The sequence below is a fragment of the Ascaphus truei genome, chromosome 1 (assembly GCF_040206685.1).
Source record: "Ascaphus truei isolate aAscTru1 chromosome 1, aAscTru1.hap1, whole genome shotgun sequence".
NCBI classification, from domain to species: Eukaryota; Metazoa; Chordata; class Amphibia; order Anura; family Ascaphidae; genus Ascaphus; species Ascaphus truei.
In genome coordinates this window covers 310,331,076-310,475,254 of record NC_134483.1, presented here as the reverse complement: position 1 = coordinate 310,475,254, position 144,179 = coordinate 310,331,076, and the positions used below count along the sequence as shown (strand labels likewise).

Sequence of the window (144,179 nt, the reverse complement as noted above, 5' to 3'; positions counted from 1 at the left end):
TAATTTGTGAAAGTTCCAAAGCTCTGATTGAAAAAAAACATGTTTTCCTCCCTCTGCCTCTCCTGTAGCATGTGATTTACCCATCACAAAAACTCCTGCTGTAAGAGGTGTTTTTCCTGATATACTGTACCTGCATGGTTAAATGCACCTAGCCCTGTTTCTAAGGTGAAGATACCCCCAGGTTCTTTTATGCCTATTGTTGTTCCCCAATTTTTCCCTTCAGAGACAAGCGCACCTTCCTCTGATTCTACTGACGCATCTACTCTAGCCCTTGCTGTTTCACAGATATCCACTTCAGAGGCTAGCACAATGCTGTCTGACTCAATCAAGATACCTAGTTTGGCTCTGGCTGCTTCTCAAGGACTCACTTCAGTAACCGGTGTACCTTTTTAGATTCCCCATGCTCTGTCTAGTTTAGCCGCTGCTGTCACTCAGCCATGCATTTCTGGAACCAACAGATGCCTCACTGACACTTCTGCACGTCCTGTTATAACCATGGATGATCCTAAGATTCTCCCAGTTAAGCATCATCCTTCCCTCCCTATCTCCCCCACAGTACCTCATGTTACCTCTGAATCTGGGATTCCCACTCCTCAGGCAATACTGTTTCCCAGTGACTCCTCCACAGTATTTGAGGTACCCGTTTCTGACTGCATGACTGCTACTGCAAATTTAGGATTATCCCTCATGGAACTTTCTTTACTACCTCATGTGTTCTCTCTGGATTTCACGTTGTCATCATCAAAGACTGCAAGGCTCCTATTGGACTTCCTTGCGTTGCCTGAGGTGCCCGTCCCTGCTCCTTGTGCTCTCACTCTGGACACGGGCATGCTTCTCTCTGCTTTTTCCTTCGTGCCTACTGCGTTCTATGTAGATGCCCAGACATCGGACCTGATGTTTTCTAAACCTCACCTACCTAGGGGTGCTGACCACCTATTGATTGCAGTGTCACTACTTTTCCGTTTGAAAAAAGCGCTCATTGACAAACGCCCTCGGCGCAGATCTACAACTATACCCAGAGGGTTCAGAAATAATTCCATGTTCCCCAGACCTCTGTGGGACCCTATCTCTGCTCGTCCGGAGGTATCGCGTGAAGGGGGGAGGGGGTAATGTCAGGAATTCACTCCTGGCTTTGGCTGGAGCCCATCCATCTGGAGCTTTGCAGGTTCCAGACAATCTATTCCCTGCTTCTGCAATCACCTGCCTCCTGCTGCCTCCTGTGCAGCTCTGGCCTGATTGGCCTCCTGTGCTATTTAGTACCTGCCCCACCCTCAGGAACATAGACTTTGCAATCCTAGTTGCAAGTAACTGTGCATGTCACAGACTCTGTGTTTGGCCTGCTGGGCTCCTTGTGCCTTGTATCCTGCTTCCAGTCCCCGGCATCCCAAGGCCTTCTTGCATAGCAGCCCCGGCGCTGCTTTCCTTGTTCCTGGCAGACTTCGCCTTCGCCGCGCTTCAGCGGCTACGCTGGTTCCCCCAGCGTTTCCTGTGGCATGTCTGCACCTCTGGTTCCTGCTTCCGCCAAGTGGAGTGTACTCCTGGCCTTTTCCTGATGCACTGCAGCACCTTCGCTGAAGCATCTCCGCTGCAGTGGCTTCTCTCAAGGTTCTAGCCTCCTGTGCTGAAGTACCTTCACCCAAGATTTCCTGTTGATGACCTCGGCTTGTTTCCTCGACCACCGCTCCTGTGCCGCCTGCCTTGACCCTGCCTGGATAACGTTAACCCTACCTTCTCCAATCCTGATCTGGCTATGTCTGATTATGGAATCCGCACTCCGGACCTGACTCTGTGGCTTAAGGTTGGTGTGTATACATCCCCACCTCAGCCCCACGGTCCGGTACAAGTTTGTGGCAAGCACGTACGTTACAACCAGTTAGCCATGTTAATGGATGCAGTTCCCACCACAGAGACGGTTATGCCAGTTGACTATGTTGGTGTGTGGAATCCTCACTGCATAAGGTGCCCTGCAAGGGAGGGGCGATGTAAACTACATATTTCACAGCAGACCTTTTTGTGCAACAAAGATACAGAGTTCCTCCCTCCCCCTTCCCCTCTCTTCCCCCCCTCCTGCCCTCCCCCCCTTCCTCCCCTCCTCCCACCTCACCCTCTTCCCCCCCTTCCCCCCTCCCCTCGTGGAATATACTAAAAAACCTGTATGACAATATAGATGAAAGTGGGGAAAACCCAAATTAACTGTAGTAGAGTGTCTGGCCCCCTCTGATATCCATTGGCCATCATCGCCGGACCCAACCCCAAAGGGGCTTTTAGCCCAAATGCTGGTCGCCTTTAGGACTTGCAACACCTTGTTAAGGTCTAATGTTGACCTAATTTCTGCTGCTCTATATCTACTGGTTCTGTCCCAGCAGATCTTTTCTCTATCCCTCCCCCTCCTCCTTGGTATGCAAGATCTGGCCCGCACGCAATAATCACTTACCTTGTGTGTTTGCTGGGGCAAAAAACAGTCCCTAAGCTACCGAGCCACGACCTCCCGGTTGGGAAAGGAAAGGTCCTATGGTTTCAGATAACAAAAAGATCTAATGGCCAACACAACCACAATTAAGATAATCTCTCTAAATGTAAAAGGCCTACAAAATAACAGAAAAAGGAGGTTGGCTCTTCAAGACCTGAAAAGATCAGGGGGTGATATCATATTCTTACAGGAGACCCATTTCACATCCCAAGACCCTCCAAATTTATTTTAAAAAGTGTTCCCATTGAGCTTTTTTGCATCATTTAGTAGTAAGAAAAGAGGAGTAGCTATTCTACTCCAATAGGGCACTCCATTCAATCATGTTAAAACAGTGGACCCAGAGTGTAGATTTTTAGTGGTATACGGCTCACTTGCGGGATCGGCGATTGCACTGATATATATATATACGCCTCCAACGAGAACCAAACAGAATTCCTAAAAACAGTTCTCGAGGGTGTTGATGTCACGTTCGTATGCCCGCAGACCTGGCAAGACCCCAGTACTGAGGTGGGAAAGGTATCACACCACACACCCACAGCAGTGGGAGCAAGCCCGAAGTGTGGTATAGCGTTGCTGGGCCTGTAGAAAGAGTGGTAAGCGATACTTGCAACGTCTTTAGGAGTATGCGTAGGGATAGTCGTGTATGTGTGCCAATGTCCAAGGGGTCCAGAGAGTAGAGTCGTCGGGGTACAAAGCCAGGTCCAAGGGTTCCAGAGAGCAGCGTGGTCGAGAGCGTAGCAAGGTTCAAAGGGGTAGAGAGAGCAGAGTAGTCCAGAACAAGCAGGGGTCAAAGCCAGGGAAATCCAAAGGTAAACACAGGAGCAGGATACAGCAGGGACACAGAGTGAGCACAGCATAGGTCAGCACAAGGGGAAACAGGAACTATGCAGAGCGAGGAAGAAGTGGACAGACAGGTATTATAAAGGAGGAGCAGAGAGAGGAGTGGGAGAAGATAGATAGGTCAGGGAGAAGAGAGGAGGAGACAGAAGGGGCAGTCAGGGGAGTGGCCAATAGGGATTGGGAGGAGGAGTCAGGATCGTGGCCGGGCAGAGAAGAGGAGCGTGTACACACGCCCTCTGTAAGTTTAGGGTGCGCGCGCACAGGCTGCGAGAGCAAGATGGCCTGCAGGGACTGGGAGGAGGACGCAGAGGGTGGACAGAGCCCGGAGGAGGAGCGTGTGTGCGCGTGCCCTACGTAAGCGGGGGGGAGCACTCACAGGCCGTGCCACCAGGCGCTCGAAGTGCCGCAGGAACCGCACCGGAGGGAGGCAGAGGAGCGGACGGGACCGCCAGGGACGGCAAGGTATTGGTCATGGGCGTAGCGGGTGACTGGGAGTGGGGAGCGTCATTGCAGGAGCTCGGGGACCGTGCGGGTGCGCGAGGTCTGCGGGGCATGCGCTGAGGAAGTGGGAGAGAGGTAGAAGGAACGGGACAGGAGTGGGAAAGGGAAGAAGGGTTAACAGGAGATGGGACAGGGGGAGAGAAGGAAGGGGATGGAATCCCCTAGATCATCACAATATCCCCCCATTGAGGATCGATCTCTGAGCGATCCAACCAGGGCTTGAGAGGGAACTTCCAGTGGAAATGAAGAAGAAGTCTTGGAGCGTGACTATGGCGTGCAGTAACCCAAGAACGTTCTTCCGGACCGTAACCATTCCAGTGAACCAGGAATTGCAGACTATTCTTAGACCAGCGGGAATCAGTAATAAATTGGATCTCATATTCTTGTTGACCAAGAGTGGAGACAGGATTGGGTTTCCGAAAGGGACAGGAAAGTGAGGACTGGGTATGAAGGGTTTGAGAAGGGAGGCGTGAAAGACTGAAGGAATCTTCATGGTAGGAGGCAGTTCGAGGCAGTAGGCCACAGGATTGATCCTCTCAAATTTTGAATGGACCTAGGAATCTAGGAGATAATTTCGGTGATGGTGTTTTCAGCCTCATATTTTTTGAGGATAACAACACTTGGTCGCTGGGTTTGAAAGAGGGCCCAGGTTGACGATGACGGTCTGCTTTGGTCTTTGTTTGGCCACCGCTGATTGTAAGGTCTTGAGGATCCTTTTCCAAGATTCTTGAAGATTGACAACATGAGAGTCGCCGCAGGAACGCCCGAAGGAGAGGGTGAGAGAGAAAGGCTACTGGGATGGAAACCGAAGTTAATAAAGAATGGGGACTCCTGAGTAGACTCGTTTCTTAGAGAATTTATGGCGAATTCGGCCCATGGCAGAAGATTCACCAAGTTGTCTTGTGAGTCCGATATTAAACATCTTAGATATTGTTCAAGGGTTTGATTCATCCTCTCTGTTTGACCATTGGTTTGAGGATGGTATCCTGAAAAAAACAAGAGAGAGATACCGAGTCTTAGGGAAAAAGCCCGCCAAAACTTCGAGATGAACTGTGATCCATGGTCAGAGACAATAGAAATGGGAACGCCATGTAACCTGAAAATTTCTTTGGCGAAGATATCGGCCAAGGTGGCAGAGTTAGGAAGACCCTTGAGGGGAATAAAGTGTGCCTGTTTAGAGAACCTGTCTACTATGACCAGAATGGTGTTCATCCCTTTGGAAATGGGCAGCTCAACAATGTAATCCATTGAAATATGTTTCCAGGGTTGTTCCGGAATGGGAAGAGGTAAGAGAAGTCCAGAAGTTTTGTGATAGATTGTCTTACTCTGGGTACATACAGGACAGGCGGTGGTAAAGTCAAGAATGTCTTGGTTCATTTTAGGCCACCAAAAAGTCCGTTTAATGAGGTCTGCTGACCTTTTTGAAGCCTGGATGACCGACTGCTCTGGAAGAATGACCCCAATGTAAAACTTTATGGCGAAAGTGTGGAGCTGTGTAAAGGCGACCTTCTGGTACCCTGAACCTGCTGGGAATGTGAGCTTGAGCCTTGTTGATCTCGTCCAACACATCGAAGTTGTTCGCAGAAATAATACATTTGGCAGGAAGAATAGGTTCCGTGGTTTCTCTAGCATCGGTTTCGGTGGCGAACTGGCGAGAGAGAGCAACCGCTTTGACGTTCTTTGTACCAGGGATATATGAGATGGTGTAGTTAAAGCGGAAAAGAAGAGTGACCAGCGGGCCTGGCGGGATCCCAACCGACGAGCCCCCTCATTATATAACAAATTTTTGTGCTCAGTGAGAATAGCAACTGGTTCTTTGGACACCTCCAACAGGTGTCTCCATTCTTGAAGAGCCAGTTTTATGGCCACAAGTTCACAATTACCAACATCATAATTCCTTTCGGCAGATGAAAATTTCCGTGAAAAAAAATCACAGGGGTGAAGTTTTTCTTTGGGAGAAGTCCTCTGGGACAGGACTGCGCCGGCTCCTACATCCGAGGCATCGACCTCAAGTGAAGGGGAGGGAGGTGTCCGGATGGCGTAGGATGGGTGCAGAAATGAAAGCCTTCTTAAGGACCTCAAAAGCATGAATAGCCTCAGGAGACAAGGAAGCAATATCAGCGCCATTCTTGGTCAAAGCAGTGATGGGAAGCGCAATAGAAGAATTTTTTAAAATGAATTTCCTGTAATAGTTGGCAAAGCCAAGAAAACGCTGCACAGCCTTGAGTGAATTAGGCAGCGGCCAATCGAGAACAGCTTTCAGTTTCTTTGGATCCATGGAGAAACCTTGGCTGGAGATGATATAGCCTAGGAAGGCAGTAGAGGACTGATGGAACAAACACTTCTCCATTTTAGCATATAGATGATTAGAACGGAGTCTAGAAAGCACTAGTTTGGTATGTTGAATGTGTTCCTCCAAATTTTTCGAAAAAATTAGAAAGTCGTCTAGGTAGACTATAACAAATGTTCCCAATACATCACGGAGGATGTCATTCATGAACTCTTGAAAAACGGCAGGAGCGTTACATAACCCAAAGGGCATAACAAGATATTCATAATGTCCAGAACGTGAGTTAAATGCAGTCTTCCACTCTTCCCCTCCCTTATGCGGATGAGATTGTAGGCACCTCTTAAGTCGAGCATTGAGAAGATAGAGGCCCCCTGGAGACGATCGAACAGTTCTGAGATAAGCAGAAGAGGATAGCGGTTCTTCACCGTGATTTTATTGAGTCCGCAGAAGTCAATGCACGGCCTAAGCGATCCATCCTTCTTCTTCACAAAGAAGAAGCCAGCCCCGGCAGGGGAGGTAGAGTTGCAGATGAATCCCTTCTCCAAATTTTCCTGAATATAGGACGTCATGGCCTCAGTCTCCTGGACGGAGAGTGGATAAGACTTTGACTTCGGCAAGACGGCCCCTGGAATGAGATCAATAGGACAATCGTACGGACGATGTGGAGGAAGAATCTCCGCTTGCACCTTGTTGAACAGATATACAGTTGAGTTGAGGCGGTCACAGCACTTGGAGTCCAGTCAAAGGATGATGAAAATAAAATCAGCTTTATTAGAACATGCTGTACATCGCAGAAGACAAACTCTAACGCGTTTCGTCTCTGTCCGAGACTTTATCAAAGATAAAGATATCAAAGATAAAGTCTCGGACAGAGACGAAACGCGTCAGAGTTTGTCTTCTGCGATGTACAGCATGTTCTAATAAAGCTGATTTTATTTTCATCATCCTTTGACTGGACTCCAAGTGCTGTGACCGCCTCAACTCAACAGTATATCTGCACTTTATTTGGCTGGGCACGCAGACTCCTCACCACGGCATATCCCGATAGTGCTGACGTCACACCCTCCAACTACGGCACGCCGGAGCGCAGTGAATGCAGGGACGCACCAGCGGCTCCTCCTCTCAGTGGGAAACAGCGTGCGCTGATTTGGAATCAGCTGGTCTCCATATGGAAGCTGGGTCGGCGCGGAAAAACACCTAGGACGCCACCGCAAGCTCCTTCATCACAGGAAAGACGCCAGGGGAGACGTTCCAGCAGGACACAAAACTTACCGTGTACAGCAACCCTCCAGAGGATATAACAGGCACCGGGTGGGTAAGGGCAGCAGCTAACGGCACAAGGGACACAGGAGTGCGGTGTTTCTGGACACTTCATATTCCTGGACCCAGCCCTACTCTGCAAAACGGGCCCCCCGCCACGGGTGAGTTATATTATCCTCATATTATTCTTACGTGACTTTATAATTTATTTCAATGGTGAGGAGTCATTCTTGGTACAGCGGACTACTGATCGCTCCCATTAACCCCTTATATACTTGATTCTGGTAGCATCAGCTTCTGGGTTCATTCCCTTGTTCAAATTGAGCTACCTTGTTGAACACATCCAGATATTCATGATACACGGTACGTGTGTAGGAAGGGTCAATAGATTGGAAGAGACGGAATCCAGGCCGGCCAGCACCGCAACAGGAGACTTCAGGGGAGCGGTATCTGTGGACGAAGGCCATTGGAGAGGCAAAGCACCGGTCCAGTCAATATGTGGATTGTGGAGTTGAAGCTAAGGCAATCCTAAAATAATTTGCACAGTAGGTGATTGAAAAATATCGAAGATGATTACCTCCTTATGACCATCAGCCAGGGTCAATGGAAGAGGGATAGATTCCCAAATGATAAATGCCGGCTGGAGTGGTCAGCCATCGATGGCCTCGAGGCCAATGGGGGTCTTCCTTCTGACCATGGGAATTTTGTTCTCTGATGCGAACTTCTGGTCCAAGAAGTTACCACCCGAACCTGAGTCGATGAAAGCTTCAACCTTCAGGAAAAGGTCGGAACCTCCAACGTAGCAGGAAGCATCAACTTCTTTGGGAGAGTTTCGGGAGGAGAGGGGCAAGGAGAGACTGTAATCAGTAGAAGCCCCTCTACCTTTACTGGGTGTGCCCGTTTCCCGGCTTCAGAAGACAATTCTGTAGACGATGTTCCGGAGAGGCACAATAGAAGCAAAGTGTATTCAGGCGATGCCGCACTCTTTCCGTGGCCCTACGTTGCTGACTGCCGACCTGCATCGGTTCTGGGGACTCCAGTGCCAGGAGTGATGTTGTAGGCGACCTGTGAGAAACAGAAGAAGGAGAGCGAGAACAATGTCTTTCATGTTGCCACTCCTGAGTACGCTGATCCATGGGTACACTCAGGGTAATCAACTGCTCAAGGGAGGAAGGCCGGGCATGAGTCGCAAGGTCGTCTTTCAACGTATCCGTGAGTCCATGCCAGTACGCGGCAGCGAGTGCCTCATCATTGCATTGGACTTCAGCGGCCAGCGTGCGGAACTCGATGGCGTATTTGGCAGCGGATCTTCGGGCCTGTGAAATGTGAAAGAGAGAAGGCGGCTGTCTCACACCGTGCAGGGGTATCAAATACAAGTTGAAACTCGCGTTTGAAGAGAGGGTAATCTTGTGTTACTTCACTTTTGCGCTCCCACAGGTGGGAAGCCCAGGCGAGAGCGTCTCCGGAGAGCAAGGCGTATACATATGCTACTTTAGCATGGCTAGTGAGAAACAGGGAGGGGGACATCTCAAACTGCACCTCACATTGGTTTAAGAAACCGCGGCAGGTAAGGGGGTCCCCATCGTAACGATTCGGAGAAGGAATCCGGGGCCCAGGATTGGCATAGGTGGTGGTCACTGGTGTTGTGCGAACCATGGGGGTCTCCTGAGGTGAGAACTTGGCCAATTTCTGGGAGACAGTAGATAATTGTGAGCTAACGATTTGCAAAGCTTCTAAGGAAATTTCTATGGCGATACCGGTACCCACCTCAGGGGGGTCTGCGTTTGTTGGGCTCTGCATAATGTCATGCCTGTATGCCCGCAGACCTGGCAAGACCCCAGTACTGAGGTGGGAAAGGTATCACACCACACACCCACAGCAGTAGGAGCAAGCCCTGAGTGGGGTATAGCGTTGCTGGGCCTGTAGAAAGAGTGGTTAGCGATACTTGCAACGTCTTTAGGAGTATGCGTAGGGATAGTCGTGTCCATGTGCCAATGTCCAAGGGGTCCAGAGAGTAGAGTCGTCGGGGTACAAAGCCAGATCCAAGGGTTCCAGAGAGCAGCATGGTCGAGAGCGTAGCAAGGTTCAAAGGGGTACAGAGAGCAGAGTAGTCCAGAACAAGCAGGGGTCAAAGCCAGGGAAATCCAAAGGTAAACACAGGAGCAGGATACAGCAGGGACACAGAGTGAGCACAGCATAGGTCAGCACACAGGGAAACAGGAACTATGCAGAGCGAGGAAGAAGTGGACAGACAGGGATTATAAAGGAGGGTGCACCAATGACAGAGAGGGGAGGAGCAGAGAGAGGAGTGGGAGAAGATAGAGATAGGTCAGGGAGAAGAGAGGAGGAGACAGAATGGGCAGTCAGGGGAGTGACCAGTAGGGATTGGGAGGAGGAATCAGGATCGTGGCTGGGCAGAGAAGAGGAGTGTGTGAGTGCGCCCTCTGTAAGTTGAGGGTGCACACGCACAGTTTGCGAGAGCGAGATGGCCTGCAGGGACCGGGAGGAGGACGCAGAGGGCGGACAGAGCCCGGAGGAGGAGCGCGCACAGGCCGCGCCACCAGGCACTTGGAGCACAGCGGGAACCGCGCCGGAGGGAGGCAGAGTAGCAGACGGGACCACCAGGGACAGCAAGGTATTGGTCGTGGGCGTAGCAGGTGGCAGGGAGTGCTATTGCAGGAGCTCGGGGACCGCGCGCGTGCGCGAGGTCTGCGGGGCATGCGCTGAGGAAGTGGGAGAGAGGTCAAAGGAACGGGACAGGAGTGGGAAAGGGTAGAAGGGTTAACAGGAGATGGGACAGGGGGAGAGAAGAAAGGGGAAGGAATCCCCTGGATCATCACAGTTGACCCTGGATATCTGTCGTCGGTTTTGGTCGGCGGAGACCTAAATATGGTCCAAACCCCACCGAGGACAAATCATCTGCAATAGGCCGCCCCCATACAACCCACTCCTAACAAACTGGGAAAAGGTTCAGGGGGATAATCAATGATTTCTCATTGGTGGACATTTGGAAGTCCCAACATCAGGGCCAGTGGGACTACACCTTTTACTCAGCGCCTCACCAGACCTACTCCCATATAGACTACTTTCTTGTAACCAAGAATGTTCTGGAGGCCGCCTCTAAATCAGATATTGGCCCAATTACCTGGCCAGACCACACCTCTATCACCTTAACCCTCTCCGTACCATTTGTAAAATTAACTTCCTATTCCTGGTGGTTAAATGACTCCTTATTGAACCATCCTGAGATAGAGAAAGAGATTAAAACATCACTTAAGGATTACTTTTTTCTTTAACTCAGGATTAGTCACTTCCCCAGCAATCCTTTGGGAGGCCCATAAGGCAGCAATCAGAGGTAAATTCATCTCTATTGCTTCCCATAGGAAAAAGGTCAAACTAAAATTGATCAAAGAACTCACGGACAACATTGTCACACTAGAGCAGGCATGCACAACTCGTAAAGCGAGAAGGGCCGAACTGCTCCAAGGAAAAAAAATTTGGGCCGCACGGGTAAATTTAAACTAGGACCGATGAGGCATACGTGGGAGATTTGGATGAAATCCAAATTTAAATATAAGCTCACAACCACGAACTCCCAACTCATTCCAATTTTCAAAAATCCTAAATTTCCTCCTGGTTGTGAACTCAGACAATTTGACCAATTCAAAGCAAAAAATATCAGAGCAATCGCCGACCTGCTGAGTTTAGGGCAGTTCCTAACCTACCAAAGATTAAAAAACAAATATGAAATGCCAGAACTAAATGCATTCAAATATCTCCAGATTCGACACTTTATCCAAAATCTATCCCCAACATTGGAATTTCCTCCTCTCACTAGTTTTGAAAGGCTGTGTAGGAACACTGCTCATCAAAAAGGTCTCATAACGCAAATATACGCAGAAATGGAGAAGGCGGCAGACGCCCCCACCCATGACTACATGCTCAAGTGGGCAGCTGAATTGAATATGGTTATAGACAGAGAGGACTGGGAAAGTATATGGGGATCTGCCTCAGGAACTTCCATATGTACCACAACTAAGAAAAACATCTATAAAATACTGTTTCACTGGTATCTTACCCCAGTCAGAATAAGACAAATCTACCCTCTGGCCTCCGATCTATGCTGGAGAGGCTGCGGACAAAAGGGGGACATGGTCCACATCTGGTGGTCATGCCCAGAAATACAGAAATATTGGCTAACCATACAATCTATAATAAAAGAGGTCACAGACCTCACAATACTCATTGATCCGCTGACCTACTTATTGGCCAGGCCAATAGAGAGCATTGACCGTCCAATAAGAAAATTAATCTCCTTTATTCTTACAGCGGCAACGTGTGCAATGGCTGCCTCATGGAAGAAGGTACCCCAAGCAAACAGTAAAGAAAAGAATCCATGATGTAATGTTAATGGAAAAACTTTCAGCCTTTCTGAAAAGAACTACAACGTCCTTTTATAAAGTTTGGGAACCATGGCTGATTCAACCAACAGAATAGAAACCCCCATATATAAAAAGGGGCTGACCCAGGTATTAGATAGAAAGGATGTGGGTCAGGTCTCCGATGGACAGATGAAGAGGTCGAGAACTACCCCCCCCTCCCCTCCTGCTCTCCCCCCCCCCTTTTTTCTTTTTCTCTCTCTCTCGCCTGCCTTTTTCGGTTCAATAAAAGGATCTGAGGCATGCCGAGGCTTTCAATGTAAAAAACAAAAAAACCTGTATTAGGCTAAGATATGTCTGTATAATTGTATAATGTATAAATGCCCAATAAAAAAATTTGGAACAAAAAAACTGTAGAATGTTAAGAAGACTACACGTGACGCAGGAAAGCTTATAACCAATTCAAAACGATGAAATTAAAACAGAAAATCTTAGCTTCAAGGAAGTTTTCGATCACCCAAAGTAAATACAGTAGACAAAAAAAACAGATCTTTTTCAGAAATCCCCCTACTGTCAGATAGTGTAGGTAAGGAGAGGCAGAGCTTTGCAAATATGGTAGGAAGTAGCAGGGTAACCAACAGAAATCATGGGGCTCAGGACAATTGAAAGGAGTAGCCCCCCCCCCAAACCCATAGCGCACCTACCGCGAATAAATATTTTTTAGCGCGCAACTTTTAGTTAACTGTTTTCTTCTTATTGTAATACGGGAAAAAACATTACAATGCAATCTGTTTATTTTCAACAAAAGAAAGGTGACTGCTTGTCTGGGTGGGTGACTGACTGCCTTTGACTGACTGCCTGGGTGGGTGGGTGACAGCCTGGGTGGGTGGGTGACTGACTGCCCTGACTTCCTGGGTGGGTGACTAACAGCCTGGGTGGGTGTGTGACTGACTGCCCTGACTTTCTGGGTGGCTGCCTGCCTGCTTGGGTGGGTGAATGACTGCCTGGGTGGGTGGGTGACTGACTACCTTGGATGACTGACTGCCCTTGACTGACTGCCTTGACTGAGTGACTGGGTGGGTGACTGAGTGAATGGGTTGGTGACTGAGTGAATGGGTGGGTGATTGAGGACTGGGTGACTTGACTTTGACTGGGTGACTTGACTGGGTGGGTGACTGAGTGACTGACTGGGTGGGTGACAGCTTGACTGGGTGTGTGGGTGAGTGACTGGGTTGACTGAGGGACTGGATGAGTGGGTGACTGAGTGTCTGGGTGGGTGAGTGGGTGACTGAGTGACTTGACTGAGTGACTGGGTGGGTGGGTGAGTGACTGAGTGATTGCCTGGGTGGATGAGTTGGGTGGGTGGGTGACTGCCTTGACTGCCTGGGTGGGTGACTGACCTTGACGGGGTGGTTGCTGCTTCCTACTTCCTTGACCACCAGACTTTCCCCCTCGGCCCCCGATATCCCCACGGCTGCTGCACGGGGGCGGGAGGGAGGTGAGGGGGGGGGCAGGAGGTAGGTGGCTGGGGGGGATGAGGCTGGCATTTTTAAAAATAAAACGGGAATCGCGCAGGGGGGCCCGGGACGCCAACCCCGGCAGACCCCCCCTGTTGGTGGGCGAGTTGGGTGGTTGACTGCCTTGACTGCCTTTACTGCCTGGGTGGGTGAGTGAGTGACTGGGTGGGTGAGTGAGTGACTGGGTGGGTGAGTGACTGCCTGGGTGGGTGACTGACCTTGACGGGGTGGTTGCTGCTTCCTACTTCCTTGACCGCCAGACTTTCCCCCTCGGCTCCCGATATCCCCACGGCTGCTGCACGGGGGCGGGAGGGAGGTGAGGGGGGGGCAGGAGGTAGGTGGTTGGGGGGGGCGCAGGAGGTAGGTGGCTTGGGGGGACGAGGCTGGCATTTTTAAAAATAAAATGGGAATCACGCAGGGGGGCCCGGGACGCCAACCCCGGCAGACCCCCCCTGTTGGTGGGCCTGCTTGTTTCAGCCGGCTCTGTGCCGCGCCGCTAATGGCAATGATGCCGTGGGGCCATATGACGTGACGTCACATGCGTCAAATGATGCCGCGGGTCATGTGACATGATGTCACATGACCCTGCAGCGTCATTTGATTCATCATTAGACATGAGGGGGAGGCCGACTGAGAAGGGAGCAGGTGGGGGGGGGGGGGGGGGCGTAGTTCCTAGAGAGAACTCCAATTTGAGCTCATGGAGACATATTTCAGCTGTTCACATCTCCTGAACAAAGCATTGGATTTTAGAAATAAAACATTCCCTGAAGGGGTACGGTGAAATATTTTAAAGTAAATCTAAAATAAATGTGCATATATACAGAGTGGGCTGCTGCTTTCAAATAGAATAGAGTTACTGCTTTTAACACCTCTTCCTAAACACAGCATAATCCCTTTCAGTGACGTAGGAATTACGTTACGGCTCTAAATTTTCTCAATCTTTGGACAAGTGTTATACTTTCTGTGTCCGGAGTTGGAAATCGGTATATACTACTACTACTCAATAATACTACTACTCAGACTGCTCTGAGCTCTGCAGAAAACTCTGTTTTGTGCTCCCGGAGACAGCCTTACACTCCAAAACTCCATGCAGCTCTGACTCTCATGATGGCTTGCTCCCTGTCTTAATGTTACCCTCTCTGTAGCCTTCACCAGCTCTCTTACTGGCTTACCATAGTCACATGTCCTATAGAGATCATATCAGTTAAAGGGGCAGTATCCTATGAGAGGGTTACAGGAGTATTACCGGCAGAAGTCTAATTGTATTTTTAATAGTTATGAAGAGTGTCCCCGGATCTGAACCATGTTCATTTGATTCTCGAGGACCCAAATTCCTATGTACGTTTATATTTTATTTAACAAAAGGCAGAACTGCTCCTTTAACCCTTTGGGTGCCCTGGAGACGTTGCTACTGCGTCATGGGGTTTGGCACTCCAGGGCCACCATGACATAGAAGCCACGTCAATGTTCCTGCTCATTTTTCTAGGGCAAAATTGCAGGCCGTGATCTACAATGAAGGGGAATGGAAGGAGGAGGATCACGCGTTTCCAGAGGGCCCTTGCCCCTTGTGTTAGGTTCATTCGGAACATATACTGTACATTTGCTATAGTAAGAGGTTGGCCATTCAGTGAACCAATTAATATTATGAATTTGCCATCCTTATCTGTTTATGTTTGCTCTACAATGAAAGGAATTAGTCCATACACCAGTATTGCTACACCTCTTTTTTTTGTTACTTTCTGTAGTTTTTGTCAAAATATTTGGGGGCATTGGTGTTTCTTGTCATAATATGATATCTTCACCTTTTCTTTTATAGTCAGAAACAGCTCATCTTCGTATACACAGGCTATTGAAGCCTTTCACATTGTGAGATAATACTGTTATAGACATTTAGCTTTTTAAGAACCTTTTTCTTACTTTAATCCTTGAGGACACCGTACTGCTCAGAAGGCCACTGGACTGTCCTGAATGGCAGCATCTGAAACCTTTCTTTTCCCTTACAATGGGAGGATGAGGAGGGGGGGGGGGGAGTCAACACCTGGGAACTGGAGGGAGAGAGGAACCAAAACAAGGGGAATTTGGAAATGGGGAAAAAAAGAAAATAAAGAGAGCCAAAAAGGATAGTAATGATCCTTAGCTCTCCTGGGGTCAATGCAGATGTACACTGGGGTGGTTGAGATTCAATGCAGCTGTGAACAAACAGTTGTTTGTGTCCTCTTGGCTCATTAACATTCCAGTGGGTGGGGTTGATGTTCCACAAAGTACAAGCAAATGTTAACCCTTAGCATGCTGGTCCTGTGCAGAGGGGAGCAGCTCTTGGGGAGCCCCATTAGGCTCTCCGCCTTTGGGGAAACGCAGTTGTACACTGGGGTGGTTGAGTTTCAATGCAGCTGTGAGATGGCATAGCTTGCACCATAACCATCCATGTGAGACATCACACTGCCTGAGGAAACCTGTCCCTGAGCAGGCCATGATGCCCGGTCTCAATATTAAACCTTAATAAAAAACAATTACCATATAACAACATATAACAAAATTAACCCTTTAAACCGTGAACGAAACTATCACATTTGCTCAACATATTCTATTTTTAACCCTTCGTAGTACCAATTATTTTAAGATTATTCCTATAATATCTTTATCTTTCTATTTGTAACTACTTTTAACCGTTTCCCACCCACCACCCCCCAACCAACACCCCCTCCATACCTATTGAGGAAATGGTAGCCAAAACAGACAATATACAGTTGTGTGAAAAAGAAAGTACACCCTCTTTGAATTCAATGGTTTAACATATCAGGACATAATAACAATCATCTGTTCCTTAGCAGGTCTTAAAATTAGTTAAATACAACCTCAGATGAACATCAACACATGACATATTACACCGTGTCATGATTTATTTAACAAAAATAAAGCCAAAATGGAGAAGCTATGTGTGAAAAACTAAGCACACCCTTACTGCTTCCATAGGAATTAAGATGCTAAGTAGCAGACAGGTGCTGCTAATCAAATGCCCTTGATTAATTGATTCGTGTTTGGTCTGAAGAAAGGACATTTGTCCAGAAATGTTACCTTATCATTGGCTCTGATGAATTCAATACACTTTTAAGTTTTTTGACTGTACCACAGAAGGTGAGCACCAAAAGGGAATACTCTGTAAATTAATTTTTCTAAACAGTGGTGTGCCATTTATATCTACTCTTTTCCTTTATTAATTGATCATCAGCAAGTGTGACCACCTCTATAAAAGCCGAAGTTTTAGCAGTTTATTGGTGTGGAGCATTCAGGTGTGTGTTAACACAATGCCAAGGAGGAAAGACATCAGCAATGATCTTAGAGAAGCAATTGTTGCTGTCCATCAATCTGAGAAGGGTTATAAGGCCATTTACAAACAATTTAAAGTCCATCATTCTGTAACGCTTGCGCTGCCCATGAGAAAGACAGGACCCCGGTACTGAGGTGGGGAGGTAGAAAACCACGCACCCACAGCAGCACAAGTGTGCCGGCAGGCGGATTGTCAAACGTAGCCGTGTCTGGGTTAGAGAGAGTGGGTTAGTCGATACTTGCCGAGGTCTTGGAGTATAGAGTTCAGAATAGTCAAAGTCCGTTAACCGTGGTCTGGGGTTGGAGAGGTCAGAATAGTCCATATAGCCGTGGTCTGGGTAGGAGAGATCAGCAGAGTCGAGAATAAGCCAGGGTCAATAGCCAGGGATATTCCAAAAACAAGTCGGGTCGGTACACGAAGGGTTAACTGCAAATAAACCACAAGACAAGGAGCAGGGCACAACGCTACAAGAGGTTATGCTCAGCAAGGTATGACATGAACTGCAGGGAACTTATGGGAAACAGGAACAAGTAGCAAAGGAGGCGGAGTGGAGGCTGCAGGAGACAAGATGTTTAATTGAATACTTTCCACACAGATGGGAATGGTGCACGTCGTCACATATGAGCGCCGCGCGTGAGATAAGCGTGGCGCGGCCGAGAGGGCTCCATGGCACACTAGAAGAGCTGCGCGTGCGCATGCGCCCTCTGTAAACAGAGCGGGGATGCCCACAAGCACTGGTGCCAGAGGGGAGGTCTGAGATAAGGCAGGTAAGGAGGGAACACGTCGCAAAGGACTGTGCCCCGATTCCTTTCACATTCTACAGTGAGAAAGATTATTCAAAAGTGGAAAACATTCAAGACAGTTGCCAATCTTCCCAGGAGTGGACGTCCCAGCAAATTCACCCCAAGGTCAGACCGTGCAATGCTCAGAGAAATTGCAAAAAACCCAAGAGTTACATCTCAGACTCTACAGGCCTCAGTTAGCATGTTAAATGTTAAAGTTCATGACAGTACAATTAGAAAAAGACTGAACAAGTATGGTTTGTTTGGAAGGGTTGTCAGGAGAAAGCCTCTTCTCACTAAAAAGAACATGGCAGCACGGCTTACGTTTGCAAAGTTGCATCTGAACAAACCACAAGACTTCTGGAACAAGCCTCAGTACAGTCTAGCGACATGGTTGTCCGCCATTTTGAGACAAATTCCTCAGTATCTATAATGGATTCTGGGTTGCCTCCGAGTCTTACGCTGTTTCGTCTGTCTCTATTTTTAGCATCTTCTTGCCGGTCACAGACCTCTGGAATCTGGGCCTGGAGGTGCGTATTAGCTTTTTCAGTCTTCCTCAATGATTTTATTGTTTCATCAGGTTTTTTCTTTTTCAAGTTCGTCCATTCTGTCTCCTAGAGTTGTGATTTCCTTCTTTATATCTTTTAGTTCTTCGTGGAGCAGAGACTTTAGATTGCTGAAGAGGTCTTTAATGTCTTTTTTTGGTAGCTTGTTGGCTCATTTCTTTCTGTTCTGCGTCCTGATACGACTTTGAGCCTGCACTTGAGTTGTGCTCAGAGATCTGTGGTGTGCATACATTTTCTTTATGTTTAAAATAAAGTGCTAGATCAGCCGTATTTTTTCTACCTTTCGAGATTTTTGGCATTTTGGGAAGTCAATAGAGCGTCCGTTAGTCTTATTTGGTCAAATGTTGTACTTAAAGTTGCTTAATCTTACTTAAATGCTGGGGTATCACTATCAGGATAGGTGATCCGCGACGCGCTCAGCACACTCGACACTCACCCCAACCCGTGATCGGGTCCCCTGCTCCCGTCTTTCGTGACGCTGCTTTTCCTCCTCCTGGGAACAGCCGCCATGCTAGGCGCACACGTGCATCCCTTTCCAGTCCCACTTCCAGACTCTGCCCATGCAACAACTTCGGCGGTGCGCGCAATCTGCGCGCGTATGAGCCGTGTCAATGTTCCGCCTCTGGGATCATCCCCACACCTGTCTCCTGCACTGGAACTGCCAATCACAGCAGGTGCTGCTGACGCGCCTGCACTCTGCCTCTTTCTCATTGGAGCAATTTTCCTTTATATGCTCAGCCGTCACACTGGCAATTTGGCTGAGCATAAACCTTCCTATGAGCGAAGTGTTCACTGCTACCCTTGCCTCCACAGTCTTGTTGTGTACTCCAGTTCTTAGTTCTCTGTTTCAGACCTCGGCTATTCCTTCGGACTCCGCTCTTCTAAACTCCTGACCCCAGCTACCAATGACGATCCGCACCTCTCCCGACCTCGGCAAAGTACCACATTGTTCCGCACCTCTCCAATCCCGACCAAGGCTAAGTACCTCCTACGATCCACACCTCTCCAACCCCGACCTTGGCAGGTATCTCTGACCATCCATACCTCTCAAACCCCAACCCCGCTACCTCGACCTATCTACACTCCAGACGCTCCCATGCGGCTGTGGGTTGGTGTATATATACAATCCCCACCTTGGCCTTGCGGACTCTACTTGTTTGAGGTGAACATTCCGTTACAATCACATAAATCAGGCACTAGGCTGCCATTCTCTCTGTCATCGCCCTCTTATTTTTAAAATATTCAAAGTCAGTTTTCTCTGGCTCTGTGCCCTTAGAATCTCCTCCAGGATGTGTTGGAGAGATCACCCTCCACCTGCATTAGGGATCTCAACCTACTGTATGCCTTTGTCCCAGGTCTTAAAAGCCTCTGCAGCAATTGGCACAGATCCAGAAATCAGGGGGCATTAGGTACTGTATCTTTTAACTTGGGGCTTTCATTTACAGCACTTTTGCCTTGCTCCTTCCTGGCCTGCTCTGCCCAGTCTCAGATTTTTTTTTTTACCTTGTGGGGGTCTTCTCTTTGCAGCTCCCCCTGAATGATATTTTAATCTACTATGTCATGTATTATAATGTAACAAGCCTTTTTTGTTTCTATAGAAAAGTCAATTAGGTGAAGGGTTGTAATTTGACTGAAGACTTATATAATTTAGTTTTAAATTGGGCCACCTCCACCAAACAAATAGATTTTACCCCCCACCCATTCTATGTTCTTTTCCTCCCCTTGCTCTATGCAGTGCACTATGCAGTGAGGTGCATACCTGTGAGGAACAGGAGGGCCTGAGCTTCCCGCGATGTTATTGGGGAGCCAGGACCAGGCTTCTGGGGTGGTAGCCTCCCTCTCTTAGTGGTGCAATGCCTCCATCTTCTATACTCCCAGGAATATGGGACAGGACCTGTATAGAAGAACCCCTTCGGTCCCAGGGTAATAGCTTCCAACTCACACACAGTCTTTGTACAAAGGATAGTCTCTTTATTGGCAGATCAGCAACTCCCAAAGGTAGGGACGTCCAGCAGCAGCAACAACAACCGTAAAGCCTTGCTACATTACTCCGCTCTCCTCCCACACAGATATCTCCTCCTCTCCTTCCCTCCAAGTCTCTCCTCTGACAGGATGGTCTGGGCTGAGGCTTCAATACCCCGCGGCCCACCTCCGAGGTTATCCTCGCGGTGGGGCTTGGATTCTCCCCATCACCCCAGGCAGGGGGGTGAGGGGCATTGGTCCACCAGGTCTATAACGCTATCAGCTCTACTAACGGGGCTGAGTCTCTCCACTCCTCTCTCTGCTCCTACACGGCTGCGCAGGTGAGAGGTCTCCTCCAACTCCTTGGACCGATCCGCAGGACTCACTACTCAGACCTGTCCCACTGCGGACTCTCGGCATACTAACTCTCTCGGCATACTAACTCAACAACGTCACTTACAGGAGTTGGCTGCTAAATATAGAGCTAGCCCCACCTCTCGTGATGTCAGCAGAACCTCCCCTCTTGCTCACACCTGCAGCAGAGTCCAGGCCTGCATCTACCACTCAGGGCGGGGCTATGAAGGGGGAAAATCCATGATGATTACTGGTGCCTGATCTTAACAGGACTTACCACAGTAGAAGGGAGATAGGTATAGCTTGTGCTGTTTACAGGGGGCTACACTCTCCCTATGGTGGAATCCAATGGTCCCCACTTGGACCTAGTTTTAGCAGACTAATCCTGCGGCGAACCACCTGGGAAACAGCACACATAACATTGTCATAATACATGGCATAATGAGGTAGTTCAATACAAGTATAACCCGGGTACTCCCAACATGGAGAACCCTTCAGATAGTGCTTAGGATCAGGCTTTCTTACCCGCCATCCGTTATGATCCGTGATGGTCACAGCGAACGATTGGACCGGCCCATTCTCAGGCCTGTATGTAACACTGTGCATGTAGATACATCTACCTATGCTCCATATGCGTACTAATTCACTAATCTTATCCTCATTGTGATACCCTCCCCGAACTTGGTCTGAAGGTATTCTTGGACTGCCTCCCTGAGCCAACTGTCTCGGTTCTCTTCAATTTCCCTCATGATGGACTCAGGCACATAGGGATACTCATACCCGTGGGACTGCTGGTATCTAGCGACTATGGCCTGCTCAGCTGGACTTAGTTTGGTGAGTTTGCGGTGCCCTGCCCTGCTTGGCAGTACCCAAAATACAGGCTCCTCTGGGGCTACCTCATCGTACAAGATATTGGGGCCTCGAGGTACAATCAGTTTCTGTTCTATTTCCCTAAACCGGTGATCTAACTCATCCTCCACCTCCTGCGGAGTGAAAGAACCAGCCGCCCACCAATGGTCTACTACATCATTCTTAATTAATAAGAACCGCGTACGTTCCATCCCCTCGTGGTATCCGGTGAACAAAGGCGCCCACCATTTGTCGCGGTGTTCATACTCTGCGGAATGACTAGTGCGTTCTACATCGGACTCTACCTGTGATGATACACCGGACGTACCCGCATCAGTAGATTGCGAGCAATCTCTCCTCCCCTTGGCATTATAATACGTAGTGGGGTTCCTTTTGTGCACCACTTTGCTGGTAGACCCAGCCTCTACTGGAGTGTGAGACCCACGGCCCTCCCTCTAGCTGCAGGAGAAAACGGCACAGGGTTAGGCACAGGTATAACACTCGAATACGGTATCACCCCATCACACCCTTCATCACTCAACTCCCAATCCCACAAGTCGTTGGTGTATTTGGGGGATTTATATAACTTATCCCTGGTAGGTCCCTGTGGCACCACTCGTGACGGGGCAGGGGCAGGGGCAGTGGCCGGGGCAGTGGAACTATGGGCCGGGGCTGGGGGAACGTCCAGGGCATTGTCCAGCAAGCGGGTGATACTACGCCAAATGAACCTTTTCTTAGAGGCACTCTCCGCCATACTTCTGGTTTCTCGGGAGGGGCCTCGACTCTGTAGGGTAGCCAGGGCAATGGCTAAGTCTATGCTTCGAGAGGAGAACACTTCTCCAGGCCTTCTCTTTCCAGTGGACCCGGAAACAACGTCATCAGGATCGCCTGCAAAATCTCCACCCGCTCCGTGGTCACGCACCGGAAGTGCGTCGAGGACCAGCAGGGGCGGTGGCGGAGCATCCGGTACACGGTCGAACAAGTAGGCCTCAAGCCTCTCTTTCTCATTCGCCGGGGTTGCGGTCTGTGCCTGGCGGGAGTAAGGGGTGGTGGAGTCTCCTTACCGCTCCGCTGCTTTTTGATGACATCGGGCTCCTCTAGGATCGTCTCGGTCTCCGTCTCCACCGCACTGGGAGTCACCACTGCGGTGGGACTCTTACGGGCCTCCGGCCGCAACAGCGCTCGCCGTCGGATGGTTTCTGGACTTGTCTGCTCTCTCTTGATGCCTTTGGGGTGGTTCGCCGGTAGGCGCATCGCCACCGATGTCACGCCAACCTCTTCCTCCGAGGAAATCATGATCGGTTCCTCTGCTAGGGAGTCACCTGGTTCTTCGGCGATACAACCAGTGGGTATAGGTACAAAGTAGTCTCGCTCTGGTACCTCCACTGCGGTCGCGCTCTTCTCTGTTGCCAGCTCACTCAGTTCAATAGCGGGCTGAGCCTTGGTTCCTCCCGATTGGGTATAACAGGGAACCAGGGCAGTCTTTTCTTTGCCTTCCGCCACCACCGTCAATGTTTCCGGAGAGGCACCCCGCGGAGTTCCGAACAAAGGCCACGGCTCGTTCGGCCGAAGGTAAAACATGCCACATTGAGGGCATCGGCCTTGGTGCTTGGTACCGCGCCCGGTATCCCGCAGTGAACGCACAAACACCGAATGTATTCGTGCTCAGCTACCTCCACTACCAGTAGGCCCCCTGGTAATTGGTAGATGGAAGTATTCATCTCGGACATGGTTCGCTCAGGGTTGGAACAGCTCAGTGTTTCAGCTCCTTGCTCCTCGAATACCAGACAAAAGTGAAGCTCTTCGCTCAGGCTTCCGGTCCCTCCCTTCGCTGGGGCGGACTCTCCTGATTGGCTCTCCTTGTGCCCCCTCACTCTGGTGGAATCCAGAGGCGGGGTTTTTTCTTCTTCAGCGTGACGTGGCCTGGCTTTCTGACCAGTCACGGCACAGGTGGGTAGGCTTTCGGCTTTCGCGCCGCTCCGCTCCCCTTGCAAAGACTCCGGGTTTGGCGCCAGATTATTACACATTTCCAGCCACATTCTCCTGATAGTCTCTGTGCACGACGCACATGCTTGCTCCAGGCTTGGTGGGAACCGCCATTTTAGATCACTGTCCTTCCTCTGCGGAGCACATGTAGGGATGGACTCCATCTTGGATGAGTCCTCCAAACGTCCATGTGCCCTATCCTCAGTGTCTAACGGGTATCTCGTACCTAAACACTGACTGACTGCCAACTGTGTGCTCTGCATTCTGTTCCTCACTAACTTGAGGTGGCTTGTACCCCAGGCTCAGCGGAACTCCTCTCCTCCATGCACTGTACTCGATGTATACCATGCAAGTGTTCTGCGGTGCGTGTGTGTGGGTGATAGTTATGGTACCTCTCTTCTAGGTACCGGCGTCTCCTACTTTTGGCCACTCATAGCACGGGCCCTGGGCCATGGTCCCTGGACTGGTTAACAGGCTGACCCCCCCAGTTGCCTCACGCTACCTGCCTCAAGGGACTTGGTCAGCTCTAACTATTCACCCTTCCTACGCCACCTCCTATGGGCGCCCAAGGCGTACTGTGCGAGAGTCTGCGCTCTCCTGACTACCCTCGGCATATGCAATTGCGCCCCTCCTTCTCCAACACTTGCACGGAGAGTACATCTCACTCTGCCCGTTCCGCCTTGCTATAAGCCGGTCCTGTTCTGACATATCTCTCAGCAGAGCCTCCAAATGTAACCCTGCTTCCCCCCTTCCCCCAGACTCTACGGATGTGTCTAGGGTGCTTGAGGGCAGATTACATGCGGTGTGGTGCATACCTGTGAGGAACAGGAGGGCCTGAGCTTCCCGCGATGTTATTGGGGAGCCAGGACCAGGCTTCTGGGGTGGTAGCCTCCATGATCTCTTAGTGGTGCAGCGCCTCCATCTTCTATACTCCCAGGAATATGGGACAGGACCTGTATAGAAGAACCCCTTCGGTCCCAGGGTAATAGCTTCCAACTCACACACAGTCTTTTGTACAAAGGATAGTCTCTTTATTGGCAGATCAGCAACTCCCAAAGGTAGGGACGTCCAGCAGCAGCAACAACAACCGTAAAGCCTTGCTATATTACTCTGCTCTCCTCCCACACAGATATCTCCTCCTCTCCTTCCCTCCAAGTCTCTCCTCTGACAGGATGGTCTGGGCTGAGGCTTCAATACCCCGCGGCCCACCTCTGAGGTTATCCTCGCGGTGGGGCTTGGATTCTCCCCATCCCCCCAGGCAGGGGGCTGAGGGGCATTGGTCCACCAGGTCTATAACGCTATCAGCTCTACTAACGGGGCTGAGTCTCTCCACTCCTCTCTCTGCTCCTGCACGGCTGCGCAGGTGAGACCGCGGTCTCCTCCATCTCCTTGGACCGATCCGCAGGACTCACTACTCAGACCTGTCCCACTGTGGACTCTCGGCATACTAACTCTCTCGGCATACTAACTCAACAACGTCACTTAAAGGAGTTGGCTGCTAAATATAGAGCTAGCCCCACCTCTCGTGATGTCAGCAGAACCTCCCCTCTTGCTCACGCCTGCAGCAGAGTCCAGGCCTGCATCTACCACTCAGGGCAGGGCTATGAAGGGGGAAAACCCATGATAATTACTGGTGCCTGATCTTAACAGGACTTACCACAGTAGAAGGGAGATAGGTATAGCCTGAGCTGTTTACAGGGGGTTACATCTATATAATATCCTTCAGACTTTCCCCCACTCCTTAAGCCTCCCTCCCTCCCCCCCTCCTCCAGCTTTCTGCAAGATCTCGCCTCCCACCCGCAACCCGGATTCTTTTTACTCCTCCCTCCTGCTCCCCTAAAGACTTTGCACTCCCCCCTCGTCTCCCTTCCTCCCTTCAGCCCTCCAAGGTGGTTTTTGTTTCCCTCCAGCACCCTGGATGATATTTATTGTGCAAAGAACAATTCCGGACACAAATAGAACATAGAATAAGTAATAAAAGCTAATGTAGGTTTCATTTTTTTTTTAAATATATTTATTTTATTATATTTATTTACAACTAATGCAAGAGAAAGAGTGTTAATATTCAATTATCAGCATCTTTAAAATATATATCTAAAGTTGCTACATTTTAAAATATTACTTCCAAAGATCTTCTTAAGTAAAGCTGGTCTCAAGTATAAATCAGATCTTTCTGTGTAAAGTTAATCATTCCTTTTTTCTGCTTCATATCAGAGGATCCTGGGAATTTTTAGTAGAGTTCTTGAAGTGCAGGTCCTGATTCAGAAGGATTACAGCTTGTGCTTTGGTCTGCTAGATACAAAGAGAAACACAATGGGAGTCACGGGGGCGGTTATATGGGGCAATAGGAGGCGTTAGGGAGAAGTTATCTCCTGGTGAAGTTATAGCAAGTAGTTTAAGAAAACTCAAACTAGTAAATATTTTCAATCTCAGCTGTAACATGACACAAATAAATTACCCAGAGATTGGTTCTCAGTAGAAGTGTGCTCCTCTTCGGAAGGAATAACATGCAGAACTGGGGTCTCACTCGCATTTCCACTATAAATTGCAAGCATTCGCTCCCTGAAGTCCTTATAAGAACCTGAAAATAGAGATAAGAGGTGTTATTTGGATAAGCATTGTAAATGTTAAAACCAGCAGCAAGTGAACATGGGACATTTTCAGCCAGTGGAGACTGGGATAGCAGATATAGGGGCCTATGCAGAGAGCAGCGAATTTTAAAATTGGCGAATTTATTAAAAAGTAGCTTTTTTGGAGAGTTTTAATCTCCATATGCAGAAAAGTGCGAATTCTGCTATGTTTAACATGGATGCGTGTGGCGAGTTTAAATTGGCGAGATGCGCGCTTCAGAAATGTGTTAAAACAAATTCGCACCTTTTTTTTTCCCTTTGCAATGGCCGCGAGCGGCAGTTTTTTTTGGCGAGGCAAAACGGAGACAATCGCGCCATTTTATTGGCGCGAACAGCCGCTAGATGCCGTTCGCGCCTCTCTGCATACGGATATTTTTTAAACTGGCGAGATTGCGGTTCTCGCCAGCCGCGAGGCGAGTTTTACAAATAGAAAAGAAAAATTGGCGCGTTTTTCGGAAATCTCCATTTTCTGCTGTTTTCTGCGCGATTATCTCCAAAAAATGGCGAATTTCGAAAATTCGCTGCTCTCTGCATAGGCCCCATAGTAGATGTCTTTAACAAAAAGCTATTATTTTTAGAAAGGAAAGATCTACAATGAGGAGCCAAAACATATACAGTAACAAATAATCCAGTGAGACATCTGGACTCTGGGAGGAGTTATGGCTTGTTAAGTATAATTGGCAATCTATAGTGTACAGAGCTTTTAAAAACTCATAGGTTCCTTCATTATGTGTTCAGCTGTGAACTGTCAAGCTCCTTACACGACAATTTCATCTATAAAGAGCACTTACACTGGTCCCCTACAATGTATAACAACAAATCAGTTCTCCAGGACCAATACAGCTACAAGTCCAACACCCCCCAAACATCCTCACCCCCAAACCTTAAAATAATCAGCTGTGCTGCTGAACCATACTCCTTCCTGAGTCATACTCCACCCCACTATGAGCAGCCACTTTACCTTCTGTTTCACCATTGCCCCTTGTCCCCTCTAGAGTGTAAGCTCCCCGGAGCAGGGCCCAGATTAGCTTCTGTATCTGTTTGCACTTCTCTGTGCTTATTTGGTATTTAACTTTATGTAATATACATAACTCTGTATCCTCATTGTACCGCGCTGCACGATAAGTTGGCGCTTTACAAATAAACGATAATAACATGAATGTTAAACTACATACGATCTTGTAAATGGGACAGCCCCATGCAGTCACATTTCCTAATGAGGTGGATATATACTGTATGTGTGAATGTATGTATAATTGTATTTATAAAGCACCAATATGTACGCAGCGATTTACAAAATAAGAACGGTGCAGTTTTACTCACAGTGCATGAGATCTTCAGCAGGCAAATGACAAGTCACATCATGTAATTTCAGAGCTGATATGTGCTGCCGCTGAAATGTTACAGGACAGTAGAAGTGCTCGGGGAGAGGAGTAGGCGGCTGCTTTTCAAGTCTTCTCAGCTTTGTTAGTCTGGGATTCAAAAAGGAAGAGAGTGATCGCTGTTAGAAATGCAGAACAGATACTTTTTCTATCATTAAGTATTTCTTTAAGGCTGAATAATTTATTGTAGTTTAGATATAAGTTAAATTTTTAAACTTAAAATTGTGCCACGTTACAAAAATACAGCTAATAATAATAATAATAATAATACATGTTCTTATATAGCACTGACAGTTTATAATAATAATAATAATAATAATAATAATAATAATAATAATAATAATAATAATAATAATAATAACTTTATTATTATTTATATATTACATATAACACTTTTCTCCCAATGGGTACCAGAGCTCTTCACAATTACAGTATAGCATTCAGTATGCAGCACATAGGAATGTTACAGACACAATCCTTGCTCAGATGAGCTTACAATCTATGTTTTTGGTGCCTGAGGCACAGGGAGATAAAGTGTCTTGCCCAAGGTCACAGGAATTGAACCAAGGTCCCCTGCTTCAAACTCAATGTCATTGTTTTTAAAGTCAGTGTCTTTACTCACTAAGCAGATCCTTTGCCCCATGAAAATGAGCTAGAGCTGATAAAATGAATTTCTCTACTGTATTTCCTTGTATACCATCGACACTAGGTGATCTAGTTCTCTCCACAAGTAGAATAGAGTAACTAATATTGTTAGTATATGCAGAAGAAATGGGATATTTTGATACAGGGAATCACTATTTGCACGGATACCTCTTATCGGATACGTCGGATAGAAATGTGCAATTCTTTTACCCAAGTTCATCAACCAGGTGAAATTTGCAGATATAACCTTTAGAAACTAAATCGTCAAGCATTGAAAGTGAATTGCAAATTCCAACAGACGCAAATGGGCGTCAGATAGAAGCATTTCACGCCAACGTGAACTTTCACCAAAAATACAAATCTCAGGAGGAAATTGTGAAAGACATTTCTAATAATAAGTAGTGGCGCTGCTACAGTGTCTGTCTTCTGTTTTAAGGCAATTTTGCACCAATTTTCTCACTCTCTGCTGAATAGTGTACTACCCCATAGAGCAGGGGTGGACATCTCCAGTCCTCAAGGGCCACCAACAGGGCAGGTTTTCAGGATATCCCTGATTGAGCCACCTGTGCTGAAGCAGCCATATACTGAAAACCTGACCTGTTGGTGCCCTTGAGGACTGGAGTTGCAAATTCCTGCCTAGAGCATGATCCACAGACTGGTAACTGGTAACAATAAGAACACAGTGATACTCCAAGCTTACCGAATTGATAGCGCACATTGGGACGTGCTCCTTTTTCTGTAGCTACGAAGTTCTGTGCCTCGCCTTCCTCTCGCCGCTTCAGCATGCTCCAGGAAGGCGCGCTGGCCTGCTCGCTCTGCTGCCTCGTATCCGGACTCTGCCTCTCCCTGCGGGTCTATCCTTAAACAGGCGGAAGTCCAGCGAGGTAAGACCCAGAGAGCGGGCATGTTCCTGTAAACGAATCCATGGTTTATAGCAAGCTAGTAATACTCTCATTTCCTGGAAAAGTTAAAGTAAAGACTATTTCTAAAAGCAAAATGGGACCAAGGTTTTAACCTTACCAAAAATCCACGTCTGCATTTCTAACATCCCTCTCCATCATCTTGTTGTTGTTGTTGTTGATGTTCCTTTCATTCCCGTAGCTCCTGTTTTGGACAGAACCCTTTTTTTTGTTTGAGCGCTTCGCATTTTGTGCTTGAGCACCTGCAAAACCCCCCAGAAAACATCCTGTTATTCAGAGCGTCTTCTCCTACTATTGCTAGTAGTGGAGTCTGTGTGTATTGTGTGCAGTGGGTGTCTTGTCTTTCATGGATAATATTAAATTACAAGAGGCATCTTGTCCTGCTAGGAATGAGGGGGAGTATGTGACAGTGAGTATCACGTCCACCCAGGTATCACAACAAAGCCCTGTCCAGGCTTTCCTCTTGCATCTCTCTTCTACCGTTGACCGTCAGGGTTGTACTGTATGTGACTGAGGTATCATCTCCTACTAGAGGTTGCAGATGACAAAGTATCTTGCCCTACTACAGGTTGTAGATGACACAGGTTACCTTGACCTACTGTATTACAGTTACTAGTTGACAATAATAATGTCGCTAGGAATAGTAGGGGAAGGGTATTTTCTTAGCCTATTACAGATAGTTGATCACAGGAGGGCTTGTCATCTACAGGGAATAGTTGACATTAGATATCCTTAAGGTCAATGGGTTGTAATTTGCCATAAGGTTTAAATCATGTAGGTCAGTGGTTCCTAATCCTTTTAAATTGGGCAAACACCCCCCCCCCCCAAATAAAGAATTAAATAAATACAGTTTTGCCATTCTAGCTATTTTTTATTCTGTGGTCCCCTTTTCCTATCCGGTGCACAAAGAAAGATGTCTAAGATTTGGGGTGTTGGTTACCCCAAAAAGCATTTAAAAAAACTAAAGATTCCTTATAATGGAATATAGAAATTGGGTTATTGATGCAGGGAAATTCTGTCACTATTTCTGCTCCCTTCCTCTGTCTATATAATATCCTGTGCTGCTGACCCTCACCTCTCTTGCTTTGTTGCTCCTGAACAGATCCATTATATTTAGCTTTCTTCCTTTTTATTATTGCTAAGTCTTCCTGGTCTGATATCACACTGCACTGCTCTGTATGTTGATTACTTTCACATTTCTCTTCTAGCTGGGCTAATCTAAAAACAGAACGGTGGGAAAAAATCAGAGAGAAACTGAAACAATTCTCGGAATATATAATATCCTCAGGGCTATTCATTTAAGTTTATGAGCATCAAAACTGGTGCAAAATTGGTGTATAGACAGTTAAATACTAATCAAATAGAAATCTCAATGGAAGCAGTATGAGCAGGCCCGTTCCTAGACGGTAAGCAGGTAAGGCGCCGGCTAGGGGCGGCAGGTCTCAGGGGGCGGCAGATCTCGGGGGGCGGCGAGTCTCGGGAGCAGCAAGAGGGAAAGTGTAGCAGCACTAAACCTGAGCAGGAGATACCGGCACCCCCTAAGGAGGTAAGTATCTCAGGAAGCAGGGGGTCCCCGGAGCTGAAGTTAACGTGGTTCAGTTCTGGAGTCCCCCTGCATCCTACCTAGGTGGGGTGGGGGATATTCATTTGGTTAGGAATTTTTTTTCTATCTTTTTTTTTCATTGAGGGAGGGGGGCATTAATAGTGCTTGCCTAAGGGCAGCAGATAACCTAGGGACGGGCCAGTCTATATGAGAGCTTTATAAACACTTTTTTTAAGAGCTCAGGACACTTTTTTCTAAGAGATAAACAAGAAACGCCATATGGTGATTCTGGCATTATTAGGAAGGGGGATGGAATCCTAACTTGGATTGGCAAAAGCTTTTTCTACTATATTTTTTAATGGAAGGCTACATTTTTTTTATTGTACTTCCGTTGCCTATTTTGTTTGTTTCCAGGCTTTGTTTTGTTAGAATGCAAAAAGCCTACGGGAGGGGCGGCCAACTCCAGTCCTCAAGGGCCACCAACAGGTCATGTTTTCAGGATACCCCTGCTTCATTGCACATTCCAGGTTATTTTTTTAACCCCAATCATGGTCCAGTTGTGGACTTTCCCATTGTTGCAAAATAAAACCCCAGAAAACAGGGTCCCGTTTAGGGAGGAATTGCATTTGACAAACGATTTGGCTGTAGGTGTGACTCAGTGAGGCTCTGACTTCGGAAACATTACCAGCTGCCTGTGAAGCAGGGGATCCTGGTTCAACTGTGTGAGCTCCCAGTGTGACAGTCAACTTTTGAGGGCAGAATTCCATGTGCAGTGCTGTGTATACTGGCGTCATATAAGATTTAAAATTATATTATTATATTCTACAATATCACAGCCATTAAATGCTATAGAAATTCTGCTATTGAGTTTTAAAACTGGATATGTTGTGGTATTACCAGGAATGATGATTCTGGCTACATCTGAATGGTTAATGCTGCAACTTACCCCGGAGCAACATCTTCATGGGACTTTATTTTTCTATTCAGACCAGGCCTCCCTAGGACTGTTTCCCAAGTGTCTTTCTCCCAACAGTTCTGATCCACAGATGATCTGAGTCTTTTTGAGTTGTGTTTCCCTACAAAGTGTTGATGAGATTGAGAGAGTATGTATTAAACCAAGAGAAATGAAATAACATGAATATAGAAATTCAGATATACTGGCCAATGTCATTCTGACATTTGATAAAAGTTAAAAAAAAACAATAAAAGTGGTGTTTCAGGAACTTGATTAATCCTGTGACTTTGAAGGCCACGTACCTGTTTTATTATCATTATGAAGAGAAGTTAACATGCCCTCTGACAATAATGCTTTATAGTGGGCACCCTTGCAAGATTTTTGTGACTTCAATACTTTTTCTGTCTTATCACCAACACTTCCATCATCGTTGGCCTCTTCTTGGAATATCATTGGAATAACTTCCTTTCTTGAGGGCTGAAGATCTGACGCCTCAACATTATCTGTAAATCTATTATTCACAGCCTTCTTCACTCTTTGCCTCCTTTTCTTCTCTTTTCGATTTGGGCCTGAGCCTCCCATCTCACCAGGACAACATTGGTCTTTTTTACTGGTTGGCACTAAAGGTTTTTCAACACCCCACTCTCCTTTTATAACAAATTCTATAGTATCTGCAATACTATCAGTGTCCCTTGGAGGACAGTAGGTTATCTGAGCATTCTTATTGATTGGAACGTCTTCTGATGATCCAGTTTCCAATCCCTTGAAGTCAACTTTCTGTTCTATCTGTTTCAGTTCCCCCACATTATCATCCCTAGTGCTTTCCACAGTCATGTTTTCCATTGAATGACCCATCTAGAAAAAAATGGGTGTTTATGAATATTGGACAATAATTTGGGACCTGTGAGATGTTCAGTGAATGAGTAAGGGTCACTCTCATAGCTTTTTCTTTTAGTAAGTGACAATATAATAGCTAATATGGTTATTAATATACATGTTTCTTCCAAAGTGGGCCTTTTTCTGAGGGTTAATCCATCTATGGCCCTAATTCAATGAAGTCCATAGACAATGGCAGCTGCAACCTGCCAAAAACTGGCAATGTTATCGAATAGGGACAATATATTTATTTATATGGGGCCCTTAATATCTTACTGTTGTACGTGCACCTTCTTAAGATTGGTTATATGGAGATAGGTCGATAGTTACATTGTAGTTATCAGTTATATGGTTAAACAGGAGAAGTTATGAAGGAGTTGTAGGGTGCGGTTTTAAGGACAAATAGGAGGGGTTTTAGGGAAAGTCTAAATGAAGCCCTCGGAGGAGCTATAGGAGCAAAAGGAGGAGTTATATGGAGTGATTTTATGTAGCAATAGGAGCAAAAAACATTCCTCACCTTTTGCTCAGTCAAAGAATCTCCTTCCTGTGAGGTTTTGTTTTGTTCAAAAATGTCATCTGAAAAACAGAATCATACATATTTAAATCAGGCTTTACAGTATATTTATGCTTCTTAGAGACATTTTCATTCCGTGTCTGAGGGTCCACATATGAAGGTATTTTCCATCTTTGTGGCCTTGTGCACTTAAGCTTGTGATTTGATGTGTTAATAGAGTTAATAAAGAGGAGTTATATAAAGCAGTTACATGTAACAATTGGAGTTATAGAGAGTGGTTGCATGCAGCAATATGAGGTGTTATAGGATTTAGAGAATATGTATTAAACCTAAAGAAAGTAAATAACATGAATATAGAAATTCAGATACACTCGCCAATGGTCTGTAACTGTTACATAAGCCTATAATATATATTTTCTTAAACTGTGCATGCAATGTCTTGTATATAATAATACCCTGTTCATTTATGTAACTGTATTTGTAACCATGTATTATTTGTCTTAACTCTATGCCCAGGACATACTTGAAAACAAGAGATAACTCTCAATGTATTACTTCCTGGTAAAAGATTTTATAAATAAATAAATAATGATATTTGACAACAGTCAAATTTTGAGAATAGGAGAATGGACATTTTGGAAATTGAATCATTCTGTACCTTTGAAAGTCACTTACCTGTATTATTATCATCATGTAGAGAAGCTAACATGGGCTCTGAGAATAATGCGTTATAAACGGCATCTGTGCCAGATCTTTGTGACTGCAAGACTTTTGTTGTCTTATCACTTCCATCATCTTTGGCTTCTTCTTGGAGTATTATTGGAAGAACTTCCTTTGCTGAGGGCTGAAGATCTGACACCTCCACTTTATATGTAAATGTATCTTTCACCGCCTTTTTCACGCTTTGTCTCTTTTTCTTCGGTTTTAGATTTGGGTCTAAGCCTCCCATCGCATAGGAACAACATTGGTCTTTTCTATTGGTTAGCGCTAAAGGTTTTTCAACACCCCACTCTCCTTTTATAACGAATTCTATAGTATCTGCAATACTGTCAGTGTCCCTTGGAGGACAGTAGGTTATCTGAGCCTCGTTATTGATTGGAACTTCTTCTGATGATCCAGTTTCCAATTCCTTGAAGTCAACTTTCTGTTCTATCTGTTTCACTTCCTCTACATTATCATCCCTAGTGCTTTCCACATTCATGTCTTCCATTGAATGACCCCTCTAGAAAAAAAAGTGGTTATGAATTTTGGACAATAATTTGTGAGATGTTCTGTGAATGGGTGAGGGTCCCTCTCATAGCTTTTTCTTTTAGTAAGTGACAATATATTACCTAATATGGTTATTAATATACATGTTGCTTCCAAAGTGGACCTGTTACCGGGCGTTTGCCCATCTATGACCCTAATTCAATGAGGTCCGTATGGCAGTTGCGACTTGCCAAATTTATTGAATACAGACAATATATTTATTTATGTGGGCCCCTTCATTTCTTACTTGATACGTGCACCTTATTGATATTGGTTATATGGAGATAGGCAGGAGTTACACTGTACGGTCCAGTAAAATAGTTAAACAGGAGAAGTTATAAAGGAGTTGTAGATAGAGGTTTTGCAAACAAATTGGAGATTTAGGGAAAGGTTATATGAAGTCGTAGGAGGAGCTAGAGCAGCAATAGGAGGAGATTTAGGCAGTCATTTTATGGAGCAATAGGAGCCAAAATTGTTCCTCACCTTTTGCTCAACCAAAGAATCTTCTTCCTGTGAAATTCTGTTTTGTTTAATAATTCCATCTGAAAAAAAGAATCATAGATATTAAACCAGAGAGAAAGAAGCCAGTGTTGAATGTATTTTATATTGTCTGCTAAATCTTTTTGCTTGTGCAACAGAACGGTTAATTAAACAATGCTACAGTATCAGGGAATTATATTTATGTTTTTAGAGATATTTGCATCCTGTGTTCCTTAGGGTCCATATATGAAGGTAATTTCCATGTTCGTGGCTCTGCGTGTGTATGCTTGTGATTTGATGTGTCAATAGAAGTTAATAAAGTGGAGTTACTGTATAGGGATCAGTTACATGGAAGAATTGGAGTTATAGAGTGGATGCATGGAGCAATAGGAGTTACAGGGAGCGCTTATTATGGAGCAATAGGAAGTTTCATAAGATTTAGAAAGTATGTATTAAACCAAAATAAACTAAATAACATGAATATAGAAATTCAGATATAGTGACAAATGACATTCTGACATTTGTCAAAAGTTAAAAGGACAATAACATTGACTTGATTCATCCTGTGACTTTGAAGGCACCTACCTGTTTTATTATCATTACGTAGGGAAGTTAACATGCCCTCTGACAATAATGCTTTATAACGGGCACCCTTGCAAGATCTTTGTGACCTTCTCAATTGAGAGACCCTTCCATCATCTTTAGGCTCTTCTTGGAATATCATTACATTATCTGAAAATCTATCATTCACAGCCTTCTTCACTCTGTGTATCCTTTTCTTCTGTTTTAGATCTGGGTCTAAGCCTCCCATCACATAGGAATAACAGTGGTCTTCTCTGCTGGTTGGCACTAAAGGATTTTCAACACCCCACTCTCCTGGTACAATGAATCCTATAGTATCTGCAATACTATCAGTGTCATTTGGAGGACAGTAGGTTATCTGAGCCTCCTTATTGGTTGGAACTTCTTCTGATGATCCAGTTTCCAATCCCTTGAAGTCAACTGTGTGTTCTATCTTTTCCAGTTCCTCCACATTATCATTCCTCATGCTTTCCATATCCATGTCTTCCATTGAATGACCCATCTAGAAAAAAAAGGGGGTTATGAATTTTGGACAATAATTTGTGACTTGTGAAATGTTCTGTGAATGGGTGAGGGTCCCTCTCATAGCTTTTTCTTTTTGTAAGTGACAATATAATACGTAATACCGTTATTAATATGCATGTTGCTTCCAAAGTGGACCTGTTATGGAGGGTTTATCCATCTATGGCCCTAATTCAATGTGGTCCGCAGACAATAGCAATCTGCCAAAAACTGTCAAAGTTATTGAATAGGGAAAATATATTTATTTACGAAGGTCCCTTCATTTCATTATTTTATACATGCAACCTTTCAAGGGAAAGATTATATGAAGACCTAAGAGGAGTTATAGGGAGAGATTTTATGGAGCAATAGGAGCCAAAAACATTACTCACCTTTTGCTCAGTCAAAGAATCTTCTTCCTGTGAAATTCTGTTTTGTTCAAAAATATAATCTAAAAAATAGAATCATATATATTTAAATCAGAGGGAAAATAGCAGGTGTTTAATGTATTTTATATTGTCTGCTTAACTCTTGTGTGAGCAACGAAAGGGTTAAAACATGTTCCCATATCAGGGCATTATATTGATGCTGATGGCCAGATGCACCAACCTCCACTAAACCAGAACAAATAATACTGGGTTATCTAAAATAGTAATGGACGTTATTTTCCCATTTGCATCAAATCCACTAAGTAACGACTTTAGTATAACTCATTAGCATAATGCAGGACTGGCCAACTCCAGTTCTCAAGGGCCACCAACAGGTCAGGTTTTCAGGATATCCCTGCTTCAGCATAGTTGGTGCGGTCACAGATTGAGCCACCTGTGCTGAAGCAGGTATATCCTGAAAACCTGACCTGTTATTGCCCATGAGGACTGGAGTTGGCCACCCCTGGCATAGGGTTAATGTAGCACTAATCTTGCATTAGATTCAAATATACAGGACCCCTATAAGCTCATATTGAACCCCCAAAATAACCACAACATATATATATATACTGTATATGCGTATAAGTGTCAAAGAGGAGTGCTACTGAGCATGGCAGTATATATTTGAAACCAGAGACAGAACATGAAACACAGACAGAGCTCAGTGCTACATCCAGTGACACTAATACACAGTACAGTGCCTATATATATATATATATATATATATATATATATATATATACATATATATATATATATACATATATATACATATATATATATATATATATATATATATATATATATATATATATATATATATATATATATATATATATATATATTTAGATATCTTTTGAAGAAAATGGTCTTTTAGTTTAACTCTTTGGCCAAAGTGTTGTAAGCCCTTGAGCCCCTCCAAGGCAGACCATGTCTCAAGGGTCCTAACACTAAAATAAATTCTTAATAACCTGTACATTACCAGGAAGAATGATTAATAATAAATCTGTCAAAATTAGTTGCATAGTTCTAAGTCTGACTAAGTCTGTCAGGTGTCAAGAACTATCTTTTTGGTAACAATCAGTGTATATATTAATGGCGCTATATAAATAAAGACATACAATACATTATACTGTACAATATGACGTTTGCTATACTGCAGGTTGCATATTTCACATCAAATCTTTCAATATAATACAAATAGTGACCACTCTGTTTCTAGGTAAGGGGAAAATGCCCTCTTAGTTAGCTTTGAAATATTTGAATGGGAAATATGTCACTTATTTGTAATGCTCCTCATTTGGGAGAATGTACACAATGGTTACCCACATATTATTGGACTAATTTTGTAATTGATTTGTTCTGCAGCCTTAATAGTTCATATTTATCTATTATTGTTCATGAACCTAATAAGAATGTACAGTATGTGGTAACAAATTAGACCAACTCAAAATTTAGCATCAAACATTTTTAACAGTATGTTCACTCTGCTTCAAAACAAAACACAACCCGTGCGGTTTGGCTGTTAATTGTTTTGGCATTTTTTAAAGACACGGTTTAAATGATGCAATTTGCAGCAGAGAATGTTTTTTCCTCACATATAAATCTGTGACTTCTGAACATGTAAAACTGCGCGGTTTGGTAATGACAACTTCAGAGCTACTAGAATAGGCCCTATAGAGGAGTGCTGTTATATGGAGAAATAGGACAATGTATAGGGAATGCTTTTATGGAACAATAAAAGAAGAAATGTGTTACATTGATCAATAAGTAGAGTTATAGAGAGCAGTTACATGGATTAATAAGAGGCATTATATGGAGCTCTTATATGAAGCAATACGAATTATAATATAGTATGGTTTTATAATGGTAGGTATCAAATTCTCTGCTACTGTTAATCTTTTTGTCTCTGTTTCAAAACATAGGAGTTACATTTAATTTAAATATTGTGGGGAATAGCGTAGGGCCTCTATAAACACCACGGCCCTTCCTGAAAAATCGCGCCCCCCAGTTTGTGCACCCCTGCAGTAGATAAAAGGCAGTGGGTGGTCGGCACTAAACTGGTTTTATAAATAGATTTCAATGGTGTTTAACCTGTATGGACACATGAGGAATCCCTGTATATGTCTCAAGTACTCACCTGAAGTCTGTTTTTCTTCGATGATCTTTACAGGGTAATCCTCGTGTGTTGAAGTTGTCTGAATCTCCAGTTGAAGATCAATGTTATGGGCTGTCTCATAACTTGAAGTCACCACTGGTGCCATCTCTGGCATTATGCCTGTGGTCTCTTCTACACCTAACCTGCCCTCTTTCCCATGCTGTCCATAATCCTCATCCATGGTGGTACCCTCACTGTTCTTGATAATGTCAGTGCCACAACTTGTGTGTTCAGAAGATCCCAAGGTTGTGGGATCCATCATTATTTGCTTAATGCATCCACTAGTCTGTCTTCTTTCAGAAGCCAACTGAAGTTGTCTTGGTTTGATTTTTATGTCTCTGTGGCAACACCCAAGGTTCCATAATGCCATAAAGATGTCATCAGCAGCTAAAGAACTTAGTGGTGGTTCCTTCATTCTATCTGGTGATGTAATATTAGAATGCCAAGTGGTAACAGCGACATCATCTACAGAATCCTTATCCTACAGTACACACAGCATCATCTTAAAGGGGCAATTCCTCCTAGGACCAAAGAGGACTAATGGCATGGACATGTTGAAGGAGCCAGTCCCCCCAGGGATATAAGTGTACTAATGTTAGTGACACGTTACATCCTTAAACGTATCACTGGCATTACTTTTACTATTAGCATGGTTAGATATGATTAGGGAAGACAACGGACAGTTACATTCTTACAATCCGTTGTTTTTGGTTTTAATAGAAATGTAAACGCTGGAGAGACAATGCATTTCTGGGGATCCTGTTTTCTTTTTGTGTTCAAACATTGTATTCACTTTTACTATTTTCTTTGATTAGATAGTTCACATACAGTATTGGAACATGTTCCTTTCTTAACATCTCTCATTTCTACTTAAATAGTACTATTCCAATTTTGTTAAATAGTTTCTGTGATTTCTAATATACTATTCCCACCAATGTGAAGTTATATATATATATATCTTTGCATAACTCATCACAAACATAGAAATAACATGTAATGGGGGTGTGTGGGGGTACCCGGGTAGCTACCTGAAGCTCTCTTTGTTAAACTTTAGTTTTAATAGTATAGAATCAAGTTTAAACTTGTATATTCAAGTCGTCTCTTCTTTTTTCTGTAGGACGTTCCTTTCCCACCGTGTATATCTCTTTTAACCCCATAATAATACGCCTTCTTTCCTCTGGTATACATTTGAAAATTGGAGCCCATTTTTCTTCAAATTTCAAATCTAGTGGATCACCATTAAATATTAAAGCAGCAGTTCAAGCAATATCCTACATGTGTTTTTTTTTATAAATCAGGTCTGTACTATGAGAAAATACTTGTAGCATTTAAAAAAAATGTTTTAAAGACTGTTAATGTTTCTAATGTAGGAAGCATTTCCAAAGTGACAGCCCCTTCCCCTTTTGATAGGCTCTGGCTCTTGAGCCCCGCCCTCTCTCTAGCAGTGCACCAGTTGTATCTAGTAACTGCCCAGTCAATCATATTCCAAGACTACATTGCCCAGAATGCTGTGCAAGAACTGAATTAAATAACCCGGAGCAAGCGCTCGATTACAGGAGAACAGATCAATCTGCAGCTTAGCTAATCACTTGTCAGTGTGCAGATTGTATTGATGCGCATATTGAATGGGGAAAATATTTATATTTTTTTTAAACGGCAGCTTGAACTTCAGCCTTAAATCTCTTCTATCAAAATCTATAAAATTATATATTTCCTTTTCTAGATCCCTGATTGAAGATGGGGCTTTATCTAACCATTTGTTCATTATAACTTCCTTCACTGGTACAAGTATAGACTTGAGTGCCTTTGGTATTTTCTTATCTCTTCCTTTGTATTTAGAAAGGTCCCAAAAGAAGACTTGTTTCTTCATTACTTACATTGATATTAAAAACTCTTTCAATATCTTCTGTCACTTTGTACCAGAATGTTTCTATTTTTCGGCATTTTCACACACAGTGAATAAAATCTGCCCTCGTGAATATTTTGGGCAACTGCTATTAATTGATGTATCGTATATATGTTTTCACCATGGCGATATACACGCTGTGTGTGTAAATTTTACAATCATTTCTTGTAAGGCGGCTGAATGGGGTTCCTGTTTTTAACGGGAAAGCTCCCTATCCTGAATCAAAGCGTTGTAAGATCACTGAAAACTTCCCAGCGACAGAGAATATGTTGATGAATACTATTGGTGGAGGCAAACTACAAAAAGACTGCTTAGTAAATATGGCCCTTAATACACTAAACCAGTGTTTTCCAAACCTCTCCTTGAGACCCACACCAGGTTTTGGGAATAACTAACACATTTGCATCCAGGTGAATGCACTTTTTTTTTAACATTTTAATAGAATGTTAGATATTTTATCCTCAGAAACCTGGTGTGGCCGTGGAGGACGAGGGCAGGTTTGGAAAACACGGCAATAATGGTATGGTTAGCCCATTTTTTAAACGTTTTTATTTTTTAAGGTTATATTGCCAAACTATGCAAAGAAGTGTCTTGTTTTATTGCCTGTTCACTTATTTTGTTAATTGAGTTCTTGATTCTTGAAAACTAGGCTCACAATCTAAATAACATAGCTGGCTGCTAAGCTCCTCTGAAGTTGTGACATCAGCGGACTTCAAAAAGCCTTATTTGAGTAGCCATCCTCTCTGATAAGTGTCTCTGTTTGCACAGACAAGAGGAGCAGGTGAGAAAATGCAGCAGAGGTTGCTGAGTGGACACGCAGGCTTGTTGGCTTTGTAAAAACAAGAGGAAGGAGTTATAAAAATGATCCCATAAGGAGTCCTTTGGCACCGGAAAGTGTCTGCCTGCCTGCTCTCTTCTGTGGTGCCCCCCCCCCTCTTTACCTCGCGCGGCAGGGTCGTGTGAGGTCATGTGACCCGCAGCATCATTTGCTGCCAAGTTACCAAGGCAATCGTGACGTCACATGACCCCGCGTCGTCATTTGATGCTACGTTGCCATGGTCACACGTCCTGAAGCCGACTGAATCCCGGTAAGTAGAGGTTGCAGAGTCCTCGCGCGGTCCCCTGGAATTTAATTTAAATATCTTGGGGAAGAGCGCGGGACTTCTACAACCGCCTACGCCCCCCCCAAAAAAAATCTTGTGCCCCCAGTTTGCGCACCGCTGTCTAATGGAATAGCACCGCTGTAAGGCACCAGAATAAGAGGGTGTTGAAAGTTAGCAAGTGGATCCCAATAACTGGAGGAAGCAATCGGGAAAACAGGTAATTTCCAAAGGCACGTAGAAGAGGGTGAGACCGGAGCAAGGTCAGAACAGCTCAGAGCTAGCTGCAGACAGGAATACCAGGTAACCGGGCAGAATACAATACCAAAGGATGAGGAAGCAGCGAAGTTGAAAACAGGCCTCAGCCACAGCAGGTCAGGGCTTGCTGCAGACAGGAATACCAGGTAACCAGGCAGAATGCAATACCAAGAAGCAGGAACGAAATTGAAATCAGGCTGAGGTTAGTGCAGGCTGCAGACAGGACAAATATTTAACATGCTATGTCAGGGATCACAGATGAATAACACAGGTAGAAAGGCAGGAACTCCATAGCAGAATCGTATTGTTCTGTAGGAAACAGAAAGTAGTCAGGACAGAAAGCCACAGGCTAAGTCTATCTGTGGCAAAACCTCAGTCCCTTTTTGATCTTTAGATTTCTTTCATAGTTATTATAGCTTGTACAGGTATGTGTATCCCAAGCATGTTTGAATGACCTTATTGTATTAGTCTATCACCTCTGTTTGGAGGATTGTCCCTGAATCTACCACCCTGTCCGTCAAGAAGGACTTCCTGACATTTCCCCATGGGCCTCCTCCCTCCAGCTTCAGAGCATATACTCTTATTTTAAGGTAGCAAGTACACAAGCAGATAAACAAGATACATTTGCTCCTATTCAATATGCTGTGAAGGTGTATTTCCTGTGCTAGAGAAGAGATCTATTCTCCAAGATAGGGAATCGCTGAAAATATGCCCTGGAGGTACCACTGACTATTACTTGGTCAGATTCCTATTACTGGGTTCCTGAGGACAGAACTGTCTCAAAGTTTTAGAAAACTGTCCCAAGAATGGTGCCTGTTAAGTAAGCCGTGTCCCATCATGGCCACACGGCTAGAGAAAATAAGTCAAATATCATACTTGCATAGAATAAGAAAAATGTGGGTTTCTTATATAGCAAAGGGTTAAACGAAATGACCCTTTTCCAAAAGAATATATAAGTATTTTACTGTGTATTTTTGTCATATTGGATGTAGCATTGGGCTTCTCTGTCGCTTGTTGTATACATTTGCTACGCTCAGTAGCTCTCCTTTTTGACACTTCTATACATATATATTTTGTGGGGGCTCAGGGGTTCCTAAAATGAGCTTGCAGGGGTTCTGTGTGTTTGTTAATTTATTTTCTTATATAGCAGACACAATGAGTCCCTGTCCCAAAGAGCTTACAATCTAATTTGCATAAGGTGACAATGAGCAATGGGATTTGAACTTGGCTCACTCACTTCAAAGCCAATGAGCCTGTAGCCAACATTTTTGTGTTTATCAACAACATAAGAATAATTGACAAGAGACCTGTAAGAGGGAATATGATTACTATTTACGTAGGAGGTCGCTATGTTTGATCTGTTGTCGTTTAAATAAATTGTAACCCTTTTTACTGAACTTGGTCTCTACAATTTTTCCTTGAAGCGTTACCCCGTTGGGAAACCTTTACTTGTCTGTAAACATGGTGAGCTGACACTTGAGGGGTGCTTGATGTCTTCTAGATGCTCCCATGTGGTCTCTTACTGTGTATGTGTGTGTAACCCATATTCCCTCACCCAATCGCAGATAGGGTGCATGTGAGGTGATCTATATGTATTACCCAGTGTGGTGCTTTACCTGTTAGGCTCACAGGAGGCCTGAGCCTCCGCCAATGAGAGCCTGGGGTGTATCCTCTTGAACAATACTATATGGTGCAGCGCCTCCACCTGCGATGGCTCCCAGCAGAGCGGGAGTTGTTCCTCGCAGGACACATTCAAATGAACACATACACTGGATGTAAAATAGCAACAGTCTTTACTATATGCAGAATATAACTTAACACATACATCAGCAATACACAACAAGATATATGTACCACCCTCTGCCACTAGCTGGCAACTATAACCTTGCCCCTAACTGGGCTATACCCTTACACCCCCTTCCCAACCCCGTGTCCAAAGAGTCCAAGCCCACCCAAGTGTGTGAACAGGCCTGTCACATGTGAGGAGCAAGATAAAGTTGGTGCATGGTGGAAGGTTGTAAATACCTGCCCAGGTGTCTCTACACCTGGGTGTCTTCGCAAAGGGTCTACCGGCGCCGCTTGGTGCAGCCCTGATCTGTACCTCCGCGTGGGATGGGGTCCAGCCGGACGTCCCACCGTGAGGACAGTCTCTGGATCAGCAACACCGCATACAGGAACATGCTGCATACACTATACTGGGTCCCTGTACTAAAGTGCAAAGATATTATACCAATAATGGCGCTCTAATTCTAATGAAAAACACGTGTTAACTCAGTATTAACATATAAAACCAAATGTTAAGTAAATAAGGTGATACAAACAAATCCTTTGGATGCTGCTGTGACCCAGTGCAGGATTGCTCTCTCAATCCCAAGTGAATATGGCGACGTGATGATCAAAGGGAAGCGCAAACATGTGGAAACAAAAGATATAACTGATGGTGCAATATTGTCAAAATAACAGGTAAGTGGTCTTCTTTAGGTCTATTAATATTATACTCACAAATGTGAGGATGAATCAGTGTACATAAAGGTATCTTTAAGTAGTTCTCTTCGGTAAGGGAGGATTAACTTCAACCGTGATGTAAAGGTAAGTTCCTTAAATGGTTAAACACAGAAAATCAAACATAGTGCGATCTGGATAAAAACTATATTATAATGATAATGGTATTACAATACACTCACATGATGTGTGCTATATAAAAGCATTTAGATACACAATCGATCTCGCCTCCGGTGTCTTTAGGCTTTTAGCTTCCCTTCTCCTCAGCGTGCGTCTCACGACTGCGTTCCAGCAGATGCGGATGTGACGTCAGCTAGGTTGGGGAGTTCCGGTTGGCGAAGTGGCTGTAAATCACCTTCACTCTACGCGTTTCACCCTTCTTGGTTTCTTCTAAGAAGGGTGAAACGCGTAGAGGGAAGGTGATTCACAGCCACTTCGCCAACCGGAACTCCCCAACCTAGCTGACGTCACATCCGCATCTGCTGGAACGCAGTTGTAGTTTTTATCCAGATCGCACTATGTTTGGTTTTCTGTGTTTAACCATTTTAGGAACTTACCTTTACATCACGGTTGAAGTTAATCCTCCCTCACCGAAGAGAACTACTTAAAGATACCTTTATGTACACTGATTCATCCTCACATTTGTGAGTATAATATTCCTAGACCTAAAGAAGACCACTTACCTGTTATTTTGACAATATTGCACCATCAGTTATATCTTTTGTTTCCACATGTTTGCGCTTCCCTTTGATCATCACGTCCCTGTACTAAAGAACTGCACAGAGTCTCTCCCTCTCCATACACTAATGAACTGCACAGGGTCTGTCACTAGGTCCCTGCTTAGCACACAGCTGAAGGGACACAGGGTCCTTACCTAAGGACCTGTCCCTGTGACCACCCACCCTCACTAGTGGGGCATCAGGGCCTCAAATCTAGTCTGGGGATTTCTGGCCTAGGGCAGAAGCTCGCAGCTCTCTGCCCCCCTTCCTTCCCCCACTGTCTCCTAAGTCTCACTGACTCATGTGCTTCACAGTCTGCTTCCTGACTCTGCACACAACAATGTAACCAATTCCCTGCTGCAGAGAATCTACAAGTCTCAGTGGCTGGCTGGCTGCAGGTGACAGGGATCATAGGGCATTCCCCAGAGGCTGCTGGGAGATGTAGTCCACTCAGGACCTCTTTCCTATGGGGACCGCGTGCGCGATCTCTACTTCGCATGTGCGAAGCTGTAATGGCCACCGCTATGCTTAACTGCGCCTGCGCAACCTCCCAGAGCTCCTGCACACTTGTAATGGCCACCGCTACTCTTGCCAACATCTGCGCATCGCGCGATCCTCGAGTCACCCACAACATGACCGCCGCGGCTATCTGCGCATGCGCAACCCTTCGTGCATGCGCGAGCATCAGGACCCCGACGGCGACGGCCCAGATGGCGGCGCCAACCAGGAGAAGTCGCCGTCACCTTTCCCCACTGCCACAGGGGTAAGGCAGGGGGCAAAGAAAGATCAGGGGACCAGGGGGTGTCCCCCTTACATGTGTATATCTTTATTTATATATCACCATCCGGTTACATAGCGCTTTACAATACATGTGACATAATATTATAACACACTGGGGAATAAGTGCTACAGACAACACAATAGGAAAAGGAGTCACTGCCCCGTAGATCTTACAATCTGTGTGTTAACAGGTATTTGCACCGGGAGAGCCACCTTCTCCCCTCATCTCCCCTTATCTTTAATGGCTCTCTAATAAGGACAGGATGGGATAAAGGAAACAAAAGCTTTGTTTGTGTTATGTATATATATGTGGCACTGCTAAGATAATCTAGCTGTAATGGCACAAGTAGCACATGGACACCCTCACAAATATTCTCTGACACTGTACCCCTAGCAATGCTTCAGCTGGTTATACAAAACAGCACAGGTATAATGTACCGTTCTCCACATTAATGTTCTACTCTTCACACTCACAATTCCTTGGGGGATTAGGAAGTTATTTGGTTACAACAACAATACAGCTGAAAAATAAATATTTATTATTTTGTTTTAAAATTCAAAAATATTTTACTAGGAGTTAAAGATACATTGAGTTATACCTAGTTTTCAAGTTTTTCCTGGGTATAGAGCAAGAATAAATAACATGCCTTAACACAATCATATACATTAGACTTATTGGTGTTTATATACATATATATATATATATATATATATATATATATATATATATATATATATATATATATATATATATATATATATATATACATACATATATATATACATATATATAATATCTATTGAACATATCTGAAGGAAAATCCGTTATTTCCTTCCCCAGGCTTCAGAACCAAAAGGAACCTATTCTCTGCAAAGAAAACTGAAGCCTTGTGACTGGACACAATCTGCACCGTTTGCAGCAGACTTCCCCGGAGAAGTTTTCACGCCCTGCCACTGTTATTTTTGATTTTTGATGAACTTTTCAGGCCTGGTAGACGAACGAAATGAAACGTAACGCAAGCCAGGTTTCAAATCCTTTGTCTCAATTTATTACTCATAGGGTAATGACTTTTATACAGAAAAAAAAAAGATATTGGTTAGAGGCGTAACATAGGCGTGTCTTGGGCGTAATCCTTTGATTAGAGGCGTGATCTAGGGGCATGACATATTAGTGGCGTGACTTTTGGGACGTGTCTTTCCCAATAAAAGCAATTGTCTGAATACATAGCTTATTCATTGTCTGTTATCAAAAGAGACCTTGAATCTTTAGCAACTATATTACACTATTTTGCTTCTTGCAGAGAACCATTCTATTACTGTATATTCTAACTAAAACATCAGGAAATTGACAACACAAAAGTATCGTAGTAATATCCTGACCAGGAAGAAAGGAAATGCAATTTGGCAGAAACTGAGTGCATTTATGAATTATATTTCAGCAAAAGGCTGACTACAGAATCTTAACTAGTTATGACCATACAAAATGGAAGCTTAACATGAGTGCAGATTCTGGCCTGACATACTGCTGCGGCCGAGTTTATTCGAGCATTTGCCCGTTCTCGGCCGCAGCAGTAACCTGGCGCGCGCCGAAGCAGCGGAAGAGCGCCCTCCGATCGGGGCGCTCTCCCTCCCGCTGCCGGGTCCGCCGGGTCCCCCGGAACCCCCTGCCGCCGTCCCCCACATCGCGGGACACCAGGGCTCCCTCGGGGAGCACTGGACGCGCGTGCAGGGGGCGCAGGCTCCCGATGATGCGTGACCGCGCCTCGGTGACGCGCGGCACGCCGAGGGGCGGCCACTAGCAAGCCGGGAAATCTCCCGGCTTGCGGAACCGGCCACACTTTAATAAAGTGTGTCGGTAGTGTATTGGTCCTAACAATATCTAATTCAGACTTTATCAAAGTGATGATGAATGGACAATGCGATGTAACTTGCTCACCTCAGCAGCAATCACTGGGCTTGATCTTCCTTAAAGGGCTCTGAGTTGGCTCAGTTTGGCTATGAGGTCAGCCCAGGGAGCACCTTCTCTAAATCAGTAGTATGTTATAGCACAGTGCCTCCACCTAGGGACCAACCTCCCAATGTCCCAATCCCTGGCCCAAGTCTTTACCTGTCTCTCTTATATTGCCATCTTAAATGTATAAATTGGGAAATCTTCCAACAGGCGAATTATAGTCCAGCAAGAGAACTGGTGTGGGGTCCTGAAATCTTTACACAGATACCCAAAACAAAAGAAACTGTCTCAATTGAAGACTAGTCACAAGATGAATGCCTCCTCCTCAATGTAGCATCTGTAGATATGCACATGTATACTTCACCCACCCTTTGTTATGAATCCCAGTCCCAGGGTGAGAGTGAGACTGAATAAAATATAGAACAGCCCCATCTCTCTCTGCAGGAAGTGTAAGAGGCATTACTCCCAGTCTGGCAGGGGCAGGTGACTGAAGTTTTGAAGCTTTCAGTCCCCTTCAGGCGAGCAGAAATCAGCATGCAGGCTCCAGCAGCGCAGGGAGACATGTTCAGGCTGATGTATATTCCAGAAATGTCACTGGTCCTTGGGAACATATTACACAACAGCTAAATCCTCCCTGAAATCTCCACAGGGAGGCAACTAGAGGTATCTCCAGCACAGGAAGCTCTGCAAACTGGTGCTGTTCCCTTTGTTGCCTCCCCTTGATGCTGATCAGGCTTGAGGCCTAACATGGCTATTTTATGCTGATCAGGCTTGAGGCCTAACAGGGCTATTTGATGCTGATCAGGCTTGAGGCATAAAAGGGCTATTTGATTCTGATCAGGCTTGAGGCCTAACAGGTCTCCTCCCCAAATTCCCCCCTCACTTCTCCAGCCCAAAAAAGAGCAAGTATAGGTTTGTTCTCCCTTGTTTATTCCCTCTAAGTTCTCCTCTGATTGGCCAGACTCGCCCAGAGGCTGCTGGGAACTGTAGTTCTACTGTGCAATGTCATACAGAGAATACATCATAGGAAGTAGCCATCAGACAACCGAAACACCAAGGCATGCTGGGAGGTGTAGTCCCCATATAGAAGGACTCTATCAGACAATAAGTGAGTGACACTAGTGCAGGGCTCTTCACCTTGGGTGGGGGTCTCTCTGTCCCTGCTAATTTCATTGCAGTTATGTTACATTTTCCATACTGAAACCAATTTCTAAGCATGGTTGATATAAACATGTCTGATACCATTAATAATATAGATGCATGTAAAATGTAAGAAGTTTGATATTTGTAAGTCTTAAATGTATGTTACATTTCATTACAATGCTCTTATGGCCCTCCTCCTATTTCTCATTTGTTCTGCGATCCGGCCCCTGTGGGAAACTAGTTGTAGGGCCTTACACTAGTGCAGGGGAGGCCAACTCCAGTCCTCAAGGGCCACCAACAGGTCAGGTGGTAAGGATATCTCTGCATCAGCACAGGTTGCTCAATCAGTCACTGCTTCAGCACAGGTGGCTCAATCAGTCACTGCTTCAGCACAGGTGGCTCAATCAGTCACTGCTTCAGCACAGGTGGCTCAATCAGTCACTGCTTCAGCACAGGTGGCTCAATCAGTCACTACTTCAGCACAGGTGGCTCAATCAGTCACTACTTCAGCACAGGTGGCTCAATCAGTCACTGCTTCAGCACAGGTGACTCAATCCCTGCCAGAACAGGTGGCACAATCAGAGGCTGAGTCTTGGACTGAGCCTCTGATTGAGACACCTGTGCTGAAGCTGGGATGTCCTGAAAGTCTGGCTTGTTGGCGGAGGCTTGAGCACATTAGCTGAACCCACCTGATTTTAACGTCAGTATTCGAATACATTTTATTAGCGGTCTTTGAGGTTTGATGTCATTTGTGACACTGGGTGCCCCAGACAGACTGCAAAACATTGGGAGTCATTACAAAACCATTACAAATATTTTTGCCTTTTTCTGGAACAGCAGAAACAGTCCTGTACTATTCCCGGAGAAAAATCCAGACAGATTAACAACGAATCACAATTGCATCCTCCTAGAGTTCCAGTTTCATACGATATCTCACGGTCCCAAGGTAGGTAGCTACCTAATGGTTCCTGTGAATTAAATGTAAAAATTTAAAATAATTTATTTTACATTTAATTTAAAAGAAAAAAAATATTAAAAAGAGTGTACACAGTCTTTAATGCAGATCAATACATTATAGCAACATATGTTTTTTTTCAGTAATTGTACTTAAAGAGTACAGTACCATTATATTTTTTAATTATTATTATACTGTGGCAGAAATTATACAAAAAGGAGTCTGGAAAATTACATATCTGAGTGCATGAAAGTAATTTGGTATATCTAGTACAGTGTTTTTTAACAGCAGTTCATAGGACGCCTTTGGATCCGCAGACATCCCTAAAGGGTTCCCTGCAATTTTCAGGTCATTTGAAAATTGTACCAAATACAGAAGAATTTACAATGCATCTGATCTCAGCCGCACTATTAGAGAGCGTTGGGATTACTTACAATGCATCTGATATCAGACACTAATAGAGAGGGTTGATGTTCCTTACAATGCATCTGATCTCAGACATGCTCAGTGGCGGATTTACAATTTTGCCGCCATTAGGCCCATACCTAAATTTTTCATCTCGCTCTCTCCTCAATAATCAATTCCACCCTCTCCTCAATACACCAAAGGGTACCACCCTGCACAGCACACACACACACACACACACACACACACACACACACACACACACACACACACACAAAGATGGCGCCCCCCTTGCAGCATACACACACGACACTCCCTCCCACATGCAGCATACACACACACACAAAATGGTATCCCCCCTGCAGCACACACACAACATGGCACCCCAACTTCAGCAAACACATGTGGCCAGGTCCCCCCTGGGTCCCCTTGTCCCTTTACCTCCCGTTGCGGCTGTGACTGGCAGCAGAGAGTGCAGGAACGTTCGGGGGCACTGCGACCGGTGGAGGGGCAACCGGGTCTCTGGAGGTCCGCAGCGGCTCCCTTTGCGCAGCACTGTCATCTTGAATGTGCGAGCGCATGCGCAGTATGGCTCACGCATGTGCATTGATGCCCCGACCTACGGAGCTATCAGAGGAGCTTTGCGCATTCGCAATGGATAGCGAAAGAGGCGGCCAATAGGGAAGGGCTCTGCGCAGGGACTACATGTCCCGTAAGCCCCTGGGACATATGTCAAGTGGTACACAACAGCCAATAGGGCTCCCGGATTTCCCTGCAACAAGGTGAATACATTTGGTGCCCTCAGACCTCGTGCTTCAGTCAGAGCTGGTACACAGAAGGGTGACGGTGTGTGCAGGGTGTCAGTGGCCCCTGCATTAGGCAAGAGCCCCCCTTATAGGCCCCAGCTAGGCCCGACTCCCCCATAAGCTTGTGGCTGCTACAGGGACAGGCCCAATAGATAGGGACACTGCCCCTGGTGTTGTGTCAGGGACACAGCAACAAGACGCCGCACATTATCTGGAGCAGACTACCAACTAGTTAGAGACTATCTTCATGGTGGGACACTCCAGCAGGGAGTCCACCCACACAGAGGCGGAGGCTTCACTGACGACGACGTTGCTGGATCAGCGGATTCTTGTTTGCTCTTTTGCCATACCCGGGTGCTGGAGCACCTGGGCAGGTACATCAATACGTGCACCAACAAAAACACTCTTATTGTGGGAGTGTGGTGCAGTACCAAAGATAAAGTCAGGTCTTATATGTATGAGTATATGACAATTTTAAAATGAATTTAATGGTATCTATTAAAATAAGAAGCAACCAGACTATATGATATGCGTATATAAACTGAAAATAGAAAGAAACACATCGCGCTTGATCCCTGTAAGGGTCTAGAGATAGCACATAGTGTGCTATGGTGTCCCTACACACAATAATGTGCAGGATAATTGGTCCAAAGAAGGCCAATAAATCAGCATGGTGAGAAAAAAACAGAAGCACAAATGCCAGTGGTCTACTGTATGAAGGCCAAAAAGGCTGCTTCTGATAGGTCAAAAACGTCAGCTGACTTGCCTATAGATAGTTGCACTCAGAACATGTGTGCAGCTGTACATGAAGGCCTAAAATAATGTCATATGATGACTCTCAACAAAGATCCAGTATTTGCAAAGTGGGAGTATTAACATATGAGGCCACATATGATGTATCATGTATTAATTTATAACATAAGGTCAGATAATCCCTATATGTAAGTATGTACACACAGAAGCACACTTGTAAATATCCACCTCGAGGGGTTAACTGGTGCTGTGTACATGTGTGTGCCTGCAGACACATGCGGCTTTGACCGGGATACCGACGGCACTCTCTGAGCTCCAAAAGTGGCACTTACCTGGCACACTACAACTACAGGATCGCGCTCCTACAGGGAAAGATCAGATAAGTTGTTGAGAGTCCTCTCTCCCTCTTTTCTTTCCTCTCCCCATCCATATCCCCCCTCTGTGTTGTAGGGGTATGTTATTGAGGGACAATTTGGGGAACTAGCGATCCTGAGTTATTCCCCCGCAGGGTGTGCAGGGACCTCTTATTTCTCCTCCGTCCCTGTGTGTAGTTACATGCGTCCAGGGTCAGTTTGTGCGGGGTGTTGCTTGTACACTTATACAGTAGTACTGCTTGTTGGTCACAAACATGTACACACCACCAGTTAACCCCTCGTGGTGGATATTTACAAGTGTGCTTCTGTGTGTACATACTTACATATAGGGATTATCTGATTATCACTTAGGCAGCGCTTATAGTGCGCGCGACGGAGATGGGAAGGATGACGTCACCCGTCGCCACTAGCGAAAGTTGTAATTCACTTTCCGGCGACGTCGCGGGCGACCAGGTCTTTCATTGGTTCAGAGGCTGTCACATGTGTGTGTCACATTTTAAAAATCAAATTTGACCGGCTTCAAAGATTCGCGCCGCCGGCGTCGCTCCGGTACAATACATACATTTGTTTTGCCACAACGTCGCGTCGCCAGCACTATAAGTGCAGCCTTAGACACCGCCCCAAGCCCTAATGAAGCTTAATGGAAAAGCGAAACGCGTAGGGTTCCCTAGGTGGCACTGTTTCTTCATACCAGAAGAGATACAAGGAGATTTGGAGTTCCCTTTGGCAAATTGCCATCAGAGACGCTTTTGACGTCAGACGCCACCGACGTGAGGAACCCGGAAGTGCGGACGCACTCAAGGAATCCAGGAGCCCTGATGTTGCCGGTAGCTGCAGCGCTCCATAGGCACCTTACACCATGCGACACCCCTACACACTGGTATCACGGTGGTGACCACAAGAACTCCTATCCAATGTACCCTCTAATGTTGATGCTGCATGTCCATTACATTAAATGTAAGTGAGTACTGGGGCTTGTGGCCCAAATATATTTATTGCACTTTGTCTGAAGCAAGGTCTTCTACTAATTTTTCTAGCAGGACTTTACGTGGAGCACAGGAATCTTTATGTTTTTCGCTATTAGAGAGGATTGGGGTTCCTTACAATGCATCTAATCTCAGACGCACTATTAGACAGGGTTGGGGTTTTGCAGAATTTCACAACACTGAAATGTCACGCCTGTATTCCCGCAGACCAAGCTAGACCCCAGTACTGAGGTGGGAACGGTATGATACCACATACCCACAGCAGTGGGAGCAAGCCCGGAGTGTGGTATAGTGTTGCTGGGCCCGTTTGAAGAGTTGCTAGTGTATACTTGCAACGCTTGGGGAGTGTCCGTGAGAATAGTCGTGTCCATTTGCCAAAGTTCAGGGATCCAGAGGGTAGAGTCGTCAGAGAGCAAGCCAGGTCCTAGGAAGCCAGAGGTCAGCGGAGTCGTATGCATAGCAGGGTTCAAAGGGATTCCAGAGAGCAGAGTAGTCCAGGGAGAGCAAGGGTCAAAGCCAGGGAAATCCAAAGTAACACAGGAGCAGGTAATCACAGGAGCACAGAGGGAGCACAGCATAGGACAGGTAAACACAGGGAAACAGGAACTATACAGAGCGAGGAAGAGGTGGACAGACAGGGATTATAAAGGAAGGTGCACCAATGACAGAGAGGGGAGGAGTAGAGAGAGAAGTGGGTCTATTTTGATCTGGTTTAAAACTGATTGGCCGGCGAAACCGGCCAATTCAGTTGAACAGCAATTCTACTTGTTGCCAAGTAGAACAAAGAAAAAACAGTCAAACAAATATATAAATGAAACCAACAAGTGCACTGTAAAAAGTGCATTTAAAACAGAAGGGTTAATTCAAAAGGATCCTTGATGAGGGATACCGAGCAGAGCACCCCGCCTAACGCCCACTGGGAGGCAAACTCTGAAACCGTCCCAGTGGACTCGGCGTACGTATACTCTGCCCGAATACGGGAGTGCACCAGCGCCCGGAACTTGACCACGATGTTCGTTGGGACCCCCCCTCCAAACACTGCTTCCTGGTTCTACAAATGGCTACCTTAGCCAATGCCAGGAGCAGGATGACTAGGAGATCCCTAGGCTTATAGACTCGGGACACTGGGCACCCAAAAATAAAAAGATGAGGGGAAAAATGCAGCCAGAACTGCAGGAGAAGGCTCCTCAAGGTGGATAAGAGGGGCTGCAGTCTGGCGCAGTTCAAATAAATGTGATACACGGACTCCCGCTCGCCACAGAAGGAACAGGCGGCGGGGGAGTCCGTGAAATGTGCCAAATACTCTCCTGTGCTCAGTGCACCATGGAGGACCCTCCAACTCAAATCCCCGGCGGGACGGGGAACCAAACCTGAATAGAGTTCCTTCCACCGGGGTCTCTCACCCTCGTTCGCAGGTAATACCCGCCTCCAGATAGTATCGGGGCGGGTGACAAGGGCGAGGTAGTGCACTATATGGAGCACTAGAGAATACAGGACTTTCCTCGGCATGCCGCGGAAACATGCCGGGGACATATCCCCCAACCTGCTGAGGTTGGGGGAGAGAGGAGCCCGAGGGGGTTGCCATGGCTTTGGTTCCACGCAAAGATCCGGAGAGCTGAAGTTGATAGGTTGACAAGGCTCTCCGGTCTGCAATACCCCCTCAATGAAGGTGCGTGAGTCGGGGTGGATGGCATCTTTAATCTCCCGGATCAAACGATGAGGGACGCGGGCAGTACGCAGACCCATACGGGGTGCGAGCACCTCGGCCCTTACCCAGTCTCGCTGCTCATAGTCCAGGAGATCCCCGACTCAGGTCACCTGTGCCAGGATTAGCCGGCGGCAAATAGAGGGTGAATCCAACATCCGAGCCCCCACTGCCGGATTATACAGCAGGGCTCGGCAAGGAAATCAACCCCCACTGCCTGTTCCTTCCTGGTCGCGGAGACCAGTTTCCAGGCCTTAAGTAAGTCCCGGTAGTATGCCGGCAGCTCCGAGAGGTCTCTACCTAAACCCACGGGCCTGATGATAAACAGTTGCCGGTCATACCTCATATTGCGCAGCTGGCGAAAGAAACTGGTTGCCAGCTGGCACCACTGCGGAGACGGATCTGCGAATAGGTATCTCTGCAGGTATTGGAGGCGGAAAGTGTGTAACTGGGAGCGGACACACACCACTCCCTGTCCACCCTCCTCCAAAGGAAGGCACGCAACTCCCGCAGAGACCCAATGCTTCCCCATCCAGAGAAAATCCATCAACCTCCTCTGGATCTTGTTGATAAATTTGGGGGTCGGACCCATGGCTATCAGCCGGTGCGATAGCTGACTGGCCATCAGCTGGTTGATCACCAGGGTTCTTCCCCTGAGGGAAAGCATTATTGACAGATACACCCCAGACCCCAGACGAGCAATGACTCGTTCCTCAAGATCACTGAAGTTTTCTGGGGCCGGGTTCTCCGCAGCAGACAGGTAGACTCCCAGATATTTGAGAGTATCGCTCCCCCACGAGACATTACGAAACGTGGGGGGCCAAGAGTCCACCTGTAAGGGACCCACCAAAATTCCGGAGCACTTGGACCAGTTGATCCGAGCAGAAGAGGCCGCGGTGTAGACCTCTTGGCACGCTTGCGCCCGCTCTAGATCATCTAGGTCCTGGGCCATGAGGAGCACGTCATCGGCATAAGCCGACAGGACTACCCGCATGTCGGGCTCCCGCAGCACAAGCCAGGTGAGCCTTCTCCTCAGTAGGCAGAGGAAGGGCTCAATGGCCAGCGCGTACAGTTGCCCAGACAGGGGGCACCCTTGACGTACTCCCCGACCAAACACAAAAGGTGCCGTCAGGGACCAATTGATCTTCACCAGACACTCTGCAGAGGCGTACAGCATCTGGAGAAAGTCCACAAAATGTGGGCCAAAGCCAAACTCCCACAGGGTCTGCATGAGGTAACGGTGATCCACCCTGTCAAACGCCTTCTCCTGATCTAGGGACAGGAGGGCGAGTGACAGACCAGTCCTCTGCGCGTGATGTAGCAGGTCCTGGACCAGAAAAATGTTGTCATGAATACTCCGGCCCGGGACAGTATAGGACTGGTCGGGGTGAATCACCTCTGCCAGCACTGACTTGAGCCTCAGCGAGAGCGCTTTGGCTACGATCTTGTAGTGCATGTTTAGCAGTGAGACCGGTCGCCAGTTAGAGATCTGGCGGAGATCCCCCTTCTTCGGCAGCAAAGGCAGTATTGCCCACCGACACAAAAGGGGCATCTCACCGGTCTCCAGGGCTTCGGCCAGGACCTCGGTGAAATCAGGTCCCAGCATCTCCCAGAAAAACTGGAAGAACTCCACAGTCAGCCCGTCTAGCCCCGGCGTTTTTCCGCGGGACATGAGACTGAGGGCTTCAGAGATCAAAGAAGTCAAAGGTAACTCAAGCCGCTCCCTTCCACCCTCGCCGACCGTGGGAAGCCCCTCCCATAAGACCCTGCATGCGTCTGGCTGGATGGACTCCGGAGAGAAAAGGTCTACGTAGAATCTCCGGGTTCTGTCCCGGATGCTCTCCGGGTCAGTCAGAGGGGTACCGTCTTCTGCTAGCAAGCAGGTGATATGTTTACAGTTTCCCCTCTTTTTCTCCCGGGCATAGAAGAGGCGCGACCTGCGACCCATCTCCCGAAAGAAGTGGATGCGGGATCGCACATACGCCCCCCGTGCTCTCCGATCTTCCATGTCCCGGAGAGCGCACTTCCTCTCCATGTACGCACACTGCAGGTATTGGTCTCCTGCCACAGACAGCCGCTTCTTGAGATCGAGCACCTCTTCCCTAAGGGCCTCGATCTCAGCATCGCGCCGCCTGCTGGCACCTTTGGTGTACTCCTGACAAACGAGGCGCAGATGAACCTTGCCAACATCCCACCACTGCTCTAACGTGGCAAAGTCTGATCTGTAACCTCTCCAGGCCATCCAAAAGTCTCGGACCGACGTCGCAAATCCCTTGTCTTCCAACAACGTATTGTTCAAGTGCCAATAGGCGGCCGAGGGCGCTGCTGGTAGTAGCGCCACCGTCATGGACGCACAATTGTGGTCCGAAAACGGCAGCAGCCTAATGGTACTGGACTGGGCTCGTGACAGGCTGTGGCTGGATATATACAGCCTGTCGATCCGGGACCAGGATATCCGTTCACCCCTAAACAACCTAACATGGGTGAACTCAGTGGATGCCTCGGGATGTTGTTCTCGCCAGACGTCTACCAAGGAGTAGCGTGTGATGACCTCCCGCAAGGCCGACGCAGAACACGGGTGTGGCTCCGGGCCATTCCGGTCTTTCAGAGCCTCGAGGGTGCAGTTGAAATCACCTCCGAGCACCACGTGTTCGTCCGCGTCCACTGTCTCCAGGTATTCAGACATTCTGACGAAGAACTGCCTTCTAAGGGGTCCGGTGGCAGGAGCATACACGTTCAAGAAATTAAATGTGTAGTCCTCGTGCCGGACCCTGAGATGCAACAGGCGACCTGGAACAACAGTTTTGGCAAGCAGTAGCTCTGGTTGAAAGGACTCAGAGAACAGGGTCACCACCCCACTAGATGACGAAGTGAGGTGGCTGAAAAAGACCTTGCCTCGCCACTCCAAATGCCAGCTGGCTTCAGCCTCTGGAGTGGTATGGGTTTCCTGCAGGAAGCTCACAGAATACTTTCCCTTCTGTAAAAAGGAGAGTACCTGGAACTTGCGAAACCCGTCCTTACAGCCATTCACGTTAAGCGTACCGATGCTCAAAGCCATTGGTAGTCAAGAGTTTTGCTTTCCACAGGCGCTCAGGGTGCTACACCCCGAGAAGCCATTATGTGGTCTCGCATCAATTTATGACATTTCTGGACACGAAGATGGATAGGCCCAGAGATTTTGCCCTTTTGGTTAGCCCTGATGTATACTAAGAGAGAGTGGAGAATGATCGAGGCATCCTTCCACCTTCCAAGGGCCAACTGCATCTTCGTGGTTCCATGTTTGCAGAGGGTATCCTCCAGGAAACCATCTAGCTCTTGGGCAGGGATAATGGGGGTCAAAGAGTCCACCACCTCCGCGGTGCCAGAGGACTCCTCACTCAGCCCCAACTCCCGAGCTCCTCTTGACTGATAAACTGAAGACCCCCGCCCTTCCCTGCGGGGGCCTTTCTCAGCCTTAGAGTGGGTCCCCTCCTCAGTGTTTCCATGAGGGGGTCCACTATATCCTCCACATCCAACCCCGGGGTGGGATGTTCAGGGGTAGCTGGTGGCAGTATGGTGGAGGTAGCAGTCTCCCTAGTGTCCTCGGGGGCCAACGAGGCACACAGTGCCCTCCTGGTCTCCTCTACCACCATGCGAACAAACGGGATGCCACGGGCGTTCGCATTAATCGCGGGAGGGCACTTTTCAGCAAGTACCTCATAGGGAGGGTCCAGCCCAGCAGTCGCCTCCAACAAAGTGCCCGACCAAAACTCCTCACCAGGAGAGCTCACATCTGGCATCTCCCAGATGCAAAATGAAGTGCTCGCTAAAACGCCCTCACCCACACCCGCCTCCCCCGCTCCATCCTCGAAACCCCCAACCACGGGGGTCAGCCCTAGCCCATCCCCTTCTTCCGGTTACACAAACCGGGGCTCAGCCTTAGGTGTGCCACCCGAAGGCGGCACAGCCGGAGGGGGATCCTGGCCGACCTCCAAGTCCCCGAAGACAACTGCGTCCGGCGTGGCAGATTCACCGAAACATAAGTCCCCGGGGGATGTTCTCCAACTGGGAGGGGTGTTGGAAGGCTCCCCAACATCCATTTCTAGGGGCAAAGCCTCATGTTGTTGAGCACTTTGATCTTCCACCCCAGGGACGCCAGGTACCTCCTCCTGCATTCCCTCCAGATCTTCGAGGGGGGGGGACTGCATATTTTTGGGGTCTGGCTCACACTGGCTAATCCTAACCTGTGGGCCGGACATGGCCACCCTGTGCAGAATTGATGTTGCATTCCGCTTCGGAGACTTCTGAGGGTGAACGTAATACGGTTCACCCTCCTCGCCCTCCTCAATCACCCTCTTGTTCTTAGTTTTTGATTTCCTCTTCCTGGGGATTGATTCCCCAAAAAAGGGTACCTCTACCTCCTCAGCGGGAGCCTCCCATCGCTTCCCCGCACCCTGTACGGTGCTTACAATGGGGGTAGGGTGCTCCTGGGGGGAGACAGCGACAACAGAGGGTGACTTCTTCTGGGTGACTCTTTTCTTCTCCCTCTTTTTCCTGGGGAGAAATGCAGACGTCACCGCCCGAGATGGGGCACGACATCTCCTGCGGTCCCAGAGGGGACTTGGGCCCCCGAGGGCTCCGCCGTGGTGGGCGCAGCGGCACAGGGTGTCTCCTTCCGGGGTGGGACAGTGACAACAGAGGGTGGCCACTCCAGGGCGACCCCCTCACCCTCTCTCCGCTCCCCGGGGAGAGGTGCAGATGTCACTGCTCGAGATGGGGCAGCGACATCTCCTGCGGTCCCAGGGGGATCTGGGCCCCCGAGGGCTCTGCCGCAATGGGCACAGCGGCACAGGGTGTCCTCTCCCGGGGGGAGACAGCGACAGCAGAGGGTGGCCACTCCAAGGCGATCCCCTCCCCCTCCCTCCGCTCCCCGGGGAGATATGCAGATGCCACTGCTCAAGACGGGGCAGCGACATCTCCTGCAGTCCCAGGGGTCCTAGGGGTCTTAGATGTCTTAGGGGTGACCTGGGCCCTCGAGGGTCCCGCTGTGGTGGGCGCAGATGTCACTGTTCGAGATGGGACAGTGACATCTCCTGCGGTCCCAGGGGGGACCTGGGCCCCCGAGGGCCCCGCTGTGGCAGGCACAGCGGCACCGGGTGTCTTGGCAGAGGGAGCGTCAGGTGCAGGAGCTGGGATGGGTCCTCTGTTCCCTTTGGGGCAACTCCTACGAGTATGCCCCAACTCCTTGCACAGATAGCACCTAACCCCCTCTGTGCCATAGTAAACTGTATATTGAATGCCCTCATAGGGCACCCCAAAGGACCCCTCCACAGATTCTGTGCTCCCCAGCAGCAGCAGCTGTACCTGCCGCCTAAACGAGAGCACATGCCTCAGTGCCCTATCCCTGCAGCCCAAAGGTAATTTTGTTATAGGAGACTTAATGTCTCCCAGGGCTTGCAGGGGTGGGCGTATGAGGCTGTCTGGGAGGAAGGGGGGCACATTGGAGAGAATGACCCTGGTGCCTAACCCCTCCATGGATTCTATGGGGATGTAGGTCCCTCCTACCACAATGCCTTTCTGCACTATGGTGTGGGCGGCAGCCAGCGTACGGAGGAAGAAAACGCCCCTCCCATAAATCTTGCTGGCCGCCACCACAGCAGAGGGACCCACAACGTCTGCCACAGCGCTTACATAGATCTCCATGCTTAGGCCAGGTGACATTGGGCACCTCACCCCAAGCTTCCTGCTCACACAGGGCGTGGCCCCAGCATTATTGTTGCTGGGGTCAACGCCTGCAGCCACCACCTGCGCCCATGACTGAGCTGGGACTGCAGGGGTTACACAAACAACAGGAGCCGGGGAGGTGTGGCCAAGGCACTGAATGTACCAGGCCTAGGGCTGTGGCTAATGTTGTTCCTAGGGACCCCAGGTTTTGGAGTCCGGTATCCGGGTGTGGCCCCCATTGCTGCACTACTCCTATTCCCCTTAGGCATGATAATAATAAGCCTCTAAGTAAAGGGAGGAGGTAGTGTTTAGAGAGAGAGGTGCAGAGACGAACTGTCCCTTTAACTACCTCTCTACAAAGGGGGAAAAAAAACAGCTTTTAAAACCTGCTGTAATCTTCTCTTTTCTTCCCTTATTATTTACTCACTCTCTTACAATAAGCCAAACCACAATTTTATAGGTCAGAAAGAAGACACAGAGCTCCCAAAAATGCAAATGACAAAGGAAGGAAACAGGCTTTAATTAAAGTAAATTAGAAATAAAACAAACAATCAGGGGTGGGGGAAGAGAGAGGGGTTGAGACTACAGTTACCAGCCAGCTAAAGTGTAGCTTTCCTGGGTTGAAACACTGCAGCCTCTGGGTGAAAAACAAGAACGGTTTTAAACCTCAAAATACACCCAAAACCCTCTACAAAACTCACAGTATACTCACAGTATACTCCCCCACAGTTCCCCACAAAAATATAACAAATAAAGAAAGAATACAACTTGATTCCACAGCAAATGCCTGGGAGCTCTGCACACACGCTTCTGAGTGAGAAGCTGGAGATAGGTCAGGGGAAGAAGAGGAGGAGACAGAAGGGGCAGTCTGGGGAATGACCTGTACAACTTGGGAGGCGGAGACAGGGGGAACCTGATAAGAAGCATCTGTGAGTGCGCCCCCTGTAAGCTGGGGATGCGCGCGCACAGGTTGCAACACAGGCGCGGACCGCACGGAGCAGGGGAAGACCGCAGGAGGGGGACGGAGCCAAGAGGAGGGGAACGCACGCCAGGCCTGTGCCCGCGCGATGGCCAGCAAAGGCAGGGAGTAGGATGCACGCGCGTCCTCCGTGGGCTGAAGGGGTGCATGCACCGGATGCGTCACCAGTTGCGCGGAACGCCATGCCGCGGGCAGCACGCGAGGAGGAGGCAACGGGATGGATGGCACAACAGGGGAAGGTAAAGGAGCTACTGCAGGGGAGAGGGAGCGGGGAGGATCAAGTCAAGGGTTAAGGGAGCGCATGGGTATGCGGGACCTGCGGGGAACGCGCTGCAGTAAGGGGAGAGAGGTAGAAGGTGAAGGAGAGGAGTGGGAAGGAGTAGAAAGGGTGACAGGAGATGGGAGAGAGGGACAAGGAGAGGAAGGAATCTCCTGAGTCGTCACAGTATCCCCCCTTTGAGGATCAATCTCCGAGTGATCCAACCACGCTTAAGAGGGAATTTCTGGTGAAACTGGGAAAGCAACCTTGGGGCGTGGACGTGATGTGCCGGTACCCAGGAACGTTCCTCAGGACCGTAGCCCTTCCAGTGTACTAAAAACTGAAGTCCTTTTTTGGAGACACGAGAGTCGATGAGAGACTGTATTTTGTACTCCTGTTGACCCATGGTGGACACTGGACTAGGTCTCCGAGAGGGATCTGGGAAATGAGGGCTGGACACAAATTCTTTAAGGAGGGAAACGTGAAAGACTGATGGAATTTTCATTGAGGGGGAAGCTCGAGGCGATAGGCTACAGAATTAACCTTCTCTAGGATCTTAAAAGGTCCCAAGAATCTAGGGGACTGTTTGGGTGAAGGAGACTTGAGCCTAATATTCTTGGATGACAGCCAGACCAGATCACCAGGTTTGAATAAAGGACCTTTTTGGCGGTGACGATCAGCTTTGGTCTTTTGCTTGGCCACCGCAGACCGTAAGGACTTGAGAATCCTTTTCCAGGATTCTTGCAAGTTGGTGATATGAGAGTCAGCTGCAGGAACTCCAGAAGGACAAGGTGAAAGAGGAAGGCTACTGGGGTGAAAGCCACAGTTGATGAAGAAAGGAGACTCCTGAGTGGACTCGTTCTTTAAGGAATTAATGGCAAATTCGGCCCATGGTAGAAGATCCACCCAGTTATCTTGTGAGTCGGAAATGAAGCATCTCAGATACTGTTCAAGAGTTTGGTTCATCCTTTCAGTTTGACCGTTGGTTTGTGGATAATATCCAGAGGAGAACAAGAGGGAGATACCCAATCTTTGAGATAAAGCTCGCCAGAATTTCGAGATGAACTGGGACCCCCGGTCTGAGACGATAGAAATGGGAACGCCATGCAGCCTAAAGATTTCTTTGGAGAAGACATCCGCCAAGGTGGCCGAGTTGGTTAGACCCTTGAGGGGAATAAAATGAGCCTGCTTTGAAAATCTATCAACTACGACCAAAATAGTGTTCATCCCTTTGGACACTGGCAGTTCAACGATAAAGTCCATCGAAATGTGTTTCCAGGGTTGTTCAGGGATGGGAAGGGGTAGCAGAAGTCCAGAAGGCTTATGATGGAGGGTTTTACTCTGGGCACAAACAGGACAGGCGGAAGTAAAATTGAGAATATCTTGATTCATCTTAGGCCACCAGAAAGTCCATTTAATGAGATCAGCTGTCCTCTTGAAGCCTGGATGACCAACTGCTCTGGAGGAATGACCCCAAAGTAAGACTTTATGGTGGAAACGTGGAGCCGCGTAGAGACGTCCTTCTGGTACCCTGAACCTGCTGGGAATATGTGCTTGTGCCTTATGGATCTCGTCCAATACATCAAAGTTGTTGGCAGAGACTATGCACTTGGCCGGGAGAATAGGTTCTGAGATTTCTTTAGCCTCGGTCTCAGAGGCAAACTGACGGAAGGGCGTCCTCTTTAACATTTTTGGTACCAGGAATGTAAGAGATGGTGTAATTGAAGCGGGAAAAGAACAGTGACCAGCGAGCCTGGCGGGAGCCCAAGCGACGAGCACCCTCAATATATAACAAATTTTTGTGGTCAGTGAGAATGGAACCCTCTAAAAGAGGGTTCCTTGGAACCCTCTAAAAGATGTCTCCATTCCTGGAGAGCCAACTTAATGGCCAAAAGTTCACGATTACCGACATCATAATTCTTTTCTGCTGCTGAAAATTTCCGTGAAAAAAAACCACAAGGATGGAGTTTCTCTTGGGGAGAAGTCCTCTGGGACAGTACTGCGCCAGCTCCCACGTCTGAGGCGTCAACCTCCAAGGTAAAGGGAAGGGAGGTATCCGGGTGACGAAGGATGGGGGCAGACACGAACGCCTTCTTGAGAGTCTCAAAGGCTGCGATGGCCTCTGGTGACCAGGATGAGACGTCGGTGCCTTTCTTGGTCAAGGCGGTGATGGGAAGGGCAATGGAAGAATTTTTTTTGATAAACTTCCTGTAATAATTGGCGAAGCCAAGAAAACGTTGCACAGCCTTGAGCGAATTAGGGAGTGGCCAATCGAAGACCGCCTTCAGATTCTCTGGGTCCATGGAGAAACCTTGGCTGGAGATGATATAGTCTAGGAAGTGTCACGCTGCGCTCACCACAAACAGGACGGAAGACCGCGGGGCTGAGGTGGGGATTGATAGGCACCGACCCACAACCACGCAGTCCTGTCCGGAATGCGTAGTCCTAGTCGTACCGCGTCGTAGGGTTGGAGAGGTCAGGGTAGTCAGGGTACTTGCCGTGTTCCAGGGTTGGAGAGTCCGGGTAGGTAGAGTTTCGTAGCCAAGGTCCTGGGTAATAGTAGGTAGAGTAGTCGAGTAACGAAGCCGGGGTCAAAGTGCTGGAGAGTGTAGAAATCCAAGTAACAGGCAGGGTCAAACAGGTCAGACAAAGTTCAAGACAAAACTAGACAGCAGCGGTGAGCACAATGCATAAACAGGAGTTTATGCTCAGCAATGAAGGACAGGCAGAAGCAGGTATATATGTGGGAAGGGTCCAATTACCTTGCAGGGGTGTGTACTGGTCCACCAATGGTGTCAGAGAGACACTGATCAAAAACAGCTTGCAATTAGGCTTTCCTGATGCTAGGTCTGGTTGCCGGGCAACCCGCGCGCGTGCGCGATGCGCGTCGCGACGTGATGACGTCATGCGGTTTACTCAGCAAGTCTCCGCCTGTGGGAGGCTCCAGCAGCTCCCTCACGTTCTCCTGCTTCCTGGTTGCCGAGCAACCCGTGCGCGTGCGCGATGCGTCTCGCGGAGCTCCGCCATCACGCCGCTGTGCCTGCACTGCCCTGGCAGTGCGTGGGCGCATGACTCTGCCCCGTGGTGCTTCCCTGAGTCGGTCTCCGCGCGGATCAGAGGCAAGTGTGACAGTATCCCCCCCTTGAGGGGAGACCTCCGGGCGAACCAGAGATTGTTTCTCAGGGTGCCTACGGTGGAAGGCAGAGATGAGGCGGCTGGCATGTACCTGATGATGAGGAATCCACTCTCTCTCCTCTGGGCCAAAGCCTCTCCAGTGTACAAGATATTGTAATCCTCCTCTGGATATTCTGGAGTTGAGAATGGTCTGAACCTCGTATTCTTGTTGGCCCTCTACCAGTATGGTTTGCGGAGGTTTAGATTGTCCTTTGGAGGATGAGTCTTGATGATAAGGTTTGAGAAGGGATGAGTGAAATACAGAAGGAATCCTCATATTTTTTGGCAGTTCAAGCCGATAGGCTACTGGGTTGATCCTTTTGGTGATGCGGAAAGGGCCGATAAAACGTGGTGCCAGTTTGGGTGAAGCTACCTTTAGCCGAATGTTTTTGGTAGATAACCAAACCCTTTGTCCTACAGAGTACCCTGGGACCTCTCTTCGGTGATGATCCGCTTGTCTCTTGTGTAATATACCAGCGTGCTGTAGATTCCAATGGCTCTTCTGCCATAGGTCTTGTAAGTGGCGAATCCTGTCCTCTGCGGCCGGGACTCCAGACTTGGAGATGAGAGAAGGAAGTGCCGACGGATGGAAGCCATAGTTGACCATAAATGGTGACTGTCGGGATGATTCGTTCTGTAGATTATTGTGGGAGAATTCTGCCCATGGGAGAAGATCCGCCCAGTCGTCCTGAGTGTCAGCGATAAAGCACCTCAAAAACTGTTCCAGAGACTGATTGGTGCGTTCCGTCTGTCCATTTGTCTGGGGGTGATATCCTGATGAAAAGTGTAGGGTAACGTCCAGATTTTTACAAAACGCCCTCCAGAACCGGGAGATGAACTGGGATCCTCTATCGGACACTATGACCTGAGGGGACCCATGTAACCTGAAGATCTCCCTGATGAAAACTTCGGATAACATTGGTGCAGTGGGTAAACCCTTCATAGGGATGAAGTGTGCCTGTTTGGAAAATCTGTCCACCACCACAAGTATTGTGTCCATGCCTCTAGATTTGGGCAACTCAACGATGAAGTCCATCGATATATGTGTCCATGGACGTACTGGGATGGGTAGTGGTTGAAGGAGACCTGCTGGTCTGTTGTGTGGCGTCTTGCTTCGAGCACAAGTAGCGCACGTAGCTACGAAGGCTTGTATGTCTCTCCGCAAGTAGGGCCACCAGAATGTGCGTTCGATGAACTCAGTAGTTCTTTAGGTGCCAGGATGGCCTGCAGTCTTGGATGAATGTCCCCACTCCATGACTCTCCTCTGGAATTTACGGGGAGTGAACAACCGGTCCTCCGGAACGTTGAGTCCTGCCGGGATGTTGTTCTGAGCCTTAGTAATGTCCGTTAAGGCACTAAAAGTATTTGCAGCCAAAATACAAGTGGAAGGGAGAATGGTCTCCTGTTGATCCACCTTGTTATCCTCTACCAGGAACTGTCGTGACAAGGCGTCGGCTTTAATGTTTTTTGAACCAGGGATGTAGGAAATGAGGAAGTTAAAGCGAGTAAAGAATAAGGACCATCTTGCCTGGCGAGATCCTTGTCGCCGTGCTCCCTCAATGTACAGAAGATTCTTATGGTCCGTAAGTATCGTGACTGGCGACTCTGTGCCTTCCAGTAAGTGCCTCCACTCTTCCAAAGCCAGCTTGATAGCGAGGAGCTCCCGGTTACCTACATCGTAATTCCTTTGGGCGGAGGAAAATTTCTTTGAAAAATATGCACAAGGATGAAGTGGAGCTTGAGGATTCTTTCTCTGTGAAAGTATAGCACCTGCTCCTACATCGGAGGCGTCGACCTCCAAAAAAAAAGGTAATGAAGGATCTGGATGGGTTAAGATGGGTGCTGAGGCGAATGCCGTCTTTATTCTCTCGAAAGCCTGGAGGGCCTTCTCAGTCCACTTTGTAGGATCAGCTCCCTTCTGTGTGAGTGCCGTGATGGGTGCTACTACCGATGAGAATCCCTGAATGAACCTCCGGTAGTAGTTAGCGAAACCGAGGAACCTTTGGATGGCCTTGAGGGAGAGGGGACAGGGCCATTCGAGTACCGCCTTGACCTTGGTAGGATCCATAGCAAAACCGGTATCTGATATGATGTAGCCGAGAAAAGAGGTGGATGTTTGATGGAAATGGCATTTCTCGAGCTTGGCATACAAATGGTTCTCTCTTAAACGCTGCAGGACTTGTTTGACATGCATCATATGTTCCGGCATGGATCTGGAAAAAATTAATATATCGTCCAGGTATACTATAACATGGTGGTCCAGAAGGTCTCTGAAAATGTCATTGACAAAGTCTTGGAAGACCGCAGGAGCATTACACAATCCAAATGGCATGACCAGGTACTCGTAATGCCCGTCGCGAGTATTGAATGCTGTCTTCCATTCGTCTCCTTCTCTGATTCTAACCAGATTATAGGCTCCTCTGAGGTCCAGTTTGGTGAAGATCCTGGCTCCCTGGAGTTTGTCGAACAATTCGGCTATCAACGGAAGGGGGTAGCGGTTTTTTATGGTGAGTTTGTTGAGACCCCGGTAATCAATGCAGGGTCTGAGGGTTCCGTCCTTTTTTTTGACGAAAAAAAATCCTGCCCCCGCAGGTGATGAAGATTTCTTAATGAACCCCCTCTGGAGATTCTCCTGAATATATGTTCTCATGGCCTGGGTCTCAGGAATAGATAGTGGGTATGACCCTCCTCTGGGAGGTATGGCCCCGGGTAGAAGATCGATAGGACAGTCGTACGTCCGATGTGGCGGAAGTACCTCTGCTTGACGTTTGTCAAAGACATCGCGGAAATCTTCGTATATCCCCGGCAGCCGTACCCTGTCAGGATCCGTGACCTCCATTCCTGCCACTGCCTTTGGAGCAGACATGCAATGTTCCAACTCCAACGAAGTGGTGTGGCCTCTGTCCAGTCAATGACAGGATTGTGGATCCGGAGCCACGGAAGTCCCAGAATGATGTTCGAGGAGGGGGTGTGAATGACATCAAAGGTTATAGTCTCGGAGTGAAAGTCCCTAGTCATGATGTTAAGGGGTATGGTTTGTAAGGAAATGATCGCGGGCTGCAAGGGTCGTCCGTCAATGGCTTCAAGACCTACCGGTCGATCTTTGGGTACCAACGGTATTTTATTCTTGAAGGCGAACTTTTGGTCCACGAAGTTTCCTCCTGACCCCGAGTCCAGAAAGGCCTGTGTCTGTACTGTGAAGGTCTCACCGGATATGGAGATAGGTAGATAAAACCTCGTAGAGGGTTGAGGAGGGGGAAGAGTTGCAGTACCCAGCGTGATCCTCCTTATACAGTACTCACTGGGCTTTGGCGTTTCCCGGCTTCAGTGGACAGTTGAATACCAGGTGGCCGTTATTGCCACAGTAGAGGCATAGTCCCGCTCGTCTTCTTCGTTGCCTCTCGATAGGCGAAAGGCTAGTCCCTCCCAGCTGCATGGATTCATCTAGAGCAGGAGTTGTGGAGAGTAGAGGCCCTATGGTAGACAAAGAAGACGATTGTATACCTCGGGGGTGTTTGTTTCTCTCCATCCTTCTCTCTTGGAGGCGCTGGTCCATCCGGATGCACAGGTCTATCAGGTTCTCAAGTCCAGCGGGACGATCCAGAGCTGCTAATTCATCCTTCAACTGTTCGGACAGGCCCTGCCAGAAGACTGCAGATAGAGCCACATCGTTCCAGCCGGTCTCGGCCGCCACCGTCCGGAAGTCCAGAGCATAACGAGCCACAGTACGGTCTCCCTGAGAAATATTAAGCAGAGTGGATGCAGCCGTAACCTTACGCCCTGGGGTGTCAAACACCCTTCTAAATTCGGTGATGAAGAGAGTAAGGTCAGAGGTAAAATCTGGGCGTTGCTCCCAGATAGGAGAAGCCCATGCCAGGGCGGCGTCAGTCAGCAGGGAGATTATGTATGCGACCTTAGTACGAGAAACCGGAAAGCGAGAGGGCATTAGTTCAAACTGTATGAAACACTGGTTCAGAAACCCCCGACAACCGCTGGGATCCCCTGCATAACGGTTGGGCGCAGGTAGTCGTGGTTCGGAGGTAGGTGTGATAAGTGCAGGAGTGGCTGCGAGTGGAACGGGGTTGGTGGTAGATACTGTTAGGTCTAACTTGTTCAGTCAGGGTATCCACGTCTTGTTTAAGTTGGGAAACTAGTTGTTCTTTTAGTGTAAATGAGCCGGTAAGTTGCCGGAAGCATTCCTCATGGGTGTCTAAGCGTCGGGCCACCTCAGCAGCGTCAATGTTTGTTGGGCTGAGCATATTTTCACGCTGCGCTCACCACAAACAGGACGGAAGACCGCGGGGCTGAGGTGGGGATTGATAGGCACCGACCCACAACCACGCAGTCCTGTCCGGAATGCGTAGTCCTAGTCGTACCGCGTCGTAGGGTTGGAGAGGTCAGGGTAGTCAGGGTACTTGCCGTGTTCCAGGGTTGGAGAGTCCGGGTAGGTAGAGTTTCGTAGCCAAGGTCCTGGGTAATAGAAGGTAGAGTAGTCGAGTAACGAAGCCGGGGTCAAAGTGCTGGAGAGTGTAGAAATCCAAGTAACAGGCAGGGTCAAACAGGTCAGACAAAGTTCAAGACAAAACTAGACAGCAGCGGTGAGCACAATGCATAAACAGGAGTTTATGCTCAGCAATGAAGGACAGGCAGAAGCAGGTATATATGTGGGAAGGGTCCAATTACCTTGCAGGGGTGTGTGCTGTCCACCAATGGTGTCAGAGAGACACTGATCAAAAACAGCTTGCAATTAGGCTTTCCTGATGCTAGGTCTGGTTGCCGGGCAACCCGCGCGCGTGCGCGATGCGCGTCGCGACGTGATGACGTCATGCGGTTTACTCAGCAAGTCTCCGCCTGTGGGAGGCTCCAGCAGCTCCCTCACGTTCTCCTGCTTCCTGGTTGCCGAGCAACCCGTGCGCGTGCGCGATGCGTCTCGCGGAGCTCCGCCATCACGCCGCTGTGCCTGCACTGCCCTGGCAGTGCGTGGGCGCATGACTCTGCCCCGTGGTGCTTCCCTGAGTCGGTCTCCGCGCGGATCAGAGGCAAGTGTGACAGGAAGGCCGTGGAAGCCTGGTGAAACAAACACTTCTCCATCTTGGCGTAAAGACGGTTAGAACGAAGCCTGGAGAGCACAAGTTTGGTATGTTGAATGTGTTCCTCCAGATTTTTAGAAAAAATAAAGATGTCGTCTAGATAGACAAAGACAAAAGTTCCAAAACGTCACGGAAGATGTCGTTCATAAATTCCTGAAACACGGCCGGGGCGTTACACAGCCCAAAGGGCATAACAAGGTATTCCTAGTGTCCAGAACGTGTATTTAATGCTCTTTTCCACTCGTGTCGCTCTCTTATGCGAATGAGATTATAGGCATCCCTTAAGTCAAGTTTTGAAAAAATAGAGGCCCCTTGGAGACGATCGAACAGTTCAGAAATGAGCGGAAGCGGATACAGTAGAGGCAACGTTTATTCTAACATTTGCCATAAACTAGCCGGGTTACATTCTGGGTATGTGCTGGGTATGTGCTGGGTATGTTCTGGGCTAGTTTGAGGCACGTTTAAGGCATTTCTGCATTGACTAACGACCCATAGGATTAACACAGCAGGGATCCCTGGCAGTCCAATTCAGTTTGAATGGGACTGCCAGAGACCCCCGATGTTAATCTGATAGGCCATTAATCAATGCAGAAATGCTGGGGCTAGTTTAAGGAAAGTTTAAGGCGTGTATTCAGAATGTACCTGGGTGTTTCCTGGGTTTTTTGGGGAATTGCCACTGGTTTTTGTTCGAATAAGAGTTGCCTCTACTGTACCTGTTTTTCACCGTGATCTTATTGAGTCCGCGGAAGTCTATGCATGGCCTTAGAGATCCATCCTTCTTCTTCACAAAAAAAACCCAGCCCCGGTAGGAGAGGTGGAGTTGCGAATGAAACCTTTTTCCAGGTTTTCTTGAATATAAGTAGTCATGGCCTCGGTCTCCGGGATGTAGAGTGGGTAAGACTTAGACTTTGGCAGAACAGTCCCAGGAATGAGGTCGACCGGGCAATCGAACGGGCGATGAGGAGGGAGGACCTCTGCTTGTACCTTGTTGAACACGTCCAGGTACTCATGGTACACGGCAGGCAAGGACGAACGATCGGCAGGTACGGAGTCCAGACCAGCAAGCACAACCACGGGAGGATCCGCTGGCGTAGAATCTGTGGACGAGGGCCACTGGATGGGCAAGGTACCGGACCAATCAATCCGCGGATTGTGGAGTTGAAGCCAAGGCAATCCTAATATAATTTGTACGGAAGGAGACTGGAAAACGTCAAAGCCAATTACCTCCTTGTGACCATCAGCCAGGGTCAAGGTAAGAGGAACAGACTCGAAGATGATGAAAGCCGGCTGGAGTGGTCGTCCGTCGATGGCCTCAAGGTCAACTGGGCTCTTCCTTCTGACCATGGGGATTTGATTCTCCTCTGCAAACTGCTGGTCCAGGAAATTACCGCCCGATCCGGAATCTATGAATGCTTCGACCTTTACGACAAGGTTGGGAGCCTCCAGTGTGGCTGGTAGAATCAGCTTCTTTGGGAGAGCTTTGGAAGGAGAGGGGTTAGGAGAGACAGTACCCAGTAGAAGCCCCTCTACTTTTACTGGGTGTGCCCGTCTCCCGGCTTCCAGGGCCAGGAGAGGAGTAGCGACTGACCTGTGAGAAACAACAGAGGGAGAAGAACGGGAACAGTGTCTCTCGTGTCGTCGCTCCTGCGTGCGCTGATCCATGCGTACGCTCAGGGTGATGAGTTCCTCCAGGGACGTAGGTTGGGCGTGAGTAGCCAGATCGTCTTTCAACGTATCTGAAAGTCTGTGCCAGTACGCAGCTGAGAGCGCCTCATCATTCCATTGGACCTCGGCGGCCAGCGTAGGGAACACGATGGCGTATTTGGCAGCTGAATTTTGACCCTGAGAAACATGGAAGAGAGAGAAGGCAGCTGTCTCGTGCCGTGCAGAGATAACAAACACAAGTTGAAATTCACGTCTGAATAAGGTATAATCTTGCGTTATTTCGCTTCCACGCTCCCATAGGGGAGAGGCCCAGGCAAGGGCGTCTCCGGTGAGTAGGGCGTAAATATAAGCAATCTTAGCACGGCCAGTAGGAAACAGAGAGGGAGACATCTCAAACTGCACCTCACATTGGTTTAAGAACCCGCGGCAGTTGAGGGGGTTCCCATCATAGCGATTTGGCGAGGGAATCCATAGACCAGGGTTGGCGTAGGGAGTAGCCACAGGTGGCGTAGAAGGCGAGGGCTTTCTCGAAGCGCCACATTAGTTAATTGCTGGGAGACAGTGGACAGTTGAGTACTAACGCGTTGTAAAGTTTCCAGAGGAATAATTATCTCCACCACTGTACCCACCTCAGGGGGGTCTGCGTTTGTTGGGCTCTGCATAATGTCATGCCTGTATGCCCACAGACCAAGCTAGACCCCAGTACTGAGGTGGGAATGGTATGATCCCACACACCCACAGCAGTGGGAGCAAGCCCGGAGTGTGGTATGGCGTTGCAGGGCCTGTTGGAAGAGTTGTTAGTGTATACTTGCAACGCTTGGGGAGTGTCCGTGAGAATAGTCGTGTCCATTTGCCAAAGTTCAGGGATCCAGAGGGTAGAGTCGTCAGAGAGCAAGCCAGGTCCTAGGAAGCCAGAGGTCAGCGGAGTCGTATGCGTAGCAGGGTTCAAATGGATACCAGAGAGCAGAGCAGTCTAGGGAGAGCAGGGGTCAAAGCCAGGGAAATCCAAAGTAACACAGGAGCAGGTAATCACAGGAGCACAGAGGGAGTACAGCATAGGACAGGTACACAGGGAAACAGGAACTATACAGAGCGAGGAAGAGGTGGACAGACAGGGATTATAAAGGAAGGTGCACCAATGACAGAGAGGGGAGGAGTAGAGAAAGAAGTGGGTCTATTTTGATCTGGTTTAAAACTGATTGGCCGGCAAAGCCGGCCAATTCAGGTGAACAGCAATTCTACTTGTTGCCAAGTAGAACAAAGAAAAACCAGTCAAACAAATATTCAAAGGAAGACCAACAAGTGCACTGTTGAAGTGCACTTAAAGCAGAAGGGTTAACTCTAAAGAACCCTTGATGGGGGATACCGAGCAGAGCACCCCGCCTAACGCCCACTGGGAGGCAAACTCTGAAACCGTCCCAGTAGACTCGGCGTACGAGTACTCTGCCCGAATACGGGAGTGCACCAGCGCCCGGAACATGGCCACGATGTTTGTTGGGACCCCCCCCCTCCAAAACCTGCTTCCTGGTTTTACAAATGGCTACCTTAGCCAATGCCAGGAGCAGGCTGACCAGGAGATCCCTAGGCTTATTGTTCCGGGACACAGCACCCAAAAATAAAAAGATGAGGGGAGAAGTGTAGCCAGAACTGCAGGAGAAGGCTCTTCAAGAAGGAAAAGAGGGGCTGCAGTCTGGCGCAACTCAAATAAATGTGATATACGGACTCCCGCTCGCTACAAAAGGGACAGGCGGCGGGGGAGTCCGTGAAGTGTGCCAAGTACTCTCCTGTGCTCAGTGCACCGTGGAGGACCCTCCAACTCAAATCCCCGGCGGGACGGGGAACCAAACCAAACCTTCCACCGGGGTCTCTCGCCCTCGTTCGCAGGAAATACCCGCCTCCAGATAGTATCAGGGCGGGTGACAAGGGCGAGGTAGTGCACTATATGGAGCACTAGAGAATACAGGACTTTCCTCGGCATGCCGCGGAAACATGCCGGGGACATATCCCCCAACCTGCTGAGGTTGGGGGAGACAGGAGCCTGAGGGGGTTGCCGTGGCTTTGGTTCCACGCAAAGATCCGGAGAGCTGAAGTTGATAGGTTGACAAGGCTCTCCGGTCTGCAATACCCCCTGAATGAAGGTGCGTGAGTCAGGGTGGATGCCATCTTTAATCTCCCGTATCAAACGATGAGGGACGCGGGCAGTACGCAGATCCATATGGGGCGCGAGCACCTCGGCCCTAACACAGTCTCGCCGCTCAAAGTCCAGGAGATCCCCGACTCTGGTCACCTGCGCCAGGATTAGCCGGCGGCAAATAGAGGGTGAATCCAACATCCGAGCCCCCACTGCCGGATTATACAGCAGGGGCTCGACGAGGAAATCAACCCCCACCGCCTGTTCCTTCCTGGTCGCGGAGACCAGTTTCCAGGCCTTAAGTAAGTCCCGGTAGTATGCCGGCAGCTCCGAGAGGTCTCTACCTAAACCCTCTGGCCTGATGATAAACAGTTGCTGGTCATACCTCATATTGTGCAGCTGCCGAAAGAAACTGGTTGCCAGCTGGCACCACTGCGGAGACGGATCTGCGAATAGGTATCTCTGCAGGTATTGGAGGCGGAAAGTGTGTAACTGGGAGCGGACACACACCACTCCCTGTCCACCCTCCTCCAAAGGAAGGCACGCAACTCCCGCAGAGACCCAATGCTTCCCCATCCAGAGAAAGTCCATCAACCTCCTCTGGATCTTGTTGATAAATTCGGGGGTCGGACCCATGGCTATCAGCCGGTGCGATAGCTGACTGGCCACCAGCTGGTTGATCACCAGGGTTCTTCCCCTGAGGGAAAGCATTCTCGACAGATACACCCAAGACCCCAGACGAGCAATGACTCGTTCCTCAAGATCACTGAAGTTTTCTGGGGCCGGGTTCTCCGCAGCAGACAGGTAGACTCCCAGATATTTGGGAGTATTGCTCCTCCACGAGACATTACGAAACGTGTGGGGCAAAGAGTCCACCTGTAAGGGACCCACCAAAATGCCGGAGCACTTAGACCAGTTGATCCGAGCAGAAGAGGCCGCGGTGTAGACCTCTTGGCACGCTTGCGCCCGCTCTAGATCATCTTGGTCCTGGGCCACGAGGAGCACGTCATCGGCATAAGCCGACAGGACTACCCGCATGTCGGGCTCCCGCAGCACCAACCCGGTGAGCCTCATCCTCAGTAGGCAGAGGAAGGGCTCAATGGCCAGCGCGTACAGTTGCCCAGACAGTGGGCACCTTTGATGTACTCCCCGACCAAACACAAAAGGTGCCGTCAGGGACCAATTGATCTTCAACAGACACTCTGCAGAGGCGTACAGCATCTGGAGAAAACCCACAAATTGTGGGGCGAAGCCAAACTCCCACAGGGTCTGCATCAGGTAACGGTGATCCACCCTGTCAAACGCCTTCTCCTGATCTAGGGACAGGAGGGCGAGTGACAGACCAGTCCTCTGCGCGTGATGTAGCAGGTCCCGGACCAGAAAAATGTTGTCATGAATACTCCGGCCCGGGACAGTATAGGACTGGTGGGGGTGAATCACCTCTGCCAGCACTGACTTGAGCCTCAGCGAGAGCTCTTTGGCTACGATCTTATAGTCCATGCTTAACAGTGAGACCGGTCGCCAGTTAGAGATCTGGCGGAGATCCCCCTTCTTCGGCAGCAAAGACAGTATTGCCCGCCGACATGAAAGGGGCATCTCACCAGTCTCCAGGGCTTCGGCCAGGACCTCGGTGAAATCAGGTCCCAGCATCTCCCAGAAAAACCGGAAGAACTCCACCGTCAGCCCGTCTAGCCCCGGCGTTTTTCCGCGGGACATGTGACTGAGGGCTTCACAGAGCTTGGCCAGAGTCAAAGGTAACTCAAGCCACTCCCTTCCACCCTCGCCGACCGTGGGAAGCCCCTCCCATAAAACCCTGCATGCGTCTGGCTGGATGGACTCCGGAGAGAAAAGGTCTACGTAGAATCTCCAGGTTCTTTCCCGGATGCTCTCCGGGTCAGTCAGAGGGGTTCCGTCTTCTGCTAGCAAGCAGGTGATATGTTTACGGTTTCCCCTCTTTTTCTCCAGCGCACAGAAGAGGCGCGACCCACGACCCATCTCCCGAAGGAAGTGGATGCGGGATAGCACATACGCCCCCCGAGCTCTCCGATCTTCCATGTCCCGGAGAGCGCACTTCCTCTCCACGTACGCACACTGCAGGTATTGGTCTCCTGCCACAGACAGCCGCTTCTCGAGATCGAGCACCTCTTCCCTAAGGGCCTCGATCTCAGCATCGCGCCGCCTGCTGGCACCTTTGGTGTACTCCTGACAAACGAGGAGCAGATTAACCTTGCCCACGTCCCACCACTGCTCTAACATGGCAAAGTCTGATCTGCAACCTCTCCAGGCCATCCAAAAGTCTCAGACCGACGTTGCAAACCCCTTGTCTTCCAACAACGTATTGTTGAAGTGCCAATAGGCGGCCGAGGGCGCTGCTGGTAGTAGCGCCACCGTCATGGACGCACAATTGTGGTCCGAAAACGGCAGCAGCCTAATGGTACTGGACTGGGCTCGCGACAGGCTGTGGCTGGATATATACAGCCTGTCGATCCGGGACCAGGATATCCGTTCACCTCTAAACAACCTAACATGGGTGAACTCAGTGGATGCCTCGGGATGTTGTTCTCGCCAGACGTCTACCAAGGAGTAGCGTGTGATGACCTCCCGCAAGGCCGACGCAGAACACGGGTGTGGCTCCGGGCCATTCCGGTCTTTCAGAGCCTCGAGGGTGCAGTTGAAATCACCTCCGAGCACCACGTGTTCGTCCGCGTCCACTGTCTCCAGGTATTCAGACATTCTGACGAAGAACTGCCTTCTCAGGGGTCTGGTGGCAGGAGCATACACGTTCAAGAAATTAAACGTGTAGTCCTCGTGCCGGACCCTGAGATGCAACAGGAGACCTGGAACAACAGTTTTGGCAAGCAGTAGCTCTGGTTGAAAGGACTCAGAGAACAGGGTCACCACCCCACTAGATGACGAAGTGAGGTGGCTGAAGAAGACCTTGCCTCGCCACTCCAGATGCCAGCTGGCTTCAGCCTCTGGAGTGGTATGGGTTTCCTGCGAAACCCGTCCTTACAGCCATTCACGTTAAGTGTACCGATGCTCAAAGTCATTGGTAATCATGAGTTTTGCTTTCCACAGGCGCTCAGGGAGCTACACCCCGAGAAACCTTTATGTGGTCTCGCATCAATTTATGAAATTTCAGGACACGAAGATGGATAGGCCCAGAGATTTTGGCCTTGTGGTTAGCCCTGATGTATACTAAGATAGAGTGGAGAATGACTGAGGCATCCTTCCACTTTCCAAGGGCCAACTGCACCTTCGTGGTTCCGTGTTTGCAGAGGGTATCCTCCAGGAAACCATCTAGCTCTTGGGCAGGGATAATGGGGGTCAAAGAGTCCACCGCCTTCGCGGTGCCAGAGGACTCTTCACTGAGCCCCAACTCCCCGAGCTCCTCTTGACTGAAAAACTGAAGACCCCCGCCCCTCTCTGCAGGGGCCTTTCTCAGCCTTAAAGTGGGTCCCCTCCTCGGTGTTTCCACGAGGGGGTCCACTATATCCTCCACATCCAACCCCGGGGTGGAATGTTCAGGGGTAGCTGGTGGCGGTATGGCGGAGGTAGCAGTCTCCCTAGTGTCCTCGGGGGCCAACGAGGCACACAGTGCCCTCCTGGTCTCCTCTACCACCATGCGAACAAACGAGATGCCACGGGCATTCGCATTAATCACGTGAGGGCATTTTTCAGCAAGTACCTCATAGGGAGGGTCCAGCCCAGCAGTCGCCACCAACAAAGTGCCCGACCAAAACTCCTCACCAGGAGAGCTCACACCTGGCATCTCCCAGATGCAAAATGAAGTGCTCGCTAAAACACCGTCACCCACACCCGCCTCCCCCACTCCATCCTCCAAACCCCCAACCACGGGGGTCAGCCCTAGCCCATCCCCTTCTTCCGGTGACACAAACCGGGGCTCAGCCTCAGGTGTGCCATCCGAAGGCGGCACAGCCGGAGGGGGATCCTGGCCGACCTCCGAGTCCCCGAAGACAACTGTGTCCGGCGCGGCAGATTCACCGAAACACAAGTCCCCGGGGGATGTTCTCCAACTGGGAGGGGTGTTGGAAGGCTCCCCAATGTCCATTTCTAGGAGCAAAGCCTCATGTTGTTGAGCACTTTGATCTTCCACCCCAGGGACGCCAGGTACCTCCTCCTGTATTCCCTCCAGATCTTCGAGGGGGGGGACTGCATATTGATGGGTCCGGCTTACAATGGCTAATCCTAACCTGTGGGCCAGACAGGGCCACCCTGTGCGGAATTGATGTTGCATTCCGCTTCGGAAACTTCTGAGGGTGAACGTAATACGGTTCACCCTCCTCGCCCTCCTCAATCACCCTCTTGTTCTTAGTTTTTGATTTCCTCTTCCTGGGGATTGATTCCCCAAAAAAGGGTACCGCCACCTCCTCAGCGGGAGCCTCCCACCGCTTCCCCGCACCCGGTACGGTGCTTACAATGGGCGTAGGATGCTCCTGGGGGGAGACAGCGACAACAGAGGGTAACTTCTTCAGGGTAACTCTTTTCTTCTCCCTCTTTTTCCTGGGGAGAAGTGCAGACGTCACCGCCCGAGATGGGGCAGCGACATCTCCTGCGGTCCCAGGGGGGACCTGGGCCCCTGAGGGCTCTGCCGTGGTGGGCGCAGCGGTACAGGGTGTCTCCTTCCGGGGTGGGACAGTGACAACAGAGGGTGGCCACTCCAGGGCGACCCCCTCACCCTCTCTCCGCTCCCCGGGGAGAGGTGCAGATGTCACTGCTCGAGATGGGGCAGCGACATCTCCTGCGGTCCCAGGGGGATCTGGGCCCCCGAGGGCCCCGCCCCAGTGGGCGCAGCGGCACAGGGTGTCTCCTCCCGGGGGGAGACAGTGACAACAGAGGGTGGCCGCTCCAGGGCGACCCCCTCCCTCCGCTCCCCGGGGAGAGGTGCAGATGTCACTGCTCGAGATGGGGCAGCGACATCTCCTGCGGTCCCAGGGGGGACCTGGGCCCCCGAGGACCCCTCTGTGGTGGGTGCAGATGTCACTGTTCGGGATGGAACAGCGACATCTCTTGCGGTCCCTGGAGGTACCTGGGCCCTCGAGGGCCCCGCTGTGGTGGGCACAGCGGCACCGGGTGTCTTGGCAGAGGGAGGGGCGGGTGCAGGAGCTGAAGTGGGATTTCTATTCCCTTTGGGGCAACTCCTACGAGTGTGCCCCAGCTCCTTGCACAAATAACACCTAACCCCCTCCGTGCCATAGAACACAGTGTATTGAATGCCCTCGTAGGGCACCCTAAAGGACCCCTCCACAGATTCTGTGCTCCCCGGCAGCATCAGCTGTACCTGCCGCCTAAATGAGAGCACATGCCTCAGTGCTCTATCCCTGCAGCCCAGCGGAATTTTTGTTATGGGAGATTTAATATCTCCCAGGGCTTGCAGGCGTGGGCGCATGAGGCTGTCTGGGATTAAGGGGGGCACATTGGACAGGGTGATTTTTGTGCCTAACCCCTCCATGGGCTCTATGGGGATGTAGGTCCCCCCTACACTGATGCCTTTCTGCACCAGGGTGTGGGTGGCAGCCAGCGTACGGAGGAAGAAAATGCCCCTCCCATACATCTTGCTGGCCGCCACCACAGCAGAGGCACCCACAACATCTGCCACAGCCCTCACATAGATCTCCATGTTGAGGCCAGGTGACATTGGGCACCTCACCCAAAGCTTCCTGCTCACACCGGTCGTGGCCCCAGCGTTGTTGTTGCTGGGGTCAACGCCTGCAGCTGCCACCTGCGCCCATGTTGGAACTGGGACTGCAGGGGTTAAACTGACAACAGGAGCCGGGGGAGGTGTGGCCAGGGCACTGGATGTACCAGGCGTAGGGCTGTGGTTATTGATCCTAGGGGCCCCAGTTTTGGGGTACGATGTCCAGGTGTGGCCCCCGCTGCTGCACTAGTCCTATTCCACCACTTTAGGGAACAGATCAATACATTATTAGGCCAATAATTTGTTTTTAATTTCTTGCTTTGTATTGTTGGTGATTTTTTTCGATGTTTGTTTATTATGTGGATGTAATTGTTTGTCATTTTGCTGCGTTATTAAAAAAACATTTGGCCGATTGATTTTCATTTTTAATTAATGATGTCTTGTGTTGGGTAATGCTTTTAATGGTTGTGTTGCCGATATTTTTCATAATTAATTTCTTTGTTGGTTACTGTTTCAATGAATTCATTGTTGTTTTATTAATTAATTGGTTTGATTGGTTACTGTTACAATTAATTCATTGTTGTTTTTTTAATTAATTGGTTTGATTGGTTAATGGTTTTAATTCCTTGATGAGGTGGTTAGTGCTTTTATTAATTGCATTAGCTGGCTAGTGTTTTTATTTATTGAATTTGAGTGTTACGGTGGGTTTTAATGTTTTATTATTGTGTCTTTTGTGCATTAATGTATTTTGATTAGGATGCCCATTGATTGCTATAGTGGCTTATCATGCCATATTATTATATGGGTATGATGTACCACAATACCACTCAATGGGTACAGAGTGGGTATAGTGGGTCCGAGGTGGGTGGTTAGGCCTCCTATGTGGGTAGCGGGGCAGGGTGGGTTAACCCCTTAAGTACTATAGTGGTTATTAACCGCTAAGGTGATTAAGGGGTTGGGGGCCATTAGAACGTATATATTATGTATATATGCTTTCTGGCAGCAGAGGACAGGGACCTGCAGTATCATATTATCTGTGGTAAGTAGAACTGTATTTATGTCAGGACTCGCGAACCCACGCGTGTCCCCGCGCAGGTCCCGCGCGCCCGCACTTGCCTGCGGCCCACTGCGACACCTGCTGTCAGCCCTCCGCGCTGCCGCCCTCCCTCACGCGTCTCTTTTTTTGGGGGGGCGATTCAGGCCTTTATCGCCCACTTATCGACGCTTACTGAATCCGAGTAGGCATTTTGGACGATAAGTGCTCTATAAGTGGCTTATGAACGCTTACTGCATAGGCCCCTAAGTGTCATATTTAATTTTGGAGTTCAATTGGAGGTGAAGATTAGAGGAAGATCTGGCACCACAACAACAACAACTTTGCAACTGTGAGAACTTGACTTGCTAAATGCTGTGATTATTTGTACGCTTCCAATCCTTCAATAACTGGGATATCTCTCATTCTGCATCTCACTATGCCCTCCCTATTGCTTTTTCTGTTTACTGTTTCCTCACTCCTTTTTGAACGTCTCCTCAAACACACCTCCAGACCCCCCCACCCACTCCTCCAACTCACCTCCAGACTCACCCCCACTTGCTCCTCCAACTCACCTCCAGACTCACCCCCACTTGCTCCTCCAACTCACCTCCAGACTCACCCCCACTTGCTCCTCCAACTCACCTCCAGACTCACCCCCCACCCACTCCTCCAACTCACCCCTCCAACCCACCTCGACTCACCCCTCCACCCACTCCTCCAACCCACCCCAGACTCAGACCCCATCCACTTCTCCAACACACCTCCAGACTCACCCTCACCCACCTCCAGACTCATCCCTCACCCACTCCTCCAACATACCTCCAGATTCCCCCCCTCCTCCAACCTACCTCCAGACACCCCACACCCACCTCCAACCCACCTCCAGACTCACCCCCCCACTCACTCCTCCAACCCACCTCCACTCACCCCCCTCACTCCTCCAACCCACCTCCACTCACCCCCCACCCACTCATCCAACCCACCTCCAGACTCACCCCCATCCACTCCTCCAATCCCCCTCCAGACTCGCTCCCCCCCACCCACTCCTCCAACCCACTTATAGACTCAACCCCACCCATCCACTCCTCCAACCCACCTCCACTCAACCCTCCCCACCCGCTCCAACCCACCTCCAGACTCACCCCAACACCCACTCCTCCTACCCACCTTGACTCACCCCCTCACCCACTCCTCCAACCCACCTCGACTCACCTCCCCACCAACTCCTCCAGCCTACCTCCAGCTGACTCCCCCCGCTTTTCTCAACCCACCCTCAGATTTCCCCTCCTCCAGATTCCCACCCCCAGACATGCCCCCCGCTCTTCCAATTCCTCCCGCTCCTCCCCAACCCACCTCCTGACTTCCCAGCTCAATCAGTGGTCCTGTCAAAGAGCCTGCTTCAGCACAGGTGACTCAATCAGTCCCTGCTTCAGCATGGTCTATGACATTTGCCACGACTAAAACACTGCCTGTGGTCCGCTGCTAGGACATTTCAGCGCATTGTCCGCTGCGTGCTCATGTGCCAACTGCTCACTCCTGCGCCTGACCGCCCTCTCCGACAAGCCAGGTCTGATAAGTGCATTTTTAAATGTCCTACACTGCCTAGACTGGCCGCTCCGAAGCGCCATCTTTAAATGTCCCACACAGCATTTATTGAGCCACCTGTGCTGAAGCTGGGATATCATTACAACCTGACCTGTTGTGGGGTCTTATGAACTGAAGTTGAGAACCCCTTCCTTAAGGTGAATTGGTTATAATTTGACTGAAGGCTTATATCATTTAGTTTTAAAGTGTGCCACCTCCACCCCAAAAATAGGTTTTGCCCCCACCCATTCTGTATCCTATTGCTCCCCTTTCTCTATGCGGTGCACAAAAAAAGATGTACAGTATAAGATTCCTTATAATGGAATATATCAATTGGGTTATTAATGCAGGGAAAATGCAATTCTATCTGTCACAATTTCTGCTCCCTTCCTCTGTCTATATAATCTCCTCCAGACTTTCCCCCATTCCTCCAGCCTCCCTTCCCCGCTCCTCCAGCTTTCTGCAAGATCTCGCCTCCCACCCGGATTCTTTTTCTCCCTACCTCTTGCACCCCTATAGACTTTACACTCCCCCCTTGTCTCCCTTTCCTCCCTTCAGCCACACGAGTGATTTTTGTTTCCCTCCAGCACCCTGGATGATATTTATTTGTTCAAAGAACAATTCCAGACACAAATAGAACATAGAATAATAAAAGTTAATGTAAGTTTATTTATTTTTAAATATATTTATTTTATTATATTTATTTATTTACAACTAATGCAAAAGAAAGAGTGTTAATATTCAAATATCGGCATCTTTAAAAAATATATCTAAAGTTGCTACATTTTAAAATATTAGTTCCAAAGGTCTTCTTAAGTAAAGCTGGTCTCAAGTATAAATCAGATCTTTCTGTGTAAAGTTAATAATTCCTTTTTTCTGCTTCATATCAGAGGATCCTGGGAATTTTTAGTTCTGGAAGTGCAGGTCCTGATTCAGAAGGATTACAGCTTTGCGGCAATTAGCTTGTGCTTCGGTCTGCTAAATACAAAGAGAAACACAATGGGAGTCACAGGGGGCAGTTATATGGGGCAAAAGGAGGCGTTAGCGGGTGCGGTTATATGGGGCAATAGAAGGAGTTAGAGGGTGCGGTTATATGGGGCAATAGGAGGCGCTAGGGAGAAGTTACCTCCTTGTTAAGTTATAGCAAGTAGTTTTAGAAAACTCAAACTAGTAAATATTTTCAATCTCAGCTGTAACACGACACAAATAAATTACCCAGAGATTGGTTCTCAGTAGAAGTGTGCTCCTCTTCTGCAGGAATAATATGCAGAACTGGGGTCTCACTCGCATTTCCACTATAAATTCCAAGCATTCGTTCCCTGAAGTCCTTATAAGAACCTGAAAATAGAGATAAGAGGTGTTATTTGGATAAGCATTGTGAATGTTAAAACCAGCAGCAAGTGAACATGGGACATTTTCAGCCAGTGGAGACTGGGATAGCAGATATAGTAGATGTCTTTAACAAAAAGTTATTATTTTTAGAAAGGAAATATCTACAATGAGGAGCCAATACATATACAGTAACAAATAATCCAGGGAAACATCTGGACTCTGGGAGGATTTATGGTTTATTAGTTATAATTGGCAATCTATAGTGCACAGAGCTTTTAAAAACTCATAGGCTTCTTCATTAGTGTTCAACCGTGAACTGTCATGCTCCTTACACGATCATTTCATCCATGAAGAGCCCTTACACTGCGAATGGTGTTAACCTATCTAATTTAATACTGACTAACCTTAAAACTCACCCCACAAATCAAGCATCTCAATTGCCTGCACTCATGGCTATTGTCCCACACCCACAGTCACTCCTACAACCCATTGTGACCAAGCACTGCCATATACTGCTGCAGCCGAGTTTATTCGAGCATTTGCCCGTTCTCGGCCGCAGCAGTAACCTGGCGCGCGCCGGAGGGTGCCGGGCGCGCGCCGAAGCCTCGGAGGAGAGGCCCGCCGATCGGGGCTTCCCCCTCTCCTTACCGGGTCCGCCGGGTCCCCCGGAACGTCCCGCCGCCGTCGTGACATCCACGCGGCACAGGCACCCGATGTTGCGTGACCGTGCATCCACGCTGAGGGAGTGCGGCTCGCAAGCCGGGAAATTTCCCGGCTTGCGGAATGAGCCGCACTCGGATAAAGTAAAGTAAAGATAATAGTGTTCAACCGTGAACTGTCATGCTCCTTACACGATCATTTCATCTATGAAGAGCCCTTACACTGCGAACGGTGTTAACCTATCTAATTTTATACTGACTAACCTTAAAACTCACCCCACAAATCAAGCATCCCAATTGCCTGCACTCATGGCTATTGTCCCTCACCCACAGTCACTCCTACCACCAATTTTGGCCAAACACTGCCATCTACAGCACTTATTCCCTCACCAGCTGTCTCTGTAAGTCTCCCATCATACCACTTAGATTGTAAGCTCTTCGTGCAGGGATTTCCTTTTCAAATGTCTGATATTGCTGCACTTATTGTATTATTATAATCAGTGTTCGACAAACCTAGTCGCCCGGTCGCCGGGGTCGACTCGAAATTGCCCCTTGGCGATTGGCCCAAGCAGCGCATGTGCTGCTGTTTAATTTCCCCTGCTCACGCTGAAAGAGGGGGGTGGGGGGGGGGGGAAGCCAGAGGTGCATTCATGTTGCTGCGGGAATTACCCTGCCTCCGGCTCCCTGAGCAGTGCTTTCCCTCTTCCCTTGCCTCTCTGACCAGCCCTTTCCTCCTCCCCTGCCTATCTGACCAGTCATGGCAGCCAGAGCGTTGGTAGCGCGGCACACGTGGTGGGTGGGGGGGAGGGGGAGCGCGGCACTCCTGGTGGGGGGAGCGCGGCACTCGTGGTGTGGGAGGGGGGAGCGCGTCACATTATGGCGACCCAGGTGGAAGTGCTAAGCTGCGGTGTCCTTAGGGGGTGAGCAGCGCTGCCAGTAGCGTTGATAGCGCGGGCGGAAGTGCTGATGCCAAGGATGAGGACAAGGGGAGAGAGGAGAGCCCTGGGCAGGTAATTACAGCGGGGCCCCCGGGGAGATCAAACCCTCAGTACCTGTCATGTGCGACATCCCTTGTCTCCTGTGTGTGTGTGTGTGTGTCTGTGTGAGTGTGTGTGTGTCTGTGTGAGTGTGTGTGTGTCTGTGTGAATACCCCCACCCACCCAGTCACCCACCCTCTGTCACCCTCTCCCTGTCACCCTCTCCTGTCATCCTCTCCCTGTCTGTCTGTCTCTCTCCCTGCCTCTCTCTCTGTCACCCTCTGTCACCCACACTCTCTCTCTCTCTGTCACCCACACTCTGGATCTGGATATCTTATTTACCCTGTATATATACAATAAAATAATAAACTGTTATGTCAAAATTGAATGTTGTTCTTACTAGAAATGTATTCAATTTCTTTTTTAAAAAGCAGGGCTGGGGGCGGGGCTACGTGGCGAGTAGATTTTTTGGTTCGGCGAGTAGATTTTTGGGCGATTTGTCGACCACTGATTATAATTCCCTGTACTGTATTCTTTGTGAAACATACATACATGTGTAATTGTATTTATAAAGCACCAATATTTACTCAGCGATTTACAATATAAGAACGGTGCAGTTTTACTCACAGTGCATGAGGTCTTCAGCAGGCAAATGACAAGTCACATCATGTAATTTCAGAGCTGATATGTGCTGCCGCTGAAATGTTACAGGACAGTAGAAGTGCTCGGGGAGAGGAGTAGGCGGCTGCTTTTCAAGTCTTCTCAGCTTTGTTAGTCTGGGATTCAAAAAGGAAGAGAGCGATCGCTGTTAGAAATGCAGAACAGAAACTTTTTCTATCATGAAGTATTTCTCTAAGGCTGAATAATTGATTGTAGTTTAGATATAGCAATGTAATCCACAGTGGAGATGCGGTGCACAGCATGCAAAGGAGAAAAAACTGCGTACAGCACGTACAACAAGATTAAAAAAAAATATTTTGTGGGTGACATAGGAAACATCAATGGTAGATGGGTTAAGGAAAGAACTCTGACGCGTTTCGGGCTTAGCTTACCCTTTGTCAAAGAGAAGTTTACAATAGTAGTTTAGATATGTTGAACTTTTACACGTAATATTTTGGCACCTTACAAAAATACTGCTAATATTAATACATTTTCTTATATAGCACTGACAGTAAATAATAATAATAACAACTTTATTTCATATAACACTTTTCTCTCAATGGGTCCCAAAGCTCTTCACAATTACAGTATAGCATTCAGTATGCAGCACATAGGAATGTTACAGACACAATCCTTGCTCAGATGAGCTTACAATCTATGTTTTTGGTGCCTGAGGCACAGGGAGATAAAGTGACTTGCCCAAGGTCACGGGGAGCTGACACCAGGAATTGAACAAGGGTCCCCTGATTCAAACTCAATGTCATTGTTTTTAGAGTCAGTGTCTTTACTCACTAAGCAGATCCTTTGCCCCATGGAAAATTAGCTAGAGCTGATAAAATGAATGTCCCTATCTCCTTATATACCATCGTCACTAGATGATCTACAGTAGTTCTCTCCACAAGTAGAATAGAGTAACTAATATTGTTAATACATGCAGAAGAAATGGGATATTTTGATACAGGGAATCACTATTTGCACGGATACCTCTTATCGAATACGTCGTACAGAGATGTGCGATTCTTTTGCCCTAGTTCATCAATCAGGTGAAATTTGCAGATATAACCTTTAGAAACTAAATCATCAAGCATTGAAAGTGAATGAACATTGCAAATTCCAACAGACGTAAATGGGCGTCAGATAGAAGCATTTCACGCCAACATGAACTTTCACCAAAAATACAAAATTCAGGAGGAAAGTGCGAAAGTCATTTCTAATAATAAGTAGTGGCGCTGCTACAGTGTCTGTCTTCTGTTTTAAGACAATTTTGCACCAATTTTCTCACTCTCTGCTGAATAGTGTACTACCCCATAGAGCAGGGGTGGGCAACTCCAGTCCTCAAGGGCCACCAACAGGGCAGGTTTTCAGGATATCTCTGATTGAGCCACCTGTGCTGAAGCAGCCATATACTGAAAACCTGACCTGTTGGTGCCCTTGAGGACTGGAGTTGCACATTCCTGCCTAGAGGATGATCCACAGACTGGTAACTGGTAACAATAAGAACACAGTGATACTCCAAGCTTACCGAATTGATAGCGCACATTGGGACGTGCTCCTTTTTCTGTAGCTACGAAGTTCTGTGCCTCGCCTTCCTCTCGCCGCTTCAGCATGCTCCAGAAAGGCGCGCTGGCCTGCTCGCTCTGCTGCCTCGTATCCGGACTCTGCCTCTCCCTGTGGGTCTATCCTTAAACAGGCGGAAGTCCAGCGAGGTAAGACCCAGAGAGCGGGCATGTTCCTGTAAACGAATCCATGGTTTATAGCAAGCTAGTAATACTCTCATTTCCTGGAAAAGTTAAAATAAAGACCATTTCTAAAAGCAAAACGAGACAGAGGTTTTAACCTTACCAAAAATCCACGTCTGCATTTCTAACATCCCTCTCCATCGTCTTGTTGTTGTTGTTGTTGCTTTTATTCCCGTAGCTCCTGTTTTGGACAGAACCCTTTTTTTTGTTTGAGCGCTTCGCATTTTGTGCTTGAGAACCTGCTAAAAAAAACCAGAAAACATCCTGTTATTCAGAGCGTCTTCTCCTACTATTGCTAGTAGTGGAGTCTGGGTGTATTGTGTGCAGTGGGTGTCTTGTCTTGTCTTTCATGGCTAATATTAAATTACAAGAGGCATCTTGTCCTGCTAGGAATGAGGAGTAGGTGACATTAATTATCACGTCCACCCAGGTATCACAACAAAGCCCTGTCCTGGCTTTCCTCTTGCATCTCTCTTCTACCGTTGACCTGTCTGTTGGTGTACGTCAGGGTTGTACTGTATGTGACTGAGGTATCTCCTACTAGAGGTTGCAGATGACAAAGTATCTTGCCCTACTACAGGTTGTAGATGACACAGGTTACCAGTTACTAGTTGACAATAATAATGTCGCTAGGAATAGTAGGAGAGAGGTATTTTCTTAGTCTATTACAGATAGTTGATCACAGGAGGGCTTTGCTTCTACAGGGAATAGTTGACATTAGATATCCTTAAGGTCAAAGGGTTGTAATTTGTCATAAGACTTAAATCATGTAGGTCAATGGTTCCTAATCCTTTTAAATTGGGCCAACCCCCCCCCCCCCCTCATCCCCCTAATAAATAAATACAGTTTTGCCTTTCTAGCCATTTTGTATTCTGTGGTCGCCTTTTCCTATCCGATACACAAAGAAAGATATCTAAGATTTGGGGTGTTGGTTACCCCAAAAAGCATTTTAAAAGACTAAAGATTCCTTATAATGGAATATAGAAATTGGGTTATTGATGCAGGGAAATTCTGTCGCTATTTCTGTTCCCTTCCTCTGTCTATACTGTATAATATCCTGTGCTGCTGACCCTCACCTCTCTTGCTTTGCTGCTCCTGAACAGATCCATTATATTTAGCTTTCTTCCTTTTTAGGGCTAAGTCTTCCTGGTCTGATATCACACTGCACTGCTCTGTATGGTGATTACTTTCACATTTCTCTTCTAGCTGGGCTAATCTAAAAACAGAACGGTGGGAAAAAATCAGAGAGAAACTGAAACAATTCTCGGAATATATAATATCCTCAGGGCTATTCATTTATGTTTCTGAGCATCAAAACTGGTGCAAAATTGGTGCATAGACAGTTAAATACTAATCAAATAGAAATCTCAATGGAAGCAGTATGAGCAGGCCCGTTCCTAGACGGTAAGCAGGTAAGGCGCCGGCTAGGGGCGGCAGGTCTCAGGGGGCGGCAGATCTCGGGGGGCGGCGAGTCTCGGGAACAGCAAGAGGGAAAGTGTAGCAGCACTAAACCTGAGCAGGAGATACCGGCACCCCCTAAGGAGGTAAGTATCTCAGGAAGCAGGGGGTCCCCGGAGCTGAAGTTAATGTGGTTCAGTTCTGGAGTCCCCCTGCATCCTACCTAGAGGGGGTGGGGGATATTCTTTTGGTTAGGAATTTTTTTTCTATCTTTTTTTTTCAGTGAGGGAGGGGGGCATTAATAGTGCTTGCCTAAGGGCAGCAGATAACCTAGGGACGGGCCAGTCTATATGAGAGCTTTATAAACACTTTTTTTAAGAGCTCAGGACACTTTTTTTCTAAAAGATTAACAAGAAACTCCATATGGTGATTCTGGCATTATTAGGAAGGGGGATGGAATCCTAACTTGGATTGGCAAAAGCTTTTTCTAACATATTTTTTAATGGAAGGCTACATTTTTTTTATTGTACTTTCGGTGCCTATTTTGTTTGTTTCCAGTCTTTGTTTTGTTAGAATGCAAAAAGCCTACAGGAGGGCGGCCAACTCCAGTCCTCAAGGGCCACCAACAGGTCATGTTTTCAGGATACCCGCTTCATTGCACATTCCAGGTTATTTTCTTAACCCCAATCATGGTCCAGTTGTGGAATTTGCCATTGTTGCAAAATAAAACCCCAGAAAACAGGGTCCCGTTTAGCGAGGAATTGCATTTGGCAAACGATTGGGCTGTAGGGGTGGCTCAGTGAGGCTCTGACTTCGGAAACATTACCAGCTGCCTGTGAAGCAGGGGATCCTGGTTCAACTGTGTGAGCTCCCAGTGTGACAGTCAACTTTTGAGGGCAGAGACTCATTGTGCCTGCAAAATTCCATGTGCAGTGCTGTGTATACTAACAACGCTATATAAAATTAATATAAATATATTATTATATTGTACAATATCACTGTCATTAAATGCTATAGAAATTCTGCTATTCAGTTTAAAAACTGGATATGTTGTGGTATTACCAGGAATGATGAGTCTGGCTACATCTGAATGGTTAATGCTGGAACTTACCCCGGAGCAACATCTTCATGGGACTTTATTTTTCTATTCAGGCCAGGCCTCCCTAGGACTGTTTCCCACGTGTCTTTCTCCACAGATGATCTGAGTCTTTTTGAGTTGGGTTTCCCTACAAAGTGTTGATGTGATTGAGAGAGTATGTATTAAACCAAGAGAAATGAAATAACATGAATATAGAAATTCAGATATACTGGCCAACATAATTCCGACACTTGATATAAGTTAAAAGAACAATAAAAGTGGTGTTTCAGGAACTTGATTCATCCTGTGACTTTGAAGGCCACATACCTGTTTTATTATCATTATGAAGAGAAGTTAACATGCCCTCTGACAATAATGCTTTATAGTGGGCACCCTTGCAAGATCTTTGTGACTTCAATACTTTTGTTGTCTTATCACCAACACTTCCATCATCGTTGGCCTCTTCTTGGAATATCATTGGAATAACTTCCTTTCTTGATGGCTGAAGATCTGACGCCTCAACATTATCTGTAAATCTATTATTCTCAGCCTTCTTCACTCTTTGTCTCCTTTTCTTCTCTTTTCGATTTGGGCCTGAGCCTCCCATCTCACCAGGACAACATTGGTCTTTTTTACTGGTTGGCACTAAAGGTTTTTCAACACCCCACTCTCCTTTTATAACAAATTCTATAGTATCTGCAATACTGTCAGTGTCCCTTGGAGGACAGTAGGTTATCTGAGCCTCCTTATTGGTTGGAACGTCTTCTGATGATCCAGTTTCCAATCCCTTGAAGTCAACTTTCTGTTCTATCTGTTTCACTTCCTCCACATTATCATCCCTAGTACTTTCCACAGTCATGTTTTCCATTGAATGACCCATCTAGAAAAAAAATGGGTGTTTATGAATATTGGACAATAATTTTGGACCTGTGAGATGTTCCGTGAATGGGTAAGGGTCACTCTCATAGCTTTTCCTTTTAGTAAGTGACAATATAATAGCTAATATGGTTATTAATATACATGTTTCTTCCAAAGTGGGCCTGTTTCTGAGGGTTAATCCATCTATGGCTCTAATTCAATGATGTCCGTAGACAATGGCAGTTGGAACCTGCCAAAAACTGCCAAAGTTATCGAATAGGGACAATATATTTATTTATGAGGGGCCCTTAATTTCTTACTGTATACGTGCACCTTCTTAAGATTGGTTATATAGAGATAGGTCGGAGTTACATTGTAGTTATCAGTTATATGGTTAAACAGGAGAAGTTATGAAGGAGTTGTAGGGTGCGGTTTTAAGGACAAATAGGAGGGGTTTTAGGGAAAGGCTATATGAAGCGCTCGGAGGAGCTATAGGAGCAAAAGGAGGAGTTATAGGGAGAGGTTTTATAGAACAATAGGAGCAAAAACATTCCTCACCTTTTGCTCAGTCAAATTATTTCCTTCCTGTGAGGTTTTGTTTTGTTCAAAAATGTCATCTGAAAAACAGAATCATACCTATTTAAATCAGAGGGAAAATAGCAGGTGTTTAATGTATTTTATATTCTGCTTAACCCTTTTGCTCAAGCAACAGAACGGTTAATTAAACAATGTTACAGTATCAGGGCATTATATTTTTGCTTCTTAGAGACTTTTTCATTCCGTGTGTCTGAGGTTCCCCTTATATAATAATAGCATGTTTTTGTATAGCGCTGCTAGTTATACGTAGCGTTTTACAGAGACATTTTGCAGGCACAGGTCCCTGCCCCGTGGAGCTTACAATCTATGTTTTTTGGTGCCTGAGGCACAGGGAGATAAAGTGACTTGCCCAAGGTCACAAGGAGCCGACACCAGGAATTGAACCAGGCTCCCCTGCTTCAAACTTTGAGTGCCAGTCAGTGTCTTTTACTCACTGAGCCACTCCCTCTCCCTATGAAGGTGTTTTCCATATTTTCCAAATCACTTAAGCTTGTGATTTGATGTGTTAATAGAGTTAATAAAGAGGAGTTATATAAAGTAGTTACATGTAACAATTGGAGTTATAGAGAGTGGTTGCATGGAGCAATATGAGGTGTTATAGGATTTAGAGTATATGTATTAAACCTAAAGAAATTAAATAACATGAATATAGAAATTCAGATACAGTACACTGGTCAATGGTCTGTAACTGTTACATAAGCCTATAATATATATTTTCTTAAACTGTGCATGCAATGTCTTGTATATAATGATACCCTGTTAATTTATGTAACTGTATTTGTAACCATGTATTATTTGTCTTAACTATGCCTAGGACATACTTGAAAACGAGAGATAACTCAATGTATTACTTCCTGGTAAAACATTTTATAAATAAATAAATTCTGATATTTGACAACAGTCAAAAGAATAGAAGAATGGACATTTTGGAAATTGATTCATTCTGTAACTTTAAAAGTCACTTACCTGTATTATTATCATCATGTAGAGAAGCTAACATGGGCTCTGACAATAATGCGTTATAAAAAGCATTTGTGAAAGATCTTTGTGACTGCAAGACTTTTGCTGTCTTATCACCATCACTTCCATCATCTTTGGCGTCTTCTTGGAGTATTATTGGAAGAACTTCCTTTGCTGAGGGCTGAAGATCTGATACCTCCTCATTATATGTAAATTTATCTTTCACCGCCTTTTTCACACTTTGTCTCTTTTTCTTCGGTTTTAGATTTGGGTCTAAGCCTCCCATCGCATAGGAACAACATTGGTCTTTTCTATTGGTTAGCGCTAAAGGTTTTTCAACACCCCACTTTCCTATTATAACGAATTCTATAGTATCTGCAATACTATCACTTGGAGGACAGTAGGTTATCTGAGCCTCTTTATTGGTTGGAACTTCTTCTGATGATCCAGTTTCCAATCCCTTGAAGTCAACTTTGTGTTCTATCTGTTTCACTTCCTCCACATTATCATCCCTAGTGTTTTCCACATTCATGTCTTCCATTGAATGACCCATCTAGGAAAAAAAGTGGTTATGAATTTTGGACAATAATTTGTGAGATGTTCTGTGGCTGAGTGAGGGTCTCTCTCATAGCTTTTTCTTTTAGTAAGTGACAATATAATATGGTTATTAATATACATGTTGCTTCCAAAGTGGACCTGTTACCAAGCGTTTGCCCATCTATGACCCTAATTCAATGAGGTCCGTATGGCAGTTGCGACCTGCCAAAGTTATTGAATACGGCCAATATATTTATTTATGAGGGCCCCCTCATTTCTTACTTTTATACGTGCACCTTATTAAGATTGGTTATATGGAGATAGGCAGGAGTTACACTGTAAGGACCAGTAAAATAGTTAAACAGGAGAAGTTACTGTATAAAGGAGTTGTAGAGAGCGGTTTTGCAAACAAATTGGAGATTTAGGGAAAGGTTATATGAAGTCGTAGGAGGAGCTAGAGCAGCAATAGGAGGAGATTTAGGCACTCATTTTTATGGAGCAATAGGAGCTAAAAACTTTCCTCACCTTTTGCTCAACCAAAGAATCTTCTTCCTGTGAAATTTTGTTTCGTTTAAAAATTCCATCTGAAAAAAAGAATCATAGATATTAAACCAGAGAGAAAGTAGCCAGTGTTGAATGTATTTTATATTGTCTGCTAAACCCTGCAACAGAACGGTTAATTAAACAATGCTACAGTATCAGGGCATTATATTTATGTTTTTAGAGATATTTGCATCCTGTGTTCCTTAAGGTCCATATATGAAGGTAATTTCCATGATCGTGGCTCTGCATGTGTAAGCTTGTGATTTGATTTGTCAATAGAAGTTAATAAAGTGGAGTTACTGTATAGGGGATCAGTTACATGGAAGAATTGGAGTTATAGAGTGGATGCATGGAGCAATAGGAGTTACAGGGAGCGCTTATTATGGAGCAATAGGAAGTTTCATAAGATTTAGAGAGTACACTAGCGACACACTTTATTCGAGCTCGGCTAGTCCCACGAATTCGGGTATACCCGGGTGTATTGAGGTTTGTGACTGTTTTCTGCCCGAGTGCATTGGGTTATTTTCCAGGCAGGGATTGAAGCATTTTATTCCCGCTGGCTGCAATACTGCACAGTATATATATATATACTGCATTACAATTCATGAATTTATGCCATCTGGTAGACACGCGAAGCATTGCAGCCTATTAAATCCTAATCATTATCATTTAACAGATCAGCCGCCCGTCAGCCAGGCATAAACCCAGGCTGGGAAGGCAAACGCAACGGGGCTTGTCAGAGGTGAGGAGCGGCGCATTCCAGGTATCTGCCAGGTACATACTGGGTATTTGCTCTAATAAAGTGTGTCGGTGCAGTATGTATTTAACCAAAATAAACTAAATAACATGAATATAGAAATTCAGATATAGTGACAAATGACATTCTGACATTTGTCAAAAGTTAAAAGGACAATAACATTGACTTTTCAGGAACTTGATTCATCCTGTGACTTTGAAGGCACCTACCTGTTTTATTATCATTACGTAGGGAAGTTAACATGCCCTCTGACAATAATGCTTTATAACGGGCACCCTTGCAAGATCTTTGTGACCTTCTCAATTGAGAGACCCTTCCATCATCTTTGGGCTCTTCTTGGAATATCATTGGAAGAACGTCCTTTGTTGAGGGCTGCAGATCTGACGCCTCCACATTATCTGTAAATCTATCATTCACAGCCTTCTTCACTCTGTGTATCCTTTTCTTCTGTTTTAGATCTGGATCTAAGCCTCCCATCACATAGGAATAACAGTGGTCTTCTCTGCTTGTTGGCACTAAAGGTTTTTCAACACCCCACTCTCCTGATACAATGAATCCTATAATATCTGCAATACTATCAGTGTCATTTGGAGGACAGCAGGTTATCTGAGTCTCCTCATTGGTTGGAACTTCTTCTGATGATTCATTTTCTAATCCCTTTAAGTTAACTTTCTGTTCTATCTTTTCCAGTTCCTCCACATTATCATCCCTAGTGCTTTTCACATTCACGTTTTCCATTGAATGACCCATCTAGAAAAAAATAGGTGTTTATGAATATTGGACAATAATTTGTGACTTGCGAGATATTCTATGAATGGGTGGGTGTTCCTCTCATAGCCTTTTCTTTTAGTAAGTGACAATATAATACCTGATATGGTTATTAATATGCATGTTGCTTCTAAAGTGGACCTGTTACCGAGGGTTTATCAATGTATGGCCCTAATTCAAAAAGGTAATTAGAGAATGGCAATTGCGGCCTGCCAAAGTAATTGAATAGGGACAATATATTTATTTATGAGGGCCCCTTCGTTTCTTACTTTTATACATGTACCTGCCTATGGAGAGAGGCAGGAGTTACACTGTAGTTAACAGTTATAGAGTTAAACAGGAGAAGTTATGAAGGAGTTGTAGGGAGCGGTTTCAAGTACAAATAGGAGGGGTTTTAGGGTAAGGTTATATGAAGCCCTAGGAGCAATAAGAGGAGTTATAGGAGCAATAAGAGGAGTTATAGGGAGTGATTTTATGGATCAATAGGAGACAAAAACATTCCTCACCTTTTGCTCAGTCAAAGATTCGTCTTCCTGTGATATTGTGTTTTGTTCAAAAATATCATCTGAAAAACAGAATCATATATATTTAAATCAGAGAGAAAATAATCAGTGTTGAATGTGTTTTATATTGTCTGCTTAACCCTTTTGCTTGTTCAACACAGCGGTTAATTAAACAATGCTACATTATCAGAGCATTATATGTATGCTTCTTAGAGACATTTTCATACTGTGTGTCTTAGGATCCACATACTGTATGAAGGTGTTTTCCATCTTTGTGGCACTGTGCAAGTAAGCTTGTGATTTGATATGTTAATAGAAGTTAAAAAAAGAGAGGTTATAGGGAGCTCTTATATGGGGCAATGGGAGGAGTTATACGATTTAGAGAATATGTATTAAACATAAAGAAACTAAATAACATGAATATGGAAATTCAGATACACAGGCAATGTTATTCTGATATTTGACAACAGCAAAAAGAATAGCAAAATAGACTTTACAGGAACTTGATTTGTCCTGTGACTTTGCAGGCCACATACCTGTATTACTATCATCATTATGCAGAGAAGTTAACATACCTTTTAACAATAATCCTTTATAAAAGGTATCCGTGCAAGAATGTTGTGACATTCTCAAGTGAGAGACTTTTGATGTCTTATCACAATCACTTCCATCATCTTTGGCCTCTTCTTGGAATATAATTGGAAGAACTTTCCTTGTTGAGGGCTGAAGATCTGACACCTCCACGGTATCTGTAAATCTATCATTCACCGCCTTCTTCACTCTGTGTATCCTTTTCTTCTGTTTTAGATCTGGGTCTAAGCCTCCCATCGCATAGGAATAACAGTGGTCTTCTCTGCTGGTTGGCACTAAAGGTTTTTCAAAACACCCCTCTCCAGGTACAACGAATCCTATAGTATCTGCAATACTATCAGTGTCATTTGGAGGACAGTAGGTTATCTGAGCCTCCTTATTGGTTGGAACTTCTTCTGATGATCCAGTTTCCAATCCCTTGAAGTCAACTGTGTGTTCTATCTTTTCCAGTTCCTCCACATTATCATTCCTCATGCTTTCCACATTCATGTCTTCCATTGAAAGACCCCTCTAGAAAAAAAGGTGCTTATGAATTTTGGACAATAATTTGTGACTTGTGAGATGTTGTGAATGGGTGAGTGTCCCTCTCACAGCTTTTTCTTTTTGTAAGTGACAATATAATACGTAATAACATTATTAGTATGCATGTTGCTTCCAAAGTGGACCTGTTACGGAGGGTTTATCCATCTATGGCCCTAATTCATTAAGGTCCGCAGACAATAGCAATCTGCCAAAAACTGCCAAAGTTATTGAATAGGGAAAATATATTTATTTACGAGGGACGCTTAATTTCATTATTTTATACATGCACCCTTTCAAGGGAAAGATTATATGAAAACCTAAGAGGAGTTATAGGGAGAGATTTTATGGAGCAATAGGAGCCAAAAACATTCCTCACCTTTTGCTCAGTCAAAGATTCTCCTTCCTGTGAAGTTCTGTTTTGTTCAAAAATATCATCTAAAAAATAGAATCAGAGATATTTAAATCAGAGGGAAAATAGCAGGTGTTTAATGTATTTTATATTGTCTGCTTAACTCTTGTGTGAGCAACGAAAGGGTTAAAACATGTTACCATATCAGGGCATTATATTGATGCTGATGGCCAGATGCACCAACCTCCACTAAACCAGAACAAATAATACTGGGTTATCTAAAATAGTACTGGAACAACCTACCGGAGACTCTCACATCCACCACCAGTCTAAATTCTTTCAAATCTAAGGCTGTCTCAAATTTTAACCTGGTCTGTAACTGTTTCATACGCTCATAATATATATTTTCTTTAACTGTGCACGCAATGTCTTGTATATAATGTATACCCTGTTCATTTATGTAACTGTACTTGTAACCATGTATTATTTGTTTTACTCTGTGCCCAGGACATACTTGAAAACGAGAGGTAACTCTCAATGAATTACTTCCTGGTAAAATATTTTATAAATAAATAAATAAATAAATAAATAAAAGTAATGGACGTTATTTTCCCATTTGCATCAAATCCACTAAGTAACGACTTTAGTATAACTCATTAGCATAATGCAGGACTGGCCAACTCCAGTTCTCAAGGGCCACCACTCAGGGTCAAGTTTTCCTGCTTCAGCATAGTTAGTGCAGTCACAGATTGAGCCACCTGTGCTGAAGCAGATATATCCTGAAAACCTGACCTGTTATTGCCCATGAGGACTGCAGTTGGCCACCCCTGGCATAGGGTTAATGTTGCACTAATCTTGCATTAGATTCAAATAACCTGACATTAATTAATGTCTTCCCTAAAGGTGGTGTTAGCTCTGTCAGAGCCAGAGAGAGAGACACAGACAGACAGACAGACAGACTCAGACACAGGAGATACCTAGGGTATATGCTCTTACTGCTGGATGGTGGGGTGATGAGTTGCAGAGCAGCAGATAAGATGATCACAAGAAGATCACACTGGGATTTGAAGCAGGCTCCACAGCAGTGTGATTGTTTGCAGAGTTAGTGCATTTACACACTATGCCACTCCTTCCATGCTTCACATTAGTGCACGCCTGCACAACTCCACTCCTCATGGGCCGCAAACTGGCCAGGTTTTCAGGATATGCCTACTTCAGCATTGCTGGCTAAATTAGTGCCTCAGTCATACTTAGCCACTAATTGAGCCAGCTGTGCTGAAGTAGAGATATCCTGAAAACCTGGGCTGTTTGCGGCCCTCGAGGACTGGAGTTGTGTAGGCCTGCATTAGTGTGTAATTTCCATTGGATGCATTAAAAACCACGTATCCTAATTATCTGCCAATAACTCCCTCAACCACTCAATCATAAACTAAACCCTGCTTGTCTGTGACAACATGGCACACGTTTGCTATACTGCAGGTTGCATATTATGTTCAAAGATTTTTCACATCAAATCTTTCAATATAATACAAATAGTGACCACTCTGTTTCTAGGTAAGGGGAAAATGCCCTCTTAGTTAGCTTTGAAATATCTTAATGGGAAATATGTCACTTATTTGTAATGCGCCTCATTTGGGAGAATGTACACAATGGTTACCCACATATTATTGGAGTAATTTTGTGATTGATTTGTTCTGCAGCCTTAATAGTTCCTATTTATCTATTATTGTTCATGAACCTAATAAGAATGTACAGTATGTGGTAACAAATTATACCAACTCAAAATTTAGCAGCAAACATTTCTTACAGTATGTTCACTCTGCTTCAAAACAAAACACAACCCGTGCGGTTTGGCTGTTAATTAAACCGTGTTTTGGCATTTTTTAAAGACACGGTTTAAATGATAAAATTTGCAACAGAGAATGTTTTTTCCTCACATATAAATCTGTGACTTCTGAACATGTAAAACCGCGCGGTTTGGTAATGACAACTTCAGAGCTACTAGAATAGGCCCTATAGAGGAGTGCTGTTATACTGTATGGAGAAATAGGAGTTATAATGAGCTGTTATATGGAGAAATAGGACAATGTATAGGGAATGCTTTTATGGAACAATAAAAGAAGAAATGTGTTACATGGACCAATAAGTAGAGTTATAGAGAGCAGTTACATGGATTAATAAGTAGAGTTATAGAGAGCAGTTACATGGATTAATAAGAGGCATTATATGGAGCTCTTATATGAAGCAATAGGAATTATAATATAGTATGGTTTTATAATGGTAGGTATCAAATTCTCTGCTACTGTTAATCATTTTGTCTCCATTTCAAAACATAGGAATTACATTTAATTTAAATGTTGTGGGGAAGAGCGCAGGGCCCTCCTGAAAATCTTCCGCCCCCCAGTTTGTGCATCCCTGCAGTAGATAAAATGCAGTGGGTGGTCGGCACTAAACTGGTTTTATAAATAGATTTCAATGGTGTTTAACCTGTATTGACACATGAGGAATCCCTGTATTTGTTTCATGTACTCACCTGAAGTCTGTTTTTCTTCGATGATCTTGACAGGGTAATCCTCGTGTGTTGAAGTTGTCTGAATCTCCAGTTGAAGATCAATGTTATGGGCTGTCTCATAACTTGAAGTCACCACTGGTGCCATCTCTGGAATTAAGCCCATGGTCTCTCCTACACCTAACCTGCCCTCTTTCCCATGCTGTCCATACTCCTCATCCATGGTGCTTCCCTCACTGTTCTTGATAATGTCAGTGCCACAACTTGTGTGTTCAGAAGATCCCAAGGTTGTGGGATCCATCATTATTTGCTTAATGCATCCACTAGTCTGTCTTCTTTCAGAAGCCAACTGAAGTTGTCTTGGTTTGATTTTTATGTCTCTGTGGCAACACCCAAGGTTCCATAATGCCATAAAGATGTCATCAGCAGCTAAAGAACTTAGTGATGGTTCCTTCATTCTATCTGGTGATGTAATATTAGAATGCAAGTGGTAACAGCGACATCATCTACAGAATCCTTATCCTACAGTACACACAGCATCATCTTAAAGGGGCAATTCCTCCTAGGACCAAAGAGGACTAATGGCATGGACATGTTGAAGGAGCCAGTCCCCCCAGGGATATAAGTGTACTAATGGTAGTGACACGTTACATCCTTAAACGTATCACTGGCATTACTTTTACTATTAGCATGGTTAGATATGATTAGGGAAGACAACGGACAGTTACAGTACATTCTTACAATTCGTTGTTTTTGGTTTTAATAGAAATGTAAACGCTGGAGAGACAATGCATTTTTGGGGTTCCTGTTTTCTTTTTGTGTTCAAACATTGTATTCACTTTTTCTATTTTCTTTGATTAGATAGTTCACATACAGTATTGGAACATGTTCCTTTCTTAACACCTCTCATTTCTACTAAAATATTACTATTACAATTTTGTTAAATAATTTCTGTGATTTCCAATATACTATTCCCACCAATGTGAAGTTATATATATATATATCTTTGCATAACTCATCACAAACATAGAAATAACATGTAATGGGGGTGTGTGGGGGTACCCGGGTAGCTACCTGAAGCTCTCTTTGTTAAACTTTAGTTTTAATAGTATAGAATCAAGTTTAAACTTGTATATTCAAGTCGTCTCTTCTTTTTTCTGTAGGACGTTCCTTTCCCACCGGGTATATCTCTTTTAACCCCATAATAATACGCCTTCTTTCCTCTGGTATACATTTGAAAATTGGAGCCCATTTTTCTTCAAATTTCAAATCTAGTGGATCCCCATTAAATATTAAAGCAGCAGTTCAAGCAATATCCTACATGTGTTTTTTTTTTTTATAAATCAGGTCTGTACTATGAGAAAATACTTGTAGCATTTAAAAAAAATGTTTTTAAGACTGTTAATGTTTCTAATGTAGGAAGCATTTCCAAAGTGACGGCCCCTTCCCCTTCTGATAGGCTCTGGCTCTTGAGCCCCATCCTCTCTCTAGCAGTGCACCAATTGTATCTAGTAACTGCCCAGTCAATCATATTCCAAGACTACATTGCCCAGAATGCTGTGCAAGAACTGAATTAAATAACCCGGAGCAAGCGACAGATTACAGGAGAACAGATCAATCTGCAGTTTAGCTAATCACTTAACATACTGGACACCTAACAAGCTCCTATTGAACCCCCAAAATAACCACAACATATATATAAGCATATGAGTGTCACAGAGGAGTGCTACTGAGCATGGCAATATATATTTAAAACCAGAGACAGAACATAAAACACAGACAGAGCTCAGTGCACATCCAGTGAAACTCATACACGGTACAGTGCCTAAATATATATGTATAAATATCTATTAAATAAAATGGTCTTTTAGTTTAACATTTTGGCCAAATTGTTGTAAGCCCTTGAGCCAACTGCACGGCAGACCACGTTTCAAGGGTCCCTAACACTAATATAAATTCTTAATAACCTGTGCAATACCAGGAAGAATGATACCGTGTATGAGTTTCACTGGATGTGCACTGAGCTCTGTCTGTGTTTTATGTTCTTTCTCTGGTTTTAAATAGCTAATCACTTGTCAGTGTGCAGATTGTATTGATGCGCATATTGAATGGAGAAAATATATATATTTTTTTAAAACGGCAGCTTGAACTTCAGCCTTAAATCTCTTCTATCAAAATCTATAAAATTATATATTTCCTTTTCTAGATCCCTGATTGAAGATGGGGCTTTATCTAACCATTTGTAGATTATAACTTCCTTCACTGGTACAAGTATAGAGTTGAGTGCCTTTGGTATTTTCTTATCTCTTCCTTTGTATTTAGAAAGGTCCCAAAAGAAGATTTGTTTCTTCGTTACTTACATTGATATTAAAAACTCTTTCAATATATTCTGTCACTTTGTACCAGAATGTTTCTATTTTTCGGCATTTTCACACAGTGAATACAATCTGCCCCCGTGAATATTTTGGGCAACTGCCATTAATTGATGTATCGTATATATGTTTTCGCCATGGCGAGATACACGCTGTGTGTGTAAATTTTACAATAATTTCTGGTAAGGCAGCTGAATAGGGTTCCTGTTTTTAACGGGAATACTCCCTATCCTGAATCAAAGCGTTGTGAGATCACTGAAAACTTCCCAGCAACAGAGGATACAGTATGTTGATTATTACTATTGGTGGAGGCAAACTACAAAAAGACTGCTTAGTAAATATGGCCCTTAATACACTAAACCAGTGTTTTCCAAACCTCTCCTTGAGACCCACACCAGGTTTTGGGAATAACTAACACACTTGCATCCAGGTGAATGCACTTTTTTTTTTAACATTTTAATAGAATATTAGATATTTGCCTCAGAAACCTGGTGTGGCCATGGGGGACGAGGGCAGGTTTGGAAAACACGGCAATAATGGTATGGTTAGCCCATTTTTTAACGTTTTTATTTTTTTAAGGTTATATTACCAAACTATGCAAAGAAGTGTCTTGTTTTATTGCCTGTTCACTTATTTTGTTAATTGAGTTCTTGATTCTTGAAAACTAGGCGCACAATCTAAATAACATAGCTGGCTGCTAAGCACCTCTGAAGTTGTGACATCAGCGGACTTCAAAAAGCCTTATTTGAGTAGCCATCCTCTCTGATAAATGTCTCTGTTTGCACAGACAAGAGGAGCAGGTGAGAAAATGCAGCAGATGTGGCTGAGTGGACACGCAGGCTTGTTGGCTTTATAAAAACAAGAGGAATGAGTTATAAAAATGTGTCCATAAGATGTCCTTTGGCACCGGAAAGTGTCTGTCTGCCTGCTCTCTTCCGTTGTGGGCACCCCCCCTCCTTACCTCGCGCGGCAGGGTCATATGAGGTCACCTCATGTGACCCGCAGCGTCATTTGCAGGCAAGTTACCAAGGCAACCATGTCGTCACATGACACCGCGCCGTCATTTGATGCCGCGTTGCCATGGTCACGCGTCCTGAAGCCGACTGAATCCCGGTTAAGTAGAGGTTGCAGAGGCCTCGCGCGGTCCCCTGGCATTTAATTTAAATATCTTGGGGAGAGTGCGGGACTTCTACAACCACCTGTGCCCCCCCCCAAAAAATCTTGTGGCCCCCAGTTTGCGCACCGCTGTCTTATGGAATAGCACCGCTGTAAGGCACCAGAATAAGAGGGTGTTGAAAGTTAGCAAGTGGATCCCAATAACTGGAGGAAGCAATCGGGCAAACAGGTAATTTCCAAAGGCACGTAGAAGAGGGTGAGACCGGAGCAAGGTCAGAACAGCTCAAAGCTAGCTGCAGACAGGAATACCAGGTAACCGAGCAGAATACAATACCGAATGATGAGGAAGCAGCAAAGTTGAAAACAGGCCTCAGCCACTGCAGGTCAGGGCTAGCTGCAGACAGGAATACCAGGTAACCAGGCAGAATGCAATACCAAGAAGCAGGAATGAAATTGAAATCAGGCTGAGGTTAGTGCAGGCTGCAGACAGGACACATCTGGAACATGCTATGTCAGGGATCACAGATGAATAACACAGGTAGAAAGGCAGGAACTCCATAGCAGAATCGTATTGTTCTGTAGGAAACAGAAAGTAGTCAGGACAGAAAGCCTCAGGCTAAGTCTATCTGTGGCAAAACCTCAGTCCCTTTTTGATCTTTAGATTTCTTTCATAGTTATTATAGCCTGTACAGGTACAGTATGTGTATCCCAAGCATGTTTGAATGACCTTATTGTATTAGTCTATCACCTCTGTTTGGAGGCTTGTCCCTGAATCTACTACCCTGTCCGTCAAGAAGGACTTCCTGACATTTCCCCATGGGCCTCCTCCCTCCAGCTTCAGAGCATATACTCTTATTTTAAGGTAGCAAGTACACAAGCAGATAAACAAGATACATTTGCTCCTATTCAATATGCTGTGAAGGTGTATTTCCTGTGCTAGAGAAGAGATCTATTCTCCAAGATAGGGAATCGCTGAGAATATGCCCTGGAGGTACCACTGACGATTACTTGGTCAGATTCCTATTACTGGGTTCCTGAGGACAGAACTGTCTCAAAGTTTTCCAAACTGTCCCAAGAATGGTGCCTGTTAAGTAAGCCGTGTCCCATCATGGCCACACGGCTAGAGAAAATAAGTCAAATATCCTACTTGCATAGAATAAGAAAAATGTGTGTTTCTTATATAGCAAAGGGTTAAACTAAATGACCCTTTTTCAAAAGAATATATAAGTATTTTACTGTGTATTTTTGTCATATTGGATGTAGCATTGGGCTTCTCTGTCGCTTGTTGTATACATTTGCCACGCTCAGTAGCTCTCCTTTTTGACACATATATACATATATATTTTGTGGGGGCTCAGGGGTTCCTAAAATGAGCTTGCTGGGGTTCTGTGTGTTTGTTAATTTATTTTCTTATATAGCAGACACAATGAGTCCCGTCCCAAAGAGCTTACAATCTAATTTGCATATGGTGACATTGAGCAATGGGATTTGAACTTGGCTCACTCACTTCAAAGCCAATGAGCCTGTAGCCAACATTTTTGTGTTTATCAACAACATAAGAATAATTGACAAGAGACCTGTAAGAGGGAATATGATTACTATTTACGTAGGAAGTCGCTATGTTTGATCTGTTGTTGTTTAAATAAATTGTAACCCTTTTTACTGAACTAGCTCTCTACAATTTTTCCTTGAAGCGTTACCCCGTTAGGAAACCTTTACTTGTCTTTAAACATGGTGAGCTGACACTTGAGAGGTGTTTGATGTTTTCTAGATGCTCCCATGTGGTCTCTTACTGTGTATGTGTGTATATCTTTATTTATATAGCACCATCCGGGTACATAGCGCTTTACAATACATGTGATATAATATTATAACACACTGGGGAATAAGTGCTACAGACAACACAATAGGAAAAGGAGTCACTGCCCCGTAGATCTTACTATCTGTGTGTTAACAGGTGTTTGCACCGGGAGAGCCACCTTCTCCCCTCATCTCCCCTTATCTTTAATGGCTCTCTAATAAGGACAGGATGGGATAAAGGGGAAAAAAAGCTTTGTTTGTGTTATGTTTATATATGTGGCACTGCTAAGAAAATCTAGCTGTAATGGCACAAGTAGCACATGGACACCCTCACAAATATTCTCTGACACTGTGCCCCTAGCAATGCTTCAGCTGGTTATACAAAACAACACAGGTATAATGTACCGTTCTCCACATTAATGTTCTACTCTTCACACTCACAATTCCTTGGGGGATTAGGAAGTCATTTGGTTACAGCAACAATACAGCTAAAAAATAAATATTTATTATTTTGTTTTAAAATTCCAAATATTTTTAAAGATACATTGTGTTATACCTCGTTTTCAAGTTTTTCCTGGGTATAGAGCAAGAATAAATAAATTGCCTTAACACAATCATATACATTAGATTTAATAGTGGTGTGTATATATATATATATATATATATATATATATATATATATATATATATATATAATCAAAAAATAAATAGATGATATCGTTCTGTGGCTAACGAAATGCTTTTATTTGTGCGAGCTTTCGAGATACACTGATCTCTTCTTCCGGCGATGTTACAACATTTTTCATGGACTGATTTAAAAGGACTGGTTGAACTCTACCTTTTCTTTATACACAATTTTTGCACTTTCACAATTTTTATATATGTTGTGAAGTTTTGTGTGATGCATTTTTGTTAATATTTTATGTATTTTCTAGAAATAGTTACACTTTGCATTTATTTCACATTCAAGTTCACTGCATTTAATTAACACTTTAGTCACTATTAAGTTTATCCCTATTAATACTTTGGCGCTACATTTTTTGTTTCTATATACTGTATATATATATATATATATATATATATATATATATATATATATATATATATATATATATATTATCTGTTGAACATATCTTTTTCAGAGTTTATCAAAGTGATGATGAATGGACAATGCGATGTAACTTGCTCACCTCAGCAGCAATCACTGGGCTTGATCTTCCTTAAAGGGCTCCGAGGTGGCTCAGTTTGGCTATGAGGTCAGCCCAGGGAGCACCTTCTCTTAATCAGTAGTATGTTATCCCTGGCCCAAGTCTTTACCTGTCTCTCTTATATTGCCATCTTAAATGTATAAATTGGGAAATCTTCCAACAGGTGAATAGGCAAATTATTGTCCAGCAAGAGAACTGGTGTGGTGTCCTGAAATCTTTACACAGATACCCAAAACAAAAGAAACTGTCTCAATTGAAGACTAGTCACCAGATGAATGCCCCCTCCTCAATGTAGCATCTGTAGATATTCACAGGTATACTTCACCCACCCCTTGTTATGAATCCCAGTCCCAGGGTGAGAGTGAGACTGAATAAAATATAGAACAGCCCCATCTCTCTCTGCAGGAAGTGTAAGAGGCATTACTCCCAGTCTGGCAGGGGCAGGGGACTGCAGTTTTGAAGCTTTCAGTCTCCTTCAGGCGAGCAGGAATCAGCATGCAGGCTCCAGCAGCGCAGGGAGACATGTTCAGGCTGAGATATATTCCAGAAATGTCACTGGTCCTTGGGAACATATTACACCACAGCTAAATCCTCCCTGAAATCTCCACAGGGAGGCAACTAGAGGTATCTCCTGCACAGGAAGCTCTGCAAACTGGTGCTGTTCCCTTTGTTGCCTCCCCTTGATGCTTATCAGGCTTGAGGCCTAACAGGGCTATTTGATGCTGATCAGGCTTGAGGCCTAACAGGGCTATTTGATGCTGATCAGGCTTGAGGCCTAACAGGTCTCCTCCCCAAATTCCCCCCTCACTTCTTTCTTTGAGTCCAGCTCAAAAAAGAGCAAGTGTAGGATTGTTCTCCCTTGTTTATTCCCTCTAAGTTCTCCTCTGATTGGCCAGACTCCCCCAGAGGCTGCTGGGATCTGTAGTTCTACTGTGCAATGTCATACAGAGAATACATCATAGGAAGCAGCCATCAGACAACCGAAACACCAAGGCATGCTGGGAGGTGTAGTCCCCATATAGAAGGACTCTATCAGACAATAAGTGAGTGACACTAGTGCAGGGCTCTTCTCCTTGGATGGGGGTCTGTATGTCCCTGCTAATTTCATTGCAGTTATGTTACATTTTCCATACTGAAACCCATTTCTAAGCATGGTTGATATAAACATGTCTGATACCATTAATAATATAGATGCATGCAAAATGTAAGAAGTTTGATAATTGTAAGTCTTAAATGTACAGTATGTTACATTTCATTACAATCCTCTTATGGCCCTCCTCCTATTTCTCATTTGTTCTACGATCCGGCCCCTGTGGGAAACTAGTTGTAGGGCCTTACACTAGTGCAGGGGAGGCCAACTCTAGTCCTCAAGGGCCACCAACAGGTCAGGTGGTAAGGATATCTCTGCATCAGCACAGGTGGCTCAATCAGTCACTGCTTCAGCACAGGTGGCTCAATCAGTCACTGCTTTAGCACAGGTGGCTCAGTCACTGCTTCAGCACAGGTGGCTCAATCAGTCACTGCTTCAGCACAGGTGGCTCAATCAGTTACTGCTTCAGCACAGGTGGCTCAATCAGTCACTGCTTCAGCACAGGTGACTCAATCCCTGCCAGAACAGGTGGCACAATCAGAGGCTGAGTCTTGGAATGAGCCTCTGAGACACCTGTGCTGAAGCTGGGATGTCCAGAAAGTCTGGCCTGTTGGCGGAGGCTTGAGCACATGAGCTGAACCCACTTGATTTTAACATCAGTATTCGAATACATTTTATTAGCGGACTTTGAGGTTTGATGTCATTTTTGACACTGGGTGCCCCAGACAGACTGCAATACATTGGGAGTCATTACAAAACCATTACAAATATTTTTGTCTTTTACTGGAACAGCAGAAACAGTCCTGTACTATTCCCGGAGAAAAATCCGGACAGATTAACAACGAATCACAATTGCATCCTCCTAGAGTTCCAGTTTCATACGATATCACGGTCCCAAGGTAGGTAGCTACCTAATGATTCCTGTGAATTAAATGTAAGAATGTCAAATCATTTATTTTACATTTAATTTAAAAGAAAAAAAATATTAAAAAGAGTGTACAGAGTCTTTAATGCAGATCAATATAGCAACATATGTTTTTTCAGTAATTGTACTTAAAGAGTACAGTACCATTACATTTTTTAATTATTATTAAACTGTGGTAGAAATTATACAAAAAGGAGTCTGGAAAATTACATATCTGAGTGCATGAAAGTAATTTGGTATACAGTATCTAGTACAGTGTTTTTTAACAGCAGTTCATAGGACGCCTTTGGATCCGCAGACATCCCTAAAGGGTTCCCTGCAATTTTCAGGTCATTTGAAAATTGTACCAAATACAGAAGAATTTACAATGCATCTTATCTCGGCCGCACTATTAGAGAGGGTTGGGGTTTCTTACAATGCATCTAATCTCAGACGTGCTATCATAGACGGTTGGGATTACTTACAATGCATTTGATATCAGACACTAATAGAGAGGGTTGATGTTACTTACAATGCATCTGATCCCAAACACACTAGTAGAGAGGGTTGGGGTTTCTTACAATGCATCTGATCTCAGACATGCTCAGTGGCGGATTTACAATTTTGCCGCCCTTAGGCCCATACCTAAATTTTTAATCTCGCTCTCTCCTCAATAATCAATTCCACCCTCTCCTCAATACACCAAAGGGTACCACCCCGCACAGCACACACACACACACACACACACACACACACATGGCACAGCCCCTCCCCCGGCAGACACACAAAGATGGCGCCCCCCCTTGCAGCATAAACACACACGACACTCCCCCCCCCCCACATGCAGCACACACACACACACACACACACACACACACACACACACACACACACACAAAATGGTACCCCACCTGCAGCAAACACATGTGGCCAGGTCCCCCCTGGGTCCCCTTGTCCCTTTACCTCCGGTTGCGGCTGTGACTGGCAGCAGAGAGTACAGGAGCGTTCGGGGGCACTGCGGCCGGTGGAGGGGCAACCGGGTCTCTGGAGGTCTGCAGCGGCTCCCTTTGCGCGGCACTGCCATCTTGAATGTGCGCGCACATGCGCAGTATGGCTCACGCATGTGCATTGATGCACCGACCTACGGAGCTATCAGAGGAGCTTTGCGCATTCGCAATGGATAGCGAAAGCGGTGGCCAATAGGGAAGGGCTCTGCGCAGGGACTACATGTCCCATGGGACTACATGTCTACATGCCCCTGGGACATATGTCAAGTGGTACACAACAGCCAATAGTGGATACATTTGGTGCCCTCAGACCTCGCGCTTCAGTCAGAGCTGGGACACAGAAGGGTGACGGTGTGTGCAGGGTGTCAGTGGCCCCTGCACTAGGCAAGAGCCCCCCTTATAGGCCCCAGCTAGGCCCGACTCCCCCATAAGTTTGTGGCTGCTACAGTGACAGGCCCAATAGATAGGGACACTGCCCCTGGTGTTGTTTTAAAGTGTCAGGGACACAGCAACAAGATGCCGCGCATTATCTGGAGCAGACTACCAACAAGTTAGAGACTATCTTCATGGTGGGACACTTCAGCAGGGAGTCCACCCACACAGAGGCGGAGGCTTCACTGACGACGACGTTGCTGGATCAGCGGATTCTTGTTTGTTCTTCGGCCATACCCGGGTGCTGGAGCACCTGGGCAGGTACATCAATACGTGCACCAACAACAACACTCTTATTGTGGGAATGTGGTGCAGTACCAAAGATAAAGTCAGGTCCTATATGTATGAGTATATGACAAATTTAAAATGAATTTATTGGTATCTATTAAAATAAGAAGCAACCAGACTATATGATGTGAGTATAGAAACTGAAAATAAGAAAGAAACACATCGCGCTTGATCCCTGCAAGGGTCTAGAGATAGCACATAGTGTGCTATGGTGTCCCTACACACAATAATGTGCAGGATAATTGGTCCAAAGAAGGCCAATAAATCAGCATGGTGAGAAAAAACAGAAGCACAAATGCCAGTGGTCTACTGTATGAAGGCCAAAAAGGCTGCTTCTGATAGGTCAAAAACGTCAGCTGACTTGCCTATAGATAGTTGCACTCAAAACATGTATGTAGCTGTACATGAAGGCCTAAAATAATGTCATATGATGACTCCCACCAAAGAACCAGTATTTGCAAAGTGGGAGTATTAACATATGAGGCCATATTTGAAGTATCATGTATTAACTTATAACATAAGGTCAGATAATCCCTATATGTAAGTATGTACACACAGAAGCACACTTGTAAATATCCACCTCAAGGGGATAACTGGTGGTGTGTACATGTGTGTGCCTGCAGACACATGCGGCTTTGACTGGGATACCGACGGCACTCTCTGAGCTCCAAAAGCGGCACTTACCTGGCAAGACTACAACTACAGGATCGCGCTCCTAGAGGGAAAGATCAGATAAGTTACTGAGAGTCCTCTCTCCCTCTTTTCTTTCCTCTCCCCATCCCTATCCCCCCTCTGTGTTGTAGGGGTATGTTATTGAGGGACAATTTGGGGAGCTAGCGATCCTGAGTGATTCCCCCGCAGGGTCAGCATATATTGGTGTGCAGGGACCTCTTATTTCTCCTCCGTCCCTGTGTGTAGTTACATGCGCCCAGGGTCAGTTTGTGCGGGGTGTTGCTTGTACACTTATACAGTAGTACTGCTTGTTGGTCACACACATGTACACACCATCAGTTAACACCTCGTGGTGGATATTTACAAGTGTGCTTCTGTGTGTACATACTTACATATAGGGATTATCTGATTATCACTTAGGCCGCGCTTATAGTGCGCGCGACGGAGATGGGACGGATGACGTCACCCGTCGCCGCTAGCGAAAGTTGTAATTCGCTTTCCGGCGACGTCGCGGGCGACCAGGTGTTTGATTGGTTCAGAGGCTGTCATGTGTGTGTCACATTTGAAAAATCTAATTTGACCGGCTTCAAAATTTTGCGTCACCAGCGTCGCTCCGGGACATTACATACATTTGTTTTGCCACAACGTCGCGTCGCCGGCACTATAAGTGCAGCCTTAGACACCACCACGAACCCCTAATGAAGCTTAATGGACAATCAAAACGCGTAGGGTTCCCTAGGTGGCGCTGTTTCTTCATACCAGGGGAGATACGAGGAGATTTGGAATTCCCTTTGGCAAATTGCCATCAGACACGCTTTTGACGTCAGACGCCACCGACGTGAGGAACCCGGAAGTGCGGACGCACACAAGGAATCTGGGAGCCCTGCTGTTGCCGGTAGCTGCAGTGCTCCATAGGCACCTTACAAAATGCGACACCCCTACACACTGGTATCACGGTGGTGACCACAAGAACTCCACTCCTATGTACCCTCTAATGTTGATGCTGCACGTCCATTACATTAAATGTAAGTTAGTACTGGGGCTTGTGGCCCAAATATATTTATTGCACTTTGTCTGAAGCAAGGTCTTCTACTAATTTTTCTAGTAGGACTTTAAGTGGAGCACAGGAATCTTTATGTTTTTCGCTATTAGAGAGGGTTGGGGTTCCTTACAATGCATCTACTGCTGCGGCCGAGTTTATTCGAGCATTTGCCCGTTCTCGGCCGCAGCAGTAACCTGGCGCGCGCCGGAGGGTGCCGGGCGCGCACCGAAGCAGCGGAAGAGCGCCCTCCGATCGGGGCGCTCTCCCTCCCGCTGCCGGGTCCGCCGGGTCCCCCAGAACCCCCTGCCGCCGTCCCCCACATCGCGGGACACCAGGGCTCCCTCGGGGAGCCCTGGACGCGCGTGCAGGGGGCGCTGGCACCCGATGACGCGTGACCGCGCATCGGTGACGCGCGGCACGCCGAGGGAGTTGGGCTAGCAAGCCGGGACATCCCCCGGCTTGCGGAACTAGCCCTGCTCGAATAAATCGTGTCGGTAGTGTAATCTCAGACGCACTATTAGACAGGGTTGGGGTTTTGCAGAATTTCACAACACTGAAATTCTTCTATCAATTGAAAGAGAACTTAAAATCTAATTAACAAATATTTGATATGTTTCTGTGTTCTGAGTTCTTCTATCAATTGAAAGAGAGCTTCAAATCTAATTAGCAACTATTTGGTATGTTTCTGTGAGCTGAGTTCTCCTATCAATTGAAAGAGAATTTAAAATCTAATTAACAACAATTGGGTATGTTTCTTTGAGATGATTAGACAAACCCCTCCCTTAATTGTTAGTCAAATGCATGTGATCAGCGTATCAAAGAGAGTCTATCTTAACAGTGAGCCATATGGCTGTGTAACATCTTAAGGGGCCTATGCAGTAAGCTTTCATTAAAAAAATCGGCGGGCAATTTATACCACCAGTTTTTTTAGCGTTGCTATCACGGTATTCAGAACGCCTTGATTACCGTCAAAGCAAAATTTCCAAAACAGGCGAATTGCCGCCAGCGATAGGATCGACCCTCTTAAAAGGCCTAACCCGGCGATTCATTTCTGCTGCAGAGAGAGCTGCTCAGAGAGTGCCGCCTCTCCCAGAGAAAATCTCGCCCGAAATGTATGTTTTTTAATATGCATTTTATTCCTAGTGTAGATGAGCAGGGAATCTCCGGAGCGGAACCGCGTTGGTTTGAGGTCCGGGAACCCCCTGCTTCCTGAAATACAGGCCTGTTATGGGGTACTGGTATCCCTCTGCTTTGTTTACATCCCACAGTCACGTGACGCAGGACATTTTCATGCATAGGAGATACCGGCATGGTGTACAACAGCCAATCAGATTGGGTAATTAGTTCCCACGATCTGATTGGCTGAAATACCATGTGATGTCGGCCATCTTGGATTTAGTGACATCATCTTAAAGGGAAATGAAGCACAGCCATTCTGATTGACTGGCGTCATTTCCTTTAAATAATGTAATTAAAAAAAATTTCATCGGCAAATGGTTTTATCAGCCCATCAGATGGCTGTTGAACCAGTTCCCGCCCAAATGTGACATCACAAGCCATATTTAAGGCCGTGACGCTTCATTTGAGCCCAAGAAGACGACAAGACAACATCGGTTGGGATCTACCATGGGGTTTTTTGGATTGAAAGGAGAAGACAGAATATTAAGAAGATAAAGAAATAATTACAGAAGAAGAAAGAAGAAGCTGATTAAAGATAGAAGAATGAAGAACTGGGTACCTGATCAGAATCTTCATGGCGGATGGCATCAGATGCTGTTTGAGGCCTTCGCGGTACCTGAGCTTCCTGTTTCCCCGGAAGTCGGAGGACCAGCACTTCTAAAGGTAAGTAATATATTGAATGTTTGGAAGTGTATTTTTTTTACAGGTTTTTCCATTGGATATGTTTTTTTTTTTTTTTTTTTTTTCTTTGCACATTGACTGATAATGTATTAATCTGTACCACTTTAGGGAACATATCAATACATTATTAGGCCAATAATTTGTTTTTAATTTCTTGCTTTGTATTGATGGTGATTTTTTTCGATGTTTGTTTATTATGTGGATGTAATTGTTTGTCATTTTGCTGCCTTATTAAAAAAACATTTGGCCGATTGATTTTCGTTTTTAATTAATGATGTCTTGTGTGGGGTAATGCTTTTAATGGTTGTGTTGCCGATATTTTTCATAATTAATTTCTTTGTTGGTTACTGTTTCAATGAATTCATTGTTGTTTTATTAATTAATTGGTTTGATTGGTTACTGTTACAATTAATTCATTGTTGTTTTTTTAATTAATTGGTTTGATTGGTTAATGGTTTAATTCCTTGATGAGGTGGTTAGTGCTTTTATTAATTGCATTAGCTGGCTAGTGTTTTTATTTATTGAATTTGAGTGTTACGGTGGTTTTTAATGTTTTATTATTGTGTCTTTTGTGCATTAATGTATTTTGATTAGGGTGCCCATTGATTGCTATAGTGGCTTATCATGCCATATTATTATATGGGTATGATGTACCACAATACCACTCAATGGATACAGAGTGGGTATAGTGGGTCCGAGGTGGGTGGTTAGGCCTCCTAGGTGGGTAGCGGGGCAGGGTGGGTTAACCCCTTAAGTACTATAGTGGTTATTAACAGCTACGGTGATTAAGGGGTTAGGGGCCATTAGAACGTATATATTATGTATTTATGCTTTCTGGCAGCAGAGGACAGGGTCCTGCAGTATCATATTAGCTGTGGTAAGTAGAACTGTATTTATGTCCGGACTCGCGAACCCACGCGAATCCCCGCGCAGGTCCCGTGCGCCCGCACTTACCTGCGGCCCACTCCGACACCTGCTGTCAGCCCTCCGCGCTGCTGCCCTCCCTCACGCGTCTCTCCCCGCATGCGCAGAGTGCTCCCCACAGGAGCGCCATCCCCCACTGACGCGCTGCACAGGCGCAGACCCCGCATCGCGGGATTGGAGGCCAGACGCATGGCGCGTCATCAACGTGTGATGCACATGCGTGGCGCGCAACGCTCCCGAGCGACGGGTCAAGAAGAGCTCATTAGCTCCATCATGCTCAGCTGCTTTTCCTCATCCAGCCTATCACTGGACTCTGCAGGGGTCGCGCCTCCGCTCCATCCCCTGGGGGATTGGTCAGTGCCTGCTACTTATGCTCAGCTGTGCCACTGGCACGTTGGCTGAGCATAGACTCACGTTACTCTGTGTTTGCCTCTGCTTAACCTGCCTCGTTACCTTAATCTAGTTCTGCTTTCCCGTGTACCGACCCAGTCTGCCATTGGACCCCTCACTCTCTGGAACCCTGACCTTGGCTTGAACTCTGACGATCCGGTTTTACAGTATGTGGGGGCACAGAGGGTGGGTGGTGTATTGGTGTTTGTTAAATACTGTATTGTAATGTTTATTGGGGGCCTAAGTGGTGGGTAGTGGGGCTGTTGTGTGTATTGTTTTTATTGTGGATAGCAGGGGTGGGTGAAGGGCCCACTGGTAAGGTAATGAAGGGGGTTAAGTCCACCCGCAACTCCCCCGCAAGGCCTGAACACCCACCAAGGGCTAAATACCACCTTCACCCACCCCCGCTACCCACAATAAGTCTGACACGTGTGGTTAACCCCTTCATTGCCTTAGCGGTTAGCCAGTAAGGCAATGAAGTGGGCTGAAAATGCATTTTCTTGCATCGGATTCATGCTGGAAGTCTGCGGTGCTGGTATTAATGGAAAAAGGCCTGATTTTTTCTAAGTCTCGTATTGCCGCCTTATCGACGCTTCTCACCACCCTCCCGCCAACTTTTCTTGACGTTTGGATTTGGGAAGAAAATCGCCATTCTAGAGCGGAGATAAGCGTCGATAAACTACTCACGGCTACTAGAATTGCGCGAGTTTATGAAGATTCCAAAAAGCGGCGATAAGTGGCTTATCCCGCTCACTCGACAATTTGTTTTTGAAAAAAAATTTGGGGGATGATTTAGGCCTTTATCGCTCACTTATCGACGCTTACTGAATCCGAGTAGGCATTTTGGACAATAAGTGCTCTATAAGTGACTTATGAACGCTTGCTGCATAGGCCACTAAGTGTCATATTTAATTTTGGAGTTCAATTGGAGGTGAAGATTAGAGGAAGATCTGGACTCAGCACCACAACAACAACAACTTTGCAACTGTGAGAACTTGACTTGCTAAATGCTGTGATTATTTGTACGCTTCCAATCCTTCAATAACTGGGATATCTCTCATTCTGCATCTCACTATGCCCTCCCTATTGCTTTTTCTGTTTACTGTTTCCTCACTCCTTTTTGAACGTCTCCTCCAACACACCTCCAGACCCCCCCACCCACTCCTCCAACTCACCCCCACCCGCTCCTCCAACCCACCCCCCACCCACTCCTCCAACACACCACCAGACCCCCCCCACCCATTCCTCCAACTCACCTCCAGACTCACCCCTCCACCCACTCCTCCAACCCACCTCCAGACTCACCCCTCCACCCACTCCTCCAACCCACCCCAGACTCAGCCCCCCATCCACTCCTCCAACACACCTCCACACCTCCAGACTCACCCCCCCACCCACCTCCAGACTCACCCCCCCACCCACCTCCAGACTCACCCCTTCACCCACTCCTCCAACATACCTCCAGATTCCCCCCCTCCAACCTACCTCCAGACACCCCACACCCACCTCCAACCCACCTCCAGGCTCACCCCCACACTCATTCCTCCAACCCACCGTCACTCACCCCCCCACTCACTCCTCCAACCCACTTCCACTCACCCCCCCACCCACTCCTCCAACCCATCTCGACTCACTCCCTCCACCCACTCATCCAACCCACCTCCAGACTCACCCACTCCTCCAATCCCCCTCCAGACTCGCTCCCCCCACCAACTCCTCCAACCCACTTATAGACTCAACCCCACCCATCCACTCCTCCAAACCACCTCCACTCAACCCTCCCCATCCGCTCCAACCCACCTCCAGACTCACCCCAACACCCACTCCTCCAACCCACTTCCAGACTCACCCCAACACCCACTCCTCCAACCCACCTCGACTCACCTCCCCACCAACTCCTCCAGCCTACCTCCAGCTGACTCCCCCCGCTTTTCTCAACCCACCCCCAGATTTCCCCTCCTCCAGATTCCCACCCCCAGACATGCCCCCCGCTCTTCCAATTCCCCTCGCTCCTCCCCAACTCACCTCCTGACTTCCCAGCTCAATCAGTGGTTCAGTCAAAGAGCTTGCTTCAGCACAGGTGACTCAATCAGTCCCTGCTTCAGCATGGTCTATGACATTTGCCACGACTAAAACACTGCCTGTGGTCCGCTGCTAGGACATTTCAGCGCATTGTCTTCTGCACGCTCCTGTGCTAACTGCCCACTCCTGCACCTGACCGCCCTCTCCGACAAGCCAGGTCTGATAAGTGCATTTTTAAATGTCCTACACTGCCTAGACTGGCCGCTCCAAAGCGCCATCTTTAAATGTCCCGCGCAGTATTTATTGAGCCACCTGTGCTGAAGCTGGGATATCATTACAACCTGACCTGTTGTGGGGTCTTAATAACTGATTATTTGTACGCTTCCAATCCTTCAAAGTCCAGATCTTCCTCTAATCTTCACCTCCAATTGAACTTTTAAAGGCCTAAACCGCCCCCAAAATTTTGAACCCCTTCCTTAAGGTGAATTGGTTACAATTTGACTGAAGGCTTATATCATTTAGTTTTAAACTGTGCCACCTCCACCCCAAAAATAGGTTTTGCCCCCCACCCATTCTGTATCCTATTGCTCCCCTTTCTCTATGCGGTGCACAAAGAAAGATGTACAGTATAAGATTCCTTATAATGGAATATATCAATTGGGTTATTAATGCAGGAAAATGCAATTCTATCAGTCACTATTTCTGCTCCCTTCCTCTGTCTATATAATATCCTCCAGACTTTCCCCCACTCCTCCAGCCTCCCTTCCCCGCTCCTCCAGCTTTCTGCAAGATCTCGCCTCCCACCCGGATTCTTTTTCTCCCTCCCTCTTGCACCCCTATAGACTTTACACTCCCCCCTTGTCTCCCTTTCCTCCCTTCAGCCACACGGGTGATTTTTGTTTCCCTCCAGCACCCTGGATGATATTTATTTGTTCAAAGAACAATTCCAGACACAAATAGAACATAGAATAATAAAAGTTAATGTAAGTTTATTTTTTTTTAAATATATTTATTTTATTATATTTATTTATTTACAACTAATGCAAAAGAAAGAGTGTTAATATTCAAATATCGGCATCTTTAAAAAATATATCTAAAGTTGCTACATTTTAAAATATTAGTTCCAAAGGTCTTCTTAAGTAAAGCTGGTCTCAAGTATAAATCAGATCTTTCTGTGTAAAGTTAATAATTCCTTTTTTCTGCTTCATATCAGAGGATCCTGGGAATTTTTAGTTCTGGAAGTGCAGGTCCTGATTCAGAAGGATTACAGCTTTGCGGCAATTAGCTCGTGCTTCGGTCTGCTAAATACAAAGAGAAACACAATGGGAGTCACAGGGGGCAGTTATATGGGGCAAAAGGAGGCGTTAGCGGGTGCGGTTATATGGGGCAATAGAAGGAGTTAGAGGGTGCGGTTATATGGGGCAATAGGAGGCGCTAGGGAGAAGTTACCTCCTTGTTAAGTTATAGCAAGTAGTTTTAGAAAACTCAAACTAGTAAATATTTTCAATCTCAGCTGTAACACGACACAAATAAATTACCCAGAGATTGGTTCTCAGTAGAAGTGTGATCCTCTTCTGCAGGAATAATATGCAGAACTGGGGTCTCACTCGCATTTCCACTATAAATTCCAAGCATTCGTTCCCTGAAGTCCTTATAAGAACCTGAAAATAGAGATAAGAGGTGTTATTTGGATAAGCATTGTGAATGTTAAAACCAGCAGCAAGTGAACATGGGACATTTTCAGCCAGTGGAGACTGGGATAGCAGATATAGTAGATGTCTTTAACAAAAAGTTATTATTTTTAGAAAGGAAATATCTACAATGAGGAGCCAATACATATACAATAACAAATAATCCAGGGAAACATCTGGACTCTGGGAGGATTTATGGTTTATTAGTTATAATTGTCAATCTATAGTGTACAGAGCTTTTAAAAACTCATAGGTTTCTTCATTAGTGTTCAACCGTGAACTGTCATGCTCCTTATACGATCATTTCATCTATGAAGAGCCCTTACACTGCGAACGGTGTTAACCTATCTAATTTTATACTGACTAACCTTAAAACTCACCCCACAAATCAAGCATCCCAATTGCCTGCACTCATGGCTATTGTCCCTCACCCACAGTCACTCCTACCACCAATTTTGGCCAAACACTGCCATCTACAGCACTTATTCCCTCACCAGCTGTCTCTGTAAGTCTCCCATCATACCACTTAGATTGTAAGCTCTTCGTGCAGGGATTTCCTTTTCAAATGTCTGATATTGCTGCACTTATTGTATTATTATAATCAGTGTTCGACAAACCCAGTCGCCCGGTCGCCGGGGTCGACTCGAAATTGCCCCTTGGCGATTGGCCCAAGCAGCGCACGTGCTGCTGTTTAATTTCCCCTGCTCGCGCTAAAAGAGGGGGGGTGGGGAAAGCCAGAGGCGCATTCATGTTGCTGCGGGAATTACCCCCCTCCGGCTCCCTGAGCAGTGCTTTCCTTCCTCCCTTGCCTCTCTGACCAGCTCTTTCCTCCTCCCCTCCCCAGCCTCTCTGACCAGCCCTTTCCTCCTCCCCAGCCTCTCTGACCTGCCCTTTCCTCATCCCCAGCATCTCTGACCAGCCCTTTCCTCCTCCCCGCCTCTCTGACCAGTCATGGCAGCCAGCGCATTGGTAGCGCGGCACACGTGGTGGGTGGGGGAAGGGAGGGGGAGCACGGCACTCCTGGTGGGGGCAGGGGGAGCGCGGCACTCGTGGTGTGGGATGGGGGAGCGCGTCACATTATGGCGACCCAGGTGGGAGTGCTAAGCTGCGGTGTCCTGAGGGGTGAGCAGCACTGCCAGTAGCGTTGATAGCGCGTGTGGAAGTGCTGCTGCCAAGGAGGAGGAGAAGGGGAGTGCCCTGGGCAGATAATTACAGCGGGGCCCCCAGGGAGATCAAACCCTCAGTACCTGTATTGTGCGACATCCCTTTTCTCCTGTGTGTGTGTCTGTGAGTGTGTGTGTGTCTGTCTGTGTGAGTGTGTGTGTGTCTGTCTGTGTGTGTCTGAGTGTGTCTGTGAGTGTGTGTGTGTGTGTGTGTGTGTGTGTGTGTGTGTCTGTGTGAATACCCCCACCCACCCAGTAAACCTCTCCTGTCACCCTCTCCTGTCACCCTCTCCCTGTCACCCTCTCTCCCTGTCTGTCTGTCTCTCTCCCTGCCTCTCTTTCTGTCACCCTCTGTCACCCACACTCTCTCCTCTCTGTTGCACCCCCTCTCTTTCTCTCTCTCTGTCACCCACACTCTCTCACACTCTGGATCTGGATATCTCATTTACCCTGTACATATACAATAAAATAATAAACTGTTATGTCAAAATTGAATGTTGTTCTTACTAGAAATGTATTCAATTTCTTTTTTAAAAAGCAGGGCTGGGGGCGGGGCTACGTGGCGAGTAGATTTTTTTTGGTTCGGTGAGTAGATTTTTGGCCGATTTGTCGACCACTGATTATAATTCCCTGTACTGTATTCTTTGTGAAACATACATACATGTGTAATTGTATTTATAAAGCACCAATATTTACTCAGCGATTTAGAAAATAAGAACGGTGCAGTTTTACTCACAGTGCATGAGGTCTTCAGCAGGCAAATGACAAGTCACATCATGTAATTTCAGAGCTGATATGTGCTGCCGCTGAAATGTTACAGGACAGTAGAAGTGCTCGGGGAGAGGAGTAGGCGGCTGCTTTTCAAGTCTTCTCAGCTTTGTTAGTCTGGGATTCAAAAAGGAAGAGAGCGATCGCTGTTAGAAATGCAGAACAGAAACTTTTTCTATCATGAAGTATTTCTTTAAGGCTGAATAATTTATTGTAGTTTAGATATAGCAATGTAATCCACAGTGGAAAGATGCGGTGCACAGCATGCAAAGGAGAAAAAACGGCGTACAGCACGTACAACAAGATTAAAATCAATTTATTTTGTGTGTGACATAGGAGACATCAATGGTAGATGGGTTAAGGAAAGAACTCTGAAGCGTTTCGGGCGTAGCTTACCCTTTGCCAAAGAGAAGTTTACAATAGTAGTTTAGATATGTTGAACTTTTATACGTAATATTTTGGCGCCTTACAAAAATACTGCTAATATTAATACATTTTCTTAAATAGCACTGACAGTAAATAATAATAATAATAATAACAACTTTATTTCATATAACAATTTTCTCCCAATGGGTACCAGAGCTCTTCACAATTACAGTATAGCATTCAGAATGCAGCGCATAGGAATGTTACAGACACAATCCTTGCTCAGATGAGCTTACAATCTATGTTTTTTGGTGCCTGAGGTACAGGTAGATAAAGTGACTTGCCCAAGGTCACAGGGAGCTGACACCGGGAATTGAACCAGGGTCCCCTGATTCAAACTCAGTGTCATTGTTTTTAAAGTCAGTGTCTTTACTCACTAAGCAGATCCTTTGCCCCATGGAAAATGAGCTAGAGGTGATAAAATGAATTTCTCTACTGTATTTCCTTGTATACCATCGACACTAGGTGATCTAGTTCTCTCCACAAGTAGAATAGAGTAACTAATATTGTTAGTATATGCAGAAGAAATGGGATATTTTGATACAGGGAATCACTATTTGCACGGATACCTCTTATCGGATACGTCGGATAGAAATGTGCAATTCTTTTGCCCTAGTTCATCAACCAGGTGAAATTTGCAGATATAACCTTCGGAAACTAAATCGTCAAGCATTGAAAGTGAATGAACATTGCAAATTCCAACAGACGTAAATGGGCGTAAGATAGAAGCATTTCACGCCAACGTGAACTTTCACCAAAAATACAAAATTCAGGAGGAAATTGTGAAAGACATTTCTAATAATAAGTAGTGGCGCTGCTACAGTGTCTGTCTTCTGTTTTAAGGCAATTTTGCACCAATTTTCTCACTCTCTGCTGAATAGTGTACTACCCCATAGAGCAGGGGTGGGCAACTCCAGTCCTCAAGGGCCACTAACCGGACAGGATTTCAGGATATCCCTGATTGAGCCACCTGTGCTGAAGCAGCCATATACTGAAAACCTGACCGGTTGGTGCCCTTGAGGACTGGAGTTGCACATTCCTTCCTAGAGGATGATCCACAGACTGGTAACTGGTAACAATAAGAACACAGTGATACTCCAAGCTTACCGAATTGATAGCGCACATTGGGACGTGCTCCTTTTTCTGTAGCTACGAAGTTCTGTGCCTCGCCTTCCTCTCGCCGCTTCAGCATGCTCCAGGAAGGCGCGCTGGCCTGCTCGCTCTGCTGCCTCGTATCCGGACTCTGCTTCTCGCTGCGGGTCTATCCTTAAACAGGCGGAAGTCCAGCGAGGTAAGACCCAGAGAGCGGGCATGTTCCTGTAAAAGAATCCATGGTTTATAGCAAGCTAGTAATACTCTCATTTCCTAGAAAAGATCAAATAAAGACCATTTCTAAAAGCAAAATGGGACCGAGGTTTTAACCTTACCAAAAATCCACGTCTGCATTTCTAACATCCCTCTCCATCGTCTTGTTGTTGTTGTTGTTGCTGTTGCTTTCATTCCCGTAGCTCCTGTTTTGGACAGAACCCTTTTTTTTGTTTGAGCGCTTCGCATTTTGTGCTTGAGAACCTGCTAAAAAAAACAGAAAACATTTTGTTATTCAGAGCATCTTCTCCTACTATTGCTAGTAGTGGAGTCTGGGTGTATTGTGTGCAGTGGGTGTCTTGTCTTGTCTTTCATGGGTAATATTAAATTACAAGAGGTATCTTGTCCTGCTAGGAATGAGGAGGAGTAGGTGACATTAATTATCACGTCCACCCAGGTATCACAACAAAGCCCTCTCCTGGCTTTCCTCTTGCATCTCTCTTCTACCGTTGACCTGTCTGTTGGTGTACGTCAGGGTTGTACTGTATGTGACTGAGGTATCATCTCCTACTAGAGGTTGCAGATGACAAAGTATCTTGCCCTACTACAGGTTGTAGATGACACAGGTTACCAGTTACTAGTTGACAATAATAATGTCGCTAGGAATAGTAGGAGAGAGGTATTTTCTTAGCCTATTACAGATAGTTGATCACAGGAGGGCTTGTCTTCTACAGGGAATAGTTGACATTTACATATCCTTAAGGTCAATGGGTTGTAATTTGTCATAAGGTTTAAATCATGTAGGTCAGTGGTTCGTAATCCTTTAAAATTGGGCCAACCCCCTCCCCCCCAAATAAATACAGTTTTGCCTTACTAGCCATTTTGTATTCTGTGGTCCCCTTTTCCTATCCGATACACAAAGATTGGGGTGTTGGTTACCCCAAAAAGCATTTTAAAAGACTAAAGATTCCTTATAATGGAATATAGAAATTGGGTTATTGATGCAGGGAAATTCTGTCACCATTTCTGCTCCCTTCCTCTGTCTATATAATATCCTGTGCTGCTGACCCTCACCTCTCTTGCTTTGCTGCTCTTGAACAGATCCATTATATTTAGCTTTCTTCCTTTTTAGTATTGCTAAGTCTTCCTGCTCAGATATCACACTGCACTGCTCTGTATGGTGATTACTGTCACATTTCTCTTCTAGCTGGGCTAATCTAAAAACAGAACGGTGGGAAAAAATCAGAGAGAAACTGAAACAATTCTCGGAATATATAATATCCTCAGGGCTATTCATTTATGTTTCTGAGCATCAAAACTGGTGCAAAATTGGTGCATAGACAGTTAAATACTAATCAAATAGAAATCTCAATGGAAACAGTATAAGCAGGCCCATCCCTAGACGTAAGCAGGTAAGGCGCCGGCTAGGGGCGGCAGGTCTCGGGAGGAAGCGGGTCTCGGGGGCGGCGGGTCTCTGGGGACAGCAAGAGGGAAAGTGTAGCAGCACTAAACCTGAGCAGGAGATACCGGCACCCCCTAAGGAGGTAAGTATCTCAGGAAGCAGGGGGTCCCCGGAGCTGAAGTTAATGTGTTTCAGTTCTGGAGTCCCCCTGCATCCTACCTAGGTGGGGTGGGGGATATTCTTTTGGTTAGGAATTTTTTTTCTATCTTTTTTTTTCAGTGAGGGAGGGGGGCATTAATAGTGCTTGCCTAAGGGCGGCAGATAACCTAGGGAGGGGCCAGTCTATATGAGAGCTTTATAAACACTTTTTTAAGAGCTCAGGACACTTTTTTCTAAGAGATTAACAAGAAACTCCATGTGGTGATTCTGGCATTATTAGGAAGGGGGTTGGAATCCTAACTTGGATGGACAGATGCCTTTTCTACCATATTTTTTAATGGAAGGCTACATTTTTTTATTGTACTTCCGGTGCCTATTTTGTTTGTTTCCAGTCTTTGTTTTGTTAGAATGCAAAAAGCCTACGGGAGGGGCGGCCAACTCCAGTCCTCAAGGGCCACCAACAGGTCATGTTTTCAGCATACCCGCTTCATTGCACATTCCAGGTTATTTTCTTAACCCCAATCATGGTCCAGTTGTGGAATTTCCCATTATTGCAAAATAAAACCCCAGAAAACAGGGTCCCGTTTAGGGAGGAATTGCATTTGGCAAACGATTGGGCTGTAGGGGTGGCTCAGTGAGGCTCTGACTTCGGAAACATTACCAGCTGCCTGTGAAGCAGGGGATCCTGGTTCAACTGTGTGAGCTCCCAGTGTGACAGTCAACTTTTGAGGGCAGAGACTCATTGTGCCTGCAAAATTCCATGTGCAGTGCTGTGTATACTAACAACGCTATATAAAATTAATATAAATATATTATTATATTGTACAATATCACTGTCATTAAATGCTATAGAAATTCTGCTATTCAGTTTTAAAACTGGATATGTTGTGGTATTACCAGGAATGATGAGTCTGGCTACATCTGAATGGTTAATGCTGGAACTTACCCCGGAGCAACATCTTCATGGGACTTTATTTTTCTATTCAGACCAGGCCCGCCTAGCACTGTTTCCCACGTGTCTTTCTCCCAACAGTTCTGATCCACAGATGATCTGAGTCTTTTTGAGTTGTGTTTCCCTACAAAGTGTTAATGAGATTGAGAGAGTATGAATTAAACCAAGAGAAATGAAATAACATGAATATAGAAATTCAGATATACTGGCCAACATAATTCCGACACTTGATAAAAGTTAAAAGAACAATAAAAGGGGTGTTTCAGGGACTTGATTTATCCTGTGACTTTGAAGGCCACATACCTGTTTTATTATCATTATGAAGAGAAGTTAACATGCCCTCTGACAATAATGCTTTATAGTGGGCACCCTTGCAAGATCTTTGTGACTTCAATACTTTTGTTGTCTTATCACCAACACTTCCATCATCGTTGGCGTCTTCTTGGAATATCATTGGAATAACTTCCGTTCTTGAGGGCTGAAGATCTGACGCCTCAATATTATCTGTAAATCTATTATTCACAGCCTTCTTCACTCTTTGTCTCCTTTTCTTCTCTTTTCGATTTGGGCCTGAGCCTCCCATCTCACCAGGACAAAATTGGTCTTTTTTACTGGTTGGCACTAAAGGTTTTTCAACACCCCACTCTCCTTTTATAACAAATTCTATAGTATCTGCAATACTATTAGTGTCCATTGGAGGACAGCAGGTAATCTGAGCCTCCTCATTGGTTGGAACGTCTTCTGATGATCCAGTTTCCAATCCCTTGAAGTCAACTTTCTGTTCTATCTGTTTCAGTTCCTCCACATTGTCATCCCTAGTGCTTTCCACATTCATGTTTTCCATTGAGTGACCCATCTAGAAAAAAATGGGTGTTTATGAATATTGGACAATAATTTGGGACCTGTGAGATGTTCAGTGAATGGGTGAGGGTCCCTCTCATAGCTTTTTCTTTTAGTAAGTGACAATATAATAGCTAATATGGTTATTAATATACATGTTTCTTCAAAAGTGGGCCTGTTTCTGAGGGTTAATCCATCTATGGCTCTAATTCAATGAAGTCCGTAGACAATGGCAGTTGGAACCTGCCAAAAACTGCCAAAGTTATCGAATAGGGACAATATATTTATTTATGAGGGGCCCTAAATTGCTTACTGTTGTACGTGCACCTTCTTAAGACTGGTTATATAGAGATAGGTCGGAGTTACACTGTAGTTATCAGTTATATGGTTAAACAGGAGAAGTTATGAAGGAGTTGTAGGGTGCGGCTTTAAGGACAAATAGGAGGGGTTTTAGGGAAAGGCTATATGAAGCGCTCGGAGGAGCTATAGGAGCAAAAGGAGGAGCTATAGGGAGAGATTTTATGGAGCAATAGGAGCAAAAACTTTCCTCACCTTTTGCTCAGTCAAAGAATCTCCTTCCTGTGAGGTTTTGTTTTGTTCAAAAATGTCATCTGAAAAACAGAATCATACATATTTAAATCAGAGGGAAAATAGCAGGTGTTTAATGTATTTTATATTCTGCTTAACTCTTTTGCTCAAGCAACAGAACGGTTAATTAAACAATGTTACAGTATCAGGGCATTATATTTTTGCTTTTTAGAGACTTTTTCATTCCGTATGTCTGAGGGTCCCCATATATAATAATAATAATAGCATGTTTTTGTTTAGCACTGCTAGTTATACGTAGCGCTTTACAGAGACATTTTGCAGGCACAGGTCTGTGGAGCTTACAATCTATGTTTTTTGGTGCCTGAGATAAAGTGACTTGCCCAAGGTCACAAGGAGCCGAGACCAGGAATTGAACCAGGCTCCCCTGCTTAAAACTCTCAGTGCCAGTCAGTGTCTTTTACTCACTGAGCCAGTCCCCCTCCCTATGAAGGTGTTTTCCATATTTTCCAAATCACTTAAGCTTGTGATTTGATGTGTTAATAGAGTTAATAAAGAGGAGTTATATAAAGTAGTTACATGTAACAATTGGAGTTATAGAGAGTGGTTGCATGGAGCAATATGAGGTGTTATAGGATTTAGAGAATATGTATTAAACCTAAAGAAATTAAATAACATGAATATAGAAATTCAGATACAGTACACTGGTCAATGGTCTGTAACTGTTACATAAGCCTATAATATATATTTTCTTTAACTGTGCATGCAATGTCTTGTATATAATGATACCCTGTTAATTTATTTAACTGTATTTGTAACCATGTATTATTTGTCTTAACTATGCCTAGGACATACTTGAAAACGAGAGATAACTCTCAATGTATTACTTCCTGGTAAAACATTTTATAAATAAATAAATTCTGATATTTGACAACAGTCAAAAGAATAGAAGAATGGACATTTTGGAAATTGATTCATTCTGTAACGTTAAAAGTCACTTACCTGTATTATTATCATCATGTAGAGAAGCTAACATGGGCTCTGACAATAATGCGTTATAAAAAACATCTGTGCAAGATCTTTGTGACTGCAAGACTTTTTCTGTCTTATCACCATCACTTCCATCATCGTTGGCCTCTTCTTGGAATATCATTGGTATAACTTCCTTTCTTGAGGGCTGAAGATCTGACGCCTCAACATTATCTGTAAATCTATTATTCACAGCCTTCTTCACTCTTTGTCTCCTTTTCTTCTCTTTTCGATTTGGGCCTGAGCCTCCCCTCTCACCAGGACAACATTGGTCTTTTTTACTGGTTGGCACTAAAGGTTTTTCAACACCCCACTCTCCTTTTATAACAAATTCTATAGTATCTGCAATACTATCAGTGTCCCTTGGAGGACAGTAGGTTATCTGAGCATTCTTATTGGTTGGAACGTCTTCTGATGATCCAGTTTCCAATCCCTTGAAGTCAACTTTCTGTTGTATCTGTTTCACTTCCTCCACATTATCATCCCTAGTGCTTTCCACATTCATGTCTTCCATTGAATGACCCATCTAGGAAAAAAAGTGGTTATGAATTTTGGACAATAATTTGCGAGATGTTCTGTGGATGAGTGAGGGTCTCTCTCATAGCTTTTTCTTTTAGTAAGTGACAATATAATACCTAATATGGTTATTAATAAACATGTTGCTTCCAAAGTGGACCTGTTACCGAGGGTTTGCCCATCTACAGTATGGCCCTAATTCAATGAGGTCCGTACAGTATGGCAGTTGCGACTTGCCAAAGTTATTGAATACGGCCAATATATTTATTTATGAGGGCCCCTTCATTTCTTACTTTTATACGTGCACCTTATTAAGATTGGTTATATGGAGATAGGCAGGAGTTACACTGTAGGGACCAGTAAAATAGTTAAACAGGTGAAGTTATAAAGGAGTTGTAGAGAGCGGTTTTGCAAACAAATTGGAGATTTAGGGAAAGGTTATATGAAGTCGTAGGAGGAGGTAGAGCAGCAATAGGAGGAGATTTAGGCACTCATTTTTATGGAACAATAGGAGCTAAAAACTTTCCTCACCTTTTGCTCAACCAAAGAATCTTCTTCCTGTGAAATTTTGTTTCGTTTAAAAATTCCATCTGAAAAAAAGAATCATAGATATTAAACCAGAGAGAAAGTTGCCAGTGTTGAATGTATTTTATATTGTCTGCTAAACCCTGCAACAGAACGGTTAATTAAACAATGCTACAGTATCAGGGCATTATATTTATGTTTTTAGAGATATTTGCATCCTGTGTTCCTTAGGGTCCATATATGAAGGTATTGTCCATGTTCGTGGCTCTGCGTGTTTAAGCTTGTGATTTGATGTGTCAATAGAAGTTAATAAAGTGGAGTTATAGGGATCAGTTACATGGAAGAATTGGAGTTATAGAGTGGATGCATGGAGCAATAGGAGTTACAGGGAGCGCTTATTATGAAGCAATAGGAAGTTTCATAAGATTTAGAGAGTATGTATTAAACCAAAATAAACTAAATAACATGAATATAGAAATTCAGATATAGTGACAAATGACATTCTGACATTTGTCAAAAGTTAAAAGGACAATAACATTGACTTTGATTCCTCCTGTGACTTTGAAGGCACCTACCTGTTTTATTATCATTACGTAGGGAAGTTAACATGCCCTCTGACAATAATGCTTTATAACGGGCACCCTTGCAAGATCTTTGTGACCTTCTCAATTGAGAGACCCTCCCATCATCTTTGGCCTCTTCTTGGAATATCATTGGAAGAACGTCCTTTGTTGATGGCTGCAGATCTGACGCCTCCACATTATCTGTAAATCTATCATTCACAGCCTTCTTCACTCTGTGTATCCTTTTCTTCTGTTTTAGATCTGTGTCTAAGCCTCCCATCACATAGGAATAACAGTGGTCTTCTCTGCTTGTTGGCACTAAAGGTTTTTCAACACCCCACTCTCCTGATACAATGAATCCTATAGTATCTGCAATACTATCAGTGTCATTTGGAGGACAGCAGGTTATCTGAGTCTCCTCATTGGTTGGAACTTCTTTTGATGATTCATTTTCCAATCCCTTTAAGTTAACTTTCTGTTCTATCTGTTTCAGTTCCTCCACATTATCATCCCTAGTGCTTTTCACATTCACGTTTTCCATTGAATGACCCATCTAGAAAAAAATAGGTGTTTATGAATATTGGACAATAATTTGTGACTTGCGAGATATTCTATGAATGGGTGGGTGTTCCTCTCATAGCCTTTTCTTTTAGTAAGTGACAATATAATACCTGATATGGTTATTAATATGCATGTTGCTTCTAAAGTGGACCTGTTACCGAGGGTTTATCAATGTATGGCCCTGATTCAAAAAGGTAATTAGAGAATGGCAATTGCGGCCTGCCAAAGTAATTGATTAGGGACAATATATTTATTTATGAGGGCCCCTTCGTTTCTTACTTTTATACGTGTACCTGCCTATGGAGAGAGGCAGGAGTTACACTGTAGTTAACAGTTATAGAGTTAAACAGGAGAAGTTATGAAGGAGTTGTAGGGAGCGGTTTCAAGTACAAATAGGAGGGGTTTTAGGGTAAGGTTATATGAAGCCCTAGGAGCAATAAGAGGAGTTATAGGAGCAATAAGAGGAGTTATAGGGAGTGATTTTATGGATCAATAGGAGACAAAAACATTCCTCACCTTTTGCTCAGTCAAAGATTCGTCTTCCTGTGATATTGTGTTTTGTTCAAAAATATCATCTGAAAAACAGAATCATATATATTTAAATCAGAGAGAAAATAATCAGTGTTGAATGTGTTTTATATTGTCTGCTTAACCCTTTTGCTTGTTCAACACAGCGGTTAATTAAACAATGCTACATTATCAGAGCATTATATATATGCTTCTTAGAGACATTTTCATACTGTGTGTCTTAGGATCCACATACAGGCATACCCCGGTTTAAGGATACTAACTTTAAGTACACTCGCAAGTAAGTACATATCACCCAATAGGCAAACGGCAGCTCACGCATGCGCCTGTCAACACGTCCTGAACAGCAATACCAGCTCCCTACCTGTACTGAAGCTGTGCGCAAGCGGGGAGACTATAGAGCCTGTTACAAATGCGTTATTTACATCAGTTATACACGTATATGACGATTGCAGTACAGTACATGCATCGATAAGTGGGGAAAAGGTAGTGCTTCACTTTAAGTACATTTTCGCTTTACATACATGCTCCGGTCCCATTGCGTACGTTAAAGCGGGGTATGCCTGTATGAAGGTGTTTTCCATCTTTGTGGCACTGTGCGAGTAAGCTTGTGATTTGATATGTTAATAGAAGTTAAAAAAAGAGCTCTTATATGGGGCAATGGGAGGAGTTATACGATTTAGAGAATATGTATTAAACCTAAAGAAACTAAATAACATGAATATGGAAATTCAGATACACAGGCAATGTTATTCTGATATTTGACAACAGCCAAAAGAATAGCAAAATAGACTTTACAGGAACTTGATTTGTCCTGTGACTTTGCAGGCCACATACCTGTATTACTATCATCATTATGCAGAGAAGTTAACATACCTTTTAACAATAATCCTTTATAAAAGGTATCCGTGCAAGAATGTTGTGACATTCTCAAGTGAGAGACTTTTGATGTCTTATCACAATCACTTCCATCATCTTTGGCCTCTTCTTGGAATATAATTGGAAGAACTTTCCTTGTTGAGGGCTGAAGATCTGACACCTCCACGGTATCTGTAAATCTATCATTCACCGCCTTCTTCACTCTGTGTATCCTTTTCTTCTGTTTTAGATCTGGGTCTAAGCCTCCCATCGCATAGGAATAACAGTGGTCTTCTCTGCTGGTTGGCACTAAAGGTTTTTCAAAACACCCCTCTCCTGGTACAACGAATCCTATAGTATCTGCAATACTATCAGTGTCATTTGGAGGACAGCAGGTTATCTGAGCCTCCTTATTGGTTGGAACTTCTTCTGATGATCCAGTTTCCAATCCCTTGAAGTCAACTGTGTGTTCTATCTTTTCTAGTTCCTCCACATTATCATTCCTCATGCTTTCCACATTCATGTCTTCCATTGAAAGACCCCTCTAGAAAAAAAGGTGCTTATGAATTTTGGACAATAATTTGTGACTTGTGAGATGTTGTGAATGGTTGAGGGTCCCTCTCACAGCTTTTTCTTTTTGTAAGTGACAATATAATACGTAATAACATTATTAGTATGCATGTTGCTTCCAAAGTGGACCAGTTACGGAGGGTTTATCCATCTATGGCCCTAATTCATTAAGGTCCGCAGACAATATGAACTGTTTCATACGCTCATAATATATATTTTCTTTAACTGTGCATGCAATGTCTTGTATATAATGTATACCTTGTTCATTTATGTAACTGTATTTGTAACCATGTATTATTTTGTTTTACTCTGTGCCCAGGACATACTTGAAAACGAGAGGTAACTCTCAATGTATTACTTCCTGGTAAAATATTTTATAAATAAATAAAATAAATAAATAAATAAATAAATAGCAATCTGCCAAAAACTGCCAAAGTTATTGAATAGGGAAAATATATTTATTTACGAAGGTCCCTTCATTTCATTATTTTATACATGCACCCTTTCAAGGGAAAGATTACTGTATATGAAAACCTAAGAGGAGTTATAAGGAGAGATTTTATGGAGCAATAGGAGCCAAAAACATTCCTCACCTTTTGCTCAGTCAAAGAATCTTCTTCCTGTGAAGTTCTGTTTTGTTCAAAAATATCATCTAAAAAATAGAATCAGAGATATTTAAATCAGAGGGAAAATAGCAGGTGTTTAATGTATTTTATATTGTCTGCTTAACTCTTGTGTGAGCAACGAAAGGGTTAAAACATGTTTCCATATCAGGGCATTATATTGATGCTGATGGCCAGATGCACCAACCTCCACTAAACCAAAACAAATAATACTGGGTTATCTAAAATAGTAATGGACGTTATTTTCCCATTTGCATCAAATCCACTAAGTAACGACTTTAGTATAACTCATTAGCATAATGCAGGACTGGCCAACTCCAGTTCTCAAGGGCCACCAACAGGTCAAGTTTTCCTGCTTCAGCATAGTTAGTGCAGTCACAGATTAAGCCACCTGTGCTGAAGCAGATATATCCTGAAAACCTGACCTGTTATTGCCCATGAGGACTGGAGTTGGCCACCCCTGGCATAGGGTTAATGTTGCACTAATCTTGCATTAGATTCAAATAACCTAACATTAATTAATGTCTTCCCTAAAGGTGGTGTTAGCTCTGTCAGAGCCAGAGAGAGAGACACAGACAGACAGACAGACAGACAGACACAGACACAGGAGATACCTAGGATATATGCTCTTACTGCTGGATGGTGGGGTGATGAGTTGCAGAGCAGCAGATAAGATGATCACAAGAAGATCACACTGGGATTTGAAGCAGGCTCCACAGCAGTGTGATTGTTTGCAGAGTTAGTGCATTTACACACTATGCCACTCCTTCCATGCTTCACATTAGTGTACGCCTGCACAACTCCACTCCTCATGGGCCGCAAACAGGCCAGGTTTTCAGGATATGCCTACTTCAGCACTGCTGGCTAAATTAGTGCCTCAGTCATACTGAGCCACTAATTGAGCCAGCTGTGATGAAGTAGAGATATCCTGAAAACCTGGCCTGTTTGCGGCCCTCGAGGACTGGAGTTGTGCAGGCCTGCATTAGTGTGTAATTTCCATTGGACGCATTAAAAACCACGTATCCTAATTATCTGCCAATAACTCCCCCAACCACTCAATCATAAACTAAACCCTGCTTGTCTGTGACAACATGGCACACGTTTGCTATACTGCAGGTTGCATATTACCTGTATGTTCAAAGATTTTTCACATCAAATCTTTCAATATAATACAAATAGTGACCACTCTGTTTCTAGGTAAGGGGAAAATGCCCTCTTAGTTAGCTTTGAAATATCTTAATGGGAAATATGTCACTTATTTGTAATGCGCCTCATTTGGGAGAATGTACACAATGGTTACCCACATATTATTGGACTAATTTTTGATTGATTTGTTCTGCAGCCTTAATAGTTCCTATTTATCTATTATTGTTCATGAACCTAATAACAATGTACAGTATGTGGTAACAAATTATACCAACTCAAAATGTAGCATCAAACATTTCTTACAGTATGTTCACTCTGCTTCAAAACAAAACACAACCCGTGCGGTTTGGCTGTGTTTAAACCGTGTTTTGGCATTTTTTAAAGAAACGGTTTAAATGATGCAATTTGCAACAGAGAATGTTTTTTTCTCACATATAAATCTGTGACATCTGAACATGTAAAACTGTGCGGTTTGGTAATGACAACTTCAGAGCTACTAGAATAGGCCCTATAGACGAGTGCTGTTATATGGAGAAATAGGACAATGTATAGGGAATGCTTTTATGGAACAATAAAAGAAGAAATGTGTTACATGGATAATAGGTAGAGTTATTGAGAGCAGTTACATGGATCAATAAGTAGAGTTATAGAGAGCAGTTACATGGATCAATAAGAGGCATTATATGGAGCTCCTATATGAAAGAATAGGAGTAATAATATACTATACTGTAGTATGGTTTTATAATGGTAGGTATCAAATTCTCTGCTACTGTTAATCATTTTGTCTCCATTTCAAAACATAGGAGTTACATTTAATTTAAATGTTGTGGGGAAGAGCGCAAGGCCTCTTTAAACGCCCCGGCCCTTCCTGAAAATCTCCCGCCCCCCAGTTTGTGTTCCCCTGCAGTAGATAAAAGGCAGTGGGTGGTCAGCACTAAACTGGTTTTATAAATAGATTTCAATGGTGTTTAACCTGTATGGACACATGAGGAATCCCTGTATATGTCTCATGTACTCACCTGAAGTCTGTTTTTCTTCGATGATCTTGACAGGGTAATCCTCGTGTGTTGAAGTTGTCTGAATCTCCAGTTGAAGATCAATGTTATGGGCTGTCTCATAACTTGAAGTCACCACTGGTGCCATCTCTGGAATTAAGCCCATGGTCTCTCCTACACCTAACCTGCCCTCTTTCCCATGCTGTCCATAATCCTCATCCATGGTGGTACCCTCTCTGTTCTTGATAATGTCAGTGCCACAACTTGTGTGTTCAGAAGATCCCAAGGTTGTGGGATCCATCATTATTTGCTTAATGCATCCACTAGTCTGTCTTCTTTCAGAAGCCAACTGAAGTTGTCTTGGTTTGATTTTTATGTCTCTGTGGCAACACCCAAGGTTCCATAATGCCATAAAGATGTCATCAGCAGCTAAAGAACTTAGTGATGGTTCCTTCATTCTATCTGGTGATGTAATATTAGAATGCAAGTGGTAACAGCGACATCATCTACAGAATCCTTATCCTACAGTACACACAGCATCATCTTAAAGGGGCAATTCCTCCTAGGACCAAAGAGGACTAATGGCATGGACATGTTGAAGGAGTCAGTCCCCCCAGGGATATACAGTGGCGGCCGCCCTTAGTCTACGGCGGCCGCCTCTGCGGTTAATTTTTAAATGCGTTCAGATGCTGGCTTTTTTTTTCTCCAGCGCCGCAGCCGCTTCCTTTGTTCAGCGCCATTAGCGCTGATTGGAGAAACGGCCGCGCGCGGCCGCAAGATGAGGCTGGCGCGCGGCCAATTTCGACGGGAGAAACAAAAAGCCGAGAAATAATGCGGTTAAGCTTTAGGTTATGCTTGGCCGCAGCAGTAAGTGTAGTAATGGTAGTGACACATTTTACATCCTTAAACGTATCACTGGCATTAGTTGAACTTTTACTATTAGCATGGTTAGATATGATTAGGGAAGACAACGGACAGTTACATTCTTACAATCCGTTGTTTTTGGTTTTAATAGAAATGTAAACGTTGGGGAGACAATGCATTTTTGGGGATCCTGTTTTCTTTTTGTGTTCAAACATTGTATTCACTTTTTCTATTTTGTTTGATTAGATAGTTCACATACAGTATTGGTACATGTTCCTTTCTTAACACCTCTCATTTCTACTAAAATAGTACTTTTACAATTTTGTTAAATTGGTTCTGTGATTTCTAATATACTATTCCCACCAATGTGAAGTTATATATATATATTAATGTTTCTATTATTATATATACAGCTAAACCCCGTTATAGCGCGGTCCTCGGGGGCCACCCAATCCGACCGCGCTAGAACCGGGGTCGCGCTAATTTAAAAAAAAATTGGCCGCCGCACGCCTGATTGGGAGGGAGTGAGGAGGGAAGGAAGAGGGGTCCGGAAGCCCTACATGTCCCCTAGCAACGGTGAATCCTGCCGCAACCTTCTCCTTACCTCCCCCCACCGGCATCCATTCCCTTCCCCCCCCCCCAGGCTCCCACACCTAAAAAGAGAAAACTTAAAGCTGAAAGAAGAAAATTTTCAGTTGACAGAAGAAGTCAAGGAAAAGTTTGAAGCAGAGCACCGACTGCAGAACCAACTACAAGGTCTGAGTACACACCTCCAGTATGCTGAGGAGAAGCAGCAAACGCTGCAGGAAGAAAAGCTGCAGGCTGCTAAAGAGGTACAAGCGCTGCAGGAACGTCTGAATACCCAGTACGTCCCCACAGAGCAGTATGAGGAGCTAAAGGCCACGCTGCATGTCACCAGAGCATCATTGGAGGCGGAGCTTCGACACCAGGTGACTCTGTATGAGAGGGAGCGTGAGAAGGCTCAGAAACTGGAGCAAGAGCTGGAGAGACAGAGAGACTGTTCCATTCCCTTGAGTCAGTACACCAAGGAGAAAACAGACGCAGCGGCAACCTTGACGACAAAAATTACAGAGCTCCAGAATATGAAGGAGACACTGATACAGACTCAGAGAAAGCAAAGTGCGCAGATAAATTCCCTGAGAAGAGACTTGCAAGACGCACTCAAAAAACAGGGATCTCTCGCGGATGAGATTACAGTCCTACAAGGACAAGTATTGACCCTGACTAAGCGTCAGTATCCCACGGCCACAAAAACCCATGAAGACAAGGGTACAGTGAGAGCTGGGAATACCGCTCGTCTGAAAGACAAGGTTGCAAAATTTGAACCACCTAAACAAGCACTAGCAAAACCTTCAGCCACCAAGCAGGCAACAAAAGAAGGTACACGTGCTGAATTAAAACCAGAAGAATCCTTAGCTGATGAAGCTGAAAAGATGGGACATTCTCTGGAAGTGGGTGTGGAATTGCAATTTAATCTCAAAGAGGCTGAACTAGCAATCCCATTGAGTGGGAAAAGGGCAGAGAGACAGCTTCAAGAGCGGAAAACTCAAAGGGCTGTTTTTAAACGCTCTGCAACTGCTGCTATACAGTCTGCCTACAATAAGACAAGCACCCGACACGAGGGAAATCTCATGACCGCGCACGTAGAAAAAAGACTATACTTGGAAAAAGTCCTCCTCGAGCGACTGAGGGGTGCTGATCTCAAGCACCTTCAGGAGGAGACACGAATAAACTGGAGAAAGGGCTCCAATCCCAGCAGGACTGATGGTTCTCTTCCTCCATCCACTCTCATTCAAGTCACTGAGATATCTAGAATGAGAGTGGAAGGATGGGCTTTGGCCGTGGCAAGCCCGAGCTACCCACAAACAGGGGAGGTATGTAACAGGGGAATAATCCCTGTTCAAGTAATGTGCCTTTAATCTAGAAGTGTGGTGGTTAACTGCTGGTAGTCAATTAATAAACACCACCTGCCTGATTTAGATTGCTACAAAAGCCTGTCTTGTGAGACAGGAAGTGACTCCTTAGCTTACTTGTGAGCTGAACTTTGGAGACAGAACAGTGGTTCTTGAGTCTCCCAGGAGAGACTGACCAAGAGAACACAGATCTCTGGAGCTGACAAATAAGACTTCTAAACCTGGATGCTGACATTTTTTGTGCACACACGGGTGCGGTTCCAGGAGAGCAGAGAAGCTTACTCTACAGCAGCTAACAGATAAGACTTTCATTCTTAAGAGACTTCTTATATCTGCTTATTTCATGCTATGTGTTTGGGGCTGGGAGAAATGCTTAACTAAGGGAGATGTGAATTAATTGCATAGTATTTCACTAGAAATACTCCCAGGTGAATAGAAGCTTTGTCCCCCCCCTGTGTTTGGATGGTTTCCTGATGAAAAGGAAAAGGCACAATAAAGCCTTGTTATAATTTCACCTTACAAAAAGTCTCCAATTGTGTACCTCTGTGAACGTCCGTCTACAGGGAGCCACGTGAAAACCGCGTTATAACCGAATTCGCGTTATAACGGGTCGCGCTATAACGGGGTTCAGCTGTATATATCTTTGCATAACTCATCACAAACATAGAAATAACAGGGAATGGGGGTCCGTGGGGGTAACCGGGTAGCTACCTGAAGCTCTCTTTGTTAAACTTTAGTTTTAATACAATAGAATCAAGTTTAAACTTGTATATTCAAGTCGTCTCTTCTTTTTTCTGTAGGACGTTCCTTTCCCACCTGATATATCTCTTTTAACCCCATAATAATACGCCTTCTTTCCTGTGGTATACATTTGAAAACTGGAGCCCATTTTTCTTCAAATTTCAAATCTAGTGGATCCCCATTATATATTAAAGCAGCAGTTCAAGCAATATCCTACATGTGTTTTTTTTTTATATAAATCAGTTCTGTACTATGAGAAAATACTTGTAGCATTTAAAAAAATAAATGTTTTTAAGACTGTTAATGACAGGAATGACTATATAGGTGTATCAAAGAGGATACACTAAAGAATCCCTTTGGTAGGCGCACCGCAGACCTTTATGTAATAAACGGTCAGGGGTGAAATAAACAGTATTCTTTAACATATGATGTAATTCTTTAATTAAATTCGGTGAACGTGTAGTTAAAACAATGTACGCTCTCGTAGTCAGTAGAGTGTACTTTATTAAAAATAGACACTAAAGGGTCTATATGGTCTACCTAATACCCACTATAGCTTATGAATAGTGTGGTTTTACTGCTTTGATAGCCTATATGCTATTACTGGTACATTTTGTGCTCAAATGCAGTCTCTGCCTGTGCATGTGTGAGATTTGATAGCCTATATGCTATTACTGCAACCGCGCCTGTAGTTGCGTCTTTTATATAGATTGTCCTTAGCTCAGTGGCTTATGGTATGATTACCTGGTTTGCTGTGGTAATTTACATACAATAGCCGAGTGATAATAGGGTATAGCTAAATATACAGATTTTATTAAGGAAACCTGATGGAGTTACTGTATTGGGGCTTCACCGTCAGTTCATATGTTGATGTCCTTATACTCCTGTGTATATACAATGTTGAAGCTAACACTGTTGATGTCCTTATACTCCTTGTGTATATGCAGTGTTGAGGCTAATCGTCATGCCCCTCGTGCAGGTATATATGGCTATTCCCTGTTATGCGGGATATTGTCATAGGATATCCCTGTGTGAATAGGATTTGTTAGTTATTTTGAATTCCAAAAGAGTTTCTGGCAGTGTGTATGCCAGGTACGTTTTGTGCTCAAATGCAGTCTCTGTCTGTGCATGTGTGAGAACGAGATGAGGTCACTGCTTATCCCGTGCTGTCCGTATATATAGGGTTGTATACTCTGCCCTACATACAGATGAGTGTGGCTGAGCGCTGTAATGTCAGGGATAGGATCGCCTGTGTAGGTGAGCTGAAATCGATAATATGGATACTATGCGCCCCTTTTCAAATTCTGGCTCTGTATATATCAGATGCTGTTTGTCTATGCTCCAGTGGGGTCTGACTGCGCATGCGTGAAAAACGGGACTATGTCACCGTCTACCCAATGGTATCTGTGTGTATCCTGTACTCAGGGCGAGGTGGCTGGATGCTGTTGCGTCAGGTAAATCAGATGAGTCTCCCCCTCTAGAGTGGGCCAGTTTAGGGGTGCGGATACTCTGCACTCTCTTATTACACGGATAGTCTATATTTCAATGTAGACTCCGATTGTGCATGCGTTAGTGCTTGAAGGTGTTTCTGCCAGCTCCGTAATGGTTTGGCAGCGTGTGTGTAACAGAGAGCAGATTGCCGTATCCTATGTAACACTCCTAAATCAGGGTAGTTGAAGCAGTGTTGCGCCCCGGGTTAGAATAGATCAGGTAATCGTGCGCAGTTCCTGATGATCTCATTAAGCTCAGAGATATCGGTTTTAGCGCACCATCAATCGTGAGATAGTGTGGTGAACCAGATATCACTTATGAACCTTCAAGCACTAACACATGCGCAATCGGAGTCTACATTGAAATATAGACTATCCGTGTAATAAGAGAGTGCAGAGTATCCGCACCCCTAAACTGGCCCACTCTAGAGGGGGAGACTCATCTGACTTACCTGACGCAACAGCATCTAGCCACATCACCCTGAGTGAATATAGCTGCAGTGGAAGTGCTGTATGCTGGGTGATAATGGGGAAAGGCGGGGTTGCAGACCTGCCTAAGACATGCAGATGAGCATACAGCTATATTTGCATATTTGCTTTCCTGTGGAGGGTTTTTGTCACTTTTTTTACTCACCATAACTTAACTCAGTATTATGGTTTAGCCTATCCCATAGCCTCTCTTGCATTCCCAGTAAAATCAACCCCACACTGATGAGACCCATCAAGGTCGAAACAGCTGTCTGTGGGTGGTTTTCTGGGTATGCACCTTAACCCTGGCTGTGCTCAAAGCTGTGACCATGCAGCAAGCTTAAGCCTATAGGGAACCATGTTAAAAATGGTTATTGAGGCAAAAAGTGACACTGTGTGCTCATTTGCATGTCATTTCCCAGAATCCCTTGCTGCAGTGGAAGTGCTGTATGCTGGGTGATAATGGGGAAAGGCGGGGTTGCAGACCTGCCTAAGACATGCAGATGAGCATACAGCTATATTTGCATATTTGCTTTCCTGTGGAGGGTTTTTGTCACTTTTTTTACTCACCATAACTTAACTCAGTATTATGGTTTAGCCTATCCCATAGCCTTTCTTGCATTCCCAGTAAAATCAACCCCACGCTGATGAGACCCATCAAGGTCGAAACAGCTGTCAGTGGGTGGTTTTCTGGGTATGCACCTTAACCCTGGCTGTGCTCAAAGCTGTGACCATGCAGCAAGCTTAAGCCTATAGGGAACCATGTTAAAAATGATTATTGAGGCAAAAAGTGACACTGTGTGCTCATTTGCATGTCATTTCCCAGAATCCCTTGCTGCAGTGGAAGTGCTGTATGCTGGGTGATAATGGGGAAAGGCGGGGTTGCAGACATGCAGATGAGCATACAGCTATATTTGCATATATATATATATATATATATATATATATATATATATATGTTAAAAACGGCAGCTGGAACTTCAGCCTTAAATCTCTTCTATCAAAATCTATAAAATTATATATTTCCTTTTCTAGATCCCTGATTGAAGATGGGGATTTATCTAACCATTTGTTTATTATAACTTCCTTCACTGGTACAAGTATAGACTTGTACATTTTACAATAATTTCTTGTAAGGCGGCTGAATGGGGTTCCTGTTTTTGACGGGAATGCTCCCTATTCTGAATCAAAGTGTTGTGAGATCACTAAAAACTTCCCAGCGACAGAGGATATGTTGATGAATACTATTGGTGGAGACAAACTACAAAAAGACTGCTTAGTAAATATGGCCCTTAATACACTAAACCAGTGTTTTCCAAACTATGCAAAGAAGTGTCTTGTTTTATTGCCTGTTCACTTATTTTGTTAATTGAGTTCTTGATTCTTGAAAACTAGGCTCACAATCTAAATAACATAGCTGGCTGCTAAGCTCCTCTGAAGTTGTGACATCAGCGGACTTCAAAAAGCCTTATTTGAGTAGCCATCCTCTCTGATAAGTGTCTCTGTTTGCACAGACAAGAGGAGCAGGTGAGAAAATGCAGCAGATGTGGCTGAGTGGACACGCAGGCTTGTTGGCTTTATAAAAACAAGAGGAATGAGTTATAAAAATGTGTCCATAAGATGTCCTTTGGCACCGGAAAGTGTCTGCCTGCCTGCTCTCTTCCGTTGTGGGCACCCCCCCTCCTTACCTCATGTGACCCGCAGCATCATTTGCAGGCAAGTTACCAAGGCAACCGTGACATCACATGACCCCGCGTCGTCATTTGATGCCGCGTTGCCATGGTCACGCGTCCTGAAGCCGACTGAATCCCGGTAAGTAGAGGTTGCAGAGGCCTCGCGCGGTCCCCTGGCATTTAATTTAAATATCTTGGGGAAGAGCACAGGACTTCTGCAACCACCTGCGCCACCCCAAGAAAATCTTGTGCCCCCAGTTTGCGCACCGCTGTCTTATGGAATAGCACCGCTGTAAGGCACCAGAATAAGAGGGTGTTGAAAGTTAGCAAATGGATCCCAATAACTGGAAGAAGCAATCGGGAAAACAGGTCATTTCCAAAGGCACGTAGAAGAGGGTGAGACCGGAGCCAGGTCAGAACAGCTCAAAGCTAGCTGCAGACAGGAATACCAGGTAACCGGGCAGAATACAATACCAAAGGATGAGGAAGCAGCGAAGTTGAAAACAGGCCTCCGCCACTGCAGGTCAGGGCTAGCTGCAGACATGAATACCAGGTAACCAGGCAGAATGCAATACCAACAAGAAGTAACGAAATTGAAATCAGGCTGAGGTTAGTGCAGGCTGCAGACAGGACAAATCTGGAACACGCCATGTCAGGGATCACAGATGAATAACACAGGTAGAAAGGCAGGAACTTCATAGCAGAATCGTATTGTTCTGTAGGAAACAGAAAGTAGTCAGGACAGAAAGCCACAGGCTGTCTATCTGTGGCAAAACCTCAGTCCCTTTTTGATCTTTAGATTTCTTTCATAGTTATTATAGCCTGTACAGGTATGTATATCCCAAGCATGTTTGAATGACCTTATTGTATTAGTCTATCACCTCTGTTTGGAGGTTTTCCCTGGATCTACCACCCTGTCCGTTAAGAAGGACTTCCTGCTAGAGAAGAGATCTATTCTCCAAGATAGGGAATCGCTGAGAATATGCCCTGGAGGTACCACTGACTATTACTTGGTCAGATTCCTATTACTGGGTTCCTGAGGACAGAACTGTCTCAACATTTTCCAAACTGTCCCAAGAATGGTGCCTGTTAAGTAAGCCGTGTCCCATCATGGCCACACGGCTAAAGAAAATAAGTCAAATATCCTACTTGCATAGAATAAGAAAAATGTGTGTTTCTTATATAGCAAAGGGTTAAACTAAATGACCCTTTTTCAAGAGAATATATAAGTATTTTACTGTGTATTTTTGTCATATTGGATGTAGCATTGGGCTTCTCTGTCGCTTGTTGTATACATTTGCCACGCTCAGTAGCTCTCCTTTTTGACACTTATATACATATATTTTTTGTGGGGGCTCAGGGGTTCCTAAAATGAGCTTGCTGGTGTTCTGTGTGTTGTTTGTTAACTTATTTTCTTATACAGTATAGCAGACACAATGAGTCCCTGTCCCAAAGAGCTTACAATCTAATTTGCATATAGTGACAATGAGCAATGGGATTTGAACTTGGCTCACTCACTTCAAAGCCAATGAGCCTGTAGCCAACATTTTTGTGTTTATCAATAACATAAGGATAATTGACAAGAGACCTGTAAGAGGGAATATGATTACTATTTACGTAGGAGGTCGCGATGTTTGATCTGTTGTTGTTTAAATAAATTGTAATCCTTTTTACTGAACTTGATCTCTACAATTTTTCCTTGAAGCCTTATCCCGGTGGGAAACCTTTACTTGTCTTTAAACATGGTGAGCTGACACTTGAGAGGTGTTGGATGTCTTCTGGATGCTCCCATGTGGTCTCTTACTGGGTACAGTATGTGTGTATATCTTTATTTATATAGCACCATCCGGGTACATAGCGCTTTACAATACATGTGACATAATATTATAACACACTGGGGAATACAGTAAGTGCTACAGACAACACAATAGGAAAAGGAGTCACTGCCCCGTAGATCTTACAATCTGTGTGTTAACAGGTGTTTGCACCGGGAGAGCCGCCTTCTCCCCTCATCTCCCCTTATCTTTAATGGCTCTCTAATAAGGAAAGGATGGGATAAAGGGAAAAAAAAGCTTTGTTTGTGTTACGTTTATAAATGTGGCACTGCTAAGAAAATCTAGCTGTAATGGCACAAGTAGCACATGGACACCCTCACAAATATTCTCTGACACTGTGCCCCTAGCAATGCTTCAGCTGGTTATACAAAACAGCACAGGTATAATGTACCGTTCTCCACATTAATGTTCTACTCTTCACACTCACAATTCCTTGGGGTATTAGGAAGTCATTTGGTTACAGCAACAATACAGCTGAAAAATAAATATTTATTCTTTTGTTTTAAAATTCCAAAATATTTTACTAGGAGTTAAAGATACATTGAGTTATACCTTGTTTTCAAGTTTTTCCTGGTATAGAGCAAGAATAAATAAATTGCCTTAACACAATCATATACATTAGATTTAATATTGGTGTGTATATATAATGGTGAAAGACAGGGTTGCAGACCTGTCTAAGACATGCAAATTAATATACAGTAATATTTACAGTTGCTATATATATATATATATATATATATATATATATATATATATATATATATATATATTTATATATATATATATAATATATATAATATCTATTGAACATATCTTTTTCAGAGTTTATCAAAGTGATGATGAATGGACAATGCGATGTAACTTGCTCACCTCAGCAGCAATCACTGGGCTTGATCTTCCTTAAAGGGCTCCGAGGTGGCTCAGTTTGGCTATGAGGTCAGCCCAGGGAGCACCTTCTCTTAATCAGTAGTATGTTATAGCACAGTGCCTCCACCTAGGGACAAACCTCCCAATGTCCCAATCCCTGGCCCAAGTCTTTACCTGTCTCTCTTATATTGCCATCTTAAATGTATAAATTGGGAAATCTTATAACAGGTGAATAGGCAAATTATTGTCCAGCAAGAGAACTGGTGTGGTGTCCTGAAATCTTTACACAGATACCCAAAACAAAAGAAACTGTCTCAATTGAAGACTAGTCACCAGATGAATGCCCCCTCCTCAATGTAGCATCTGTAGATATGCACAGGTATACTTCACCCACCCCTTGTTATGAATCCCAGTCCCAGGGTGAGAGTGAGACTGAATAAAATATAGAACAGCCCCATCTCTCTCTGCAGGAAGTGTAAGAGGCATTACTCCCAGTCTGGCAGGGGCAGGGGACTGAAGTTTTGAAGCTTTCAGTCTCCTTCAGGCGAGCAGGAATCAGCATGCAGGCTCCAGCAGCGCAGGGAGACATGTTCAGGCGGAGGTATATTCCAGAAATATCACTGGTCCTTGGGAACATATTACACCACAGCTAAATCCTCCCTGAAATCTCCACAGGGAGGCAACTAGAGGTATCTCCTGCACAGGAAGCTCTGCAAACTGGTGCTGTTCCCTTTGTTGCCTCCCCTTGATGCTGATCAGGCTTGAGGCCTAACAGGGCTATTTGATGCTGATCAGGCTTGAGGCCTAACAGGGCTATTTGATGCTGATCAGGCTTCAGGCCTAACAGGTCTCCTCCCCAAATTCCCCCCTCACTTCTCCAGCCCAAAAAAAGAGCAAGTGTAGGATTGCTCTCCCTTGTTTATTTCATCAAAGCTCTCCTCTGATTGGCCAGACTCCCCCAGAGGCTGCTGGGAACTGTAGTTCTACTGTGCAATGTCATACAGAGAATACATCATAGGAAGCAGCCATCAGACCACCGAAACACCAAGGCATGCTGGGAGGTGTAGTCCCCATATAGAAGGACTCTATCAGACAATAAGTGAGTGAC

General features: G+C 45.6%; 3 protein-coding genes across 11 annotated transcripts; all 3 read right to left on the bottom strand.

Annotated features, from left to right (window-relative positions):
• Positions 1-25,215: 25,215 nt before the first annotated feature.
• On the bottom strand, positions 25,216-67,253 carry LOC142496783 (uncharacterized). The gene is made up of 19 exons (XM_075603754.1): positions 65,933-67,253; positions 62,761-62,910; positions 62,256-62,394; positions 61,890-61,997; positions 61,526-61,695; positions 37,929-38,427; positions 35,753-35,811; positions 34,863-35,361; positions 34,281-34,339; positions 33,225-33,771; positions 32,553-32,611; positions 31,462-32,014; positions 31,151-31,280; positions 29,737-29,879; positions 28,762-28,903; positions 28,442-28,651; positions 27,038-27,186; positions 25,543-25,665; positions 25,216-25,376 (listed from the first exon to the last, which is right to left on the bottom strand). The coding sequence occupies exons 1-19, from the start codon at positions 67,241-67,243 to the stop codon at positions 25,315-25,317; spliced, it is 5,112 nt and encodes a 1,703-aa protein (XP_075459869.1). The 5' UTR covers positions 67,244-67,253; the 3' UTR covers positions 25,216-25,314.
• A 15,041-nt stretch (positions 67,254-82,294) lies between these two features.
• On the bottom strand, positions 82,295-106,378 carry LOC142497380 (uncharacterized). Of its 4 annotated transcripts, none has more exons than XM_075605094.1 (17): positions 105,385-106,378; positions 98,931-102,970; positions 96,425-96,483; positions 95,511-96,036; positions 94,939-94,997; positions 93,874-94,414; positions 92,890-92,948; positions 91,834-92,380; positions 90,829-90,887; positions 89,740-90,292; positions 89,446-89,560; positions 88,013-88,152; positions 87,040-87,178; positions 86,720-86,929; positions 85,165-85,313; positions 82,785-82,907; positions 82,295-82,547 (listed from the first exon to the last, which is right to left on the bottom strand). In XM_075605094.1, exons 2-17 carry the CDS (start codon positions 99,361-99,363, stop codon positions 82,528-82,530), a joined length of 3,732 nt encoding a protein of 1,243 aa, XP_075461209.1. In that variant the 5' UTR covers positions 99,364-102,970; positions 105,385-106,378; the 3' UTR covers positions 82,295-82,527. The 4 variants fall into 4 exon arrangements, with proteins under 4 accessions (XP_075461209.1, XP_075461227.1, XP_075461218.1 ...); XM_075605112.1 differs by having other exon boundaries at positions 82,295-82,544; XM_075605103.1 differs by having other exon boundaries at positions 87,040-87,175.
• Positions 106,379-117,082: 10,704 nt separating this feature from the next.
• On the bottom strand, positions 117,083-143,972 carry LOC142497360 (uncharacterized). 6 transcript variants are annotated; one of them, XM_075605073.1, is made up of 16 exons: positions 143,075-143,972; positions 131,029-131,087; positions 129,884-130,409; positions 128,996-129,054; positions 127,931-128,471; positions 127,362-127,420; positions 126,288-126,840; positions 125,292-125,350; positions 124,203-124,755; positions 123,894-124,023; positions 122,461-122,603; positions 121,509-121,653; positions 121,189-121,398; positions 119,624-119,772; positions 117,572-117,694; positions 117,083-117,334 (listed from the first exon to the last, which is right to left on the bottom strand). In XM_075605073.1, the coding sequence occupies exons 3-16, from the start codon at positions 130,395-130,397 to the stop codon at positions 117,315-117,317; spliced, it is 3,258 nt and encodes a 1,085-aa protein (XP_075461188.1). In that variant the 5' UTR covers positions 130,398-130,409; positions 131,029-131,087; positions 143,075-143,972; the 3' UTR covers positions 117,083-117,314. The 6 variants fall into 6 exon arrangements, 4 of the variants coding, with proteins under 4 accessions (XP_075461188.1, XP_075461161.1, XP_075461179.1 ...); XM_075605046.1 differs by lacking the exon at positions 143,075-143,972 and adding an exon at positions 133,224-133,862; XM_075605064.1 differs by lacking the exon at positions 143,075-143,972 and adding an exon at positions 133,224-133,862 and having other exon boundaries at positions 117,083-117,331.
• Between the last annotated feature and the right edge of the window lie 207 nt (positions 143,973-144,179).

What these genes read in the sequence shown, in the direction of transcription:
- LOC142496783 (XM_075603754.1), bottom strand. Translation starts at nt 67,243, where the DNA reads ATGGAGGTCACGGATCCTGACAGGGTACGGCTGCCGGGGATATACGAA. An exon ending in ATTCTTTGGTTGAGCAAAAG is followed by an intron (nt 33,772 to 34,280) that starts GTGAGGAACAAT and finishes TTTTTTTTCTAG; the next exon opens with AGGGGTCATTCAATGGAAGA. An exon ending in GGAGCAACAAAGCAAGAGAG is followed by an intron (nt 28,904 to 29,736) that starts GTGAGGGTCAGC and finishes GGGGTTTTGCAG; the next exon opens with GTGCTCAAGCACAAAATGCG.
- LOC142497380 (XM_075605094.1), bottom strand. Translation starts at nt 99,363, where the DNA reads ATGAAGGAACCATCACTAAGTTCTTTAGCTGCTGATGACATCTTTATG. An exon ending in TAAAGGATTATTGTTAAAAG is followed by an intron (nt 94,998 to 95,510) that starts GTATGTTAACTT and finishes TCTGTTTTTCAG; the next exon opens with ATGATATTTTTGAACAAAAC. An exon ending in TACTGAGAACCAATCTCTGG is followed by an intron (nt 82,548 to 82,784) that starts GTAATTTATTTG and finishes CTTTGTATTTAG; the next exon opens with CAGACCGAAGCACAAGCTAA.
- LOC142497360 (XM_075605046.1), bottom strand. Translation starts at nt 133,656, where the DNA reads ATGAAGGAACCATCACTAAGTTCTTTAGCTGCTGATGACATCTTTATG. An exon ending in ACGTAATGATAATAAAACAG is followed by an intron (nt 127,421 to 127,930) that starts GTAGGTGCCTTC and finishes TCTTTTTTTCAG; the next exon opens with ATGGAATTTTTAAACGAAAC. An exon ending in TACTGAGAACCAATCTCTGG is followed by an intron (nt 117,335 to 117,571) that starts GTAATTTATTTG and finishes CTTTGTATTTAG; the next exon opens with CAGACCGAAGCACGAGCTAA.